This window comes from Heteronotia binoei, chromosome 3, assembly GCF_032191835.1.
Source record: "Heteronotia binoei isolate CCM8104 ecotype False Entrance Well chromosome 3, APGP_CSIRO_Hbin_v1, whole genome shotgun sequence".
NCBI lineage: Eukaryota > Metazoa > Chordata > Lepidosauria > Squamata > Gekkonidae > Heteronotia > Heteronotia binoei.
In genome coordinates, this window is record NC_083225.1 from 192,051,495 (window position 1) to 192,194,040 (window position 142,546).

The 142,546-nt window shown below is 49.9% G+C and overlaps 3 protein-coding genes and 2 non-coding genes across 5 annotated transcripts in view; 1 reads left to right on the plus strand and 4 right to left on the minus strand.

Moving 5' to 3' along the window:
• Positions 1-12,626: 12,626 nt before the first annotated feature.
• P4HA3 (prolyl 4-hydroxylase subunit alpha 3) lies at positions 12,627-82,292 on the minus strand. The gene is given in 15 exon segments (XM_060235352.1): positions 12,627-12,735; positions 16,310-16,406; positions 21,274-21,342; positions 24,316-24,378; positions 27,920-28,079; positions 38,600-38,664; positions 44,255-44,431; positions 47,769-47,932; positions 51,787-51,838; positions 53,408-53,557; positions 56,797-57,020; positions 61,429-61,571; positions 77,197-77,394; positions 77,396-77,523; positions 82,269-82,292. Coding segments are annotated over 15 exon segments (1,785 nt in total). The 3' UTR covers positions 12,627-12,664.
• TRNAP-GGG (transfer RNA proline (anticodon GGG)) lies at positions 70,894-70,965 on the plus strand. The gene has a single exon. It is a non-coding gene; the product is annotated as a tRNA-Pro (tRNA).
• Positions 82,293-105,362: 23,070 nt separating the features above from the next.
• LOC132569165 (sialidase-3-like) lies at positions 105,363-113,471 on the minus strand. Its single transcript, XM_060235353.1, has 2 exons — positions 113,216-113,471; positions 105,363-106,397 (listed from the first exon to the last, which is right to left on the minus strand). Exons 1-2 carry the CDS (start codon positions 113,420-113,422, stop codon positions 105,363-105,365), a joined length of 1,242 nt encoding a protein of 413 aa, XP_060091336.1. The 5' UTR covers positions 113,423-113,471.
• Positions 113,472-129,459: 15,988 nt separating this feature from the next.
• The window catches only part of LOC132569027 (sialidase-3-like), a 27,629-nt gene continuing 14,542 nt past the window's right edge, over positions 129,460-142,546 (minus strand). Inside the window, exons 2-4 of the mRNA XM_060235211.1 lie at positions 140,144-140,402; positions 130,495-131,612; positions 129,460-130,354 (exon numbers count right to left, since the gene is read on the minus strand). Coding sequence (XP_060091194.1) covers positions 130,593-131,612; positions 140,144-140,377 — 1,254 coding nt within the window. The 5' untranslated portion in view covers positions 140,378-140,402 and the 3' untranslated portion in view covers positions 129,460-130,354; positions 130,495-130,592. The remainder of the gene's footprint in view (positions 130,355-130,494; positions 131,613-140,143; positions 140,403-142,546) is intronic.
• On the minus strand, positions 137,976-138,047 carry TRNAT-GGU (transfer RNA threonine (anticodon GGU)). Its single transcript has one exon. It is a non-coding gene; the product is annotated as a tRNA-Thr (tRNA).

Consider the following 142,546-nt stretch of genomic DNA (forward strand, 5'->3'; position numbering starts at 1 on the left):
CTTAGCCTTTCAGCATTGGCCACCATGTCTGTCCACCCTGTGAACCAGACTTGACATCATTCCAGCCTGCCTGGGGCTTAAAAGGAACTGGATTTTTCTCCCTTATGCGCAAGGAAGACCATTCCAATTCAAACGGGCATTGCTGCGTCATATTAATATTCTAGGGTTACATTGCAATATCACATTCCAGTGGTGCATGGCTTGGGAATCGGTACAGGGGTGTCTTTCTGGATATCACTACCTCAAAAAACCCAGCCCCTCCAGAGCCCCAGATAGCTGCAGATCAATTCTGCATTATACCCTACGGGAATCGGTCTCCATAGGGAATAATGGAGTGCCCAGCAAATGTTTCCCTCCCCCCCCGGCTTTCTGATGACACTGAAGAGGGGGAAGGGCCTCCAAACCAGGGGATCCCCTGTCCCCACCTGGGGATTGGCAACCCTCGTCTCGCCCCAGCACCAGCTGTTCCTGAACATCCCGTTTTCTGCCTCCCCCCTCCTATCTACCTGCAGCTGCCAGGAAATGCTGCTGCTTCCCTCTGTGTACACACATGCTGCCCTTGGGAAGACTCCCTCGCACTCGGGCCCATGAAGAATGTTGGCTTCCTTCTCTGGATGGGCAAGTAGCCAACACAAATCCTGTGAGAAGACCGGCATGTGCCAGAGGCGGGCCAGGGTCCATGGCTGCTCTGAAGGCAGCTGTGACTGCTTTCTGCACACCCTCAGAATACACATACAGCTTCTCTGCTCCCCGGTTTTGTGTTTGGAGACAGGAGCCTCTTTGTAGCTAGCTTGTGAAAAGCGGTTTTGTTGCCGAGGCGATCAATTGGGCTATCTGTCAGTTCCGTTGCTGGAGAATCCCCCTCCTTCATGAATCCCGAATTCTAAAAAGACATTTTTTGGTCAGTCTCCACGGAATCCGCTTCTGCATCTCTGTGGCTCATTTCTCAAAATGACCTGGAAGCTCTTCTCTCAAACCTGCTATTTCAGTTTTTTTGAAACAGAGCAAAAGGGTGCCTGATCTTTGGAAAGAAAATGCATAAACTTTCTTGGAACCTGGGGTTCTGGTAACTGGGGCATCACAATTCCAATTCCAACGTGAGATGAATCAAGGAACCCGATCAAGGAACCCACAGCCTTCAGTTTGCAAGGAAAGGAAAGGTCCCCTGTGCAAGCACCAGTCGTTTCCGACTCTGGGTTGATGTTGCTTTCACAACGTTTTCACGGCAGACTTTTTACGAGGTGGTTTGCCATTGCCTTCCCCAGTCATCTACACTTCCCCCCAGCAAGCTGGGTACTCATTTGACCGACCTCGGGAGGATGGAAGGCTGAGTCAACCTTGGGCTGGCTACCTGAATCCAGCTTCCGCCGGGATCGAACTCAGGTCGTGAGCAGAGAGTTCAGACCACAATACTGCAGTACTGCTGCTTTACCACTCTGCGCCACAGGGCCGCTTCAATTTGCAAGACCTGAACACTTTGGAGGTCTTTCATTTATAACCGGGGTGGCTGAACCTGCTAAACGTAAGAGCCACACAGAATAAACATCAGATGTTTGAGAGCCGCAAGGCAGGCAAGCAGGCAAATAGATAGGTGGAGGGGGAGAGAGAGGTGGAAAGAAAGCAACTTTAAATGCATTATCTAAGCCAGGGGTGTCAAACACCCGGCCCGCCCAAGGCTTTGATCAGGCCCACGGGGCTCTTTTCTCCCCCCTCCTGTCCTTACCCTTTGAAGCTCCCAGGCTCTTACAGCTCCCAGGCTCTTTGAAGCTTCCAGGCTGAGACTCTTTCAGTTTCAGCCTGGGAGCTTCAAAGGCTCTTTGAAGCACCCTTTGAAGCTTGCAGGCTGAGTCTCAGGTTCTTCCTGCCTTTCTTTGCTGCCTTTCTTTCCTGATCTAAGCTGTTGGCTGGCTTGGTTTGGAGAAGTGATTTCAAGAGAGCGATGCCTTCTCCAAGCCGGCCGATGGGACAGTGTGAACAAGATGTGTGAAAGAGCCACGAGTGGGTCGTGTTCTACATAATCTGTATATATTGGATATATAGTGGATATATCCTGTGTATATTGTTGTGGGAGGGTGGGGGGGGTATCTACGGCTCCGAATCGTGGGTTCTATACCATCATCACCTGCGACTCCTTGAGCGCTTTCATCAGCGCTGCCTTCGCACCATCCTCAACATCCACTGGAATGACTTTGTGACCAACACTGAAGTCCTCAAGAGGGCGGAGGTTACAAGCATCGAGGCACTGCTGTTGAAGACGCAGCTGCGCTGGGCAGGGCATATTTCCAGGATGGAAAACCACCGCCTTCCCAAGATTGCTCTGTATGGCGAACTTTCCACCGGCCATCGAAATAGAGGGGCACCAAAGAAGAGGTACAAGGACTCCTTGAAGAAATCCCTTGGCACCTGTCGCATCAACCATCACCAGTGGTCTGACCTAGCCTCAGATCGCAAAGCATGGAGGCACACCATCCACCAGGCTGTCTCTTCCTTTGAGAACGCACGCATAGCTGGTCTTGAGGACAAAAGGAGATTGAGGAAGAATCGCACTGCCACAGCCCCAACCCCAAATCAGGCTTTTCCCTGCAGCCACTGTGGCCGGACCTGCCTGTCCCGCATTGGTCTTGTCAGCCACCAGCGAGCCTGCAGCAGACGTGGACTACTGCACCCTTCTTAAATCTTCGTTTGCGAAGCCAAGCCGACAGAGAGAGAGATTGTTGTGTGTGAAAGAATCTTCACAAAATAAACTGCCTGAGGTGTTTTGGTGCTTTTTGAGTTTGTTTCAGATTGTTCTTCTGCGTCCCAGTCTCCTGGCAGTGGGATATATGTTGTTCTAAACCAGGGGTGGCCAAACTTGCTTAATGTAAGAGCCACATCGAACAAACGCCAGAGGTTTCAGAGCCACAAGACATGAATGCCAGATGTTTGAGAGCCACAAGAAGGAAGGAAGGAAGACAGGTAGGAAGGAAGGAAGGAAGGCAGAAAAGAGAAAAGAAAGCAAATAGATGGAGGAGGGAAGGAGAGGTAGAAAAAAAGCAACTTTAAATGCATTCGCCAAACCACTGGCTGGCTTGGCTTAGAGAAGTGATTTCAAGAGAGCAGTGCCTTCTCCAAGCTGGCCAACGGGGCAGTAGGGGCTTCGAGAGCCACGCAATATGTGTGAAAAAGCCAGTTTGGCCACTCCTGATTTATAAGGTCAACAACATAAGTCAGAACCAACTTGACAGTCTCTCTCTCGCTCATGCAGACACCCCCACCCCAAAATGTCATTTGTCTGGTTATGGCTCACCCCGCAGTGAAAGATCTTCCGGGAACCCCTCTACTTTGAGATCCAAGAATGATTTGCATAGCTCTAGCAGCAGAAAAAAGTAGGTCGCTACATGGAACCACCATGCGCTAAGGCAGAAATATCTGACGGGCCTCTGTTGAAAGCAAGATACACACAATTCCGCCTGGCTTATCCTGAAGGCTGGTATTGCCTCCTCAGACTGGCAGCTGCTCTCCAGGGTCTCAGGTAAAGTTCTTTCGGATCCCCTCCTGCCTGGTCCTTTCATCTGGAGATGCCGGGGATTGAACTTGGGACCTTTTGCATGCAAAGCTGAGGCTCTTCCCTTGAGCCACATGAGTATATTGGAAAGGGTATGTTGAACATAAGAACATAAGAGAAGCCATGTTAGATCAGGCCAATGGCCCATCCAGTCCAACATTCTGTGTCACACAGCGGCCAAATATATATATATATATATATATATATATATATATATATATATATATATATATATATATACACACACACACACACACACACACTGTGGCTAATAGCCACTGATGGACCGATTCGGAGCCACGATTCGGAGACTTACACTGATGAAGTGTGCTCCTTTTTATTAATGTGCCATGCTTGTCACAAACATATAAAGCTCCTTCTACTGAATCAGACCCTTGGTTGGTCTATGCGGGTCAGTAGCAGTTACTAAGACCAATGGCAATTCTCTAGGGCAGGGGTGTCAATGATATGTCTGGGGGAGGAATAGCCTGCTTTACCAGGCTCTCTCAATCCCACAGCAGAGCTACTGTGCCAATCCTCTCTTCCTTCTATTGGCTGAGGCTCCTCCCCCTCCTGGTCCCCTGGGAAAGGAAGGAAAGAGCCAGAGCTTCCTTTGCCCAGTTCCCAGGATCTCGGGAGAGATACAAAGAAAGCACCTTTAAGACCAACGAGTGCTCATGCTTTAAAGCATGTTTTATTTTAAGGTGTTTTTTTTTAAAAATCTTTTGAGTTTGTCTGTGTCCTTTATAAAGCTTATATCTCTGCTATCTAATCTTAAATAGGAACACACATGGTCTGGTCTGATGGCCTGGCCCCACAAGGTCTCATTTATGTCAGATTCGGCCCTCATAACTAATGAGTTCGACACCCCTGTTCTAGGGTCCCAGACAGAGGCCTTTCCCATCACCTTCTGCCTGGTCCTTTGAAATGGGGATGCCGGGGACTGAACCTGGGACCTTCTTCATGCAAAGCAGATGCTCTGCCACTGACCCATGACCCCTCTAAAGGCTCTTCAGGGTCTCATACTGAGGTCTTTCCCATCCCCTCCTACCTGATTCGTTTAACTGGAGATGCTAGGGATTGACCCTGGGACCTTCTGCTTGCCAAGCAGATGTTTTCCAATGAGTGACATCAGATGTTTGACCACTGAGCCACGACTCCTCTCATGGCTCCCCAGGGTCTCAGGCAGAGATCTTTCACATTCCCTGCTGCCTGGTCCTTTTTAGCAGGAGATGCCGGGGATTGAACCTGGGACCTTCTGCATGCCGAGCAGAGGCTCTACCACTGAGCCACTGAGGTTCTTTCCCATCCCCTCCTGCCTGGTCCTTTTAACTGGGGATGCCGGGGATTGAACCTGGGACCTTCTGCAGGCCAAGCAGATGCTCTGCCACTGAGCCACTGAGGTTCTTTCCCATCACCTCCTGCCTGGTCCTTTTAAACTGGGGATGCTGGGGATTGAACCTGGGACCTTCTGCAGGCCAAGCAGATGCTCTGCCACTGAGCCACTGAGGTTCTTTCCCATCACCTCCTGCCTGGTCCCTTTAACTGGAGATGCTGGGGATTGAACCTGGGATCTTCTGCATGCCAAGCAGAGGCTCTACCACTGAGCCACAGCCCCTTCCTAATGTTGAATGCTGGACTAGGTGGACCCACTGGTTTGATCCAGCAAAACATTTATTTATTTATTTATATACGTTATATTTATATCCCGCCCATTCTGTACAGATTCAAGGTGGCCAACAGCATAAAATAGACCAGGGGTGGCCGACGGTAGCTCTCCAGATGTTTTTTGCCTACAACTCCCATCAGCCCCAGCCAGCATGGCCAATGAATGGCTGGGGCTGATGGGAGTTGTAGCCAAAAAACATCTGGAGAGCTACCGTTGGCCACCCCTGAAATAGACAGTAAACAAAAACAATATCAAAACAATAAAACAATCAGATAAATGACAACCGTGCTACTTTCTTTCTCACGCGCACAGATCCTAGGCAGTTAGTAATAAAAGCGCTCTGGATCCAGATGGGGCGGCAGCCCTCTCCCATTAGATGTCATATGCCATCCGAAACAGTTCAGTCTTGCAGGCCCTGCGGAACTGCGATCAGTCCCGCAGGGCCCTGATGACTTCTGGGAGGGTGTTCCAAAGTATTGGGGCCGCCACCTTGAAGGCTCTTGCTCTGGTGGGGTTGAGCCTAGCCTCCTTTAGCCCAGGGACAGCCGGAAGATTTTGAGAGCTTGATTGCAGTGCTCTCTGGGGAACATGTGGGGCAAGGCGGTCCTTTAGATAGGTCGGTCTTAGGACATATAGGGCTTTGACGGTTAATACCAGGACCTTGAAACGGATTCGGTACTCAACAGGCAGCCAGAATAACTAAAAAACAGTCGAACAAACCAGGAGTCAAGGGGCACCTTTAAGACCAACCCATTTTGATTTAGAACGTCAGCTTTCGTGTGCTCTCTAAGCCCATTTCATCAGGCGAGGAATCCGGCACAGGGAGCAAAGCCGTACAGAGCTGAGCAGAGCCCTACAGAGCTGATAGGCGGTGGCCCAGAATGCAACGTGGTACAGATTGAAGAACCAATGACAGCGAAGTGAAATTATCTGGTAGGCAGGGGTTTAGAAGGTAAAATGGTACAAGGACAGAATAGTCAAATTAACAACTTGAAAATTCTGCCCTTGTACCATTTCACATTCTGAACCACTGCCTTCCAGATAATTTCGCTTCACCGTCGTTGGTTCTTCAATCTGTGCCGTGTTGCATTCTGGGCCTCTGCCTACCAGCTCTGTAGGGCTCTGCTCACGGTGCTGGATTCCTCGTCTGAGGAAGTGTGCTTAAGAGCACACGAAAGCTTATTTTCTCAATAAAAATTGGTTGGCCTTAAAGGTGCCACTTGACTCCTTCTTGGTTCGACTGCTTCAGACCAACACGGCTGCCCGCCTGGATCTAAAAAACAGTTCTTCTGCTTGTGCAAAATGCTTTTAGCTGGATGCTAAAGCGTTTGTTCCCCCCACCCTGGTTTTCCTAACACAGGGGTGGCCAAGGAGCTGTAGGCAAAAAAACATCTGGAGAGCTACTGTTGGCCACCCCTGTCCTAACAGATATCTGGGAGGCAGAGTCATAGATGGGTGACACAGAGCAAAGGGTGGGGGTGGGGGTTGCTTGTGCATGAATAGAGGATCACGTTCGGGTCTGTTTCCCAAAAGCTTCTGTCTGAGAAGAGAGGTGGAATTCATCTCTGCCTCCTTCCCCAAAGCTTTGCATTTTCAAATATTGATTTGACTGGCCGCAGGCCACGGGGGAGAAGCGCAGACCGCAGTTGCCTTGGAAAAATGGGGCCCTTGTCTCTCCTGCTGCTTTGGCTGCCCATGCCAGCGACCCCCTTCCTAGGGACAGGAGCTCCGGGTCTCAACAGCTGCATAGCAGGCAGAAATCCACCGGTAAAGCTTTCCCCACAACTAAAGCTTTTATCTCCTTGCCAAGATGACCTGCTAGGGTGGGAAGGACAAAGACCTCGATGAGAGGTCTGTGCTAGGAAATGGAAACCTCCACGTTCAGGACAATCGCTGTTGGGAGTGTTACTCTGTGTTTGAAATTCGTGGCGTTCTTACCCAGTATATAAATATCAATTGTGAGAAGCTTGAAGAAGCTAACAAGGCGAAACAGGAACAATAGTACAATCCTGACTGCATAATATTATACCATCAGTTTTCTTGCATCTGGCATTCATTGGCTTGAGAAGGAATTGGATTCCTGATGAAATATCGTTCCTCGGAGGGATTGAAACTTGAAGACGCTAACAAGGCGAAACAGGAACAATAGTACAATCCAGTATATAAATATCAATTGTGAGAAGCTTGAAGAAGCTAACAACGCGAAACAGGAACAATAGTACAATCCTGTGAATAGAGGATCACGTTTGGGTCTGTTTCCCAAAAGCTTCTGTCTGAGAAGAGAGGTGGAATTCATCTCTGCCTCCTTCCCCACAGCTTTGCATTTTCAGATATTGATTTGACTGGCATTCATTCGCTTGAGAAGAAGGAATTGGATTCCTGATGAGATATCATTCCTTGGAGGGATTGAAAGCCTTCACTGACTGTAAAACAATTCTATTTGGTATTTTTGTATAATTTTGGACTCTTGGTTAAATTTTTTGGAGGTTGAATATCACGGCGGCTTTATGCTTTGTTTTCCCTGTCCATCTTTACTGTGATTCTCTATTTGGGTACACAATCCCCAAGTGGGGGCAGGGGATTCCGTGGTTTGGAGGCCCTCCCCCCGCTTCGGGGTCATCAGAAAGTGAGGGGAGGGGAAGGAAATGTCTGCTGGGAACTCTATTATTCCCTAAGAAGACTTATTCCCATAGGAAATAATGGAGAATTGATCAGTGAGTATCAGGGGCTCTGGGGGAGAGGCTGTTTTTTGGGGGGTAGAGGCACCAAGCTTTCAGTATAGCATCCAGTGCCTTCCCCCAAAATATTCCCCAAATTTCAAAACGATTGGACCAGAGGGGGTCCAATTCTATGAGCCCCCAAAGGAAGGTGCCCCTATCTTTCATTATTTCCTATGGAAGGAAGGCATTGAAAAGGTGTGCGGTCCCTTTAAATGTGAGGGCCAGAATTCCCTTTGGAGTTCAATGATGCTTGTTACTCCTTTGCTCCTGGCTCCACCCCCCAAAGTCTCCCGGCTCCACCCTCAAAGTCCCCAGATATTTCTTGAACTGGACTTGGCAACCCTAGGAGAGCTCGTTACCTTTGTGTTCTACTTCTTTGCACAGAGAGGGACTCAGATCTGGAATTTGCTGCTCGCGGATGCAGGACTGAACAGGGCCCAGAAAGAGTTTCTTGCCAATATTATGTCGGCTAATCTTTACTGTTGATCGTTGATTCTGGATGGATGTATTGCGTAGGGTTGCCAATCCCCAGGTGGGGGCAGGGGATCCCTCTGTTTGGAGGCCCTTCCCCCGCTTCAGGGTCATCAGAAAGGGGTGGGGGAGGGAAATGTCTGCTGGGCACTCCATGATTCCCTATGGAGACCGATTCCTATAGGGAATAAAGGAGAATTTATCAGCGGGTATCTGGGGCTCGGGGGGGGGGGGGCTGTTTTTTGAAGTAGAAGCGCCAGATTTGCAGCACAGCATCCGACGCCTCTCCCTAAACTATTCTCCAAGTTTCAAAAAGATTGGACCAAGAAATCTCCAAAATTTTGGGTTACGACTTCAAGAAAACTGCAGAGACTTTTTTGCTTGGATTACAATTAGAAAAATTTCCAAAGGAAGACGGGACTTTGATTTGGTACTTGCTCTCAGCTGCTAGGACATTTTATGCGCAGCTTTGGAAACAAGGAACAATACCAGAGAAATGGGATTGGATTGTGAAAGTTTTCTCGTGGAGTGAGATGAACAAAGTAACTAAAACTTTAAGAGACTATGACTTAGACTTATTCAAAAAGGAGTGGAAGAAATTCAAAGGATATATGGAGAAAGAGTGGAACGTAAAAAGACATTGGACAATTTTTTAGTATTAATCAAAAGCATTATATTTTGATAGATTAGTGGTACCTTTAGAATTAAACTCAAATTTATAACTTCGGGGAAGTCAATATTGGAGGGAGGGGGGGTGAAATATCATATGGTTTAGTATAAGAAAAAGATAATTAAATATTGTAACCATGTGTTATTAATAAATGGTTAAAATACACAAAAAGATTGGACCACGGGGTCCAATTCCATGCGCCCCCCAAAAAGGTGCCCCTATCCTTCATTATTTCCAATGGAGGGAAGGCATTGAAAAGGTGGGCGGTCCCTTTAAATGTGATGGCCAGGACTCCCTTTGGAGTTCAATGATGCTTGTCACACCCTTGCTCCTGGCTCCACCCCTAACGTCTCCTGGCTCCACCCCCAAAGTCCCCAGATATTTCTTAAATTGGACTTGGCGATGCTAGTATTATGATTTTACCTTTTGTAATGCAGTTTGCTGACCAGTTATGACTTTGCTTTGCTCTGCTCTGCTCATTGGTTAACACACGTAATCTGATAATGAAGCAGAATGCCCCACAGATTCACAAGAGAGCCATGGCTTCCCTTTTCCTTGACCTTGGGAAGCAGGCGCTGATCAGAACTGCTGGAATGAACAGTCTGGAGTTTCATTTCCAAAGAAAAGAGGCTTACAACTGTGGGGGGGAGGGAATTGGGCACATATATTTCAAATGCTTTGCCCCTATTTTTTTGCACCTTGGATTGCTTATGTCAGGGGGTGGCCAAACTTGTTTAAACTTAAGAGCCACATCGAAGAAACAGCAGATGTTTGAAAGCCGCACGACATGAACATCAGATTTTTGAGGGGAAGACAGGCAGGCAAATAGATGAAGGAGGGAGGGAGAGGTGGAAAGAAAGCAGCTTTAAATGCATTCTCCAAGCTGCTGTCTGGCTTGGCTTGGAGGGGTGATTTAAAGAGAGAAATGCCTTCTCCATGCAAGCTGACAGGGTGGTGGGGGCTTCAAGAGCCACGCAATATGTCAGTTCTAACAAGAACCATCCTTGCTATAAGGCCAGTTCTAACAAGAACCATCCTTGCTATAAGGCCAGTTCTAACAAGAACCATCTTTGCTGTGAACATGTATCTCGTCAATGAACTCCTTATTTGATTTAGATCAAAGAGGCTGAGTTGATGAGAGCGGCACAGAACCTGACATACAGGAATAAATAGCTTCAAAAGGGGATTAGACAGATTCACAGAGGAAGGCCTATCCATGGCTGCAAGCCAAGGTTAGAAAATAGAACCTCCATGTTCAGAGACACCTGACCTCTGAATCCCAGAAGGCAACATCAGGGGAAGATTTCCACCTCTGTGTCCTGTTGTTGGAACTGGTTGGCCACTGTGTGAGACAGGACTAGATGGACCACTGGTCTGATCCAGCAGGGCTCTTCTGACGTTCTTACGTACAAGAACTTTTGGGAGACAACAGATTGACTTCTGTGAGATATATGATACCACAGTTTGGATCACAGAATCATAGAGTTGGAAGGGATCTCCAGGGTCATCTAGTCCAACCCCCTGCACAATGCAGGAAGCTCACAAACACCTCCCCCTAAATTCACAGGATCTTCATCGCTGTCAGATGGCCATCTAGCCTCTGCTTCAAAACCTCCAAGGAAGGAGAGCCCACCACCTCCAATGGAGGAAGCCACTTCCACTGAGGAATCGCTCTAACGGTCAGGAAGTTCTTCCTAATGTTGAGCTGGAAACTCTTCTGATTTATCAAAGATTTCAGGTTTTCACGGCTGGTAACATCATTAGGGTTTGTAGAATCTTTCGGGATCAAGTGCCGTGTTCTACTGGAGAAAGTTTTCCTACCAGACGCTTCGTTCTCAGCTGCGGAGAACATCCTCAGTGGCGTTGCAGCCGGAGCAGGCGCTCAGACCTTCTTGGCTGCTGTGCATCTTCTGATTTAATTTCAACCCATTGCCTTCTGGGACCACAGAAAACATTTCCACCCCATCCTCTACAGGACAGCCCTTCAAGGACTTGAAGATGGTGATCATATCACCTCTCAGCCGTCTCCTAGAATAATAGAATCATAAGAGTTGGAAGGGACCTCCAGGGTCATCTAGTCCAACCCCCTGCACAATGCAGGAAACTCACAAACGCCTCCCCCTAAATTTACAGGATCTTCATCGCTGTCAGATGGCCATCCAGCCTCTGTTTAAAAACCTCCAAGAAAGGAGAGCCCACCACCTCCCATGGAGGAAGCCTGTTCCACTGAGGAACCGCTCTGATGGTCAGGAAGTTCTTCCTAATGTTGAGCCGGAAACTCTTCTGATTTAATTTCAACCCATTGGTTCTGGTCCTACCTTCTGGGGCCACAGAAAACAATTCCACACCATCCTCTACAGGACAGCCGTTCAAGGACTTGAAGATGGTGATCCTATCACCTCTCAGCCGCCTCCTCTCCAGGCTAAACGTGCCCAGCTCCTGTGTATATTTCTGCTAACGGCTGTGCCTTCCCCACCGCAAGATTCAGAGCCTTCTGCCATCGTCTCTCAAGCTGGATTCTGTTTGGCCGTTTATTCTGATGGCACCACCCTCCCCCTCCCCCCACCCGCTATGAAGCATACAGCCCGGGGCCCAAAGGCAATGATTCCCCCCACCCTGCCCCAGCCAAACAGTCACTGCCTTTCCACATTCCTATCACCAGTTTGACAGTTTGTGACCATTCTGCGGCATTGCATCAGCTCAGTTTAATGTAGTGGTTAAGTGTGCGGACTCTTATCTGGGAGAACCGGGTTTGATTCCCCCCTCCTCCACTTGCACGTACTGGAATGGCCTTGGGTCAGCCAGAGCTCTCTTATCTGGGAGAACCGGGTTTGATTCCCGACTCCTCCACTTGCAGCTGCTGGGATGGCCTTGGGTTAGCCATAGCTCTGGCAGAGGTTGTCCTTGAAAGGGCAGCTGCTGTGAGAGTCCTCTCAGCCCCACTCACCTCACAGGGTGTCTGTTGTGGGGGGAGAAGATACAGTAGATTGTAGGCGGCTCTGAGACTTTGTCCTTGAAAGGGCAGCTGCTGTGAGAGCCCTCTCCAGCCCCACCCACCTCACAGGGTGTCTGTTGTGGGGGGAGAAGATACAGGAGATTGTAGGCGGCTCTGAGACTCTGTCCTTGAAAGGGCAGCTGCTGTGAGAGCCCTCTCCAGCCCCACCCACCTCACAGGGTGTCTGTTGTGGGGGAGGAAGGGAAAGGAGATTGTGAGCCGCTCTGAGACTCTTCGGAGTGGAGAGCGGGATATAAATTCAATATCTTCTTCTTCTTCAGCCTATGGACAACCTTTCACATATACATAAACTACTGTCCTTGAAGCTGTGTGAAGGCCGAGATATCGGAGACTCTGTTGCTCTCGTTTTCTTCTGCAGATTGTCGTGTTCTCCTTCACCGCACTTCAAAACCTTCAGACTAAATAAAGGATGGAAGGGAATGTGGTCAAGACACATTTTGGCTATGGCTCAACAGCTCCGGCTGCGCCAAGATGGAAGGGAGCTGGTTTCGGATTCACTTTCCTCTCCTGCTATGACTTGCCCTCTCCTTTTGCTCTGGGGTGTCTCCCCAACAAAGCAGGACACTTGGGTTGGCTAGTCTTCTGGGCTGGTGCCGCACGACCTCCGGAACTCTTGTCCGTATTCGTGGATCCACTTGTTGGCCACTGTTCAAGAGAAAGGAGGAGGGGATTGGATGCTCTTCGGTAACCGGTCAGACCCTTCTGCCAATAAACAAAAGCCTGAAATAATGTACTCAGGGGTGGAATTCCAGCAGGAGCTCCTTTGCATATTAGGCCATGCCCCCGTGATGTAGCCAATCCGCCAAGAGCTTGGAATTCCAGCAGGAGCTCCTTTGCATATTAGGCCACGCCCCCGTGATGTAGCCAATCCGCCAAGAGCTTGGAATTCCAGCAGGAGCTCCTTTGCATATTAGGCCACGCCCCCGTGATGTAGCCAATCCGCCAAGAGCTTGGAATTCTAGCAGGAGCTCCTTTGCATATTAGGCCATGCCCCCGTGATGTAGCCAATCCGTCAAGAGCTTGGAATTCCAGCAGGAGCTCCTTTGCATATTAGGCCACGCCCCCGTGATGTAGCCAATCCACCAAGAGCTTGGAATTCCAGCAGGAGCTCCTTTGCATATTAGGCCACGCCCCCGTGATGTAGCCAATCCGCCAAGAGCTTGGAATTCTAGCAGGAGCTCCTTTGCATATTAGGCCACGCCCCGTGATGTAGCCAATCCGCCAAGAGCTTGGAATTCTAGCAGGAGCTCCTTTGCATATTAGGCCACGCCCCCGTGATGTAGCCAATCCGCCAAGAGCTTGGAATTCTAGCAGGAGCTCCTTTGCATATTAGGCCACGCCCCCGTGATGTAGCCAATCCGCCAAGAGCTTGGAATTCCAGCAGGAGCTCCTTTGCATATTAGACCACGCCCCCGTGATGTAGCCAATCCGCCAAGAGCTTACAAAAAAGAGCCTTGTAAGCTCTTGGAGGATTGGCTAGGTCAGGGGTGCGTGGCCTAGTATGCAAAGGAGCTCCTGCTAGAATTCCGCCCCTGAATGTACTTATGTCAGTAGCTCACAAAATGGTGCTGCAAAATGGACAGATTAATCTATACCAGGGGTGGCCACAGTAGCTCTCCAGATGTTTTTTTGCCTACAACTCCCATCACCCCCAGCCATCAGCCATGCTGGCTGGGGCTGATGGGAGTTGTAGGCCAAAAATAAATCTGGAGAGCTACCGTTGGCCACCCCTGCTCTACTACTATTTTAACAACATAAGAACATAAGAGAAGCTATGTTGGATCTGGCACACCGCTTAAAGGCAGCGCATCGGGGACCCCCGGCCTCAGAGGGTCGGGAGGCACCGGTGCAAAGGGGAATCGTGTGATTAAGCCTTTGCTGAAATTGCTTCACCGAAAGGGTGATGAACTCATGGAATTCACTGCCACAGGAGGTGGCAGCGGCAACCAGCATAGACAGCTTCAAGAGGGGAATGGATAAGCACATGGAGCAGAGATCCATCAGTGGCTATTAGCCACAGCGTATTGTTGGAACTCTCTGTCTGGGGCAGTGATGCTCTGTATTCTTGGTGCTTGGGGGGGCACAGTGGGAGTGCTTCTAGTGTCCTGGCCCCACTGGTGGACCTCCTGATGGCACCTGGTTTTTTGGCCACTATGTGACACAGAGTGTTGGACTGGATGGGCCATTGGCCTGATCCAACATGGGTTCTCTTATGTTCTTATGTCTGGGGCAGTGATGCTCTGTATTCTGGGTGCTTGGGGGGGGCACAGTGGGAGGGCTTTTAGTGTCCTGGCCCCACTGGTGGACCTCCTGATGGCACCTGGTTTTTTGGCAACTATGTGACACAGAGTGTTGGACTGGATGGGCCATTGGCCTGATCCAACAGGGCTTCTTTTATGTTCTTATGTGACACAGAGTGTTGGACTGAATGGGCCATTGGCCTGATCCAACATGGCTTCTCTTATGTTCTTATGTGACAGAGAGTGTTGGACTGGATGTGCCATAGGCCTGACCCAACATGGCTTCTCTTATGTTCAGGGCAAGTGATGCTCTGTATTCTTGGTGCTTGTGGGGGGGCACAGTGGGAGGGCTTCTAGTGTCCTGGACCCCCTGATGGACCTCCTGATGGTGCCTGGGCCTCCTGATGGTGCCTGGACCTCCTGATGGTGCTTCTTTGGCCCCTGCGTGACACAGAGTGTTGGACTGGATGGGCCACTGGCCTGATCCAACAGGGCTTCTCTTATGTTCTTATGTGACACAGAGTGTTGGACTGGAGGGGCCACTGGCCTGACCCAACATGGCTTCTCTTATGTTCTTATGTGACACAGAGTGTTGGACTGGAGGGGCCACTGGCCTGATCCAACAGGGCTTCTCTTATGTTCTTATGTGACACAGAGTGTTGGACTGGAGGGGCCACTGGCCTGACCCAGCATGGCTTCTCTTATGTTCTTATGTGACACAGAGTGTTGGACTGGAGGGGCCACTGGCCTGATCCAACAGGGCTTCTCTTATGTTCTTATGTGACACAGAGTGTTGGACTGGATGGGCCACTGGCCTGATCCAACAGGGCTTCTCTTATGTTCTTATGTGACACAGAGTGTTGGACTGGAGGGGCCACTGGCCTGACCCAACATGGCTTCTCTTATGTTCTTATGTGACACAGAGTGCTGGACTGGATGGGCCACTGGCCTGATCCAACAGGGCTTCTCTTATGTTCTTATGTGACACAGAGTGTTGGACTGGAGGGGCCACTGGCCTGATCCAACAGGGCTTCTCTTATGTTCTTATGTGACACAGAGTGTTGGACTGGAGGGGCCATTGGCCTGATCCAACATGGCTTCTCTTATGTTCTTATGTGACTCAGAGTGTTGGACTGGAGGGGCCATTGGCCTGATCCAACATGGCTTCTCTTATGTTCTTATGTGACACAGAGTGTTGGACTGGAGGGGCCATTGGCCTGATCCAACATGGCTTCTCTTATGTTCTTATGCTTCTTTCAAGTTAAAGCTTAGAAGGGATTGTTGGAATGAATGTGGTAATGTCTCCTTCCCGCCCTTAAAAAAGGTAATCCCCTGTGAAAGCACCAGTTGTTTCTAGGGTTGCCAATCCCCAGGTGGGGGCAGGGGATCCCCCAGTTTGGAGGGCCTCCCCCCGCTTCGGGGTCGTCAGAAAGCGGGGGGAGGGGAGGGAAAGGTCTGCTGGGAACTCTTATTATTCCCTATGGAGATTTATTCCCATAGAAAATCATGGAGAATTGATCCGCGGGTATCTGGGGCTCTGCGGGGGGCTGTCTTTTGGGGTAGAGGCACCAAATTTTCAGTATAGCATCTAGTGCCTCTTCCCAAAATACCCCCCAAGTTTCAAAACGATTGGACCAGGGGGTCTAATTCTATGAGCCCCCAAAGAAGGTGCCTCATCCTTCATTACTTCCTATGGAAGGAAGGAATTGAAAAGGTGTGCCATCCCTTTAAATGTGATGGCCAGAACTCCTTTTGGAATTCAATTATGCTTGTCACAGCCTTGATCTTGGCTCCACCCCTAATGTCTTCTGGCTCCACCCCCAAAGTCTCCTGGCTGCACCACCAAAGACTCCAGATATTTCTTAAATTGGACTTGGCAACCCTAGTCGTTTCCGACTCTTGGGTGACGTCGCATCATGACGTTTTCACAGCAAATTTAGCCACTGGATTATTGTGCAGACAGCGCCGAATTTTCTCACCCCATTTATCTCCTGCGAGCACCGGGCAGCCAGCGTGGAGGGTGTCTTCGTCTCCCTCTCCGTTCCTATGCAGGTTCCACCAAAACAGAGCTGCATTCTGGGGGAAAAGCAGAGATAATTTTGTTAAATTTTAATGTATCGTTTTGACTCTCAACTGTAGGTTTTTATTGTTGTACTGTATGTTGTGAGATAGCTGGACAGCCTTACTGACGTCACTAACACGAATTTGAGCAGACTTCGGAGGATGGCGGAAGACAGGAGGGCCTGGCGTGGCTTGGTCCGTGGGGTCGCAAAGAGTCGGACTCGACTGTGCGATTGAACAACATAAGAACATAAGAGAAGCCCTGTTGGATCAGGCAGTGGCCCATCCAGTCCAACACTCTGTGTCACATAAGAACATAAGAGAAGCCATGTTGGATCAGGCCAATAACCCATCCAGTCCAACACTCTGTGTCACACAGTGGCCCCCCAAAAAATTATATGTGGAGAGCCAGTTTGGTGTAGTGGTTAAGTGTGCGGACTCTTATCTGGGAAAACCGGGTTTGATTCCCCACTCCTCCACTTGCACCTGCTAGCATGGCCTTGGGTCAGCCATAGCCCTGGCAGAGGTTGTCCTTGAAAGGGCAGCTGCTGTGAGAGCCCTCTCCAGCCCCACCCACCTCACAGGGTGTCTGTTGTGGGGGAGGAAGGTAAAGGAGATTGGGAGCTGCTCTGAGACTCTTCGGAGTGGAGGGCGGGATATAAATCCAATATCTTCTTCTTCTTCTTCTCTCTCTCTCTCTCTATATATATATACATACACACACACACACATATACACACTGTGGCTAATAGCCACTGATGGACCTCTGCTCCATATTTTTATCTAACCCCCTCTTGAAGGTGGCTATGGTTGTGGCCGCCGCCACCTCCTGTGGCAGTGAATTCCACATGTTAATCACCCTTTGGGTGAAGAAGTACTTCCTTTTATCCGTTTTAACCTGACTGCTCAGCAATTTCATCGAATGCCCACGAGTTCTTGTATTGTGAGAAAGGGAGAAAAGTACTTCTTTCTCTACTTTCTCCATCCCATGCATAATCTTGTAAACCTCTATCATGTCACTCCGCAGTCGACGTTTCGCGACTCCAACAACAGTGTTGTGATCCGCCCTGAGCCTGTTTACGGGAAAGGGCGGAATACAAGCCTACTAAATAAATAAATTAAATAAATAAAGGATTTGACAGTTTATCCCCAAGAGAAATGACCCAGGGTCTGCACAACAATGCATACCTGGACGTGCAAAAAAAGGTGTCTCTGGAAAGAACAGGTAGAATTTCCTCTCCGGTTATAGCAGTAGTTTCTGCAGCAACCATCCTGGTCCTTCAGTTGTTTCCATTAATGTTGTGGAGTCATTCCACTGCGACTCAATTGCCCAGGTGAAATAAATCTGCTTCCACCATATTTGGGCCTTTCCAGATTTTGGTTTGACCCTTTCTAATCAAAGAGGTTCAATTCATGATCAAGTTACTCCATTTCTGTCCCGAGAATAAAGAGCAACTAGATGAGGAATAACCAGATTTCCAGGAGAGAGTTTGAGACCGACGGGTCTAGTATGTTCACCTTCTGGGGACAAAGCTGCAATGAAATTAATTTCTTACCTCCTAGCAATTGCATGCATTCACATTGCCCAAAAATGGCGTGACCCCTCTTCTCCAACAGTAATCGACTGGCAATACAAACTTTGGGAATTTTACTTAGCAAGATATCTAGTAGTTTTCTTATTGCTAACTTAGAACTATATCAGAAATCGTTTCAAGAGATGTGGCAACCCATGGTGCACTACTTAATGAGAAAATAGAGAAAGAAGTCCTTTTCTCCCTTTCTCACAATACAAGAACTCGTGGGCATTCAATGAAATTACTGAGCAGTCGGGTTAGAACGGATAAAAGGAAGTCCTTCTTCACCCAAAGGGTGATTAACATGTGGAATTCACTGCCACAGGAGGTGGTGGCGGCTACAAGCATCAAGAGGGGATCAGATAAAAATATGGAGCAGAGGTCCATCAGTGGCTATTAGCCGCAGCGTATTGTTGGAACTCTCTGTGTGGGGCAGATACTCTGTATTCTTGGTGCTTGAGGGGCGGGCAAAGTGGGAAGGCTTCTAGCCCCACTTGTGAACCTTCGGATGGCACTTGGGTTTTTTGGGGGGGGGGCCACTGTGTGACACAGAGTGTTGGACTGGATGGGCCATTGGCCTGATCCAACATGGCTTCTCTTATGTTCTTATATGACACAGAGTGTTGGACTGGAGGGGCCACTGGCCTGATCCAGCATGGCTTCTCTTATGTTCTTATGTGACACAGAGTGCTGGACTGGATTGTCCACTGGCCTGATCCAACATGTCTTGTCTTATGTTCTTATGTGTGATACAGAGTGTTGGACTGGAGGGGCCACTGGCCTGATCCAACATGGCTTCTCTTATGTTCTTATGTGACACAGAGTGCTGGACTGGATTGTCCACTGGCCTGATCCAACATGTCTTGTCTTATGTTCTTATGTGTGATACAGAGTGTTGGACTGGAGGGGCCACTGGCGTGATACAACATGGCTTCTCTTATGTTCTTATATGACACAGAATGTTGGACTGGAGGGGCCACTGGCCTGATCCAACAGGGCTTCTCTTATGTTCTTATGTGACACAGAATGTTGGAATGGATGGGCCATTGGCCTGATCCAACAGGGCTTCTCTTATGTTCTTATGTGACACAGAGTGTTGGACTGGAGGGGCCACTGGCCTGATCCTACAGGGCTTCTCTTATGTTCTTATGTGACACAGAGTGTTGGACTGGAGGGGCCACTGGCCTTATCCAACAGGGCTTCTCTTATGTTCTTATGTGACACAGAGTGTTGGACTGGAGGGGCCATTGGCCTGATCCAACATGGCTTCTCTTATGTTCTTATGTGACACAGAGTGTTGGACTGGTTTATTGAACTCCAAAGGGAGTTCTGGCCATCACATTTAAAGGGACCACACGCCTTTTTAAATGCCTTCCCTCCACTGGAAATAATGAAGGATAGGGGCACCTACTCTGGGGGCTCATAGAGTAGGTGCCCCTGGCCAATATTTTTGAAACTTAGAGAGTATTCTGGGGCGAGGGACTGGATGTTCTGCTGAATATCTGGTGCCTCTAGCTCAAAAAACAAGTCCCGCCCCCCCATCGCTCCAGATACCAGCGGATCAATTATCCATGATACTCTATGGGAATCGGACTCCATAGGGATTAATGGAGTGCCCAACAGGCATCCCCCTCCCCTCTGCTTTCTGGTGACCCTGAAACGGGGGGAGGGCCTCCAAACCGGGGGATCCCTTGCTCCCACCTGGGGATTGGCAACCCTAATGCAGAACCTGGTCAGTGAAATGTGATAATAGATTTCATATAGTTTTCTCTTCCTTCCCTCTACCTTCCTTTCCCCCTCCTTTATCTTTTTTTTTTGCTTTGGTTAATTTCTACATACGCATTTATATACCTACATAAATATACATTTAGGTACTCAGTGTATCCCTGCTTGTATATACGTCGTTCTTTTACAGTCATCGTTACTGGTATTTGGATTTGTGTATGTTTTAGCATTCCAGTTTAAATAAACTTCTTCCATTTAAAAAAAATAAAAGTTCAGTTCTGGATATAAGCTTTTGGGTGCTTGCAACGCTTCATCAGATGCCCATGCACGTGATTCTATGCCTAGATATAAACTTAACTGGTCTTAAAGTGGACTCACACTTTATTCTGTAGCTTTGGACCTGGAACGTTTGTTGATCTTAAGGACTAACCAGGGCATTTTTTGTAGCAGGAACTCCTTTGCATATTAGGCCACACACGCCTGATGTAGCCAATCCTCCTGGAGCTTACAGTAGGCCCTGTTCTAAGAGCCCTGTAAGCGCTTGGAGGATTGGCTACATCAGGGATGTGTGGCCCAGGGGTGGAATTCTAGCAGAAGCTACTTTGCATATTAAGCCACACCCCCTGATGCAGCCAATCCTCCTGGAGCTTACAGTAGGCCCTGTAAAAAGAGCCCTCTAAGCTCCAGGAGGATTGGCTACATCAGGGAGGTGTGGCCCAGGGGTGGAATTCTAGCAGAAGCTACTTTGCATATTAAGCCACACCCCCTGATGCAGCCAATCCTCCTGGAGCTTACAGTAGGCCCTGTAAAAAGAGCCCTCTAAGCTCCAGGAGGATTGGCTACATCAGGGAGGTGTGGCCCAGGGGTGGAATTCTAGCAGAAGTGCCTTTGCATATTAGGCCACACACGCCTGATGTAGGCAATCCTCCTGGAGCTTACAGCAGGCCCTGTATGAAGAGCCCTGTAAGCTCCAAGAGGATTGGCTACATCAGGGGTGTATGGCCCAGGGGTGGAATTCTAGCAGAAGCTCCTTTGCATATTAGGCCACACCCTCCTTTGCATATTAGGCCACATCCTCCTGAAGCTTACAGCAGGCCCTGTACTAAGAGCCCTGTAAGCTCTTGGAGGATTGGTTACATCAGTTGGGTGTGGCCTAATATGCAAAGGAGGTCCTGCTACAAAAAAGCCCTGGTATTAGGCCACACACCCCTGATGTAGCCAATCCTCCTGGAGCTTACAGTAGGCCCTGTAAGAAGAGCCCTGTAAGCTGTTGGAGGATTGGCTACATCGGGGGTGTGTGGCCTAAAATGCAAAAGAGTTCCTGCTACCACAAAAAGCCCTGTAGAACCCACTTATTTGTCTTTTTGGACATCCATGGAATTCATATAATCAGGACAAAAGAGGTGGTCTCTATGGACCCTTTCCAACTCTATCCTTCTATGATAGGAAGAGGGCAGAATGCTTACTGCAATGTTGTTTTTCAGAAGGGTTAGCTCATACGAAAAGACTCTGAAAATGCCCCCCAATTTTTAAGTATTAAAAAGGGAGTTGCTGATAGTTTTTTGGAGAACGCAAACCTTCACCTTCATCACCGGAATGCTGAAGTTTGCATAGATGAAGGCCGTGGATCCTCCGGCTTCTACAGAACTCAGCTGAGGGGAGGGGGGGGGGGGGAAAAACACCAAGAATCATATATTGGAGATCGTTGTTAGAGGCTAGCAAGCTCCCCGAAATATTTAAAATAAAAATTCTGCATCCCATAATAAAGCTAACCTCTGAAAACAAATAACATTTCACACTATGCAAATAGCTGGTCATGTTTTTTTTATATATATATATATAATCTACTTCTGCTAGCCATGTAAGTAATGGGAGTCTGTGCCTTCTTAGCTGTCAAATCCACACTCAGACCAGGTGTGCAACACTTTGGGGTGACAAATACACAGGAACACACACACACACGAAGCTGCCTTCCATCAACATTGTTGTTGCGTGTGATTGTGAGAGCCCATCTGGAAATGTCAAGACAGTGTGCGATTGCAACAAAAAAGGCCAACGCCATGCTGGGAATTATTAGGAAGGGAATTGAAAACAAATCAGCCAGTATCATAATGCCTCTGTATAAATCGATGGTGTGGCCTCATTTGGAGTACTGTGTGCAATTCTGGTCACCGCACCTCAAAAAGGATATTATAGCATTGGAAAAAGTCCAGAAAAGGGCAACTAAAATGATTAAAGGGTTGGAACACTTTCCCTATGAAGAAAGGTTAAAACGCTTGGGGCTCTTTAGCTTGGAGAAACGTCGACTGCGGGGTGACATGATAGAGGTTTACAAGATTATGCATGGGATGGAGAAAGTAGAGAAAGAAGTCCTTTCTCACAAAACAAGAACTCGTGGGCATTCAATGAAATTGCTGAGCAGTCAGATTAAAACGGATAAAAGGAAGTACTTCTTCACCCATGTGGAATTCACTGCCACAGGCTGTGGTGGCGGCTACAAGCATAGCCAGCTTCAAGAGGGGATTGGATAAAAATATGGTGCAGAGGTCCATCAGTGGCTAGTAGCCACTCTGTGTGTGTGTGTATTTTGGCCACTGTGTGATACAGAGTGTTGGACTGGATGGGTCATTGGCCTGATCCAACAAGGCTTCTCTTATGTTCTTATGTGACACAGAGTGTTGGACTGGATGGGCCATTGGCCTGATCCAACATGGCTTCTCTTCTGTTCTTATGTGACACAGAGTGTTGGACTGGATGGGCCATTGGCCTGGTACAACATGGCTTCTCTTATGTTCTTATGTGACACAGAGTGTTGGACTGGATGGGCCATTGGCCTGATCCAACATGGCTTCTCTTATGTTCTTATGTGACACAGAGTTTTGGACTGGATGGGCCATTGGCCTGGTCCAACATGGCTTCTCTTATGTTCTTATGTGACACAGAGTGTTGGACTGGATGGGCCATTGGCCTGATCCAACATGGCTTCTCTTATGTTCTTATGTGACACAGAGTGTTGGACTGGATGGGCCATTGGCCTGGTCCAACATGGCTTCTCTTATGTGACACAGAGTGTTGGACTGGATGGGCCATTGGCCTGATCCAACATGGCTTCTCTTATGTTCTTATGTGACACAGAGTGTTGGACTGGATGGGCCATTGGCCTGGTCCAACATGGCTTCTCTTATGTTCTTATGTGACACAGAGTGTTGGACTGGATGGGCCATTGGCCTGATCCAACATGGCTTCTCTTATGTTCTTATGTGACACAGAGTGTTGGACTGGATGGGCCATTGGCCTGGTCCAACATGGCTTCTCTTATGTTCTTATGTGACACAGAGTGTTGGACTGGATGGGCCATTGGCCTGATCCAACATGGCTTCTCTTATGTTCTTATGTGACACAGAGTGTTGGACTGGATGGACCATTGGCCTGATCCAACATGGCTTCTCTTATGTTCTTATGTGACACAGAGTGTTGGACTGGATGGACCATTGGCCTGATCCAACATGGTTTCTCTTATGTTCTTATGTGACACAGAGTGTTGGACTGGATGGGCCATTGGCCTGGTCCAATATGGCTTCTCTTATGTTCTTATGTGACACAGAGTGTTGGACTGGATGGGCCATTGGCCTGGTCCAACATGGCTTCTCTTATGTGACACAGAGTGTTGGACTGGATGGGCCATTGGCCTGGTCCAACATGGCTTCTCTTATGTGACACAGAGTGTTGGACTGGATGGGCCATTGGCCTGGTCCAACATGGCTTCTCTTATGTGACACAGAGTGTTGGACTGGATGGGCCATTGGCCTGGTCCAACATGGCTTCTCTTATGTTCTTATCTGGGTTGCAGCTGGTGAGAAAATTGTCAGATTGACCTAGAAGAGAGATATCTATCAGAAATAAGTCAGAAGTTTCTCAGGGCAAGAACCTATATAAGCTTCAGAAATTTCCCACCATCCTGCTGCTCGCATCGGAGAGCCAAACGGCATCTCTGGGTTGGTTAAGCCAAAGCTGGGTTAAAGATCTTTTAACTAAAGTTCAGGCTGCTAGAACGTAGAGAAGAGAAAAATTGGGAACTTGGTGCTTTAGAAAACTTAGAATTTAGCAGATATAAGACTGTACGAGAGCCGGCGTGGCGTAGTGGGGAAAAGCGGCGGTTTCAGATCTGGCGTGATCAACCGGGTTCGAATCCCCGTCTCCTACTCCACGAAACCTGCTGGGTGACCACGGGCCAGTGACGTTCTCTCAGCCCCACCTACCTCACAGGGTGCTTGTTGTGGGGAGAGGAGGGGGAGGTGGTTGTGAATTTTTTTTAGCCGCCCTGAGCCACTTGTGGGAAGGGCGGGATATAAATCCCAAATAAATAAATAAATAAATAAATTTTTCTAACTAAAGAAATAGAGTGTATAAGTCTAACTACTGAAAGTGGAAATTATTCTAACTATATTTGAATGCATAAAGAGTTCTAATTCTCAGCATGTAATGTAAGAGTGTAATCTAACTGTGTGGGAGAGCTATATTAACCTTGATGGACCATTCAGTTCTCTTCACCCTTCCTCCACCTGCCCCACTCCCCCACCCCAAGCCCAAACCCAAATAAATCCCATACAAGAGGAAATACTCACATAAACCATCAATGTGGCTATTCGGTTTCCAGATTCCAGCCGGTAAAGGGGGCTTTTTCTTGACTGCATCGGAGAGAACAGAACCGCTTATTGTCAGAGCGTCGGATGGTTGAATTATTCATAGCTGTGGCTGCTCTTAGTATGTGTGTCTGGAATTCTCAACTAGCTGATGTGAAGTATAGCAGGAAATCTGATGAAACCAGATGCTTACAGGCAATGTCCCCTCTAAACTGCAGTCTTGTGGGCAAAAATTCTACTTTGTGAGCTACTGGCATTAAAGTTGTGAGCTGCTGCAATAAATGAGTGTGCTCTGGCGTCATCCTTCCTGAGCTAAGACAAAAATGTGTCAGCTGGAGGCTAAAAACCTGTGAGCTAGCTCACGCTAACTCAGCTTAGAGGGAACACTGCTTACAAGAAAACCCCTTATGCCCCTTAGTTCTATTTATGGAGTTTACAGTATTCAAGGCGTTGAAGATAATAATGCTAGAAAAGTTGAAGGGAAAAAGGAAAGGTCCCCTGTGCAAGCACCAGTCGTTTCCGACTCTGGGGTGACGTTGCTTTCACAACGTTTTCACGGCAGACTTTTGACGGGGTGGTTTGCCCTTGCCTTCCCCAGTCATCTACACTTCCCACCCCCACCCCCCCAGCAACCTGGGTCCTCATTTGACCGACCTCGGAAGGATGGAAGGCTGAGTCAACCTGAGCCGGCTACCTGAAACCAGCTTCCGCCAGGATCAAACTCAGGTTGTGAGCAGAGAGTTCAGACCGCAGTACTGCAGCTTTACCACTCTGTGCCACGGGGCATTTGTATTCAGAGAATAGGAAAGGTCCCCCCTGTGCAAGCACCAGTCGTTTACGACTCTGGGCTGACGTTGCTTTCACAACATTTTCAGGGCAGACTTTTTACAGGGTGGTTTGCCATTGCCTTCCCCAGTCATCTACGCTTCCCCCCCAGCAAGCTGGGGACTCATTTGACCGACCTCGGAAGGAGGGAAGGTTGAGTCAACCTGGAGCCGGCTACCTGCAAACCCAGCTTCCGCTGGGGATCGAACTCAGGTCGTGAGCAGAGCTTAGGACTGCAGGACTGCAGCTTTAACACTCTGTGCCACGGGGCTCTTAGAAAAGTTGAAGGCAGCCGGAAAATGACGTGAGACGGAAAACGTGAGCCGGAAAACGTGAGACGGATTGACCCTGTCAAGGAAATCACAGCTTGCAAGACCTTAGCAAGACTTAACAACAGTACATTTTGGAGAATGTTGATCCGGAGGGTTACCAGGCCTCATTTTGGGCAGGAGGTCCTAAGAGCAGAGCTCCAGAACCTCCTAATTTTATTGTGCCCCTTCTTTCTTCACACATCCCCCCTCCCCAAATAATTGCTTCTGGGCTCTGTGGTTCAACCCCTCTGTGAGAATTTTGCTAAACTTTGCTAAACTTTCTAATATTTTCCTCCACAAAAAACAGGGAAAATAACCAAAACATAGAAAGCAGACGGATGGAAATCGTCGTTATGCCACTGTGGCCGCATAGGAGAAAGCCATTTAAAAAGTACGAGGGAAGTAATTGCAATTCAAGAAGCGTTTTAAGGTAGATGCTGAGCTGATATAATTTAGTACACATGCTGGTGATGTCAGGGGTGTGGGGCATACGCAAATGAGCTATGCAAAGGAATCGTGCTAAAAAGTTGTACTAATGAGCTCCAGCACCTCTTTTTCGACAAAAATGTCCCCTGAGGGTGACCATAAATTGGAAGCAATTAACACACACACATTCTGGCCTAGGCCAACCTCACCTTACCTGAGGTCATATTTAACTGAAGTAATTATCTTTTTTTAAAAAACGATAAAATTTTCTGTGGTTTTAACAGTTGGGTGACAGGAGAAAAATACTGGTATAACATAAGAACATAAGAGAAGCCCTGTTGGATCAGGCCAATGGCCCCTCCAGTTCAACACTCTGTGTCACATAAGAACATAAGAGAAGCCATGTTGGATCAGGCCAGTGGCCCATCCAGTCCAACACTCTGTGTCACATAAGAACATAAGAGAAGCCATGTTGGATCAGGCCAGTGGCCCATCCAGTTCAACACTCTGTGTCACATAAGAGAAGCCATGTTGGATCAGGCCAGTGGCCCCTCCAGTTCAACACTCTGTGTCACATAAGAACATAAGAGAAGCCATGTTGGATCAGGCCAGTGGCCCCTCCAGTTCAACACTCTGTGTCACATAAGAACATAAGAGAAGCCATGTTGGATCAGGCCAATGGCCCATCCAGTCCAACACTCCGTGTCACATAAGAACATAAGAGAAGCCATGTTGGATCAGGCCAATGGCCCCTCCAGTTCAACACTCTGTGTCACATAAGAACATAAGAGAAGCCATGTTGGATCAGGCCAGTGGCCCCTCCAGTTCAACACTCTGTGTCACATAAGAACATAAGAGAAGCCATGTTGGATCAGGCCACTGGCCCATCCAGTCCAACACTCTGTGTCACATAAGAACATAAGAGAAGCCATGTTGGATCAGGCCAGTGGCCCCTCCAGTCCAACACTCTGTGTCACATAAGAACATAAGAGAAGCCATGTTGGATCAGGCCAATGGCCCATCCAGTCCAACACTCTGTGTCACATAAGAACATAAGAGAAGCCATGTTGGATCAGGCCAGTGGCCCCTCCAGTTCAACACTCTGTGTCACATAAGAACATAAGAGAAGCCATGTTGGATCAGGCCAATGGCCCATCCAGTCCAACACTCTGTCACATAAGAACATAAGAGAAGCCATGTTGGATCAGGCCAATGGCCCATTCAGTTCAACACTCTGTGTCACACAGTGGCCAAAAAAATTATATGCTTGTAGCTGCCACCACCATTTTCATAACGGTAACACCTGCAGCAACGGTGTTTTTATGCTTTTACTGCTGTTTTGTCTTGTTCAGTCATGCTCACTTGATCGCCTAGCCCTTAATCTGTGATCCTGCCTGGAGCCTGTCTTCGGCAGGGCGGGCGGGATATAAATTAAATAAGTAAATAACAATACGCAGGGGTCGTTTTGTAGAAAAATAGGTGGTGGAACTCGTCAAAGGATTGTGGTGCAGCTGCATCTACTATTCAATGGACGAGGAGGTGGAGCTCTCAGAAGGAGGAGGAGGAACTCTCAGAAGGAAGAGATGGGACTCTCAGAAGGAGGAGGTGGGACTCTCAGAAGGAGGCGGTGGGACTCTCAGAAGGAGGAGGTGGGACTCTCAGAAGGAGGAGGTGGGACTCTCAGAAAGGTTCAGGAGCTGCATTCCTGGAGCTCCCACTGAATCCAAGGCCTGATAATATGACTTATGGGACTCTTGTTATCCGCATTTTGTGCAGACCAGTTCTTTTCTTGTATTAACTTTACTAAGTACAGTTTCAGTTTCCCTTGTTATTTTGCCAGAACTCACGGTTTTTGAATCAAACCTATATAATTGGTGAATCACTAACACAGACTTAGTAAAAGAGACGTCAGAAGGGAGCCTCGGCTGTAAGTGTGTAATTTACATTGTAACGGCTGCACTATAAACGCCTGTTGCTAAACCACACTCGCGCCACCTCTCCGGCGTTGCATCCGGTCTACTCACAGTCGCGTGGTCGAAATGCGGTTCGTAATGCCCCCCCAGGCCATAATTCACCACCTGCAGGTATTCCGCATACGGGTGCTGGATGTCGAGGCCAGTCAGAGCTGCGATTCGCCGATCGAGTGTCCCAATTAGCGGATCTACGGCGTCTTTCAACCAAGCGCTGAAACGCACACAAAACCAGAACATCGGCGAAGGATATCAGGGCAGGGTTGTTGGGTTTTTTTGTTCATTTGTTAAATTCTGGAACTTTCTTGCCAGAAAGACTTGCCTGTCCACCCCCGATGTCTTCTGGCTCCACCCCTAAAGTCTCTAGATATTTCTTGAGTTGGATCAGGCAGCCCGACAACCGTATCATGCATAAAACATGCCAATAAAGAATTAGGGTTTGTAGAATCTTTCGGGCTCAAGTGCCGTGTTCTACTGGAGAAAAGTTTTCCTTCCAGACATTTTGTTCTCAGCTGCGGAGAACGTCCTCAGTGGCGTTGCAGCCGGAGCAGGCGCTCTGACCTTCTTGGCTGCTGTGCATTGAGTGAGGCCAGGGCTGCTGGAGAGCTGCTATTTATAAGCTGGAGCCAAGAAGGTCAGAGCGCCTGCTCCGGCTGCAACGCCACTGAGGATGTTCTCCGCAGCTGAGAACGAAACGTCTGGAAGGAAAACTTTCTCCTGTAGAACACGGCACTTGATTCCGAAAGATTCTACAAACCCTAATGATGTTACCAGCCGTGAAAACCTGAAATCTTCAATAAGGAATTGATTTGTCAAGTTCAAGGGCATATACTCAGTTATCTTGCAATTCCTTAACCAGTTACTCTGCGTTAATGTGACATCCGGCGTTTCAAGCCAGTGGTCTTTGTATCCCACCCCACCCCACCCGCCCTCTAAAAGCAAGAAAGCTGAACTCAGTGTTTTTTCCGAAAGCTGGAAATGGAATTCCGGGGCTTAATGGCTGTCTCTCCAACAGAGACAGCAAAACTGAGCGATGAGATCATCCGGAAAAGCCTTTGCCAGCTCTGCTCTTCAATCCAGACCACAGAAGAGGTGTCATCTTTTGTGGGTGGATTGCACAATCCTTGGCCAAAGGCCTTGTGAGGTCATTTTTTCCCAAAATCAAGAGCCGTTCACAGGGGAGTAATGAATGTAGCCTCCGGCTATAAATTCTCCTGGACTAGTAGGACAAAGAAAAATAAGCTTGCCGGTGTTGTATCAGGAGAAGGCTGGGGCTGGAAACAAAGCTTTCGTCTTGAGGATGCAGATATAAATTCAACGCAGGGCAGAAAGGCTACGATAAGCAAGTGGTCCCCTCATCAGGAGTAGATTGGGCAAGGAGCCAGACAAAGAAGAAGAACAACAACAACAACAAGAAGATATGGGATTAATATCCCCCCCTCTACTCCAAATTTCAGAGTGGCTCACAATCTCCTTTATCTTCCTCCCCCACAACAGACACTCTGTGAGGTGGGTGGGGCTGAGAGAGCTCTCCCAGAAGCTGCCCTTTCAAGGACAACCTCTGCCAGAGCTCTGGCTGACCCAAGGCCATTCCAGCAGGTGCAAGTGGAGAAGAAGAAGAAGAAGAAGAAGAAGAAGAAGAAGAAGATGATGATGACGATATTGGATTTATATCCCACCCTATACTCTGAATCTCAGAGACTCAGAGTGGCTTACAATCTCCTTTATCTTCTCCCCCCACAACAGACACTCTGTGAGATGGGTGGGGCTGAGAAAGTTCTCCCAGAAGCTGCCCTTTCAAGGACAACTCCTGCGAAGGCTATGGCTGACCCAAGGCCAGTCCAGAAGCTGCAAGTGGAGGAGTGGGGAATCAAACCCGGTTCTCCCAGATAAGAGTCCACACACCTAACCACTACACCAAACTGGCTCTCCAGAAATAACAGGAGACTTTGGGGGTGGAGCCAGGAGCAAGATTGTGACAAGCATAACTGAATTCCACGTGGAATCCACTGCCACAGCAAGCATATCCAGCTTCAAGAGGGGATTGGATCAACATCTGGAGCAGAGGTCCATCAGTGGCTATTCGCCACAGTGTATTGTTGGAATTCTCTGTCTAGGGCAGTGACGCTCTGTATTCTTGGTGCTTGGGAGGGGGGCAACAGTGGGAGGGCTTCTAGTGTCCTGGCCCCATTGATAGACCTCCTGATGGCACCTGGTTTTTTGGGCCACTGCGTGACACAGAGTGTTGGACTGGACGGGCCATTGGCCTGATTCAATATGGCTTCTCTTATGTTCTTATGTCTGAGGCAGTGATGCTCTGTATTCGTGGTGCTTGTGTTAGGAAATTAATAATGATAATGTTCATTTATTCAATTGTGTTTCTCTATATAAAGCATACATTCAATGAAACCCCCCATTGCAAGCATTTTCTATGAAAGCTTTGTTCCAGTTACTAGGAGCCAAGGAGCCCCCACCTTTTGTTCCTGACATTTGAAGATTAACTATGAAACAAAAACCACCAGTATAACACCTGGCCTATAAAACCAACCACAAACACAGGAGCATCTGGCTTATGCTAGCTTCCTGTGACTTGTGGTTAAGCGTTTCCTCTTAAAAGTTTATTAATAGCTTGCTAAACATATGTTGCCTATTGCTTCTTTATAGATTTTAGCTCTATATAATTTTAGATAAATATAAATGCTTTTTATTCATTTTAAGGCTTGCTAAGAAACAAGGCAGAATCAATATTTAGCATGGTAAATGAATAACTAGCAGAGACGGCAAAGGATCGCTCCTCTGACTTATTAAAACTGTGTACCTATCTCTCTGCTGGCAATTTCCGGTGTTTGTCAGTATGGCTTGCAGCAAGGCGTTTCCTCTTGGTCTCATAGCAACGTAGAAAGGAGAGTTAAAGATTTGTTTTAATTGCTTTCTATTCTTTATGGGTTCAGTTTAAAATGTATTAAGCAAAAGGCATTTTTAGAATCTTAGTAAGCCAAATCAGTATGATTTTAACAAATAGGCCATTAGGGCAGGTATTAGTTGTAGAGTTATATCAGGTTTAGAACTTTGAATTTAATAAAATAAAACAAAGGGAAAATGATGCTGTAGGATGTTTACCTTATATGGTTGTAGGATGTTTGTATTTGATATGGTCATAACCTGAGCCAGCGGACGTGGGAGCCAGACTGTGAACTCTGATTGGCTGTTTGCCACAGAGGGAGGCAGGGATTTATGACGTCGGGGATCTATATATGCTCAGGTTTGACCATGAGTTAGCCAGAGGGAGATAGCCATCCAACTGACCTCCCTCTCCACTTTTGCAAAAGTGAAAATTAAAACTGTTTCTCTGAACAACGTCTCGGCCTAGTCATTGGAATCTGGAAGAAGGAGGTTTTCCTCCAAAAACCGGTTGACAATTTTCTGGTGTCAGAAGTGGGATAAATATAGGCCCCTTTTGGGGTTGGGCCTCTGGTCCATTGGAGAGCAGGGCGAACACTCCTCTCCTGTGATTTTGGAGGGATCCCCGGCCGAGTTTGGCTGCCAACTCACTGTTTGAGGCGTGGCACTCTGCTCCCCAAGAACCCACAACGAGACGTTCAGCTGAAAACAGCCCACCGGAGGAGTCTGCTGTGTGGAACCGGTGAGTAGAAAATAAAATTGGGTAGAGAAAATTAAAATTAGTTTTGGGTATTGAGGCTTGTTTGTTGGTGTGAATGGTGTGCGTGTGAATGGGATGGAAACTAAGACGTCAAAGGTGAAAAAGGAAAAGGTACCAAGGTTGGTGGGAAATTCCGTTGGGGACGCCCAGATCACTGGAAAGGAATGGCCAGGGTCAGGAGATTTCCGGAGACTGCCGATGGAAAGGCTGATCTCCCACTAGGATGGGGTCTCTACAGGGTATGAGACAAAGGAGCAGGAGCCCAGTGGGGGTTCCTGAGAAACTCCGCCAGATGTATGATAGAGATATTGCCTGCATCAGGAGCAGGAGCCCAGCCCTACAATGGGCAAGGGGGCACTTTACATTTGTTATGGGTGTACTTCATAGGGAAGAGAACTGATATCCCCCCCATTTAAAGGCAATTAGACAAGAAGAAACCTATGAAAGTTACACCCGTAAAGGACAGAATGTCTATCCACCCTTGATCCTCTGCTCTATGTCATCCCCACTGCTCCCCCTCCTTATCAGCACGGCCAGGTACGATGAGATCTGAAAAAGGGTCAGACAGGCCTGGTGGGAACTCGGTGCCCCTGGTGAGAGGAGGGAATGGAAAAAGCAGCGACGGGGGGGACATAGAGGAGGATTCACAGAAGGTACTCCTCCAGTAAGTTGGAGAGAGAGATGAATAAATTAAATACAACACTTAAAATTGTACCCCCAAAACAAGAAAAAGAGGATTTAAAATTTAGACAAAGAAACAGAGGATTCATTGAGGCAGGTCCCAATAAATGAGGGAAGGTAAAGAATTACTTTCTGCCTGTGGTTTTTTTTAAACAGTGCTTGGACGACGGAGAAGGGAAGGAATTGGTCCCTTCTGCCGGCGGATCTTAGTCGGTTCCGCATGCAGCCAGTACATTAGGGTACTTGGGGCATTCGAAAAAGGTTTAGGGAAATTGTGTGTTTAATTTGTTTTGTTTGTCAGGTTAACCATACTAGAATTATAGTCTGAGGGGACGCCCTTGACGACATAATTAATTGTACTGCTGCTATTATTATATTGCTGCTGTAATTGTATTGCTGCTATATATATATATAATTGGTAAAAGAATTTTAGACCTCTGGTATTGAAAATTTAGGGATTTGCATCAGGACGTTTTTGTTAATATAACCTGTCTGGTGTGCCTTATGTATATATGACATTCTATATCGAGCAATAATAGATTTGTCAGTACTGCGTTTCCCGTCTGCTTTAACATGGTGGGCTGGGACCGCAGAGGAGTGAGTGAATAGGATCCTGTATATGTGAACCCTACCTTATTTTTAAGTTTTAGTTGTCTTGTGTGTTAACTTGATTATAATAGGAGAGTTCGGGTACATGACCACTCTCCAGGGATTTCTCTTTATAATAGGAGAGTTCGGGTACATGACCACTCTCCAGGGATTTCTTTTTATAATAGGAGAGTTCGGGTACATGACCACTCTCCAGGGATTTCTTTTTATAATAGGAGAGTTCGGGTACATGACCACTCTCCAGGGAGATTGCCTAGGCTCCCGCGCATGTTCTCCTCTTTCTCCTTTATTTTTTTGTTTTTTTGTTTGTTTCTTGTTTTAGTCGCTTTGTCGGTTTGCCATAAAGACAATATAGCCGTATGCATTCCCCACCGGACTTCCAGAGGGAGGACCAGCCTCATTGGAGCCCTCGCCGGAGATTCAAAATGTTGGTTGCCCCCTGGGTCCACACTCCAGGTTTGCTGACCCTTTGTTGGCGCACCCCTGGACACCATGCCTACATTGTTTCCCTGTGGAAAGGGGAGCAAGGAGAGGCGACCGCTTGGTTGGTAAAAGGTCAAAATAGGAGATTGAATGAAAACTTGGGGAGATTGGATGAAAACTTGGGACCCCGCCGCCCCCGGTGGTGTTTCCTGAGGAAAATTGGGGACGACCCCCCCCTGGTTTGGAGAATAAAGAATCGAACTGCTATTCCAGGAGGATTCCCGGTGGAACCGCTTCCCTGGGTAGGGCCACCACTAAGAATCTGAAGGGGCCGGTTGCCATTGTTACCAGGTTCCCCCCCCCCCCCTTATACGATCCCCTCTGAGAGGCTTCCAATTGACAGGACCATAAAATCTGTTTTACATAATGTAAGATATTTCTTTTGTGTAATGTTCCCATTTATGTTTTAAAGTGCTTCCTGAGGAAGAATGGGGAATATCAAGCAGCGTCCACCAGCTGTAAGATCCCGAAGTGTAGGATCCCGAAGTGTATTATGGAAGAAGAAATTTGTAGTTGTCTCCTTTGTGTTTGTAATTATAATTGTTATCATTGTAATGGCTGCCAAAGAAACGCGGCCATGCTCGCCACACCCTTTTCTTGGTAAAACTGCCTGTCCACAATACTGGATTGGGTATCATGGGAAATGTTATTACATGTCTAACACTGAAAAGGATTGGAATAGTAGTGAAGCTGAATGTTCCACATTTGATGCCACGTTGGCCCTGATTGATTCGCTGGAAGATATGCATTTTCTAGTGAATCTGACTCGCCCCGTGCATCATTGGATTGGCCTCTCCAAACAGACAGGCCTAATGTGGAAATGGCAAAATGGCACAGAGTTTGATGATCAGTTTCTTGTGCGAGGAGATAATGCGTGTGCCTATTTAGATGACACTGGAGTGAGTAGTACCAGATGTTCTCTGGAAAAGAACTTCCTTTGTAGCCAGCCAGATGCCTGTGCTGGAAGCAAAAGGAGAAATTAAGATCAGAGCAGTCAAATGATTCACTTTGCTAAAAGCAACAAGGTCATGTAAAGACTGTTCTAGATAATGTGAAATATGTCTGTGAAATTGAGTAAATTTGCCTTCACTCAGAGAAGGGGAAGTGCGGGCGGGTTTGTCTTTTGTGTTTGAAATAAAATTGTCCTGTTTAGGTCATGATGGTCCGGCGACCGTGCAGTACTTGAACTTGCACATGGGCGTGTAGTTTAAGTGGGTATATAATTGCCGGATGTATCATCACTGAATAAGTATTTCTTGGACAAGGCACCTTTGGTTGAGGTGCCTCTGGGAATTAGATATTGAGATATGAATTGCGGAGTTGCTTTGGTCCCTGCTACCTAACGGTATGGAAAATGTATGGGGAAATCAAAGTTGCTCTGAGGGTTGTTCCCTTTCATTTTTGCAATAAACTTCTACGGAAGCGTAGATCAATTTAGTGTAGAATTAGAGCGAGTATTAAAGGGAAAGGTTTGGAGGCCATTGGTACTTAGAACAGTTCCTGAAGGGTTCCGGCTACCGCTGTGTTCACCTGGGAAATATAGTGGATCCTATAGTGGGCTTGGTGACCAAGGAGAGTGGACTGACTCCTGCCAATTTGGGGAAAAGGGACCGATCAAGACTGTGTAAATGTTTGGATTGACCCCTTTGGAGTTTGGCAGGAGGCGGCTCAACCCTGAGGTCCCGGCATTTGTCCCCATTGAAAGTCAAAACATCTTCTTGGCCAGTTCCCCTCCTTTATCTTATGACCAGTCTCTTGGTCTAGCCTTCACTGCCACTATTTTTGCAGCCATCAGATTTGGCTCAACTAACTTGCCTAAATAAGTTTCTTCTTGTGCAGTTTATTGAAAGTGGTACTAGACAAGACAATCGGGAAATATAAGAGAGAATGGCATCATCCCCTTCACTATCAGAGACCCAGAGTGACGAATGCCTTGACTGGAGTAAGGACCCAAAAGGAGGCTGGTCCCCTGAAGTTGGTTGTAGGGGGCGAGCCGAAGAAGCAGTGGTTCCAGCCGAATACGACCCCGGAGAGAAGAACACTTTCGAAGGTACCTACAATCTCGAGATCAAGGGAAAGAAACGGTTCGAGACGTTTAGAAAGTTAAATGAAGCCCTAGAGTTTCAAGAAGCCTGGAAAAGCCTTCAAAGAAGGAAGAGGACCTCGAGGGGTCGAGGTAGGGCTAGGCGGCCACCATTACCACGTGATGAGTGCAGCTTTTGCCACGGAAGGGGCCATTGGATCCGTGCCTGCCCACACGCCCCTCCCCAAGTCCGAGGGAGAGGAAGAGGCCAAAGAGGAAGGGCGAGTGACAACTACTGGTGTGAGAGTCGAGAACCTAGAGTCATGAAAGTGGCTACGGAAGGGGATCTCGACCCCTACATGTGGAACCACACGGCTGGAATCGAGGTCTCACTTAGTGTAATTGAGGAGACCCCAGAGGAAAACAACCATGGAGAAGAACCCACCCCGAACCACATGTGAGTCCATAAAAGCCTCTCCGGGAAGAAGTAACGCCTTCTGCTCTGCTAAACCTCGAAAGTCCCAATTACAAATACTCCAATGTGATGCCACAAAGAGGGGACCCTCTTTGAAGCAACTTTACTTTGCTTTGTTTGCTGTTTGGTATTTAAAATAATGTGTTTCTCTCCTAGTAGAAGGTGGAAAGATCCCTGGGAGAGTTGAGTGACAAAAATTGTATCAGAAAGCTAGTTTTAGCCTGACGAGATTGTCCAGAGTTTTGTTCAAAAGGCCGTGCCTCCTGAAAGAAGAAAAACCCAGTTTCTAAAATGAAAGATTATATGCTATCTTGACTTGTTTTGAACTTGTGCTGTTTTATTTGTGTAGTTTTAATCAAAGTTTCCTAGATAAATTTTGCAGGTGCAGTTTTTCTCGGATCTGGACTGAGCACCAACCTCTGGACCTCACTCACCGGCAGTAGTGAGGTTCCACAGGCAACTCCCTCTGGAGTCCGTGCTTACCGGAAATAGCAGGATTCCACAGGCAATCAAGACGCCCCACAGGAGCTGATTGTTTTACGCTCGGGAGAAGAAATCCCTTGAATAATAACCAGCGAGTTGAGCTAAGGAATCCACGATCGGATCAGTTCCAGGCTCAAGGACTGGAGTAATGAAATGGTGCAGCTCTTGGGCCAGGGGCAGACCTGTTCAATGGTTGCCAGAATTATTCCCAGAGATGTTTTCTTAAGTACTGGTTAATGACAATGTGTGATTTTTTTTTGCAGAAAAGGCTACTAGACCCCTAGCAAAATGGAAGTATTTCTGTCCAGGTACCGGCCACTCCCATGTGCATGAGAGACTCGATCCACTTGGGTGCAGAAGGAAGAAAATGTGAATAAATGAAGAGTTTATAAAATAAAAGGGGGGATTGTTAGGAAATTAATAATGATAATGTTCATTTATTCAATTGTGTTTCTCTATATAAAGCATACATTCAATGAAACCCCCCATTGCAAGCATTTTCTATGAAAGCTTTGTTCCAGTTACTAGGAGCCAAGGAGCCCCCACCTTTTGTTCCTGACATTTGAAGATTAACTATGAAACAAAAACCACCAGTATAACACCTGGCCTATAAAACCAACCACAAACACAGGAGCATCTGGCTTATGCTAGCTTCCTGTGACTTGTGGTTAAGCGTTTCCTCTTAAAAGTTTATTAATAGCTTGCTAAACATATGTTGCCTATTGCTTCTTTATAGATTTTAGCTCTATATAATTTTAGATAAATATAAATGCTTTTTATTCATTTTAAGGCTTGCTAAGAAACAAGGCAGAATCAATATTTAGCATGGTAAATGAATAACTAGCAGAGACGGCAAAGGATCGCTCCTCTGACTTATTAAAACTGTGTACCTATCTCTCTGCTGGCAATTTCCGGTGTTTGTCAGTATGGCTTGCAGCAAGGCGTTTCCTCTTGGTCTCATAGCAACGTAGAAAGGAGAGTTAAAGATTTGTTTTAATTGCTTTCTATTCTTTATGGGTTCAGTTTAAAATGTATTAAGCAAAAGGCATTTTTAGAATCTTAGTAAGCCAAATCAGTATGATTTTAACAAATAGGCCATTAGGGCAGGTATTAGTTGTAGAGTTATATCAGGTTTAGAACTTTGAATTTAATAAAATAAAACAAAGGGAAAATGATGCTGTAGGATGTTTACCTTATATGGTTGTAGGATGTTTGTATTTGATATGGTCATAACCTGAGCCAGCGGACGTGGGAGCCAGACTGTGAACTCTGATTGGCTGTTTGCCACAGAGGGAGGCAGGGATTTATGACGTCGGGGATCTATATATGCTCAGGTTTGACCATGAGTTAGCCAGAGGGAGATAGCCATCCAACTGACCTCCCTCTCCACTTTTGCAAAAGTGAAAATTAAAACTGTTTCTCTGAACAACGTCTCGGCCTAGTCATTGGAATCTGGAAGAAGGAGGTTTTCCTCCAAAAACCGGTTGACACTTGGGAGTGGGGGCAACAGTGGGTGGACTTCTAGTGTCCTTGCCCCACTTATGGAGCTCCTGATGGCACCTTGTGTTTTGGGCCACTGTGTGACACAGAGTGTTGGACTGGAGGGGCCATTGGCCTGATCCAACAAGGCTTCCCTTATGTTCTTATGTGACACAGAGTGCTGGACTGGATGGCCATTGGCCTGATCCAACCGGGCTTCTCTTATGTTCTTCTGTGACACAGAGTGTTGGACTGGAGGGGCCACTGGCCTGATCCAACAGGGCTTCTCTTATGTTCTTATGTGACACAGAGTGTTGGACTGGAGGGGCCATTGGCCTGATCCAACATGGCTTCCCTTATGTTCTTATGTGACACAGAGTGCTGGACTGGATGGGCCACTGGCCTGATCCAACATGGCTTCTCTAATGTTCTTATGGCCCTGGAGAGCGGCTGCCAGTCTGAATAGGCAATATTGACTTTGATGGCCCAAGGGTCTGATTTAGTAGAAGGCAACTCCCTGTATTGGGGAGGGGCCATGTCTTAGGGATAGAGCATCTGCTTGGCATGCAGAAGGTCGCTGATGTTCCAAAGGAGTCTAGGATATGCACCCAGCTGGCACAACCTGTTGGATTTCTGCCTGTTGTCCGCCTTTTCGTTAAAGGCACCGGCACCCTACCAGGGAAGGCTCGGTAGCATTTTCAAGGCAACTGCTTGCCAGATGTTTATCCAGCCGCATATTCAGGCTTTGGCGGCTCTGGGAAATGAAAACAGCTGTATGTTGGCCAGCCGCTTCCCCCCTACAAAGACATTCTTCCGTCTTCGGCACTGGGTAGCGATTACCTTTTGCTTATCCGGTAGTCTGCTTTCTGTTGTCTCTCCCCGGAGGCGACGATTGACCTCTGCAACTAGAAGTGAAGAGAGAAACTATGAGGATGTGGCAGGATAGGTAGCTCCCCCCAACCCCAGAGTTAAGCTTTAGTACGCAGGCTTGACAGATTCTAGCTGTTCTGCTGGAGACCAACACATCTAGCCCAGCTACCCTGCGAGACGATGAATTCATGGGACTCTGGGAGTTCTCCGGAGGAAACAGATATTTCTTTGCACTCTCTTTAAAGCTGCAAATTTGTCCCCCAGCACGAGATACTGCCAGAACATTAAAAGAGCCCTGCTGGATCATGAACCCCAGAGAGCGCTGAGGTCAGCTGGAAAGAACCAGCTGAATATCCCTGGGCCAAAGGAGGCCAGATTGAAGTCCACCCGGGATCGGGCCTTCTCTATAGCGGCCCCCCTACTGTGGAACCAACTCCCGGAGGAGGTACGGGCCCTGCGATGCTTAGATCAATTCCGCAGGGCCTGTAAGACCCACCTCTTTAAAACAGCCTTCACATAAACCGAGCCAAGAAAGCCCTGTTGGATATGTTCTATGTTTTATGTTTTAATCACCGGATTTTATGAAAGATCTTAATTATAGCACCATTATCTTAAGTTTAATGTAATTTTAATGATTTTAAGGACGATTTTATATTGAAATTGTATATGAATTTATAATTGATTGCACATGGTTTTATTGTATACTGTATTCACATGTTGTGAGCCGCCCTGAGCCTGCTTGCGGGGAGGGCGGGATACAAATAAAAAATTATTATTATTATTATTATTATTAGACCAGTGGTTCATTTAGTCCAGCAGCCTGTCTCACACGGTGGCCAATCGGTTCTTCTGAAGGGTCAGCAACAGGGTGTGATGGAACCGGCCCGATTCTGCCTTCAGACCCGGTCCTGTTCACTCCCTTTTGAGTTGCCAACTCCTGAAGGGAGCTTCTCCTCTTCCCGCCACTAGGGCACGCTGCCACCACCTGCTCAATTTAGGGGTTCTTGACCGAGAGGAACAGGACTCCCAATCCCCCTTGCCAGTTCTGAGGCCCAGCCTCCAGGTCCCCTGCCAACCCAGCACCTGGTTAACACAGAGACCACAGTCCTTCTTTGGGAGACCCCTGGAGGATTGGCACCCTTGCCAACTGTATGCCTTCCCCCTTCCCTGGACTCCCCTCCTGCAGTAGTGTGGTCTAAGGCGGTTGGGGAAATTAGGTGGTACAGAGGGACTACCTTTTAAACAGACAAAACATTTATTTACAACACACAACTATATTGCAGGGTGGCCAACGGTAGCTCTCCAGATGTTTTTTTGCCTACAACTTCCATCAGCCCCAGCCAGCATGGCCAATGGCTGGGGCTGACGGGAGTTGTAGGCAGAAAACATCTGGAGAGCTACCGTCGGCCACCCCCGAACAGGCATTTTTAAAAAAGGTGAACAGAAGACAAAAATTAAAGTAGGGAAAAACGCTCCTTCTCTCCCTAATATACAACTTGCCCTGACCGTACCTTCCAAGACTATATACCAACTCAAACTAAACGGACAGTCAGCTTCCCCTGACAACTTTTAACTAGGGTTGCCAATCCCCAGGTGGGGGCAGGGGATCCCCCAGTTTGGAGGACCTCCCCCCCCCCCGCTTCATGGTCGTCAGAAAGTGGGGGGAGGGGAGGGAAATGTCTGCTGGGAACTCTTTTATTCCCTATAGAGATTTATTCCGGTAGAAAATCAGGGAGAATTGATCCGCGGGTATCTGGGGCTCTGGGGGGCCCCCCTGTTTTTTGTGGTAGAGGCACCAAATTTTCAGTACAGCATCTAGTGCCTCTCCCCAAAATATCCCCCAAGTTTCAAAACGATTGGACCAGGGGTTCCAATTCTATGAGCCCCAAAAGAAGGTGCCCCTATCCTTCATTATTTCCTATGGAAGGAAGGCATGGAAAAGGTGTGCTGTCCCTTTAAATGTGATGGCCAGAACTCCCTTTGGAGTTCAATGAGGCTTGTCACAGCCTTGATCTTGGCTCCACCCTGAGGTCTCCTGGCTCCTCCCCCAAAGTCTCCTGGCCACACCCCCAAAGTCCCCAGATATTTCTTAAATTGGACTTGGCAACCCTACTTTTAACTGAGGCCTTTTCCACCTGAAATCCTCAATATAATATCCAGTTCCCACCCAGGAACTGGTTTACCTTTCTCCAGCATTCTGGGAGACCAGCCTGACAGACTTCCTAGGAGGCCTCCTCAAAATTGCTGTTCCTAGACAGCAGGGGAGTGGGGGCGGGGGAGGAAGAGACTAGGCCCAAAGCCTGTCTCCAGTTTGACAACCTCCTTCTAGCCAACTCCCAGACAAATATCAGCCAAAATGGCATTTCTTCACACAGGGCATAGAGGCTGAGGCCTTCCCCTGATAAGAATGTAAGAATGTCAGGATCAGACCAGTGGTTCATCTAGTCCATCCTCCTGTCTCACACAGTGGCCAACCAGTTCCTCTGGAGGGCCCACAGCAGGGCAGAGAGGCCAAGGCCTTCCCCTGAGAAGAACCTCAGAAGAGCCCTGCTGGGTCAGACCAGCGAGGGTCCATCTAGTCCAGCCTCCTGTCTCACACAGAGGCCAGCCAGTTCCTCTGAAGGGTCAACAATGGGCAGAGAGCCTGAAGCCTGCCCCTGAGAAGAACATCAGAAGAGCCCTGCTGGATCAGACCAGTGAGGGTCCATCTAGTGCAGCCTCCTGTTCACACAGTGGCCAATCAGTTCCTCTGAAGGGTCAACAATGGGCAGAGAGCCTGAAGCCTGCCCCTGAGAAGATCCTCAGAAGTGCCCTGCTGGATCAGACCAGGGAGGGTCCATGTAGTCCAGCCTCCTGTCTCACACAGTAGCCAACCATTTCTTCTGAAGGGCCAACAACAGGGCAGAGAGGCTGAGGCCTTCCCCCGAGAAGAACATCAGAATAGTCCAGCTGGATCAGACCAGGAAGGGTCCATCTAGTCCAGCCTCCTGTCTCACACAGAGGCCAACCAGTTCCTCTGGAGGGCCAACAATGGGGCAGAGAGGCCAAGGTCTTCCCCTGAGAAGAACATCACAAGAGCCCTGCTGGATCAGACCAGTGAGGGTCCATCTAGTCCAGCCTCCTGTCTCACACAGTGGCCAATCAGTTCCTCTGAAGGGTCAACAATGGGCAGAGAGCCTGAAGCCTGCCCCTGAGAAGAACCTCAGAAGTGCCCTGCTGGATCAGACCAGGGAGGGTCCATCTAGTCCAGCCTCCTGTCTCACACAGTGGCCAACCAGTTCCTCTGGAGGGCCAACAACAGGGCACAGAGGCCGAGGCCTTCCCCTGAGAAGAACATCAGAAGAGCCCTGTTGGATCAGACCAGTGAGGGTCCGTCTAGTCCAGCCTCCTGTCTCACACAGAGGCCAACCAGTTCCTCTGGAGGGCCAACAACAGGGCAGAGAGGCCGAGGCCTTCCCCTGGAGCTGCCTCCTGGCTCTGGGATTCAGAAGTTTAGTGCCTCTGAATGTGGATGTTCCCCTCAGCTGCTATGACTAGTAGCCAAGGATAGGCCTGTCCTCCATGAATCTTTTAAAGTTGTTTTATTCCTGCGGCCATCACTACATCCTCTGGCAGCGAATTCCACTTTGTAGAAATTCGCTGGGCCAGACGAGTTCCCAGAGCGTCCACAATGGTGAGGCAGTTGACAGGAACGCCACACGATCGGAGAGCCAAACCACTTGTGGTGAGTGCCGCCAGCCCAAGAGCAGGCTACATCTGGGAAAAGCGGTGTCCTGTCTGCGCTGTGAAGTTGGTTAATGACCTCCACATGGGCCAGGCTGGGCTGCCAGTTAGTATTGCCAGCTTCAGGTTTTGACATTGCTGGAGATTTGAGGGTGGAACTTGGGACGAGTGGCATCTAGAGAAAGACCATGACCTCAGTGAGGTAAAATCCCATCAAGTCCACCCTGCAAAATCAGCCATTTTCTTTAGGAGAATTGATCTCTGTCAAGTGGAGGACTATTGCGGTTTTGGGATTTCTTTCGGTCCCAGCTGGATTTTGGTCACCTTAGTTTCTACTGGGCTGGGACAGATCCCCTACGAAGCACACATATCCTGCCAGAGACGGCTATCCTGCACCATCCCCGTAGCTTGGTTTGGGTTTTGTTAAATTCATTTTATTGGTCATCACGAGCAGGGCTTTTTTTGTAGCAGGAACTCCTTCACGTATTAGGCCAAATGCCCCTGATGTAGCCAATCCTTCAAGAGCTTGCAGGGCTCTTTGTACAGGGCCTACAGGAAGCTCCAGGAGGATTGGCTGCATCGGGGGCGGGTGGCCTAATATGCAAAGGAGCTCCTGCGACAAAAAAAGCATCTTATCTATCTATCTATCTATCTATCTATCTATCTATCTATCTATCTATCTATCTATCTATCTATCTATCTATCTATCTATCTATCTATCATCCCTCCCTCCCTCCGTCCGTCCATCTGTCTGTCTATTGCTTTTTTTGTAGCAGGAGCTCCTTTGCATATTAGGCCAAACAACCCTGATGTAGACAATCCCCCAAGAGCTTGCAGGGCTCTTCTTGCAGGGCTGACTGTAAGCTCCAGGAGGATTGGCTACATCAAGGGGATGTGGCCTAATGTACAAAGGCATTCCTGCTACAAAAAAGCTATCTATCTATCTATCTATCTATCTATCTATCTATCTATCTATCTATCTATCTATCTATCTATCTATCTATCTATCTATCTATCTATCTATCTATCTTGGGTCAGCCATAGCTCTGGCAGAGGTTGTCCTTGAAAGGGCAGCTGTTGGATCAGGCCAACAGGCGAATGGATCAGGCCAATGGCCCATCCAGTCTAATACTCTGTGTCACGCAGTGGCCAAAAAACCCAGGTGACATCAGGAGGTCCATCAGTGGGGCCAGGACACTAGAAGCCCTCCCACTGTGGCCTCCCCCAAGCACCAAGAATACAGAGCCTCACTGCCCAGACAGAAGAACATAAGAGAAACCATGTTGGATCATGCCAATGGCCCATCCAGTCCAACACTGTATCACACAGTGGCCAAAAAAACCAGGTGCCTTCAGTAGGTCCACCAGTGGGGCCAGGACACTAGAAGCCCTCCTACTGTTGCCTCCCAAGCACCAAGGCTACAGAGCATCACTGCCCAAGACATAAGAGAGTAGCCCTGTTGGATCAGGCCAATGGCCCATTCAGCCCAACACTCTGTGTCACACAGTGGCCAAAAAACCCAGGTGCCATCAGGAGGTCCATCAGTGGGACCAGGACACTAGAAGCCCTTCCACTGTGGCCTCCCCCAAGAACCAAGAGTACAGAGCATCACTGCTCCAGACAGGGTCCCAACGATAAGCTGTGGCTAACAGCCACTGATGGACCTCTGCTCCATATGTTGATCCAATCCCCTCTTGAAGCTGGCTAAGCTTGTAGCCGGCCACACACCCCTATGGCACTGAACTCCATGCGTTAATCACCCTTTGGGTAAAGATGTGGGAGGAGTCAGTGGGAATTTTTGCGGGGGAGGGGGAGGTTGTCACGACAGCTTCCAGTCAAGTTAAGGGCACACTCCCCCCCTTCCCCACAAAGAGAGAAGCCCCACACATCTGACATGCTCACCCGCGGAGCAGCCAACTCCTTGATCTTCTCAGCTTCAGAGTCGCTGACGAAGTCGTGGTAGAGGGCTACATAAGGTCGCCAGTGGACAATTTCCCTCCTCAGCGGCTGGAGGATCAGTTGAGGGTCCCCGTTGGCTTCGTAGGAGCAGTAGAGTTGAGCCTCCCGGTACCGAGTGGGCTGAAAGAGGAAGGATAGAAGGGTGACATGAGACCTTGGGACCAATGTTCCCTGTAAGCTGCAGAGTCTTGTGTGCAAAAATTCTACTTTGTGAGCTACTGGTATTAAAGTTGTGAGCGACTGGCATTGAAGTTGTGACCTTCCTGAGCGAAGACAAAAATGTGTGAGCCGGAAGCTAAACGTCTGTGAGCTAGCTCACACTAACTCAGCTTAGAGGGAACAACGGTTGCCACCAATGCTTCCTCCAAGCTGCAGAGTCTTGTGAGCAAAAATTCTACTTTGTGAGCTACTGGCTCTGGGAGGCCTGTTGTTTGAGGTAGAGGCACCAAATTTGAAGCATAGCATCCAGTGCCTCTCCCCGAAATACCCTCCAAGTTTCAAAAGGATTGGACCAGGGAGTCCAATTCTATGAGCCCTCAAAGAAGGTGCCCCTATCCTTCATTATTTCCAATAGAGGGAAGGCATTTTAAAAGTGTGCGGTCCCTTTAAATGTGATGAGCAGAACTCCCTTTGGAGCTCAATTATTCTTCTCATAACTTTGCTCCTGGCTCTACCCCCTAAGGCCCCAGGATATTTCTTGAAATGGACCTGGCAACTCTAGGAAGGACTGTGACTCAGGGTAAGATCTTCTTCTTTGGATGCAGAAGGTCCCAGGTTCAATCCCTGGAATCTCCAGTGTAGGGCTGCAATAGGGTTGCCAATCCCCAGGTGGGGGCAGGGGACCCCCCGGTTTTGAGGCCCTCCCCCCGCTTCAGGGGCATCAGAAAGCGGGGGTGGGGGGAGGGAAATGCCTACTTGGCACTCCCTATGGAGACTTATTCCTATAGGAAATCATGGAGAATTGATCCGCGGGTATCTGGGACTCTGGGGGAGGTTGTTTTTTGAGGTAGAGGCACCAAATTTGCAGCATACCATCCAGTGCCTCTCCCCAAAATACCCTCCAAGCTTCAAAAAGATTGGACCAGGGGGTCCAATTCTATGAGCCCCAAAAGAAGATGCCCCTATCTTTCATTATTTTCCAATGGAGGGAAGGCATTTCAAAGGTGTGCGGTCCCTTTAAATGGGATGGCCAGAGCTCCCTTTGGAGCTCAATTATGCTTGTCCCATCCTTGTTCCTGGCTCCACCCCCAATGTCTCCTGGCTCCGCCCCCCATGTCTCCTGGCTCCATCCCCAAAGTCCCCAGATATTTCTTGAATTGGACTTGGCAACCCTAGCTACTGGCATTAAAGTTGTGAGCTGCTACATAAAGTATTGTGCTCTGGGGCCATTTTTCCTGAGCTAAGACAAAAATGTGTGAGCTGGAGGCTAAAAATCTGTGAGCTAGCTCACACTAACTCAGCTTAGAGGAAACACTGCTTCGGACATACAGACAGAAGTGCCATCATAACTGCAAGATGGTTTTAATTTTAATAAATGGCTTTAATTTTGGAACAGGTTTCTCTCTCACACACACACACACAGTTTGGTGTAGTGATCTGATGTAGTGGTTAAGTGGGTGGACTCTTATTTGGGAGAACCGGGTTTGATTCCCCACTCCTCCACTTGCAGCTGCTGGAACAGCCTTGGGTCAGCCATAGCTCTTGTAGAGCTGTCCTTGAAAGGGCAGCTTTTGTCAGAGCCATCTCAGTCCCACCCACCTCACAGGGTGTCTGTTGCGAGGGGAGGCAAAGGAGATTGTGAGCCGCTCTTAGACTCTGAGATTCAGAGTGAGGATATAAAACTAATATCCTCATCATCATCTTCTCTCTCTCTTTCTTTCTCTCTCTCTCTCTCTCAATTTATAGAGTTCTTGTAAGTCATTCCCCACACTGTTACCGAACCCAGTGGGAATGGGAGTCCTAGAAAAGGTTTCTATACTCCAAAAATTCCCTAACAAAGCACTCTAATTGGAACGGCACAAACTCTTCCCACGGAGCCTCTAACAAGACATGATTCTTCTCTTTGAAGTGTAAACATGGATTAGGACTTCTGCACCATTTCAATACTGCAAAGGACTACTAGGGGTTCATAGCGATCAGTGACTTATGTATTGAATATTGTATATTGCAGCATATTCTAGGAATTCTTGTGAATGATTAGTTTCATTCGTTCATTCATTCATTCGTTCATTCTGTTAGATTCATTCATCCTGCCCATTCTACGAAGACTCACAACATAAAATACACAATAAACGATACGTAATATTAAAAACTGTAAAACAATCGAAATGGCAATGGGGCCTACTTCACCTACATGCTTCCATGCTTTTGTAGCAGAGTTGCCAACCCCCAGGTGAGGGCAGGGGATCTCCTGTTTTGGAGGCCCTCCCCCCGCTTCAGGACCATCAGAAAGCGGAGGGGGGGGGGGCGGGAAAATGTCTGCCGGGAACCCTCTGGATATATCCCCATAGGAAATAATGGATGATCTGCAGGTATCTGGGGCTCTGGGGGGGGGCTGTTTCTTGAGGTCGAGGTACCACATCCTCAGCATATCCATCGCCTCTTCTCAAAACACCCAAAGAAGGCGCCCCTGTGATTCATTCTTTCCAATGGAGGCGAGGCATTTAAAAGGCGCACGGTTGGAACTCCCTTTGGAGTTCAATTGTGCTTGTCGCAGCTTTGTTCCTGGCTCCACCCCCCAAGTCCCCAGCTATTTCTTGAATTGGACCTGGAAAACCTATGAGTGACATGTATTGAATATTGTAGATTGTTGTATATTCTAGACAATTTTGTGAATTAGTAGTTATGTGCTTTTGTACTTATTTTCCACAGTTCAGTTTTGGGGTTTCCGCCGGACGTTTTGTCAGGCAACGCTTCGTTGAAGTTATTGATGCTTTATGATCATGTTTATGCTATGCTTACTAACACCATTGCTAAATAAAATACTATGCTACTAATACCTGGGCCCTGCAAGAGAAGGAGGAGGGGTGGGAATGGAAGTTGCCAAAACTCCAAAGGCCAGCAAAGCCTTTGAAGCGCAGAGCGCCAAGCTCGCCTCTCTGGCGCCTCCCGAGCGAAGCAAGGACATCACCAGGGGGGGAGAATGTAACCATCACCGGTAACAGATAAGCAGGCGTGTGAAAGGGTTACTTGCAGGGCCAACTGTAGTTTTATTATGAGAAGTAGTTTAAAGCCCAAGCCTTTGAAGCGTATTGATAAATGCCAATGGTTCCAGCTATCTGTTATCAGTTTCAATGAATCCATGTAGAGAGTAACATTGTTGTAATCAATAAATGAAGCTTAGTTTTTGAACAAAGACAAGTCTGATCATTTTGAAACTTCAATGAACCCTTTGCTGACACGTTTGGCAACTCAACCAAAAGGGGGTGACCCCTGCCGGGGGCTCCGTCACACCCACCTGAGATCCCAAGTTCTGGCAAAGGTGTTCGTAAAGGTCTCTGGTCTCCAGGTGTGTCACGTTGGGCCTCCGCAGAGCCGGTGTTTCCTCGCTGCTCTCGGACGATTCGAGCAAAAGTTTCTCATACTTCAGGACATTTCTGGCAACCCGCTTGTTGCTGGGATCTGGCAAAGATCAGGCTTCAGTACACGGTTCCTCCAAACGTGATCGGAACTAGTTTGGATCCCTTTGTGGGTTCGGAGAGCCTCTCTTTATTCGGGGGGAAAGATAGGCCTGACAGAACTCGGGCCCTGGTTTGTGACCAGAGTTCCCAACCTCCAGGTGGGGCCTGGAGATCTCTTGGAATTACAAACTTGATCTTCAGGCTACAGAGTTCAGTTCCTCTGGAGAAAATGGCTTCCCTGGAGGGTAGATTCTATGGTATTATACAGGGCTTTTTTTTGTAGCAGGAACTCCTTTGCATATTAGGCCACACCCCACTGATGTAGCCAATCCTCCAAGAGCTTATGGGGCTCTTCTTACAGGGCCTACTGCAAGCTCCAGGAGGATTGGTTACCTCAGGGGTGTGTGGCATAATATGCCAAGGAGTTCCTGCTACAAAAAGCCCTGGTTACCTTAAGATCCCTCCCTATCCCCATTGTGAGCCGCTCTGTGAGCCAATTGTGAGCCGCTCTAAGACTCTTCGGAGTGGAGGGCGGGATATAAATCCAATATCTTCATCTACCTCACAGGGTGTCTGTTGTGGGGGAGGAAGGTAAAGGAGAGCGTGAGCCGCTCTGAGACTCTTCAGAGTGGAGGGCGGGATATAAATCCAATATCCTCATCTACCTCACAGGGTGTCTGTTGTGGGGGAGGAAGGTAAAGGAGAGTGTGAGCCACTCTGAGACTCTTCGGAGTGGAGGGCGGGATATAAATCCAATATCCTCATCTACCTCACAGGGTGTCTGTTGTGGGGGAGGAAGGTAAAGGAGAGCGTGAGCCGCTCTGAGACTCTTCGGAGTGGAGGGCGGGATATAAATCCAATATCTTCATCTACCTCACAGGGTGTCTGTTGTGGGGGAGGAAGGTAAAGGAGAGCGTGAGCCGCTCTGAGACTCTTCGGAGTGGAGGGCGGGATATAAATCCAATATCTTCTTCTTCTATCTTCAACCCTGCCCTCCCCCAAATCTCCAAGGATTTCCCCACCCAGAGTTGACAACCCAATTTGTGACATGTTCATCAGGGACGTGGAAATATGCTGTCTTCTTTGTAGCCCATCTAGTTCAGTATTGTCTGTCCTGACCAGCAGGAGCTCTCTGACAGAAAAAAAAATAATTCCCATAAGAACATCAGAAGAGCCCAGTTGGATCAGACCAGGGAGGGTCCCTCTAGTCCAGCCTCCTGTCTCACACAGAAGCCAACCAGTTCCTCTGGAGGGCCAACAACAGGGCACAGTGGTTGAGGCCTTCCCTTAGATGAACATCAGAAGAATCCTGCTGGATCAGACCAGTGAGGGTCCATCTAGTTCAGCCTCTTTTCTTACACAGGGACCAACCAATTCCTCTGGAGGTCCAACGAAGGGGCACAGAGGTTCAACAAAGGGGCACAGAGGCCTTCCCCTGAGAAGAACCTCAGAAGAGCCCTGCTGGATCAGACCAGTGAGGGTCCCTCTAGTCCAGCCTCCTGTCTCACACAGTGGCCACCCAGTTCCTCTGGAGAGTCAACAACAGGGCACAGAGCCCATGGCCTTCCCCTGAGAGAAGAACCTGAGAAGAGCCCTGCTGGATCAGACCAGTGAGGGTCCATCTAGTCCAGCCTCCTGTCTCACACAGTGGCCACCCAGTTCCTCTGCAGGGTCAACAACAACAGGGCAGAGAGGCTGAGGCCTTTCCCTGAGCAGAACCTCAGAAGAGCCCTGCTGGATCAGACTAGTGAGGGTCCATCTAGTTCAGCCTCTTGTCTCACACAGGGACCAACCAATTCCTCTGGAGGTCCAACGAAGGGGCACAGAGGTTCAACAAAGGGGCACAGAGGCCTTCCCCTGAGAAGAACACCAGAAGAGCCTTGCTGCAGACCAGTGCAGGTCCACCTAGTCCAGCCTCCTGTCTCACACAGTGGCCATTCAGTTCCTCTGGAGGGCCAACAACAGGGCAGAGAGGCTGTGGCCTCCCCCTGAGAAGAACATCAGAAGAGCCCTGTTGGATCAGACCAGTGAAGATCCATCTAGCCCAGCATCCTCTCTCACACAGGGGCCAGCCAGTTCCTCTGGAGGGCAACAACAGGGCAGAGAGGCCGAGGTTCAACAAAGGGGCACAGAGGCCTTCCCCTGAGAAGAACGTCAGAAGAGCCCTGCTGGATCAGACCAGGGAGGATCCATCTAGTCCAGCCTCCTGTCTCTCACAGCCTTCCCCTGAGAACATCAGAAGAGCCCTGCTGGATCAGACCAGTGAGGGTCTATCTAGTCCAGCATCTAGTCTCACACAGTGGCCAGCCAGTTCCTCTGGAGGGCCAACAACAGGGCAGAGAGGCCTTCCCCTGAGAACATCAGAAGAGCCCTGCTGGATCAGACCAGTGAGGGTCCATCTAGTCCAGCCTCCTGTCTCACACAGTGGCCAGCCAGTTCCTCTGGAGGGCCAACAACAGGGCAGAGAGGCTTTCCCCTGAGAACATCGGAAGAGCCCTGCTGGATCAGACCAGTGAGGGTCTATCTAGTCCAGCATCCAGTCTCACACAGTGGCCAGCCAGTTCCTCCGGAGGGCCAACAACAAGGCAGAGAGGCCTTCCCCTGAGAACATCAGAAGAGCCCTGCTGGATCAGACCAGGGAGGGTCCATCTAGTCCAGCATCCTGGCTCACACAGTGTCCAGCCAGTTCCTCTGGAGGGCCAACAACAGGGCAGAGAGGCTGAGGCCTTCCCCTGAGAAGAACATCAGAAGAGACCTGCTGGATCAGACCAGTGAGGGTCCATCTAGTTCAGCTTCTTGTCTCACACAGGGACCAACAATTCCTCTGGAGGTCCAATGAAGGGGTACAGAGGTTCAACAAAGGGGCACAGAGGCCTTCCCCTGAGAAGAACCTCAGAAGAGCCCTGCTGGGTCAGACCAGTGCAGGTCCACCTAGTCCAGCCTCCTGTCTCACACAGTGGCCATTCAGTTCCTCTGGAGGGCCAACAACAGGGCAGAGAGGCTGAGGCCTTCCCCTGAGAAGAACATCAGAAGAGACCTGCTGGGTCAGACCAGGGAGGGTTCATCTAGTCCAGCCTCCTGCCTCACACAGTGGCTAGCCAGTTCCTCTGGAGGGCCAACAACAGGGCAGAGAAGCTGAGGCCTTCCCCTGAGAAGAACATCAAAAGAGCCCTGCTGGGTCAGACCAGGGAGGGTTCATCTAGTCCAGCCTCCTGCCTCACTCAGTGGCCAGCCAGTTTCTCTGGAGGGCCAACAACAGGTCAGAGAGGCCGAGGCCTTCCCCTGAGAAGAACCTCAGAAGAGCCCTGCTGGGTGAGACCAGTGAGGGTCCATCTAGTCCAGCCTCCTGTCTCACACAGCGGCCAGCCAGTTCCTCTGGAGGGCCAACAACAGGGCCGAGAGGCCGAGGCCTTCCCCTGAGAAGAACTTCAGAAGAGCCCTGCTGGATCAGACCAGTGTTCCAGCATGTGAATAACTTGCATCATTTAATGCGTATAAAAGCGGTGGAGATGCACACTATGGGGGCAAATACTTAATTGATTTGGAAAACTCAAGAATTTTGAACCTCCGCTTGTGAGATGAGTGAGATCACCACGAAGAAAGCATCGATTTCAAGTTCGCTGATTCCATTTTGAAAAACCAACGTAATGTTCGTATTCAAACAATGTCTGCCCCCCCCCGCCCCCCAATTCTACAGTCGAAAATATTTTGGCTAGTTGAAGTAATAGCGATTTCCCGATTACTTGTGGCCCAGTGAGCGGAATTTATTAGGAATCTCACTAATCCCTAAAAAACGCTCCTTGTTTAAGAACGATAAACAGATCTGGACATTTTCTTTCCTGGAGAAACACGTACCATAGTGAAGAACTTCTTGGGACAGGCTTAAGGCATGAGAGATGTTTCCTGCCTTTAAAGAAAAAGATTAAGAGAGAGAGAGTGGGAAAGGAAAACATGGTTAAAATTCTGGAGGAAGAAGAAAAGGCATGGAGTCCAAATTCTGCCGAGAAGAAACATTGGGTGCTTTCACACACGCTAAACAAACCATATGAATGCAATTTGCTTTTAGATTTTACTGTGTGAGATGGAAAAATCCACTTGTAAATAGTCACTGCGTGAAAGCACCCGTTCTCTTGCTTGGATGGCCAGTGCACCTCAGTATGTGTGAATACAGGTGCTGCTATTAATATTATTATATCCTGAGTCAGACCTGGAAACTCTAGTACCTCCTAGGGAGCCAGTTTGGTGCAGCGGTTAAGTGCACAGACTCTTATCTGGGAGAACCGAGTTTGACTCCCCACTCCTCCACTTGCAGCTGCTGGAATGGCCTTGGGTCAGCCAGAGCTCTCTTATCTGGGAGAACCGGGTTTGATTCCCCACTCCTCCACTTGCAGCTGCTGGAATGGCCTTGGGTCAGCCATAGCTCTCTTATCTGGGAGAACCGGGTTTGATTCCCAACTCCACCACTTGCACCTGCTGGAATGGCCTTGGGTCAGCCAGAGCTCTTTTATCTGAGAGAACCGGGTTTGATTCCCCATTCCTCCACTTGCACCTGCTGGAATGGCCTTGGGTCAGCCAGAGCTCTCTTATTTGGGAGAACCAGGTTTGATTCCCCACTCCTCCACTTGCAGCTGCTGGGATGACCTTGGGTCAGCCAGAGCTCTCTTATCTGGGAAACCGGGTTTGATTCCCCACTCCTCCATTTGCAGCTGCTGGAATGGCCTTGAGTCAGCCAGAGCTCTCTTATCTGGGAGAACCAGGGTTTAATTCCCCACTCCTTCACTGGCAGCTGCTGGAATGGTCTTGGGTCAGCCATAGCTCTTGCAAGAGTTGTCCTTGCAAGGGTAGCTGCTGCATAGAGTTTTCTCAGCCCCACCTACCTCACAGGGTGTTTGTTGTGGTGGTGGGGGGGACGTAAAGGAGATTATGACTGCTCTGAGACTCTGAGATTCAGAGTATAGGAAAAGGAAAGGTCCCCTGTGCAAGCACCAGTTGTTTCCGACTCTGGGGTGACGTTGCTTGCACAACGTTTTTGCGGCAGACTTTTGACGTGGTGGTTTGCCATTGCCTTCCCCAGTTATCTACACTTCCCACCCCCCAGCAAGCTGGGTCCTCATTTGACCGACCTCGGAAGGATGGAAGGCTGAGTCAACCTTGGGCCGGCTACCTGAACCAGCTTTCGCTGGGATCGAACTCAGATTGTGAGCAGAGAGTTATGATCACAGTACTGCAGTACTGCTGCTTTACCACTCCGCGCCGCGGGGCATATAAATCCAATATCTTCTTTCCGGTTGAACTTCTCCGTGCTGAACCCAGTATTTAACAACATCACTTCTGGTTGACCGGGAGGAAGTGACAACACAGTGTTGCTGGTGCTGTGACATCACTTCCTCCCGCTCAACCAGAACTGTTCGTGACGCTTGCCCTGGGCTCCGCCACCCCTCCCCCACCACATTGGACCCTCTACTCCCTGGATCACCTTGAAGTAAGAAAAGGCAAGATGGTCCAGCGCGTCTTCAAGGCTTCCCTCGTCCTCCGTGTTCCAGCGCCCGTAGGAGACCCGGAAGAGGCTGACGGCTTCCTCCAGCCAGGCAATGGAATGGTAATGGTCTTCCATGTCATAGGCTACCTGGAAGGAACAGCAAGTGCAAGCGTGATGGCAGAGGGGAAGAGAAGGATGGCTAGAAATGCGTGTGCACGCTTGAGTTGCCAAACTCCAGGTTGGCACAGAGGATACTCGGCGAGAATATTGCAAAAAAATACAAGTAATCCGAGTAGCACACACAATATTTTGTTATTAACAAGGAAAGGAAAGGTCCCGTGTGCAAGCACCAGTCGTTTCCGACTCTGGGGTGACGTTGCTTTCACAACGTTTTCACGGCAGACTTTTGACGGGGTGGTTTGCCATTGCCTTCCCCAGTCCTCTACACTTTCCCCCCAGCAAGCTGGGTACTCATTTGACTGACCTCGGAAGGATGGATGGCTGAGTCAACCTCAAGCTGGCTACCTGAGCCCAGCTTCCACCAGGATCGAACTCAGGTCGTGAGCAGAGGGCTCCGACTGCAGTACTGCAGCTTTACCACTCTGTGCCACGGGGCTCTTAAAAGGTGGAGGTAGTCCCCTGTGCAAGCACCAGTCGTTTTCGACTCTGGGGTGACGTTGCTTTCACAACGTTTTCACGGCAGACTTTTGACGGGGGGGGGGGGGGTTTGCCATTGCCTTCCGCAGTCATCTACACTTTCCCCCCAGCAAGCTGGGGACTCGTTTGACCAGCCTCGGAAGGATGAAAGGCTGAGTCAACCTTGGGCTGGCTACCTGAACCCAGCTTCTGCCAGGATCGCCATTGCCTTTTCCAGTCCTCTACGCTTTCCCCAAACAAGCTGGGGGCTCATTTGACTGACCTCGGAAGGATGGAAGGCTGAGTCAACCTGAGCCGGCTAGCTGAACCCAGCTTCTGCCAGGATCGCCATTGCTTTTCCCAGTCTTTTACACTTCCCCCCCCAGCAAGCTGAGTACTCATTTGACCGACCTCGGAAGGATGGAAGGCTGAGTCAACCTTGGGCCGGCTACCTGAATCTAGCTTCTGCCGGGATCAAATTCAGGTCATGAGCAGAGAGTTCAGACCACAGTACTGCTGCTTTACCACTCTGACAAAGACATAAATATTAAAGACATAGTGCAAAAAAGTCCCCATGCCCAGTCTTCTCTTATATAGTCCTTTGAGTCATAAACAAGGCGCAGTCTTCAATAATGTCGAGAGGAATCGGAGAAGAATGCAGCCGATTGGTGGCTTGAAATGGAGGACGGTTTCGGCAACGCCTTCCTCGGTCATAAACCTTTACGCAGATCCATGCGCGCAGCTTCTCCCATAGTGCAAAGGATCATTTCGCTAGTTGGGACCTCAGTCTTACTCTATTCTCAGGCTCAGCTTTCCACTGAATTCTGGGATGTAACCAGCGGTGGAACTGGCCTGGAGAAAAATTGTGATCAGGATTTCCCTGGGCTCATAAGAAAGGGCCAGGAGAACGAAGCACTGAGGCAACCTTTCCTCCCCTATTTCTCATGATCGGCCTAATTCACAGAATCGGAATTGCTGCCAGTTGTCTAGCCCAGGGGTCAGCAACCACCGGCCCGTAGACCGGTCCCAATCCGTGGCCTGTTAGCAACCAGGCCGTGAATTGTATATATAGAATCATAGAGTTGGAAGGGACCTCCAGGGTCCTCTACTCCAACCCCCGGCACAATGCAGGAAACTCACAAACACCTCCCCCTAAATTCACAGGATCTTCATGGCTGTCAGATGGCCACCTAGCCTCTGTTGAGAAACCTCCAAGGAAGGAGAGCCCACCACCTCCTGAGGAATCATAGAGTCATAGAGTTGGAAGGGACCTCCAGGGTCATCTATCCCAACCCCCTGCACAATGCAGGAAACTCACAAACACCTACCCCTAAATTCACAGGATCTTCATTGCTGTCAGATGGCCATCTAGCCTCTGTTGAAAAACCTCCAAGGAAGGAGAGCCCACCTCCTCCTGAGCAATCATAGAGTCATAGCATTGGAAAGGACCTCCAGGGTCATCTAGTCCAACCCCCGGCACAATGCAGGAAACTCACAAACATCTCCCCCTAAATTCACAGGATCTTCATTGCTGTCAGATGGCCATCTAGCCTCTGTTGAAAAACCTCCAAGGAAGGAGAGCCCACCACCTCCTGAGGAATCATAGAATCATACCATTGGAAAGGACCTCCAGAGTCATCTAGTCCAACCCCCGGCACAATGCAGGAAACTCACAAACACTTCCCCCTAAATTCATAGGATCTTCATTGCTGTCAGATGGCCATCTAGCCTCTGTTGAAAAACCTCCTTCCTTGAAGTAATATAGTAATAATAATACAATGCAGTAATAACAATGTAGTAATAATAATAAGATGATGACATTGGATTTATATCCTGCCCTCCGCTCTGAGTCTCAGAACCGCTCACAATCTCCTTTACCTTCCTCCCTCACAACAGGTACCATGTGAGGTGGGTGAGGCTGAGAGAGCTCTCCCAGAAGCTGCCCTTTCAAGGACAGCTCTGCGAGAGCTATGGCTGACCGAAGGCCATTCCAGCAGGTGCAGGTGGAGTGGGGAACCAACCCTGGTTCTCCCAGGTAAGAGTCAGTGCACTTAACCACCACGCCAAACTAACAGAAATAAAGTGCACAATTGTATCATCCCGAAACCACCCACCTCTCCTGGTCCGTGGAAAAATTATCTTCTACAAAACCGGTCCCTGGTGCCTAAAAGATTGGGGACCGCTGGTCTAGCCTACAAAGGAGTTTTTTAAACAGAGACTTAGACGGACATCTGACAGCAATGATCTTGATGTGCCTCCTATTTATGCTGTGATAATAGCTACTAACGAGGAATATTCATATAACCTTCCAATGCAAAAAGAACACATTTTAATCCTTTAATAAAAAGCCCCAAAAAAGGAAGGAAAGGAAAGGTCCCCTGTGCAAGCACCAGTCGTTTCCGGCTCTGGGGTGACGTTGCTCTCACGTTTTCACAGCAGACTTCTTACGGGGTGGTTTGCCCTTGCCTTCCCCAGTCTTTTACACTTTCCCCCCAGCAAGCTGGGGACTCATTTTACTGACTTCAGAAGGATGGAAGGCCGAGTCGACCTTGGGCCGGCTACCTGAATCCAGCTTCCACCGGGATCGAACTCAGGTCGTGAGGAGAAAGTTCAGACCACAGTACTGCAGTACTGCTGCTTTACCACTCTGTGCCACGGGGCCACTTAAAGAAGACGGGCACACAAAAGAAGAGGGCACGTCCCCTAAAAAGAGGACATCTGGGGCTCCTGGTTACAGACTCCTGACTCACCTTGCCTATCTGGAAGCAGTCGTCGGCGGAAAGGGAGAAATCCTGCCGGGGGCTGTAGAGGTCTGAGAGGGGAGCCCCGCTGGCTCTCTGGAACTTCCCTTGGGCCAGCCCCTTCACGCTGAGGGAGTAGACATCCTGCAGCCGCATCACAGCCCGGGCAGCCCCTTCCAAGTCCTCAAAGGCGGGCAGGCTCTTCTCCAGCCTCTGGTAACCGCTCTTGAGGGCTGAGAAATCAATTGGGGAGGGGCGGGGGAGGGAGAAAGTTAGTAATCTGGCCTAGGGTTGCCAGCCTCCGGGTGGTCGAAGGCCTTCTTCACCCAAAAAGTAATGGACATGTGGAATTCACTACCGGAGGACGTGGCGGCGGCTACAAGTCCAGACAGCTTCAAGAGGGGACTGGAATAGAATGGCTGTCAGCCACAAGGTCTAGATTGGGGGTGACCAAACTTTGGCTCGGGAGCCACATGTGGCTGTTTTACACATATTGTGCGGCTCTTGAAGCCCCCACCGCACCACCCTCTCTCCTCCCTCCCTCTTTCCCTCCCTCTGTAGCTCCTAGGCGATTGAGCAAGCCTTGCAAAGCAAGAGAGAGGGAGAAGGAAGCAGATGACAGCCAGCTGCTCGGGGGCCTGATTCGGCCCCCAGTCTGCATGTTTGACATCCCTGGTATAGGCCTTCCAAAGATTGCCAGCTCTTAGGCTTGCTAATCCCCAGGTCCCAGCAGGGGCTCTTCCGCTTTCCCAGGCTCCTTCCCGCCCCCAGTCAGCTGGCCAGAGGACCATGTGCCTTTCCACCTCCGGAGGCTTCACTCTCCGATTGAAAGGCTTCCTCTTGGGATGGGGTGTCTTTGTTACTTGGAAGGAATTGGCAGCAACTCGTGAGTAGAGAGGCTAATCCCTCGCTTCAGAGTATCCAGAAAACAGGGGGGGGGGGGAAGGGGGGAACGTCTGCTGAGCACTTCATTATTCCCTATGTGGAGATTGATTCTCATAGGGTATAATGGGGAATTGATCTGGAGGTTTCGGGGACTCTGGGGGAGCTGTCTTTTGAGGTAGAAGCACCAAATTTTCAGTATAGTATCTAGTGCTTCTCCCCAAAGTACTCCCTAAGTTTCAAAACGATTGGACCAGGGGGTCCAATTCTATGAGCCCCAAAAAGAAGGTGCCCCTATCCTTCATTATTTCCTATGGAAGGAAGACATTTAAAAAAGTGTGATGGCCAGAACTCCCTTGGAGTTCAGTTATGCCTTGTTCCTGGCTCACCCCCAAAGTCTCCTGGCTCCACTCCCAAAGTATCCTGACTCCACTCCCAAAGTCTCCTGGCTCCACCCCCAAAGTCTCCTGGCTCCACCCCCAAAGTCCCCAGATATTTCTTGAATTGGACTTGGCAACCCTACTAGCTCTAGACAACTTATTTTATCCACTGTTGGTGGTCATGCCCTTTAATAGAAATCTTTTGGTCTAACATAGTAGGAAATATAAAAGAAATATTGTCAGTGAAAATTCCTTTTACACCATCAGTGATTTTATTAGACCACTGCAAAGTGCCATGCTTTGCAGAACCGAGAAAAGAAATAACCGTAACACTTATTTCTATAGCTGAAACATTAATAGCACTGAAAGTCTCCAGTTTACACCTTTGGATAAACAAAATCTGGGACACCTTTATTATAAGTAAATTAGCCTTTCTGACATCAAATAACTTTCCTGTACAATACAAAAAGGAAGTCATGAAAGTACCCAGAAATTTATCATTTGTTACAGAATGATTATATACCAAATAACCCTTGGTATGAAAAGCTGATTTACTTTTAATTCTAAGTATGGTCCAGCGATTTGATGTTAGCGACAACACCGTTTAACAAATGATTTAATTTTATGTTTGTTTGTATAATTACAGTAAAATGAATAAAGCTTAAATGGGGGAGGGAAGGTTGCCGGCTCTGGGAAACTCCTGGAGATAAAGAAGAAGAAATTAGATTTATATCCACTCTCAGGGCAGTCGCAATCTCTTTTGCTTTCCTCCCCCACAATAAACACCCTGTGAAGTACGTGGGGCTGGGAGAGCTCTGAAGGAAGCTGCCGTTTGAAGGGCATTTCTGTGAGAGCTCCGGCAGATCCAAGGCCATTCCAGCAGGTGCAAGTGGAAGAGTGGGGAATGAAACCCGGTTTTTCCAGATAAGAGAGCTCTGGCTGGCCCAAGACCATTCCAGCAGCTGCAAGTAGAGGAGTGGGAAATCAAACCAGGTTCTCCCAGATAAGAGAGCTCTGGCTGACCCAAGGCCATTCCAGCAGCTGCAAGTGGAGGAGGGGGGAATCAAACCCGGTTCTCCCAGATAAGAGAGCTCTGGCTGACCCAAGGCCATTCCAGCAGGTGCAAGTGGAGGAGGGGGGAATCAAACCCGGTTCTCCTAGATAAGAGAGCTCTGGCTGACCCAAGGCCATTCCAGCAGCTGCAAGTGGAGGAGTGGGAAATCAAACCCCTGTTCTCCTAGATCAGAGAGCTCTGGCTGACCCAAGGCCTTACAGGCTGTTGCGACATGGCTCAGGCTGAGTGGGCTGAAGCTGAACCCAGCGAAGACAGAGGTCCTTTGCGTGGGTCGCAGCGCTCTGGGAAGGGAAATAGCTCTCCCGGTCTTCGATGGCGCGCCATTGAAAGCAGCGCGCCAGGTAAAGAGCCTGGGTGTTTTACTGGAGCCTTCACTATCGATGGAGGCCCAGATAGCAGCCACTGCCAAGTCAGCATTCTTCCATCTGAAGCGGGCAAGGCAGTTGGCCCCTTTCCTTGAGCGCCGGGACCTCGCAACAGTGATCCATGCAACGGTCACCTCACGATTGGACTACTGTAATGCCCTCTACTTGGGGCTACCTCTGTGCCGGACTCGAAGACTGCAGTTAGTGCAGAACGCGGCGGCCAGGCTGTTGTTGGGACTCCCAAAACGGGAACATATACAGCCGAGGCTACGTGGACTGCACTGGCTGCCGATCATATACCGGGTCCAGTACAAAGTGTTGGTCATTACCTTTAAAGCCTTATATGGCCGAGGACCTACCTACCTGAGGGACCGTCTCTCCCCGTATGAACCCCAGAGGGCACTGAGATCAGTTGGGAAAAATCTAATGACCATCCCTGGGCCGAGGGAGACTAAATATCAGAATACTAGGGTACGGGCATTTTCAGTCGCGGCCCCTACCCTATGGAACCGACTCCCCGAGGAGGTGCGGGCCCTGCGGAACCTTGACCAGTTCCGCAGGGCCTGCAAGACCGCCCTTTTTAAACTTGCATACCTGGACTGTTAAGAAGATCGGCAATTAAGCACCCGCCAATGCGGTTAAGACCACACCGCTGAATAACTGCACTTACTGGATTGTTTTAATGTTATTAAGTTAATGTTACTGTTTTATATTGTTAAATGTAAAGTTTTAACCATTATATGTTTTTATGAAATGTTGTTAACCGCCCTGAGCCTGCCGAGGTGGGGAGGGCGGGATAGAAATAAAATTTATTATTATTATTATTATTATTCCAGCAGGTGCAAGTGGAGGAGTGGGGAATCAAACCCGGTTCTCCCAGATAAGAGAGCTCTGGCTGACCCAAGGCCATTCCAGCAGGTGCAAGTGGAGGAGTGGGGAATCAAACCCGGTTCTCCCAGATAAGAGAGCTCTGGCTGACCCAAGGCCATTCCAGCAGGTGCAAGTGGAGGAGTGGGGAATCAAACCCGGTTCTCTCAGATAAGAGAGCTCTGGCTGACCCAAGGCCATTCCAGCAGCTGCAAGTGGAGGAGTGGGGAATCAAACCCGGTTGTCTCAGATAAGAGAGCTATGGCTGACCCAAGGCCATTCCAGCAACTACAAGTGGAGGAGTGGGGGAATCAAACCCTGTTCTCCCAGATAAGAGAGCTCTGGCTGACCCAAGGCCATTCCAGCAGCTGCAAGTGGAGGAGTGGGGAATCAAACCCGGTTCTCTCAGATAAGAGAGCTCTGGCTGACCCAAGGCCATTCCAGCAGGTGCAAGTGGAGGAGTGGGGAATCAAACCCGGTTCTCCCAGATAAGAGAGCTCTGGCTGACCCAAGGCCATTCCAGCAGGTGCAAGTGGAGGAGTGGGGAATCAAACCCGGTTCTCCCAGATAAGAGAGCTCTGGCTGACCCAAGGCCATTCCGGCAGCTGCAAGTGGAGGAGTGGGGAATCAAACCCGGTTCTCTCAGATAAGAGAGCTCTGGCTGACCCAAAGCCATTCCAGCAGCTGCAAGTGAAGGAGTGGGGGAATCAAACCCGGTTCTCTCAGATAAGAGAGCTCTGGCTGACCCAAGGCCATTCTAGCAGCTGCCAGTGGAGGAGTGGGGAATCAAACCCGGTTCTCTCAGATAAGAGAGCTCTGGCTCACCCAAGGCCATTCCAGCAGCTGCAAGTGGAGGAGTGGGGAATCAAACCCGGTTCTCCCAGATAAGAGTCCGCACACTTAACCACTACACCAAACCGGCTCTCTTTTAATAGATATCGCTATATCTAACAATAGATAATTATATATCTACTTTTAATAGATATTTAGACGCAGAGGCGCGCCATGGTTGTCATGGTTTTAAACATTTCTTTTCCATCTGAGGTTTGTCGTTATCAAAACCCTGGAGTACCTCGACTGCTGTCTCCGGCCTCCCTGCTGTAGACCACGTTCAGCCAGTCCGACTGGAGTCTCTTGATCAGGGTGAAGGCTGAGAGGGGGTTAACCACAGTGCCCTCCACTCCTTGATGTAAGGCCAGGATCTTCTTGTAGAACCTGGGAGGGGCAAATGAGAAAAGAGGAGAACAAAATCGTATTAATAACCCCTGAGAGGATGGCCAGGTCCACCACACACTCCCCCCACCCCCAGCCCAGTTGGCAGCAGGGGATTTAGGGTGGGAGAGCCAGATCCTGGATGGGCGATTCCTGGAGATTTGGGGATGGAGCTGGGAGAAGACAGTGGGACGCACGGCAGTGCTGGGCTTTTTGCCGCCCCAAGCGATCACCCCACCCATGTCCCCTGTTCCTGACCCCCCTATGGGGGTTCTTTAAATGGGGGGGGGGGATGTGGGACAGCTTCTGCTGCCTCCCTGCTAGGTGGAGAAGCAGCAGCAGCAGCAGCAACAGAAGAAGAATTGCAGATTTATATCCCGCCCTTTTCCCTGAATCAGAGAATCAGAGCGGCTCACGATCGCCTTTATCTTCTCCCCCCACAGCAGACACCCTGTGAGGTGGGTGGGGCTGGAGAGGGCTCTCACAGCAGCTGCCCTTTCAAGGACAACCTCTGCCAGAACTGCGGCTGACCCAAGGCCATTCCAGCAGCTGCAAGTGGAGGAGTGGGGAATCAAACCTGGTTCTCCCAGATAAGAGTCTACATACCTAACCACTATGAAGAAGAGAAAGAAGAAGTAGTCTCCTTTATCTCCTTCTCCCACAGCAGACACCCTGTGAGGTGGGTGGGGCAGAAGAGGGCTCTCACAGCAGCTGCCCTTTCAAGGACAACCTCTGCCAGAGCTATGGCTGACCCAAGGCCATTCCAACAGCTGCAAGTGGAGGAACGGGGAATCAAACCCGGTTCACCCAGAGAAGAGAGCTCTGGCTGACCCAGGGCCCTTCCAGCAGCTGCAAGTGGAGGAGTCGGGGAATCAAACCCGGTTCTCCCAGAGAAGAGAGCTATGGCTGACCCAAGGCCATTCCAGCAGCTGCAAGTGGAGAAGAAGAAGATGATGCTATTGGATTTAAATCCCACCCTGTACTCTGAATCTCAGAGTCTCAGAGCGGCTCACAGTCTCCTTGACCTTCCTGCCCCATAACAGACACCCTGTGAAGTGGGTGGGGATGAGAGAGCTCTGACAGAAACTGCCCTTTCAAGGACAACTCCTGCTAGAGCTCTGGCTGACCCAAGGCCATTCCAGCAGCTTTAAGTGGAGGAGTGGGGGATCAAACCCGGTTCTCCCAGATAAGAGCTCACACACTTAACCACCACACCAAACTGGCTCTCTGGCACCGACAGTGTGTGGGGAGGGGGTGCCTAGCGGTGCCCCGTAGGCCATGCAGCGCCCTAGGCAGCTGCTTACATGGTCTACTCCCACGTGCTGGCCATGGGGACACAATGCCCTAGAGTCTACCCTCCATCCATTTTCTCCAGGGGAACGGATCTGTGTAGTCTGGAAATGAGCTGGAATTCCAGGGGATCCCCAAGTCCTACCTACCTGGGCGGCTAACAGTCATGATAAAACAATGTAAATACAATGATAAAAGAACAAAACGCATATCAACAATGTAAAAACTACTTATTGAGCGCTATAAAAAGATTTCATAACAGAGGCGGCTTCTCCATATCTCAGCTCTCTGTTCCTTATATCACCCTGTTAGTGGTCTTGCAGGTGACTTTGTTCAACGACGTAACAGCGGCAGCCTTCTCCCGCGTTAGTTGTTGTAGGCCTGTCGAAAAAGTTCAGTTTTGCAGGCCCTGCGGAATCAGGAGAGGTCCCGCAGGGCTCTCGTGGCCTCTGGGAGAGCGTTCCGTAACATTGGTGCGGCCACTGAGAAGGCCCTGGCTCATGTAGAGTTTAGTCTGGGCTCCCTCGGTCCAGGGATGGATAACAGATTTTGCCCTCCTGAACGCAGTGCTCTCTGGGGTATGTATGGGGAAAGGCAGTCTCATAGATAGGCAGGTCCTCGGCCATATAGGGCAGGGGTGGCCGACGGTAGCTCTCCAGATGTTTTTTTGCCTACAACTCCCATCAGCCCCAGCCAGCATGGCCAATGGCTGGGGCTGATGGGAGCTGTAGGCAAAAAACATCCTGCCTGGTCCTTTTAGCTAGAGATGCCGGGGATTGATCACCTGGGACCTTCTGCAGGCCAAGCAGATGCTCTGCCACTGAGCCACTGAGGTTCTTTCCCATCCCCTCCTGCCTGGTCCTTTTAACTGGAGATGCCGGGGATTGAACCTGGGACCTTCTGCAGGCCAAGCAGAGGCTCTGCCACTGAGCCACTGAGGTTCTTTCCCATCCCCTCCTGCCTGGTTCTTTTAACTGGAGATGCCGGGGATTGAACCTGGGACCTTCTGCAGGCCAAGCAGATGCTCTGCCCCTGAGCCACTGAGGTTCTTTCCCATCCCCTCCTGCCTGGTCCTTTTAACTGGGGATGCTGGGGATTGAACCTGGGACCTTCTGCAGGCCAAGCAGATGCTCTGCCCCTGAGCCACTGAGGTTCTTTCCCATCACCTCCTGCCTGGTCCTTTTAACTGGAGATGCCGGGGATTGAACCTGGGACCTTCTGCAGGCCAAGCAGAGGCTCTGCCACTGAGCCACTGAGGTTCTTTCCCATCCCCTCCTGCCTGGTCCTTTTAACTGGAGATGCTGGGGATTGAACCTGGGACTTTCTGCAGGCCAAGCAGAGGCTCTGCCACTGAACCACTGAGGTTCTTTCCCATCCCCTCCTGCCTGGTTCTTTTAACTGGAGATGCTGGGGATTGAACCTGGGACCTTCTGCAGGCCAAGCAGATGCTCTGCCCCTGAGCCACTGAGGTTCTTTCCCATCACCTCCTGCCTGGTTCTTTTAACTGGAGATGCTGGGGATTGAACCTGGGACCTTCTGCATGCCAAGCAGAGGCTCTGCCCCTCAGCCACTGAGGTTCTTTCCCATCACCTCCTGCCTGGTCCTTTTAACTGGAGATGCTGGGGATTGAACCTGGGACCTTCTGCAGGCCAAGCAGATGCTCTGCCCCTGAGCCACTGAGGTTCTTTCCCATCACCTCCTGCCTGGTCCTTTTAACTGGAGATGCTGGGGATTGAACCTGGGACCTTCTGCAGGCCAAGCAGATGCTCTGCCCCTGAGCCACTGAGGTTCTTTCCCATCCCCTCCTGCCTGGTTCTTTTAACTGGAGATGCTGGGGACTGAACCTGGGACCTTCTGCAGGCCAAGCAGAGGCTCTGCCCCTGAGCCACTGAGGTTCTTTCCCATCACCTCCTGCCTGGTCCTTTTAACTGGAGATGCCGGGGATTGAACCTGGAACCTTTTGCATGCCAAGCAGAGGCTCTGCCACTGAGCCACTGAGGTTCTTTCCCGTCACCTCCTGCCTGGTCCTTTTAACTGGAGATGCCGGGGATTGAACCTGGGACCTTCTGCATGCCAAGCAGATGCATTGAGCCACAGCCCCTCCATAAATCCCAGGACAATTTAACCATTTTTTTGCACTGTAAAATCTGTAGTTTGCTTGTGCTGATATTTTGAATATTTGGCTTCACGTTGCTAATTTAAATTTACATTTTTCTCCTCCTTTTTCTATCCCGGTTATCGTTCAACAGAACTTATTCAGCAATGGCGGAAAAGAAAAGCCCTTCAAACGATTTCTGACATCCGAAAGCACATTTCCTGCCAGTCACTCGCAGCGTTCAAGTATTTTGGCACTGCTTTTCCTTTAAATCTGGATTGGGATTCAAACTGTATGTTTTGAAGTCAACGCGTCCATCCATAAAAGGAAAGCGGGACGCCGGCCAAAGTATCCTTTCCAGTTGCCTCTCTCCCTTGTCAATTTCTTCGTCCAGGAATTCTTCCAGGATGGATTGATTCGCTCCACCGCCCCGAACTTAAAGAAGAGTAGTGAAAACCTTACAATATGAGCTTGGGTTTGCAAAGGGGCATGAATAGGATGGCCACAGGTCCAATTCAAGAGATATCTGGGGACTTTGGGGGTGGAGTCAGGAGCAAGGGTGTGACAAGCATCATTGAACTCCAAAGGGAGTTCTGGCCATCACGTTTAAAGGAACCACACTCCTTTAAATGCCTTCCCTCCATTGGCAATAATGAAGGATAGCGGCACCTTCTTTGGGGGCTCATGGACCCCCCAGTCCAATCTTTTTGAAACTTGGAGGGGGTTTAGAAAAGAACAGGAAGATGAAGAAGAAGAAGATATTGGATTTCTTTCCCGCCCTCCGCTCCGAAGAGTCTCAGAGCGGCTCACAATCTCCTTTACCTTCCTTTCCCACAACAGACACTCTGTTAGGTGGGTGGGGCAAAGAGAGCTCTCCCAGAAGCTGCCTCTCAAGGACAGAGTCTCAGAGCAGCCTACAACCTTCTTTCCCTTCCTCCCCCACAACAGACACCCTGTGAGGTGGGTGGGGCTGAGAGAGCTCTCCCAGAAGCCTCCCTTTCAAGGGCAGAGTCTCAGAGCAGCCTACAATCTTCTTTCCCTTCCTCCCCCACAACAGACACCCTGTGAGGTGGGTGGGGCTGGAGAGGGGTCTCCCAGAAGCCGCCCTTTCAAGGACAGAGTCTCAGAGCAGCTTACAATCTTCTTTCCCTTCCTCCCCCACAACAGACACCCTGTGAGGTGGGTGGGGCTGGAGAGGGGTCTCCCAGAAGCCGCCCTTTCAAGGACAGAGTCTCAGAGCAGCCTACAATCTTCTTTCCCTCCCTCCCCCACAACAGACAACCTGTGAGGTGGGTGGGGCTGAGAGAGCTCTCCCAGAAGCCGCCCTCTCAAGGAAAGAGTCTCAGAGCAGCCTACAATCTTCTTTCCCTTCCTCCCCCACAACAGACACCCTGTGAGGTGGGTGGGGCTGAGAGAGCTCTCCCAGAAGCCGCCCTCTCAAGGACAGAGTCTCAGAGCAGCCTACAATCTTCTTTCCCTTCCTCCCCCACAACAGACACCCTGTGAGGTGGGTGGGGCTGGAGAGGGCTCTCCCAGCAGCTGCCCTTTCAAGGACAACCTCTGCCAGAGCTATGGCTGACACAAGGCCATTCCAGCAGCTGCCAGTGGAGGAGTGGGGAATCAAACCCGGTTCTCCCAGATAAGAGTCCGCACACTTAACCACGACATCATACTGGCTCTAGGTACCAGATGCTATGCTGCATATTTGGTGCCTCTCTCTCAACAAACAGCCCCCACAGAGCCCCAGATACCCGTGGATCCATTCTCCATTATCCCCTGCAAATATTAGGTACCAACTCCTGGTGCCTTTACATCCCACTTGCTGGCAGACGCAGAGTGTACCGAAAGGCTTGAATAAATCCTGAGGTAGCAGTCGTCTATTCAGCAGGAGTTGGTACCTAATATTTGCAGCATCCAGTATTGCAGGGGTGGCCAACGGTAGCTCTCCAGATGTTTTTTGGCCTACAACTCCCATCAGCCCCAGCCATCGGCCATGCTGGCTGGGGCTGATGGGAGCTGTAGGCAAAAAACATCTGGAGAGCTACCGTCGGCCACCCCTGCAGCATTGGATCTCATCTGAAGTATCGTTTCGTTTTGTGGACGTTTAGAGCCACTGTGAGAATTCTAATAAGCAATGCACAAGAAAAGCAAGGAGAGCATTTTATGTAATAATAATAATAATAATAAATTTTATTTGTACCCCGCCCTCCCCCGCCGAAGCAGGCTCAGGGCGGCTAACAACACAGTGACCAATGGTACATTAATAAATAAAACATTAATAAACAACATAGTAACCAATGGTGCATTAATTAAAACCACTACATTAAGAACATTAAATTAAGCATTAACTTAACCTTAAAAACCAGTAGAACATTCATTAAAACAAACTATAACATTATCATTGACGCTATTCTAGTTAGTGCTAATGGCGGATTTTCTTCGTTGTGAAATTGTACTTCAGCTGTTCATAAAAGCTAATTTAAAAAGAGTGGTCTTGCAGGCCCTGCGGAACTGATCAAGGTTCCGCAGGGCCCGCACCTCCTCTGGAAGTTGGTTCCAGAGATATGGGGCCGCAGCCGAGAAGGCCCGTGAGCGGGTGTTCTGTAGTTTAACTTCTCTTGGCCCAGGGGTAGTCAGTCTGTTTTTTCCTACTGACCTCGGTGCTCTCTGGGGCTCGTACGGGGAGAGGCGGTCCTTCAGGTAGGCCAGTCCTCGGCCATATAGGGCTTTAAAGGTAATAACCAGCACTTTGTACTGGACCCGGAATACAATCGGCAACCAGTGCAGCTCGCGTAGCCCCGGCCGTACATGTTCCCATCTTGGGAGACCAAGCAGCAGCCTGGCCGCCGCGTTCTGCACTAGTTGTAATTTCCGGGTCCGGCACAGAGGCAGCCCCATGTAGAGGGCGTTACAGTAGTCCAGTCGTGAGGTGACCGTCGCATGGATCACCGTCGCTAAAGCTTGTGAGTTTCACAGTGTTCGTTACATTTAACCCACCCGGAGACTGGCTGGTGTAAGACTTGGCTGGAACTTTCAGTTGGCTTACGAGGAAGCTGCAGGAGCAGCGGAACGCAATCAAAGCCGGAGTTTGCGTGAAGGGGAGAATTTCTCCTTCAGAAGTCAACAAGCAACGGAGGGACTCCTTTGGAACTTTATTGTTGAGTCTTAGTACTCTGTTTGGAAAATTAAGAGACTGGGTGGGGTCCTCCCTGTAATACTGTATTTGAGACTCTTGTTTTCCTTTATTTCTACTGGAGGAATATGAATGTATGCCTACTTTTCTGGGTTGGTTATTATATGATAATATGTTTTGTATATACTAGTCAAGAGTGTGTGTTCTTGCACAATATTTTTGATATTTTTATTCCTCAAAATCTCTGAGCAGCGAGGAGATCTCACCGGGAAGCCGTAACAGATAAGGTTGCCAAGCTGCAGGTGGGGCCTGGAGATCTCCCAGAATTACAGTCCATCTCCAGAGGGTAGAGATGAGTTCCCCTGGAGAAAATGGCTGCTGCAGAAGAAGGAGTCTATGGCTATGTACCCGGGTCTTTTTTTTGGAGCAGGAATGCAGTTCTGGCTGGCTTGGTGTCAGGGGGTGTGGCCTGATATGCAAATGAGTTCCTGCTAGCCTTTTTCTACAAACAAAGCCCTGTGTGAAGCAATGACTTCTAAATGCATGAGCGCGCATGCGCGCGCACACGGGCGCATAAAAATATAAAAATATCCCCCCCCAAAGTTACCAGATCTATTGCTAGTCAGCCTTTTGGTGTAGTGGTTAAGTTTGGTGTAGTGGTTAAGTGTGCGGACTCTTATCTGGGAAAACCAGGCTTGATTCCCCACTCCTCCACTTGCAGCTGCTGGAATGGCCTTGGGTCAGCCAGAGCTCTCTTGTCTGGGAGAACCGGGTCTGATTCCCCACTCCTCCACTTGCAGCTGCTGGAATGGCCTTGGGTCAGCCAGAGCTCTCTTGTCTGGGAGAACCGGGTTTGATTCCCCACTCCTCCACTTGCAGCTGCCGGAATGGCCTTGGGTCAGCCTAAGCTCTCTTATCTGGGAGAACCGGGTTTGATTCCCCCCTCCTCCACTTGCAGCTGCTAGAATGGCCTTGGGTCAGCCACAGCTCTCTTTTCTGGGAGAACCGGGTTTGATTCCCCCCTCCTCCACTTGCAGCTGCTAGAATGGCCTTGGGTCAGCCACAGCTCTCTTTTCTGGGAGAACCGGGTTTGATTCCCCCCTCCTCCACTTGCAGCTGCTGGAATGTCCTTGGGTCAGCCAGAGCTCTCTTTTCTGGGAGAACCGGGTTTGATTCCCCCCTCCTCCACTTGCAGCTGCTAGAATGGCCTTGGGTCAGCCAGAGCTCTCTTTTCTGGGAGAACCGGGTTTGATTCCCCGCTCCTCCACTTGCAGCTGCTAGAATGGCCTTGGGTCAGCCACAGCTCTCTTTTCTGGGAGAACCAGGTTTGATTCCCCCACTCCTCCACTTGCAGCTGCCGGAATGGCCTTGGGTCAGCCTAAGCTCTCTTATCTGGGAGAATTGGGTTTGTTTCCCCACTCCTCCACTTGCACCTGCTGGAATGGCCTTGGGTCAGGCAGAGCCCTCTTATCTGGGAGAACCGGGTTTGATTCCCCACTCCTCCACTTGCACCTGCTGGAATGGCCTTGGGTCAGCCAGAGCTCTCTTATCTGGGAGAACCAGGTTTGATTCCCCCACTCCTCCACTTGCACCTGCCGGAATGGCCTTGGGTCAGCCAGAGCTCTCTTATCTGGGAGGACCGGGTTTGATTCCCCCACTTCTCCACTTACAGCTGCTGGGATGGTCTTGGCTCAGCCGTAGCTCTGGCAGAGGTTGTCGTTGAAAGGGCAGCTGCTCTGAGAGTCCTCTCAGCCCCACCCACCTCACAGGGTGTCTGTTGTAGGGGGAGGAAGATAAAGGAGATTGTGAGGCGCTCTGAGACTCTGATTCAGAGAGAAGGGTGGGGTATAAATCTGTAATCTTCTTCTTCTTTAGTTTCCTCCTTTGTTTCTGGCCAGATCTACTTTTGCTCCGAGCTCCCCCATGTAGCCCTTTGGGCTGAAAAACGCAAGCTTTTCGGTCTCCGCTGCTGCTTTGCGTATGCCACAACGCTAGCACGCAGAGGAATGCATGTGGAAAATATTATGCAGGAATTTGAAAGCTCTGCGAGAGAAAAGGCAAGAGCAGGCAGAAACCCCGTTCACGAGCTTTCCCTGAAAAGCCAGCAAGAACTGGACTCGTTCTGAGTCACTGGCAGCCTTCCAAAGTCTGGAAAAAACTCCCTCTCGGATCAGCTCTGGGCAATTCTTGGAGGCAAAGGGCTCCAGCGGAGGGAACGTCTGCATACCAAACAGATGCTCCATCAGACTCAGCTACTGTCTTCGGTTGGGTTATCGGCAGTCAGCTAACGCTGTCAGGCTCAACGGCCCAGGAAATGTATGGAAGTGGAAGAGCCTCTGCTTGGCAGGCATTGCGGAAAGTCCCAGGTTCAATCCCCGGCATCTCCAAGTCACGTGAAGCAGGCAGTAGGCGATGTGAATGTCAACATATGAAAATGCTCAATAAGGCATTAGGCTAGTGACTCCTGAGATCATTTTTATTTATTTATTTTAGAATTTATATCCCGCCCTTCCCACAAGTGGCTCAGGGCGGAGGGATGGTGGCTCAGTGGTAGAGCATCTGCTTGGTAAGCAGAAGGCCCCAGGTTCAATCCCCGGCATCTCCAACTAAAAAGGGTCCAGGCAAGTAGGCGTGAATAACCTCAGCTTGAGGTCCTGGAGAGCCATGAATGGGGCTGTGGCTCAGTGGTAGAGCATCTGCTTGGGAAGCAGAAGGCCCCAGGTTCAATCCCCGGCATCTCCAACTAAAAAGGGTCCAGGCAAGAAGGCATGAAGAACCTCAGCTGGAGACCCTGGAGAGCCATGAACGGGGATGTGGCTCAGTGGTAGAGCATCTGCTTGGGAAGCAGAAGGCCCCAGGTTCAATCCCCGGCATCTCCAACTAAAAAGGGTCCAGGCAAGAAGGCATGAAGAACCTCAGCTGGAGACCCTGGAGAGCCATGAACGGGGCTGTGGCTCTGGTAGAGCATCTGCTTGGGAAGCAGAAGTCCCCAGGTTCAATCCCCGGCATCTCCAACTAAAAAGGGTCCAGGCAAGTAGGCGTGAATAACCTCAGCTTGAGGTCCTGGAGAGCCATGAATGGGGCTGTGGCTCAGTGGTAGAGCATCTGCTTGGGAAGCAGAAGGTCCCAGGTTCAATCCCCGGCATCTCCAACTAAAAAGGGTCCAGGCAAGTAGGCGTGAATAACCTCAGCTTGAGGTCCTGGAGAGCCATGAATGGGGCTGTGGCTCAGTGGTAGAGCATCTGCTTGGGAAGCAGAAGGCCCCAGGTTCAATCCCCGGCATTTCCAACTAAAAAGGGTCCAGGCAAGTAGGCGCGAATAACCTCAGCTTGAGGTCCTGGAGAGCCATGAATGGGGCTGTGGCTCAGTGGTAGAGCATCTGCTTGGGAAGCAGAAGGCCCCAGGTTCAATCCCCGGCATCTCCAATTAAAAAGGGTCCAGGCAAGAAGGCATGAAGAACCTCAGCTGGAGACCCTGGAGAGCCATGAACGGGGCTGTGGCTCAGTGGTAGAGCATCCGCTTGGGAAGCAGAAGGTCCCAGGTTCAATCCCCGGCATCTCCAACTAAAAAGGGTTCAGGCAAGTAGGCGTGAAGAACCTCAGCTTGAGACCCTGGAGAGCCATGGATGGGGCTGTGGCTCAGTGGTAGAGCATCCGCTTGGTAAGCAGAAGGTCCCAGGTTCAATCCCCGGCATCTCCAACTAAAAAGGGTTCAGGCAAGTAGGCGTGAAGAACCTCAGCTTGAGACCCTGGAGAGCCATGGATGGGGCTGTGGCTCAGTGGTAGAGCATCCGCTTGGTAAGCAGAAGGCCCCAGGTTCAATCCCCGGCATCTCCAACTAAAAAGGGTTCAGGCAAGTAGGCGTGAAGAACCTCAGCTTGAGACCCTGGAGAGCCATGGATGGGGCTGTGGCTCAGTGGTAGAGCATATGCTTGGTAAGCAGAAGGCCCCAGGTTCAATCCCCCAGGTTCAATCCCCGGCATCTCCAACTAAAAAGGGTCCAGGCAAGAAGGCATGAAGAACCTCAGCTTGAGACCCTGGAGAGCCATGAACGGGGCTGTGGCTCAGTGGTAGAGCATCTGCTTGGGAAGCAGAAGGTCCCAGGTTCAATCCCCGGCATCTCCAACTAAAAAGGGTCCAGGCAAGTAGGCGTGAAGAACCTCAGCTTGAGCTCCTGGAGAGCCGCTGCAAGTCTGAGTCAACAAGACTGACTTTGATGGACCAAAGTGGTCTGATTCAGAATAGGGCAGCTTCATACGTCGATCTGAGAGTCAGTGTCAAAATGACTTCAGTGCTTACCAGTTCTCAACAAGGTAAAACCATTTCTGACCGGCATTTGGTAACGAGTGCAAATATTGAATGTCCAGTGCACGATTCATACACGATGTAATATATGTCTATAAGCAGTGCTGTGCTGTGCAATGTATCCTTCTGCTCTAGACGGTTTGCTTGGCGAAGCTCTTTGCTGGTGGATGTAAATAATGTAAATAAATTGTATACCGTTAAGCACAGAGTGTCGTTGGACTGTTGCTTGCTACATTGACTCGCTTACCGGGGCTAATAATAACGATAAAACTACAGCGAAAGGCCTTCAGCTGAGACCCTGGAGAGCGGCTGCCACGCTGAGCAGACAATACTGGCCCTAATGGACCAGCGGTGGGAGTAAGGGGTCATTTTGTAGAGAAAGAGGTGCTGGGAACGAAGAAGAAGAAGAAGACTGCAGATTTATACCCCGCTGTTCTCTCTGAATCAGAGACTCAGAGCGGTTTACAGTTGCCTATATCTTCTCCCCCTCCCACAACAGACACCCTGTGAGGTGGGTGGAGCTGAGAGAGCTCTGACAGAAGCTGCCCTTTCGAGGACAACGCCTGCGATAGCTATGGTTAACCCTAGGCCTTTCCAACAGCTGTAAGTGGAGGAGCGGGGAATCAAACCCGGTTCTCCCAGAGAAGAGAGCTCTGGCTGACCCAAGGCCATTCCAGCAGCTGCAAGTGGAGGGGTGGGGAATCAAACCCGGTTCTCCCAGAGAAGACACACTTTACCGCTGCACCCAGTTGGCTCTCTAGCACGACTCATTTGCATACGCCACTCACCCCACACATCCCTGGAAGGTGTACTGAATTATATCAGCTCAGCATCTACCTTAAAATGCTTCCTGCATTAGAATAGTCATAATAAAACCTTCCCCCTCATCCTACTTTTAAAATGACTTTCTCCTATGTGGCCACAGTGGCCCGATGAAGACTTCTAGCTGCCTGCTTTATATGTTTTGTTATTTTCCCATCTGTTGTGTGCGGGGGGGGGGGGGGGATATTAGAAGAAGACGACGACATTGGATTTATATTCCACCCTCCACTCAAGAGACTCAGAGCGGCCTACAATCTCCTTTCCCTTCCTTCCCCACAACAGACACCCTGTGAGGCGGGTGGGGCTGAGAGAGCTCTCCCAGAAGCTTCCCTTTCAAGGACAGAGTCTCAGAGCGGCCTACAATCTCCTTTCCCTTCCTCCCCCACAACAGACACCCTGTGAGGTGGGTGGGGCTGAGAGGGCTCTCACAGCAGCTGCCCTTTCAAGGACAGAGGCTCAGAGTGGCCTACAATCTCCTTTCCCTTCCTCCCCCACAATAGACACCCTGTGAGGTGGGTGGGGCTGAGAGGGCTCTCCCAGCAGCTGCCCTTTCAAGGACAGAGTCTCAGAGCGGCCTACAATCTCCTTTCCCTTCCTCCCCCACAACAGACACCCTGTGAAGTAGGTGGGGCTGAGAGGGCTCTCACAGCAGCTGCCCTTTCAAGGACAGAGACTCAGAGCGGCCTACAATCTCCTATATCTTCTCCCCCCACAACAGACACCCTGTGAGGTGGGTGGGGCTGAGAGGGCTCTTACAGCAGCTGCCCTTTCAAGGACAACCTCTGCCAGAGCTATGGCTGACCCAAGGCCATGCCAGCAGAAAGTCTGTCAGATTTTAAGAGTTCAGCAAAATTCTCACAGGGAGTTTGAACAATGGAGCCCGGAAGTAAGTATTGGGAGAGAGAGAGAAAGAAAGACCCCCAATAAAATTTAGAGATTCCGCAGCTCTGCTCCTCTGAGCTCCTGTCTGGTAGGAGGGGCTGTGAATAAAATGATGGACTCTCTGTTTTGCTTGCAGAAAGTCCCAGGTTCAAACCCTGGCACCTCCTGGTGAAAGGAGGAAGGAAGGAAGGAACTGATGGAAAAAGACTAAGGTTGCCAATCCCCAGGTGGGGACAGGAGTTCCCCCGGCATCAGAAAGCAGGGAGGGGAAAGGAAATGTCTGCTGAGCACTCATTATTCCCTATGGAGGCTGATTCCCATAGGGTATAATGGAAAATTGGTCCATGGGTATCAAGGGCTCTGCGGGGGGGGGGGCTGTTTTTTGAGATAGAGGCACCAAATTTGCAGCATAGCATCTGGTATCTCTCCTCTAAACACCCTCCGATTTTCAAAAATATTGGACCGGCGGGGGGCGGGGTCCAGCTCTATGAGCCCCCAAAGAAGGTGCCCCTGTCCTTCATTATTTCCTATGGAAGGAAGGCATTCAAAAGGCGTGCGATTCCTTCAAACGTGACAGCCAGAACTCCCTTTGGAGTTCAATCGTACTTGTCACACCCTTGCTCCTGGCTCCACCCCCAGTGTCTCCTGGCTTCACCCCCAAAGTCTCCTGGCTCCACCCCCAAAGTCCCCAGATATTTCTGGAATTGGATCTGGCAACCCTAGAAAAGGCCTCTGTCTGAGACCCCGGAGAGCTGCAGCCACGCGCAGCCAATACGGATGGGCCGAGGGTCTGATTCAGTATAAGGCAGATTCACAGACAAGGGTTTTTTGAGCAGAAACTAACTGGAACACAGTCCCGGCTGGCTCGGCATCAGGAGGTGTGGCCTAATATGCAAATGAGTCCCTCTTGGGCTTTTTCTGCCCCCCCCCAAAAAAGCCGTTGTGAAATATTGGCGATGTCAGGGGGTGGTTGGCAAACCTACCGGCATGGAGCTATGCCAACGGTGTGATTTAGGAGGAGTCTCAGAGCGGCTTACAATCTCCTTCCCTTCTTCAACCCACAACCAAGGGAGCAGAAGTCCCAGTTTTTGGAGCAGGAGCTCCTTTGCATATTAGGCCACATCCCCCTGGTACAACCAATCAACGCAGAGCCTATTTGCCAGCTAGGTTCAATGTGCTACCATCTGCGATACTTCTTGGAAGATTCCATAAAACTCCCTATGCTAACAGACTGCGCACTAGTGCGTGTCCAGAGGCAGAAACTTTAGCACATGTGTTCTTAAACTGTGTTCTTAAAACTTAAAAAAGCCCTGTGGCGCAGAGTGTTAAAGCTGCAGTCCTAAGCTCTGCTCACGATCTGAGTTCGATCCCCGGTGGAAGCTGGGTTTTCAGGTCGCTGTCTCGAGGTTGGCTCAGCCTTCCATCCTTCTGAAGTCGGTCAAATGAGTCCCCAGCTTGCTGAGGGGAAAGCGTAAAAGACTGGGGAAGGCCCTGTACAAAACATCTGCCTTGAAAATGTGAAAGCAACGTCACCCCAGAGTCGGAAACGACTGGTGCTTGCACAGAGGACCTTTCCTTTCCTATCTACACTGAAGGAGCCCCGTGGCGCAGAGTGGTAAAGCTGCAGTACTACAGTCGGAGCCCTCTGCTCACGACCTGAGTTTGATCCTGGCGGAAGCTGGGTTTTCAGGTAGCCGGCTCAAGGTTGACTCAGCTTTCCACCCTTCCGATGTCGGTCAAAGGAGTACCCACCTTACTGCGGGGAAAGTGTAGAGGGCTGGGGATGGCAATGGCAAACCATCCCGTAAAAAGTCTGCCGTGAAAACGTTGTGAAAGCAAAGTCACCGCAGAGTCGGAAACGACTGGTGCTTGCACAGGGGACCTTTCCTTTTTTCTTACACTGTACTTTTTACTCTGACCCGTGCTCCATACTCATTGACCCCTGTCTGAGTGAGCAAACAGCGAATCCTGACAAATATAAAATTGCCTTCCTGTGGTCAGCTCGAAACCAACTGGTAACTGAAACTGTTGCAAATTTTTTATATCTAGCATCTAGGAGGCGCTTCATGTATTTGCAAATTGCCGTCGGATGGATGGATTGGCTCCCTGTTATGTTATTGGTTCCCTGTTACGTTCGATATCATGCCAATAAATGGAATTATTGAACGGAATGGAATTAAATCGATGTAGCCAATCCTCCTGCAGCTTCCAGGAGGCCCTGGACGAAGAGCCCTGTAAGCTCTTGGAGGATTGGCTACATCTGAGGGGTGCGGCCTGATATACGAAGAAGTTCCTGCTACAAAAAAAAGAAGAAGATCTACCCACAACTGACACCCTGCGAGGTAGGTGGGGCTGAGCGAAAGATCTGGGACGGACAGAAGGTCACCCGGCTGGCTGCATGTGGAGGAGGAGTGGGGAATCGAACCTGGCTCTCCTGCTCTTAATCGCTACACTAAACTGATTTTGCTTTTCGACCCTATTTCGGTTGGGTCCAGCTGAGCCAATGGGCCAGCTGCCAGATCACACCAAAGACCCAGAGGGCATAGAGTCTGTGGCTCTCCATCACCTCGCGCATGCAATTCTTCAATACCCTCAGTTTGTTCTAGGGTTGCCAATCACCAGGTGGGGGCAGGAGATCCCCCGGTTCGGAGGCCCTCCCCCTGCTTCAGGGTCATCAGAAATGTCTGCTGGGCACTCCGTTATTCCCTCTGGAGGCTGATTCCCAGAGGGTATAATGGAGGATTGATCCATGGGTATCTGAGGCTTGAGTCAGGGGGCAGGGCTGCCTTTTGAGGTAGAGGCGCCCAATTTTCAGCATAGCATCTGGCGCCTCTCGTCAAAAAGCCCTCCAGGTTTCAAAAAGATTGGACCGCGGGGTCCAGTTCTGTGAGCCCCCAAAGAAGGAGCCCCTCTCCTTCATTCCTTCCAACGGAGAGAAGGCCTTTAAAAAGTGTGGGCCCCTTTCAATGGGATGGCCAGAGCTCCCTTCGGAGTTCCATCGTGCTTGTCACACCCTGGCTCCACCCCCAAAGCCTCCTGGCTCCACCTCCAAAGTCCCCAGCTATTTCTTGAATTGGACCTGGAACCCTAGTTCGTTCCTACCTTCGAAGGTCCTCGATCCTGCTCGTCTCTTCTTCGAGGTACGTCCGCAAGCAGTGGAGGAGTTCCCTCTCGGTCGCCAGGGCTTGCTGGATGCTGAACATGGACGTGAAGGTTTCTGCCCACAGGCCTGGCAGGAGTCCAAAGAGAGCCGCTCCCAGGAACCAAAGCCCCATCCTCACCCAAAAAAGAGCGGCCTCCCCCGAGTCTTTCCCCTCGAGTAAGTGCCAGGTCCTTCTGTTTGTCCTCAAGTCGAAGCCGCCCAGCTGTGTCCAGAGAGATGCCGATCCCAGGCTCACCTCTGCTCCTTCCCAGAGAACTCGCCGGCAGCTGGAAAAGCCATCGGGGGAGAACTTTATCTGGGAGTGAGAGGAGGGGAATAGAAACCAGATGTGGCGGAGGGGCAGCGGAGAAACCTGCTGGGCTGGATCTGGGCTCATAGCCCTGGAGATACGATCGATGCACAGGCGTGTAAGCGGGAGGGGAAGGCAGCTTCGCAAACTATTCGTACAGCCGGGAAAAGCTGAACTTTCTAGGCTTCTCGAGGGCTGGAAGCAGACGGCAAAACCGGAGCCTGGTTGGAAAGGCCTGGCGGTGACTCAGAGCGTCTTGGCCTGGTCGCTCCCGTCTGTTCTTGGAAGGGCAGGGGCTCGCTTAGAGGTCAACCCCTGGTGTAGAATCATAGAGTTGGAAGGGACCTCCAGGGTCATCTAGTCCAAGCCCCTGCACACAGGGAGGTACGGTGGCTCAGTGGTAGAGCATCTGCTTGGGAAGCAGAAGGTCCCAGGTTCAATCCCTGGCATCTCCAAAAAAGGGTCCAGGCAAATAGGTGTGAAAAACCTCAGCTTGAGACCCTGGAGAGCCGCTGCAGTCTGAGAAGACAATACTGACTTTGATGGACCAAGGGTCTGATTCAGTAGAAGGCAGCTTCATATGTTCATCTATATGTTCAATGCAGGAAACTCACAAACGCCTCCCCCTAAATTCACAGGATCTTCATTGATGTCAGATGGCCATCTAGCCTCCGTTGAAAAAACCTCCACAGAAGGAGAGCCCACCACCTCCTGAGGAGGAAGCCTGTTCCACTGAGGAATCGCTCTAACGGTCAGGAAGTTCTTCCTAATATTGAGCCGGAAACTCTTTTATTTAATTTCAACCCGCTGGTTCTGGTCCTACTTCTGGGGCCACAGAAAACAATTCCACACCCTCCTCTATATGACAGCCCTTCAAGTACTTGAAGATGGTGATCCTATTCCTATCACCTCTCAGCCGCCTCCTCTCCAGGCTAAAGATCCCCAGCTCCTTCAACCTTTCCTCATAGGACTTGGTCTCCAGACACCTCATCCTCTAGATGACAGCCCAAGTACTTGAGATGGTGATCCTATCACCTCTCAGCTGCCTCCTCTCCAGGCTAAACATGCCCAGCTCCTTCAACCTTTCCTCATAGGACTTGGTCTCCAGACCCCTCACCATCTTTGTCGCCCTCCTCTGGACCCATTCCAGCTTGTCTATATCCTTCTTAAAATGTGGTGCCCAAAACTGAACACAAGACTCCAGGTGAGGTCTTACCAGAGCAGAGTAAAGAGATACCATCACATCACGTGACCTGGACACTAGACTTCTATTGATACAGCCCAAAATTGCATTTGCCTTTTTAGCCACCGCATCACACTGTTGACTCATGTTCAGCGTATGATCCACTAAGACCGCTAGATCTTTTTCGCACATACTACTGCTAAGACAAGTCTCCCCCATCCTATAGCCATGCATTGGATTTTTCCTACCTAAATGCAGAACTTTACATTTATCCCTGTTAAAATTCATTTTATTGGTTTTAGCCCAGTTTTCCAGCCTGTCAAGGTATCCTGGATGACTTTGACAGGCTGGAAAACTGTAGTGCAGGGGGTGGCCAACGGTAGCTCTCCAGATGTTTTTTGCCTACAACTCCCATCAGCCTCAGCCAGCATGGCCACAGCTTATCATTGGAACTGTCTGTCTGAGGCAGGGATGCTCTGTATTCTTGGTGCTTGTGGGGGCACAGTGGGAGGGCTTCTAGTGTCCTGGCCCCACTGATGGACCTCCTGACGGCACCTGGGTTTATTTTGGCCACTGTGTGACCCAGAGTGTTGGACTGGATGGGCCATTGGCCTGATCCAACAGGGCTTCTCTTATGTCCTTATGTGACACAGAGTGTTGGACTGGATGGACCACTGGCCTGATCCAACATGGCTTCTCTTATGTTCTTATGTGACACAGAGTGTGGGACTGGATGGACCATTGGCCTGATCAAAATGGCTTCTCTTATGTTCTTATGTGACACAGAGTGTGGGACTGGATGGACCACTGGCCTGATCCAACATGGCTTCTCTTATGTTCTTATGTGACACAGAGTGTTGGACTGGATGGACCATTGGCCTGATCCAAAATGGCTTCTCTTATGTTTCTTATGTGACACAGAGTGTGGGACTGGATGGACCACTGGCCTGATCCAACATGGCTTCTCTTATGTTCTTATATGACACAGAGTGTTGGACTGGATGGACACTGGCCTGATCCAACATGGCTTCTCTTATGTTCTTATGTGACACAGAGTGTGGGACTGGATGGACCACTGGCCTGATCCAAAATGGCTTCTCTTATGTTCTTATGTGACACAGAGTGTGGGACTGGATGGACCACTGGCCTGATCCAAAATGGCTTCTCTTATGTTCTTATATGACACAGAGTGTTGGACTGGATGGACCACTGGCCTGATCCAACATGGCTTCTCTTATGTTCTTATGTGACACAGAGTGTGGGACTGGATGGACCACTGGCCTGATCCAAAATGGCTTCTCTTATGTTCTTATGTGACACAGAGTGTGGGACTGGATGGACCACTGGCCTGATCCAACATGGCTTCTCTTATGTTCTTATGTGACACAGAGTGTTGGACTGGATGGACCACTGGCCTGATCCAACATGGCTTCTCTTGTATTCTTACCCCTACCCCTCAATTCTTTATGCTCAACAGGAGCAACCCAACTGTGCTAGGCTTTTTTTGCATTATTGTTTTGCTCGCTGGAGAGTTCCTGTTTCTTCATTGCTTTTTTCTCTGAAGAGGGCAGCCGTGTTGGTCTGAAGCAGCTGAACAAAGCAGGAGTCAAGTGGCACCTTTAAGACCAACCAAGTTTTATTGAGAACGTCAGCTTTCGTGTGCTCTCTAAGCACACTTCATCAGGCGAGGGGATCAGGTATTGCGGGCTGAAATACACGCAGTTTGTGGTTTAAGAGTGCAAACTGGCTGCGGTCACACGATAAAACAGTATTTATTTATTTATTAGTATGACTTGGCCAAGCCCACAATACCTGATTCCCTCGTCTGATGAAGGGTGCTTAGAGGGCACACAAAAGAAGAAGAAGAAGAATTGCAGATTTATACCCCGCCCTCCTCTTTGAATCAGAGTCTCAGAGGCGCTTACAATCTCCTATATCTTCTCCCCCCACAACAGACACCCTGTGAGGTGGGTGGGGCTGGAGAGGGCTCTCACAGCAGCCTTTCAAGGACAACCTCTGCCAGAGCTCTGGCTGACCCAAGGCCATTCCAGCAGCTGCAAGTGGAGGAGTGGGGAATCAAACCCGGTTCTCCCAGAGAAGAGAGCTCTGGCTGACCCAAGGCCATTCCAGCAGGTGCAAGTGCAGGAGTGGGGAATCGAACCCGGTTCTCCCAGATAAGAGAGCTCTGGCTGACCCAAGGCCATTCCAGCAGGTGCAAGTGCAGGAGTGGGGAATCGAACCCGGTTCTCCCAGATAAGAGAGCTCTGGCTGACCCAAGGCCATTCCAGCAGGTGCAAGTGAAGGAGTGGGGAATCCAACCCGGTTCTCCCAGATAAGAGAGCTCTGGCTGACCCAAGGCCATTCCAGCAGGTGCAAGTGGAGGAGGGGGGAATCAAACCTGGTTCTCCCAGATAAGAGAGCTCTGGCTGACCCAAGGCCATTCCGGCAGGTGCAAGTGGAGGAGTGGGGAATCAAACCCGGTTCTCCCAGATATGAGAGCTCTGGCTGACCCAAGGCCATTCCAGAAGGTGCAAGTGAAGGAGTGGGGGAATCAAACCCGGTTCTCACAGATAAGAGAGCTATGGCTGACACAAGGCTATTGCAGCAGCTGCAAGTGGAGGAGTGGGGGAATCAAACCCGGTTCTCGCAGAGATGAGAGCTATGGCTAACCCAAGGCCATTCCAGCAGCTGCAAGTGGAGGAGAGGAGAATCAAACCTGGTTCTCCCAGATAAGAGAGCTCTGGCTGACCCAAGGCCATTCCAGCAGGTGCAAGTGGAGGAGAGGAGAATCAAACCTGGTTCTCCCAGATAAGAGAGCTCTGGCTGACCCAAGGCCATTCCAGCAGCTGCAAGTGGAGGAGAGGAGAATCAAACCTGGTTCTCCCAGATAAGAGAGCTCTGGCTGACCCAAGGCCATTCCAGCAGGTGCAAGTGGAGGAGTGGGGAATCCAACCCGGTTCTCCCAGATAAGAGAGCTCTGGCTGACCCAAGGCCATTCCAGCAGGTGCAAGTGGAGGAGTGGGGAATCAAACCCGGTTCTCCCAGATAAGAGAGCTCTGGCTGACCCAAAGCCATTCCGGCAGGTGCAAGTGGAAGAGTGGGAGAATCAAACCCGGTTCTCCCAGATAAGAGAGCTCTGGCTGACCCAAGGCCATTTCAGCAGGTGCAAGTGGAGGAGTGGGGAATCAAACCCGGGTTCTCCCAGATAAGAGAGCTCTGGCTGACCCAAGGCCATTCCAGCTGCTGCGAGTGGAGGAGTGGGGAATCAAACCCGGTTCTCCCAGATAAGAGAGCTCTGGCTGACCCAAGGCCATTCCAGCAGCTGCGAGTGGAGGAGGGGGGAATCAAACCCGGTTCTCCCAGATAAGAGAGCTCTGGCTGATCCAAGGCCATTCCAGCAGCTGCGAGTGGAGGAGTGGGGAATCAAACCCGGTTCTCCCAGGTAAGAGTCCACACACTTAACCCCTATACCAAACTGGCTCTCCTTTATTGTATTTATACCCCGCCCTCCCCACTGAGGCAGGCTGAGGGCGGCTTACAACAATCATCATAAAACAGTGCATCGTCGTAATAAAATCAATTCAGTTTAAAACAATTTAAAAACAGTTGGCGCTAATTCTGATATTCTTGGGAGGAGAGAAGGGAGGAAGAGGTGGAAAGAAAGCAATTTTAAATGCATTCTCCAAGCCGCTTCCTGGTTTGACTCGGAGACGCGATTGAACGAGACCAATGCCTTCTCTAGCCAGCTGATGGGGCCATGGGTGCTTCCAGAGCCACACAATATGTGTGAAAGAGCCACGCGTGGCTCCTGAGCCGCGGTTTGGCCACCCTGGGTTTAGAAATTCGGTGTAAACGTTTGTTACCCCCCACATCTGCACGTTGCACAAATGCCTCTATGCCGTGAATATCTGTTAAAAAAAATTAAAGCGATAGACAAAAAGAAAAAAACCAAGAAGAAACAAGAAGAAACAGTAACGCTTTCTATGGATCCTTGCAATGTTTTCTGGGTTTCTTTAATCCATTGGTTTCTAAGTGCAAGCTATCGAGGAGGCAGACGAAAGAAACGCCCCGCCGTTTCCTTTTAAAAAGGAAGCAGCCCCTCGTTCCTCCAGGTCAGGTACTGGTTTAAGACCTCCACGATCTTCTTGATTTTCTCGTCCCCCAGAAAGACCAGAATGGTGTCCGAAACGAAGTGCTGATTGACGAAATAGGTGTACAGGAAAGCCAAGCCCAGGAGAAGACCACATCCAAACAGCAGAATGGTGAGGAACTGGCCCAGCCTCACGAGCCAGTAGATGATTTTCTTCTTCCTTGACCTGTTCAAGGCCACGTCGAACAGCCGGGCCTCCACGATTTCGTGCATGAGAGAACCCACCTGCACGCTGTTCTCCTGGTCCACCCTCAAGACCACGGCCTGCTGCACGGACATCTCCACTTGTCCCTGAAGATCTTTGATGTTTTTCCTCTGGTCCTCTCGGCTCTGCAGGAGTTCGCCCACCTTCTCCTTCAGCTGCCCCGAGTGGCTCTTCTCCATGTGGTACTGCTGCTCGGATTCTTCTAGCTTGTCTTCGAGGCTCCTCAGACACTTCTTGAGTTCCGTGGAGAGGTTCTGCAGCTCTTGGAGGTCCTTCTCCTGGTGAGCTTTGTGCTCGTTGAAGATGGCCACCTGGTACGAGACCTCGTGCAACTCCTTCGTCAGCTCCTCGTTGGCCTTCACCAGGGATTTGTTCTGGAGCTCAAGCTGGCTGATTTTCCGGTGGGCTTCGTGGATCATTTCCCGGATGTCCTCCACTTTCTGCTGCATTTCCTCCATGACTTGCCGGAAATCGTCTGCGGACTGTTGCAGGGTCTTGTTCTTGTCTTTCAGGGACTTGTTCTCGTTCAGTAGGTCCTGGATTTCCACATCCAGGCAGGCCACCGTCTCCCTCAGGTCCGTGATTTCCACCCGGAGGGCTTCATTGGTAGTCGACAGCTCCTCGATGTTCGTTTCCATCGTTAATAAAGCTCAACCAGAGCTGGAGACCTCTGCAGAACACAACCAGAATTCAACATTTTAAAATATATATATATATATGGGGGGTTAGGTATAATCAGTCCATGGAAGGTGGAGTCTTGTTCTCCTCCAGTCCTTAAATTTTAAGGTCTCCAAGGGCTGAGTTATATATGATATTATTTGTAGCACAACTCAGCTCTAATTTGATTTGAAATATATAACGTAAAGCTAATATAAAGAGCTAAGATTAACTCGTGCGTTTTAGAAATTTTGTTATTTCATCTCTGAGAGAAGAAGGAAGGAAGACGATGAAGATGAAGAAAACATGAAGATACAATGTTTGAAGTGATATTAAGGGTGTACAGTGTAAAAAGATTTCGTTGGAGCTGTGAATTCTTTTTCATTCTTCCTTTAATAAAGAAAGAAAATGCAAAAAAAAGAGAGAGAGAGTCTCAAACAAAGCTGGCAGGTGAAAGATGGGAAAGCACTCTCCAAAATGACAGACTGTTTGAAAGATTTTTTGCCATTGGTGGTTTGCACTTGTGTAGTATGAATTTATTGTTTAGTGGTATCTTTCTATGATTTTCATATATGCATTCATATATTACTAGTCTTCCTGTATTTTCACATGCTATACACCATTTTGTGTGTGTGTGTGTGTGTGTGTGTGTATGTAGGGAAGATTAATATCCATATAGTGAGCTAGTATGGAGTATGGAGCAGAGGTCCATCAGTGGCTGTTAGGTGGAATATTTTGTCTGGGGCAGTGTGATACTCTGTATTTTTGAAGCTTAGGGGGCAACAGTAGGAGGGCTTCTGGAGTTCTGACCCTGCTGGTGGACCTCCTGATGGTCCCTGGGTTTTAGCCAGTGTGTGACACAAAGAATTGGACTGGAGGGGCCATAGGCCTGAACCAACATGGCTTCTCTTATGTTCTTATGTGACACAGAGTGTTGGACTGGAGGGCCCACTGGCCTGATCCAACATGGCTTCTCTTATGTTCTTATGTGACACAGAGTGTTGGACTGGAGGGCCCACTGGCCTGATCCAACATGGCTTCTCTTATGTTCTTATGTGACACAGAGTGTTGGACTGGAGCGGCCACTGGCCTGATCCAACAGGGCTTCTCTAATATTCTTGTTTGGAATATTGATGCTCTGTATTCTTGGTGCTTGGAGGGGCACAGTGGGAGGCATCTCTTATGTTCTATGTGACACAGAGTGTTGGACTGGATGGGCCATTGGCCTGATCCTACATGGCTTCTCTTATGTTCTTATGTGACACAGAGTGTTGGACTGGAGCGGCCACTGGCCTGATCCAACATGGCTTCTCTAATATTCTTGTTTGGAATATTGATGCTCTGTATTCTTGGTGCTTGGAGGGGCAAAGTGGGAGGCATCTCTTATGTTCTTATGTGACACAGAATGTTGGACTGGATGGGCCATTGGCCTGATGCAACATGGCTTCTCTTATGTTCTTATGGGCCATCAAGGTCACAATTGTCTGCTCAGACTGGCAGCAGCTCTCCAGGGTCTCAACAGAGGCCTTTCCCATCACCTCCTGCCTGGCCTTTTTAGCTAGAGATGCCAGGGACTGAACTTGTGACCTTCTGCAGGCCAAGCAGATGCTCTGCCATTGAGCCACTGAGGTTCTTTCCCATCACCACCTGCCTGGTCCCTTTAACTGGAGGTGCCGGGGATTGAACCTGGGACCTTTTGCATGCCAAGCAGATGCTCTGCTACTGAGCCACTGAGGTTCTTTCCCATCACCTCCTGCCTCGTCCTGTTAATTGGAGATGCCGGGGACTGAACCTGGGAATTCTGCATGCCAAGAAGAGGCTCTGCCCCTGAGCCACTGAGGTTCTTTTCCATCACCTCCTGCCTGGTCCTGTTAACTGGAGATGCCGGGGATTGAAACTGGGACCTTCTGCATGCCAAGCAGAGGCTCTGCCCCTGAGCCACTGAGGTTCTTTTCCATCACCTCCTGCCTGGTCCTGTTAACTGGAGATGCCGGGGATTGAAACTGGGACCTTCTGCAGGCCAAGCAGATGCTCTGCCCCTGAGCCACTGAGGTTCTTTCCCATCACCTCCTGCCTGGTCCTGTTAACTGCAGATGCCGGGGATTGAAACTGGGACCTTCTGCAGGCCAAGCAGAGGCTCTGCCCCTGAGCCACCGAGGTTCTTTCCCATCCCCTCATGCCTGGTCCTTTTAGCTGGAGATGCTGGGGATTGAACCTGGGACCTTCTGCGTGCCAAGCAGATGCTCTGCCACTGAGCCACTGAGGTTCTTTCCCATCACCTCCTGCCTCGTCCTTTTAACTAGAGATGCCGGGGACTGAACCTGGGACCTTCTGCGTGCCAAGCAGAGGCTCTGCCCCTGAGCCACCGAGGTTCTTTCCCATCACCTCCTGCCTGGTCCTTTTAACTGGAGATGCTGGTGATTGAACCTGGGACCTTCTGCAGGCCAAGCAGATGCTCTGCCCCTGAGCCACTGAGGTTCTTTCCCATCACCTCCTGCCTGGTCCTTTTAACTGGAGATGCTGGTGATTGAACCTGGGACCTTCTGCAGGCCAAGCAGATGCTCTGCCCCTGAGCCACTGAGGTTCTTTCCCATCACCTCCTGCCTGGTCCTTTTAACTGGAGATGCTGGTGATTGAACCTGGGACCTTCTGCAGGCCAAGCAGATGCTCTGCCCCTGAGCCACTGAGGTTCTTTCCCATCACCTCCCGCCTGGTTCTTTTTACTGGAGATGCCGGGGATTGAACCTGGGACCTTCTGCGTGTCAAGCAGATTCTCTGCCCAATCCATGTATTTCTTGAGGTGAAAAACCATTCCAATATGTTCAGTGACACATTTCAGATATAGATTAGATCCCAGTTATACCTTAGAGATGAACAAAATCTTGGAGGGCGGGGTATGAGTTATTGAGAATCAAATCTCCCTCCATCAAGTTGGAATGGAGACCCCTGAGCCCCTGCCTTATCTCTGACTGAGGGAGAAGGAGAAGAAGAGGAAGAAGAGGTGGAGGAAGAGGAAGAAAAAGCAGAGGTGGAGAAGGAAGAAGAGGAGGAAGAAGACTGCAGATTTACACCCCACCCTTCTCTCTGAATCAGAGTCTCAGGGCAGTTTACATTCTCCTTTATCTTTTTTCCCCATAACAGATACCCTGTGAAGTGAGTGGGGCTGAGAGAGCTCTCCCAGAAGCTGCCCTTTCAAGGACATCTCTGCAAAAGCTATGAGTGACCCAAGGTCATCTCAGCAGCTGCAGGTAGAGGAGTGGGGAATCAAACCCCATTCTCGCAGATAAGAGTCTGCGCACTTAACCATTACACTAAATTGGTGATGGTGGAGGAGGAGGAGAAGGAAGAGGAAGAAGAAGAGGAGGAGAAGGAGGAGGAGAAGAAGAAGAGCTGGATTTATATCCTGCCCTTCACCCAGATTTTCAGAGCACCTTACAATCGCCTTTTCCCTTCCTTCCCCCCACAACAGACACCCTGTGAGGCAGGTGGGGCTGAGACAGTTCTGAGACAACCTGTGACTGACCCAAGGTCACTCAGCTGGCTTCCATGAGGAGGAGGAGAGGGGAATCGAACCTGGTTCTCCCAGATTAGAGTTTGCCCCTTCAACCACTGCACCGCACTTGACTCTCTGGGGTCCCTCCTCTCCCCAAACGTCACCCTCCCCAACCCCCTTCCCCCCAAATCTCTGGGTATTTTGGCAACTCTAAATTTTAGTCAACTCTCCCCACCCAAGGCTGCTTCCTTTCGTAACCTGCGATCTCCAGCCCCCATGCAACGTTCCCCCCTCCCCATATTTAGTCCCCCCTCCAAACAAACCCTGAATCTTGAGTTTCCTTTTGTTTTCACTCGCTGGTTTTGCAGCTCTCTTTCCCCCTGAGCCGATCGGTCAGGTGTGGGGAAGAAATGGTCTTTAACCTCCTTATATTGTCACCTGCCATGGATACATGCCCCACCTCCGCGTTTATGATCAAACGCCCCAGGCATTGTGATCAAACTGAATCTGGGCTTTTTTATATATAGCAAGAACTCCTTTGCATATTAGGCCACACACCCCTGAGGGAGCCAATCCTCCAAGAGCTTACAGGGCTCTTAGTCCAAGGCCTGCTGTAAGCTCTTGCAGGATTGGCTCCCTCAGGGGTGTGTGGCCTAATATGCAAAGGAGCTCCTGCTACAAGAAAAGCCCTGAACCGTGTGATGTGACAGATCGTGAAGGGGCTGTTTTTTTTTGAGGTAAAGGAACCAGATTTTCAGCATAGCAGCTAGTAAAAAAGGTAAAGGTCGTCCCCTGTGCAAGCACCAGTCGTTTCTGACTCTGGGGTGACGTTGCTTTCACAACGTTTTCACAGCAGACGTTTTACGGGGTGGTTTGCCATTGCCTTCCCCAGTACCTCTCCTTAAAAAAAGAAAAATAGCGGGTCTCCAACCTTTTTACCACCAGGAATCAGTTTTGTGGGAGACAATTTTTCCACGGGCCGGGAGGGGGTGGGCGATGGTTTCGGGATGACAGAATTGTGCACTTTATTTCTAAAGTGTTTGTTGTGGTGAAGTGTGAAGACTCTTATCTGGGAGAACCAGGCTTGATTCCCCACTCCTCCACTCGCAGCTGCTGGAATGGCCTTGGGTCAGCCAGAGCTCTCTTATCTGGGAGAACCAGGCTTGATTCCCCACTCCTCCGCTTGCAGCTGCTGGAATGGCCTTGGGTCAGCCAGAGCTCTCTTTTCTGGGAGAACCGGGTTTGATTCCCCATTCCTCCACTTGCACTTGCTGGAATGGCCTTGGGTCAGCCAGAGCTCTCTTTTCTGGGAGAACCGGGTTTGATTCCCCACTCCTCCACTCGCAGCTGATGGAATGGCCTCGGGTCAGCCAGAGCTCTCTTTTCTGGGAGAACCGGGTTTGATTCCCCACTCCTCCACTTGCAGCTGCTGGAATGGTCTTGGGTCAGCCAGAGCTCTCTTATCTGGGAGAACCGGGTTTGATTCCCCACTCCTCCACTTGCAGCGGCTGGAATGGCCTTGGGTCAGCCAGAGCTCTCATCTGGGAGAACCAGGCTTGATTCCCCACTCCTCCACTCGCAGCTGCTGGAATGGCCTCGGGTCAGCCAGAGCTCTCGCAGAGGGCAGCTTCTAGGAGAGCTCTCTCAGCCCCACTCACCTCACAGGTTGTCTGTTGTGGGGGGGAGAAGATATAGGAGATTGTAAGCCGCTCTGAGTCTCTGATCCAGAGAGAAGGGCGGGGTATAATTCTGCGGTCATCGTCGTCATGGCCAACTAGGCAATATGAGAACCAGTTTGGTGTGGTGGTTAAGTGTGTGGACACTTCACTCCTCCACTTGCAGCTGCTAGAATGGCCTTGGGTCAGCCATAGCTCTCACAGAGTTGTCCTTGAAAGGGCAGCTTCTGGGAGAGCTCTCTCAGTCCCACCTACCTCACAGGGTGTCTGTTGTAGTGGAGGAAGATAAAGGAGATTGTGAGCCACTCCGAGACTCTGAAATTTGGAGTGGAGGGCAGGATATAAATCCAAAGTCGTCTTCTTCTTATTATTATTATTACTAATATAATAATAATAATAATAAATTTTATTTCTACCCCGCCCTCCCCGCTAAGCGGCTCAGGGCGGCTAACAGTGAATAGTATATTAACATAAATAGTAAAACATTAGATTAACATTTAAAATTAAAAATATAAAAACCCGTTAATTCAGTTAAAACACTTAATTTACATTACATTATATATATATATATCTGGCAGTAATGGCTGTTCTGGCGCTGATGCTGCCAGTTTAAATGGTGTTAAAGATGGCGGTTCTTCATTCATTGCAACTCAGCAGTCCGTATCACTATAGGCGCATCTAAAAAGGGCAGTCTTGCAGGCCCTGCGGAACTGGTCGAGGTTCCGCAGGGCCCGCACCTCCTCCGGGAGCTGGTTCCACAGTGCAGGTGCCGCAACTGAAAAGGCTCGCACCCTGGTGCTTTGGAGCCTGGCCTCTCTCGGCCCAGGGATGGTCATTTTGTTTTTACTTGCTGACCTCAGTGCCCTCTGGGGTTCATACGGGGAGAGACGGTCCCTTAGGTAGGCAGGTCCTCGGCCATATAGGGCTTTAAAGGTAATAACCAACACTTTGTACTGGACTCGGTAGATAACCGGCAGCCAGTGCAGTCCGCGCAGCCCCGGCTGTATGTGCTCCCATTTCGGGAGCCCCAGTAGCAGCCTGGCCGCCGCATTCTGCACTAGCTGCAGCTTCCGAGTCCGGCACAGAGGTAGCCCCAAGTAGAGGGCATTACAGTAGTCCAATCTTGAGGTGACCGTTGCATGGATCACTGTTGCGAGGTCGCGGCGTTCCAGGAAGGGGGCCAACTGCCTTGCCCGCTTCAGATGAAAGAATGCTGACTTGGCAGTGGCTGCTATCTGGGCCTCCATTGATAATGAAGGCTCCAGTAAAACACCCAAACTCTTTACCTGGCGCACTGGTTCCAATGGTGCGCTGTCGAAGGTTGGGAGAGCTACATTGTAATATATAATGAAATAATTATACAACTCATGGACCAGTTGCTAACAGGCCACGGACCAGGACCAGTCCATGGGCCAGGGGTTGGGGACCCCTGTCAAAAAGATTGGACCAGGGGGTCCAATTCTATCAGCCTCAAAAGAAGGTGCCTTATCCTCCATTATTTCCAAATGGAGGGAAGGCATTTAAAAGGTGGGTGGTCTCTTTAAATGTGCTGGCCAGACCCCCTTTCAGAGTTTAGTCGTGCTTGTCACAACCTTGCTCCTAGCTCCACCCCCCCAAAGCCTCCTGGCTCCACCCCCAAAGCCTCCTGGCTCCACCCCCAAAGTCTCCTGGCTCCACCCCCAAATTCCCCAGATATTTCCTAGTGGGAACTGCGACCTTCTCTCCTCTGCCTTCCCACAATGCAACACAGAAAGAGGGACATCTTACCGAGACGTTATTCCCGTTTTTAATTCTCCCCCACCCCAATATCCAGCTAGTGGTATTGGACTTCACTCCAGCAGATTTAACCCTCCTTGAAAAATGTATATACGACATGTGGTATGTCAAATATGACATGTTTTATGCATCCATTCACACAGGCGTGGAGAAAATGCACCTTTCCCCCTCTCCCGCCTTGGCAGAGTGTTTCAAGCTGGGATGCCAGCTGGAATGACCAGGAATACAAAAATATAAGATAAAGTCGGCTGAGAAGAAGGCATAGATCTACCGGTGTGTGTGCCGTTCCTTTAAGGCTGGATCTCTAAGGCCAAAGCGCCCCCTCCTGAGCAACAGGGGGCACTGCAGAAGGCTTTCTCAACTTTCACCATGGCAGTGTGATAAAGCTGTAGTACTGCAGCTGAAGCTCTCTCTGCTCATGACCTGAGTTCGATCCCGGCGGAAGCTGGGCTCAGGTAGCCGGCTTGAGGTTGACTCAGCCATCCATCCTTCCGAGGTCGGTAAAATGAGTCCCCAGCTTGTTGGGGGGAAAGTGTAGATGACTGGGGAAGGCAATGGCAAACCACCCCGTAAAAAGTCTGCCGTGAAAACGTTGTGAAAGCAACGTCACCCCAGAGTCGGAAACGACTGGTGCTTGCACAGGGGACCTTTCCTTTCCTATCCACACTGAAGGAGCCTCGTGGCGCAGAGTGGTAAAGCTGCAGTACTGCAATCGGAGCCCTCTGCTCACGACCTGAGTTCAATCCCAGCAGAAGCTGGTTCGGGTAGCTAGCCTAAGGTTGACTCAGCCTTCCATCCTTCCGAGGTCGGTCAAAGGAGTCCCCAGCTCGATGGAGGGAAAGCGTAGATGACTGGGGAAGGCAATGGGCAAACCACCCCGTAAAAAGTCTGCCGTGAAAACGTTGTGAAAGCAACCTCACCCCAGAGTAGGGTTGCCAATCCCCAGGTGGGGGCAGGGCATCCCCCGGTTTGGAGACCCTCCCCCCGCTTCAGGGTCATTAGAAAGCGGAGGGAGGGGAGGGAAATGTCTGCTGGGAACTCTATTATTCCCTATGGAGATTTATCATGGAAAATTGATCCACGGGTATCTGGGGCCCTGGGAGGGCTGTTTTTTGGGTTAGGGGCACCAAATTTTCAGTATAGCATCTAGTGCCTCTCCCCAAAATACCCCCCAAGTTTCAAAAAGTTTGGACCAGGGGGTCCAATTCTATGAGCCCCAAAAGAAGGTGCCCCTATCCTTCATTAGTTCCTATGGAAGGAAGGAAGGAATTGAAAAGGTGTGCCGTCCCTTTAAATGTGATGGCCAGAACTCCCTTTGGAGTTCAATGATGCTTGTCACAGCCTTGATCTTGGCTCCACCCCTAATGTCTCCTGGCTCCACCTCCAAAGTCTCCTGGCTCCACCCCCAAAGCCCCCAGATATTTCTTGAATTGGATTTGGCAACCCTACCCCAGAGTCGGAAACGACCGGTGCTTGCGCAGGGGACCTTTCCTTTCCTTTCAAATGACAAAAGAACCCTGCCCTTCCGTAAATCTCCATGTATTTCCCACCCCCCTAAATCTCCAGGTATTTCCCAAATGTGTCCAGAGGTGACCTTGCAGAATGTTCTGGTGTCTTCCCTCCCCCTGAAGCTCTGAGGGGTTGCCACGGAGGGGCCAGCGACCTTCACTGGAGGGTGTTGCCCTCGGTGGGATTTGCTGCTGAACAAAAAGCCGTGGCCAGCTAGGCCCATGCTCTCCTTAATCTGGCCCCCTTCTCTTGTGATGCTGCCCGGCTGTGACAAAACCCTCCCCGGGGTGATGAAAAGGGCAGAGCTGCATCCCAGGCTCTTGTATCACCCCGGGCTGGATCATGAGGGTTTTCCTGGCACCTGGAATTCTGCTCCTTCTGGCCTTCCTGGGATTAATCCGTAAGTAGCAGAGGGTCCCCCCTGGGCTGTTGTGGGAGGTTGGTTTTCATGGTTTGGAATGGGGGGGGGGGGCACACTGGCTTCATGGAAGAGCCACACAGAATAAATACCAGAGGTTTCAGAGCCACAAGACATGAATATCAGATGTTTGAGAGAAGGGAGGAAGGAAGGAAGGAAGGAAGGAAGGAAGGAAGGAAGGAAGGAAGGAAGGAAGGAAGGAAGGAAGGAAGGAAGGAAGGAAGGAAGGAAGGAAGGAAGGAAGGAAGGAAATAACGTCAGATATTTGAGAGCTGCAAGACATAAATATCAGATGTTTGAAAGCAGGCAGGCAGGCAGGCAGGCAGGCAGGAAGGAAGGAAGGAAGGAAGGAAGGAAGGAAGGAAGGAAGGAACATAAGAGAAGCCATGTTGGATCAGGCCAGTGGCCCATCCAGTCCAACACTCTGTGTCACACAGTGGCAAAAATTTTTATATATACACACACACTGTGGCTAATAGCCACTGATGGACCTCTGCTCCATCTCTTATCTGGGAGAACCGGGTTAGATTCCCCACTCCTCCACTTGCAGGTACTGGAATGACCTTGGGTCAGCCATAGCTCTCGCAGAGTTGTCCTTGAAAGCGCAGCTTCTGGGAGAGGTCTCTCAGCCCCACCTACCTCACAGGGTGTCTGTTGTAGGGGAGGAAGATATAGGAAATTGTGAGCCACTCTTAAAGCTGGCTATGCTTGGAGCCGCCACCACCTCCTGTGGCATCTCTACTTTCTCTATCCCATGCATAATCTTGTAAACCTCTATCATGTCACCCCGCAGTCGACATTTCTCCAAGCTGAAGAGCCCCAAGCGTTTTAACCTTTCTTCATAGGGAAAGTGTTCCAACCCTTTAATCATTCTAGTTGCCCTTTTCTGCACTTTTTCCAATGCTATAATATCCTTTTTGAGGTGCGGTGACCAGAATTGTACACAGTATTCCAAATGAGACCGCACCGTCGATTTATACAGGGGCATTATGATACTGGCTGATTTGTTTTCAGTTCCCTTCCTAATAATTCCCAGCATGGCGTTGGCCTTTTTTATTGCATTCGCACACTGTCTTGACACTTTCAGTGAGTTATCTCACTGAAATCTCCTTCCGGGAAGACGTTTCCATGGACTGTAGGGATTTCTTGAGCAGCCCAAACAAATGACATTTGGGTTCAACTGTGTAGCACGCTGCTGCTGTAAGCCATTTTAAGAAAGGCTGAGCAGGGCCGAAGTGCTCTGGGAATTTCAGCTAAAAGCACACTCCCGACCCTCTAGCTCAGAGCTCCCAAATTGACACCCAGTTGATGATACAACAAGAAATCTCCAAAATTTTGGGTTATGACTTTAAGAAAACTGCAGAGACTTTTTTTGCTTGGATTACAATTAGATAAATTTCCAAAGGAAGAGAGGACTTTAATTTGGTACTTGCTCTCAGCTGCTAGGACATTGTATGCGCAGCTGTGGAAACAGGGAAAAATACCAGAGAAATGGGACTGGATTGTGAAAGTTTTATCGTGGAGTGAGATGGACAAATTAACTAAAACTTTAAGAGACTAGGATTTAGATGTATTCAAAAAGGAGTGGAAGAAATTTAAAGGATATATGGAGAAAGAATGGAATATAAAAAGTCATTGGACAATTTTTTAGTATTAATAAGAACAAAAGAACATAAGAGAAGCCATGTTGGATCAGGCCAACGGCCCATCCAGTCCAACACTCTGTGTCACACAGTGGCAAAAAAATTTATATATACACACACACTGTGGCTAATAGCCACTGATGGACCTCTGCTCCATATTTTTATCTAAACCCCTCTTGAAGGTGGCTATGCTTGTGGCCGCCGCCACCTCCTGTGGCAGTGAATTCCACATGTTAATCACCCTCTGGGTGAAGAAGTACTTCCTTTTATCCGTTTTAACCCGTCTGCTCAGCAATAATGAGAGAAGGAAAATATTGAACTTTGATTGGTTAGCGGTACCTTTATAATTTAAATTTATAACTTCAGGGAAGTCAACTATTGGAGGGAGGGGGGGTTGAAACATCATATGGGTTAGCATAGGAAAGAGACAATTGATTATTGTAACCATATGTTATTAATAAATTCTTAAAACACGCCAAATTGACACCCAGCTGAAAACGAGAACATTACCCACTGAAGAGTGACTGCCGAGGGAAGGGCAGCTGCGATGTCGGTCATGTCCCGGCATTGTGAATTAATCCCTGGGATTTCGTTAGGGCGGCGATAGGTCGACTCAGGCATGTGGGATCTCCAGTTAACCCTGTTCAACATCCGATTACACCAACAAGGCCAAAGGCTGGTTCATTGGCTTGCAGACCTGGTCCACCCATTCATCAAGAGAGACATCTGCCCAGATGTTATCTGGGAGCATTCGGGCGCAGCTGCTGATTGGCCAGCTGTTCTGCTATTCCCTGTTTTGGTTGTTATGCTGCGGCATCCCATCTCACACAGCGGCCAACCAGTTCCTCTGGAGGGCCAACAACAGGGCAGGGAAACCAAGGCCTTCACCTGAGAAGAACCTCAGAGGAGCCCTGCTGGATCAGACCAGGGAGGGTCCATCTAGTCCAGCCTCCTGTCTCACACAGGGGCCAATCAGATTCTCTGGAAGGACAACAACAGGGCAGAGAGGCTGAGGTCTTCCCCTGATGTTGTCTCCTGGCTCTGGGATTCATTAGGCTGACCGCAACTGTTTTCGGAGTGACTGTAACATATTAATCTTCTGGCTTGCATGCTACTGTGCCCCAAGCTGGACAGAAGGTGGGCCTACCACTGGCCTCTCGTGCTTGTGCCAACCAGATGGGCATCTGCCGCAGGTTCTGCATGACCCAGGAGACCAACGTTGGGATGTACGGCTGCCCACATCGCTTCAGGTAAAGACTGGCTCTCAACCAAATGCCCCTTAACGTTCATGTGAACGAAACATGATTTCTCTTTCTACCTCCTGAGCAAGAGAAGGCCGAGACGGCTGGGCAGGGTGACTGTGGGGAGACGGCCAACCATTAAGCGGCCTCAGAAAGGGGGAACAGAAAATGTCGTGGATGGGTCTTATCAACGGCTCGCTAACCATCATGGCCAAATGGAACCTCCATGTTCAGAGTTTACCTCTGAATAGCTGGATTCCAGTCCAGGAAGTCCCTGAGAGACCAACAAGGTTTTCCAGACCATGTGAGATTAAAATTCCCTTTGTCAGAGAGCTTTGATTCTCAAAAGGTTATAGGAGTGGCCAAACTTGCTTAAGTCACACATAGAATAAATGTCAGATGTTTGAGATGGATGGAGGGAGGAAGGAAGGAGGGAGGGAAGAGGAAGAAAGCAATTTTAACTTTAAATGCATTCTCCAAGCCCCCCATGTTGGCTGGCTGGGCTTGGAGAAGTGAATTGGAGGGACAGTGGAGGGATGGTGGCTCAGTGGTAGAGCATCTGCTTGGGAAGCAGAAGGCCCCAGGTTCAATCCCCGGCATCTCCAAAAAAGGGTCCAGACAAATAGGTGTGAAAAACCTCAGCTTGAGACCCTGGAGAGCCATGAATGGGGCTGTGGCTCAGTGGTAGAGCATCTGCTTGGGAAGCAGAAGGTCCCAGGTTCAATCCCTGGCATCTCCAAAAAAGGGTCCAGGCAAATAGGTGTGAAAAACCTCAGCTTGAGACCCTGGAGAGCCGCTGCCAGTCTGAGAAGACAGTACTGACTTTGATGGACCAAGGGTCTGATTCAGTAGAAGGCAGCTTCATATGTTCAATTAAAGAGACAAATGCCTTCTCCAAGCTGGCCGATGGGGTTGTGGGTGTTTCAAGAGCCACAGGTAGTTCCTGAGCCAGTTTGGCCACCCGTCTTACAGCCTGAAAACCTTGTTCGTCTCGGAGGTACAACTGGATTCAAATCTTGCTCTCCTCCTGCTGCCCACGAGGGCTACCCATTCGAAACATCCCCTGAACAGTGACCAGATTGGGGATAGAGAGCATCTATGGGAAGCAGGATGCTGGACTAGATGGACAAGCTGGAACGGGGTCCAGAGGAGGGCGACGAAGATGGTGAGGGGTCTGGAGACCAAGTCCTATGAGGAAAGGTTGAAGGAGCTGGGGATGTTTAGCCTGGAGAGGAGGCGGCTGAGGTGATAGGATCACCATCTTCAAGTCCTTGAAGGCTGTCCTGTAAAGGAGGCTGTGGAATTGTTTTCTGTGGCCCCAGAAGTTAGGATCGGAACCAGTGGGTTGAAATTAAATCAAAAAAGTTTCTGGCTCAACATCAGGAAGAACTTCCTGACCGTTAGAGCGGTTCCTCAGTGGAACAGGCTTCCTCCTCGGGAGGTGGTGGGCTCTCCTTCCTTGGAGGTTTTTGAACAGAGGCTAGATGGCCATCTGACAGCAGTGAAGATCCTGTGAATTTAGGGGGAGGTGTTTGTGAGTTTCCTGCATTGTGCAGGGGATTGGACTAGATGAACCTTGAAAGTCCCTTCCAGCTCTAGGATTCTGATTCCTCGGGAGGTGGTGGGCTCTCCTTCCTTGGAGGTTTTTCAACAGAGGCTAGATGGCCATCTGACTGCCATGAAGGTCCTGTGAATTTAGGGGGAGGGGTTTGTGAGTTTCCTGCATTGTACAGGGGGTCAGACTAGATGACTCTGGAGGTCCCTTCCAGCTCTAGGATTCTGATTCCTCAGGAGGTGGTGGGCTCTCCTTCCTTGGAGGTTTTTCAACAGAGGCTAGATGTCCATCTGACAGCAACGAAGGTCCTGTGAATTTAGGGGGAGGGGTTTGTGAGTTTCCTGCATTGTGCAGGGGGTCGGACTAGATGACCCTGGAGGTCCCTTCCAACTCTAGGATTCTATGACCGTTGATCTGTTTCCAGCTGCACCCTTCTTTCCTAAAGGCAGGTTGGACTGTTGATTCCACAGCTGTTGATTCCAAGGCAGGATGGTAGCTGTTGATTCCACAGCTACCATCCTGAACAAAGGCCTTTTCTTCTTTTCTTCTCAAGATGCTGCATGCTGAGGCTCTAGCGCCCATGACCGGTTGAAGAACTTCCACCCATTCCAGAGGAGAGTTGCCACGGGCACCAACGACACCAGGACTGTCAAACTCATTTGTCATGAGGGCCGGATGTGACATTGATGAGATCTTGTCGGGCCGGGCTGTGTGTGTCATGAAATGTCATGCCAGGTAGCAGAGATATAAACTTTATAGAGGACACAGACAAACACAATTAATTTTTTTTTAAATAAATAAAATAAAACATGCTTAGAAGATTAGCACCCTTGCAATGTTTTATTTTAACAGTTTCCGATGACTGACACCTCTTGCTCGGAACGATTGCATCAAAATCTGCAGACAGTGTCTGTGCTGTAGCAATCTTGAGTATGCTGTTCAGGTGTTGTTCAGGTGCATGGCTGTAAGTTGCAACCCTGCTTTTGATTTATTGACATTACAGAACTCTCACGGTCAATGCTCTGAGCCTAAGGCCCCAGGGGAAACATGAAATGTCTGGGTACTGCGAGCATTTGTACATACGTTGTTTCATTTGCTGGTCAGACACCCACAACAGACCTCCCCCCTGTGTGGTGGGTGGGGCTGAGAGAGCTCTGACAGAAGCAGCCCTTTCAAGGTCAGCTCTGCGAGAGCTATGGCTGACCTAAGGCCATTCCAGCAGCTGCAAGTGGACGAGTGGGGAATCAGACCCCGTTCTCCCAGATAACAGTCCACACACTTCACCACTTCACCAAACTAGCTCTCTAGTTTGCCATTGCCTGCCGTGGTAGATAACTCACTGAAAATGTCAAGGCAGTGTGTGATTGCAATAAAAAAGGCCAATGCCATGCTGGGAATTATTAGGAAGGGAATTGAAAACAAATCAGCCAGTATCATAATGCCCCTGTATAAATCGATGGTGTGGTCTCATTTGGAGTACTGTGTGCAGTTCTGGTCGCCGCACCTCAAAAAGGATATTATAGCATTGGAGAAAGTCCAGAGAAGGGCAACTAGAATGATTAAAGGGCTGGAGCACTTTCCCTATGAAGAAAGGTTGAAACGCTTGGGACTCTTTAGCTTGGAGAAACGTCGACTGCGGGGTGACATGATAGAGGTTTACAAGATAATGCATGGGATGGAGAAAGTAGAGAAAGAAGTCCTTTTCTCCCTTTCTCACAATGCAAGAACTCGTGGGCATTCGATGAAATTGCTGAGCAGACAGGTTAAAACGGATAAAAGGAAGTACTTCTTCACCCAAAGGGTGATTAACATGTGGAATTCACTGCCACAGGAGATGGTGGCGGCCACAAGTATAGCCACCTTCAAGAAGGGTTTAGATAAAAATATGGAGCACAGATCCATCAGTGGCTATTAGCCACAGTGTATATGTGTATATAAAATTTTTTGCCACTGTGTGACACAGAGTGTTGGACTGGATGGGCCACTGGCCTGATCCAACAGGGCTTCTCTTATGTTCTTATGTGACACAGAGTGTTGGACTGGAGGGGCCACTGGCCTGATCCAACAGGGCTTCTCTGATGTTCTTATGTGACAGAGTGTTGGACTGGAGGGGCCACTGGCCTGATCCAACAGGGCTTCTCTGATGTTCTTATGTGACACAGAGTGTTGGACTGGAGGGGCCATTGGCCTGATCCAACAGGGCTTCTCTGATGTTCTTATGTGACACAGAGTGTTGGACTGGAGGGGCCACTGGCCTGATCCAACAGGGCTTCTCTGATATTCTTATGTGACACAGAGTGTTGGACTGGATGGGCCACTGGCCTGATCCAACAGGGCTTCTCTGATGTTCTTATGTGACACAGAGTGTTGGACTGGATGGGCCACTGGCCTGATCCAACATGGCTTCTCTTATGTTCTTATGTGACACAGAGTGTTGGACTGGAGGGGCCACTGGCCTGATCCAACAGGGCTTCTCTGATGTTCTTATGTGACACAGAGTGTTGGACTGGATGGGCCACTGGCCTGATCCAACAGGGCTTCTCTGATGTTCTTATGTGACACAGAGTGTTGGACTGGATGGGCCACTGGCCTGATCCAACAGGGCTTCTCTGATGTTCTTATGTGACACAGAGTGTTGGACTGGAGGGGCCACTGGCCTGATCCAACAGGGCTTCTCTGATGTTCTTATGTGACACAGAGTGTTGGACTGGATGGGCCACTGGCCTGATCCAACATGGCTTCTCTTATGTTCTTATGTGACACAGAGTGTTGGACTGGAGGGGCCACTGGCCTGATCCAACAGGGCTTCTCTGATGTTCTTATGTGACACAGAGTGTTGGACTGGAGGGGCCACTGGCCTGATCCAACAGGGCTTCTCTGATGTTCTTATGTGACAGAGTGTTGGACTGGAGGGGCCACTGGCGTGATCCAACAGGGCTTCTCTGATGTTCTTATGTGACACAGAGTGTTGGACTGGAGGGGCCACTGGCCTGATCCAACAGGGCTTCTCTTATGTTCTTATGTGACACAGAGTGTTGGACTGGAGGGGCCACTGGCGTGATCCAACAGGGCTTCTCTGATGTTCTTATGTGACACAGAGTGTTGGACTGGAGGGGCCACTGGCCTGATCCAACAGGGCTTCTCTGATGTTCTTATGTGACACAGAGTGTTGGACTGGAGGGGCCACTGGCCTGATCCAACAGGGCTTCTCTGATGTTCTTATGTGACACAGAGTGTTGGACTGGATGGGCCAGTGGCCTGATCCAACAGGGCTTCTCTTATGTTCTTATGTGACACAGAGTGTTGGACTGGATGGGCCAGTGGCCTGATCCAACAGGGCTTCTCTGATGTTCTTATGTGACACAGAGTGTTGGACTGGAGGGGCCACTGGCCTGATTCAACAGGGCTTCTCTGATGTTCTTATGTGACACAGTGTGTTGGACTGGAGGGGCCACTGGCCTGATTCAACAGGGCTTCTCTGATGTTCTTACGTGACACAGAGTGTTGGACTGGATGGGCCATTGGCCTGATCCAACATGGCTTCTCTTATGTTCTTATGTGACACAGAGTGTTGGACTGGAGGGGCCACTGGCCTGATCCAACATGGCTTCTCTTATGTTCTTATGTGACACAGAGTGTTGGACTGGAGGGGCCATTGGTCTTATCCAACATGGCTTCTCTTATGTTCTTATGAGCTAAGACCAAAATGTGTGCGCTTGAGGCGAAAAATTTGTGAGCTAGCTTCTGCTAACTCAGCTTAGAAGGAAGACTGGTTGGTACCCTGCCAAGAATTGAGGGGGGGGGGAGACAATTTGGACACCCACCACCCGAGATCACAAGCCGTAGTGGAAAGTGCTTAAGATGACTCCACAGGCTTTTCAAGGCAAGAGATGACTAGCGGTGGTTTGGCACTGCCTTCTCTGCATATCAACCTTGGACGTCCTTTGTGGACTTCCACCTAAGTACTAACTGGGACTGACTCTGCTTAGCTTGCTAGATCTGATAAGATCAGGGTAACCTGAGCTGATATGAAGGGCTGTATGAAGGGCTGTCATATAGAGGATGGTGTGGAATTGTTTTCTGTGGCCCCGGAAGGTAGGACCAGAACCAAGGGGTTGAAATTAAATCAAAAGAGTTTCCGGTTCAACGTTAGGAAGAACTTCCTGACCGTTAGAGCGATTCCTCAGTGGAACAGGCTTCCTCGGGAGGTGGTGGGCTCTCCTTCCTTGGAGGTTTTTCAACAGAGGCTAGATGGCCATCTGACAGCGATGAGGATCCTGTGAATTTAGGGGGAGGTGTTTGTGAGTTTCCTGTATTGTGCAGGGGGTTGGACTAGAAGGCGAACTCTCCACCGGCCATCGAAATAGAGGGGCACCAAAGAAGAGGTACAAGGACTCCTTGAAGAAATCCCTTGGCACCTGTCACATCAACCATCACCAGTGGTCTGACCTAGCCTCAGATCGCAAAGCATGGAGGCACACCATCCACCAGGCTGTCTCTTCCTTTGAGAACGCACGCATAGCTGGTCTTGAGGACAAAAGGAGATTGAGGAAGAATCGCACTGCTACAGCACCAACCCCAAATCAGACTTTTCCCTGCAGCCACTGTGGCCGGATCTGCCTGTCCCGCATTGGTCTTGTCAGCCACCAGCGAGCCTGCAGCAGACGTGGACTACTGCACCCTTCTTAAATCTTCGTTCGCGAAGCCAAGCCGAGAGAGAGAGAGAGAGATAGAGAGAGCAGGGGGTTGGACTAGATGACCCTGGAGGTCCCTTCCAACGCTATGATTCTATATCACACACACTATTATAAGCTCTCAAGTGTTTTAGAAGACCAATTCCACTTACCCTTCTTTTTAGCTTAACTTGCAATTCTACTCAGTAGTCTAGGCCTCCTGGAACACGCTGCATCAGAACCAAAGATCAGTGAGTTAGGCACTGGGGAGCCATTTGTTTTTGTAAGCCGATTGGAAAAGGCATAAGTCAACTATCTCGAAGAAAGAGTCGTCACACCTTTAAGATCAACCAAGCTTTATTCAGAACGTAAGCTTTCGCGAGCTCTCTAAGCACACTTCATCAGACGAGGGGGATCGAGTATTGTGGGCTGGTCCAGATGTGCTGAAATTAAAGATGAAGAAACGCACTCGCCATTACTCAGAGTAATGGGGGAACAGTTTACGTTCTGAATAAAACTTGGTTGGTCTTAAAGGTGCCACTTGACTCCTGCTTTGTTCAACTACTTCGGACCAACGCGGCTGCCCGCTTGGATCTATCTCGAAGAAAAAAATGCATGCTATATAACGTCATAGGAACAGATCGGGACCAGCGGTCCATCTGGGTCCAGCATCTTGTCTCAAACTGCTCAACCAGTTTCTCTGGAGGGCCAACAACAGGGCACAGAAGCTGAGGCCTTCCCCTGATAAAAACTTAAGAAGAGCCCTGCTGATCAGACCAATAGTTCATCTAGACCAGCGCCCTGTCTCACACAAGAGCCAGCCAGTTCCTCTGGAGGGTCAACAACAGGGCAGAGAGGCCGAGGCCTTCCCCTGAGAAGAACATCAGAAGAGCCCTGCTGGATCAGACCAGGGGAGGGTCCCATCTAGTCCAGCCTCCTGTCTCACACAGTGGCCAGCCAGTTCCTCTGGAGGGTCAACAACAGGGCAGAGCAGGCCGAGGCCTTCCCCTGAGAAGAACCTCAGAAGAGCCCTGCTGGATCAGACCAGTGAGGGTCCATCTAGTCCAGCCTCCTGTCTCACACAGTGGCCAGCCAGTTCCTCTGGAGGGTCAACAACAGGGCAGAGAGGCTGAGGCCTTCCCCTGAGAAGAACCTCAGAAGAGCCCTGCTGGATCAGACCAGTGAGGGTCCATCTAGTCCAGCCTCCTGCCTCACACAGTGGCCAGCCAGTTCCTCTGGAGGGTCAACAACAGGGAATGGAGGCCGAGGCCTTCATAAGAACATCAGAAGAGCCCTGCTGGATCAGCCCAGTCATCCATCTAGTCCAACATGAATAAATACATGCTATACAAAGTCATAGGAACAAATCAGACCAGTGGTCTATCTGAATCCCAGTGTTAGGAGGCAACAGGGCATGGAGGCCAAGGCATCTATGCCCTGTTCTGGCCCTCCAGAGGAACTGGTTGGTCCCTGTGTGAGACAGGAGGCTAGACTAGATGGACCCTCCCTGGTCTGACCCAGCAGGGCTCTTCTGATGTTTTTCTCAGGGGAAGAACTCAGCCTCTCTGCCCTTTTGTTGGCCCTCCAGAGGAACTGGGTGGCCACTGTGTGAGACAGAATGCTGGACTAGATGGACCCTCACTGGTCTGATCCAGTAGGGTTCTTCTGATGTTCTTCTCAGGGGAAAGCCTCGGCCAATCTGCCCTTTTGTTGGCCCTCCAGAGGAACTGGCTGGCCACTGTGTGAGGCAGGAGGCTGGACTAGATGGACCCTCCCTGGTCTGATCCAGTAGGGTTCTTCTGATGTTCTTCTCAGGGGAAAGCCTCAGCCTCTCTGCCCTTTTGTTGGCCCTCCAGAGGAACTGGGTGGCCACTGTGTGAGGCAGGAGGCTGGACTAGACGGACCTCCCTGGTCTGACCCAGCAGGGCTCTTCTGATGTTTTTTCTCAGGGGAAGAACTCAGCCTCTCTGCCCTTTTGTTGGCCCTCCAGAGGAACTGGGTGGCCACTGTGTGAGACAGGAGGCTGGACTAGATGGACCCTCCCTGGTCTGATCCAGTAGGGTTCTTCTGATGTTCTTCTCAGGGGAAAGCCTCGGCCTCTCTGCCCTTTTGTTGGCCCTCCAGAGGAACTGGGTGGCCCACTGTGTGAGACAGGAGGCTGGACTAGATGGACCCTCCCTGGTCTGATCCAGTAGGGTTCTTCTGATGTTCTTCTCAGGGGAAAGCCTCGGCCTCTCTGCCCTTTTTGTTGGCCCTCCAGAGGAACTGGGTGGCCACTGTGTGAGGCAGGAGGCTGGACTAGATGGACCCTCCCTGGTCTGATCCAGTAGGGTTCTTCTGATGTTCTTCTTAGGGGAAAGCCTCGGCCTCTCTGCCCTTTTGTTGACCCTCCAGAGGAACTGGGTGGCCACTGTGTGAGACAGGAGGGTGGACTAGATGGACCCTCCCTGGTCTGATCCAGCAGGGCTCTTCTGATGTTCTCCTCAGGGGAAGGCCTTGGCCTCTCTGCCCTTTTGTTGACCCTCCAGAGGAACTGGGTGGCCACTGTGTGAGACAGGAGGCTGGACTAGATGGACCCTCCCTGGTCTGATCCAGTAGGGTTCTTCTGATGTTCTTCTCAGGGGAAAGTCTCGACCTCTCTGCCCTTTTGTTGGCCCTCCAGAGGAACTGGGTGGCCACTGTGTGAGGCAGGAGGCTGGACTAGATGGACCCTCCCTGGTCTGATGCAGTAGGGTTCTTCTGCTGTTCTTCTCAGGGGAAGGCCTCAGCCTCTCTGCCCTTTTGTTTGCCCTCCAGAGGAACTGGTTGGCTACTGTATGAGGCAGAAGCCTGGACTAGATGGACCCTCCCTGGTCTGATCCAGCAGGGCACTTCTGATGTTCTTATGACTTCCACTGTCTAATCCACCTTGAGTTTCAGTGAGAAAGGTGGACTATAAATAATGTGAATTTATAAATACATAAATAAAAGCTTGTCGAGTGGTTCTGGCCAGTCGCAAACTCCTTCTCTGACTATCTACCTCACAGGGTTGTTGTGAGGACTACAGAGGAGGGGAAAACAACATTGTGAGCCACTTCAGGTTCCCAAGGGGGAGAAAGATAGGATATAAATATATAAACAAACAACGGAAACAGTTTTTTTTTCTGCTTAGAGTCTCTGATGGAAAGGTGGGCCTATATTATATATATGTCTGCTTCAGCCCATCTCTACCTACTGAGATCTCACCAAGTTTGCCCAATCAGTTTTCAAGCTTTTCTTTCACAAGCTCAAGAACCATAAAACCCAAGATGGAAAATACCAGAAAACACTGGTGAGGCCTCAAGTAGCTTCAAGTCCCAAGACAAAAGCCAACTCTTTTATGTGATCCATGACAGACTTCGGCTGCAAATCCTGAGGTAAAAAAATCATGATAAAGGGACTCTTCAAATTGCAGTGAACTAGATCTCTCTTTTCCGCTTAAGGATGTGGAAGCGACATCTTCTCTGTGCTCTTTCCAGTGAGGTAGATGGGAGGGCCAGTTGGCTGATTGGCGGCCATTTTCTGAAGTCTTCGCCTTGGAGCTCTTCCAAGCCAATGGCTAAGCAAAAGCGGGCAGGAGAGGCAAAGAAGGCTGTCTGTCCACATCCGTTTCTCTTCTTCAGAGCACTTGCTCTTCTGAAGAAGAAGAAGCATTGCATGGACACCCTTTCCTCACGTTACTCAGGAGCTCAGCATCGGTGAAGAGCTGGAAGGCAATCTCCTCACATTCACTGGACACTCCACATTCAAACAAGCAACCAAAGAGTAGCAAGCGTCCCTCCTCACAGACAGCCAAGTCTGAATAGCCACAAGGCCCTTCGTATAACATCCAGGGAGACTCCCAGCAGCCCTTGTCAAGTGGGGAGGTGTTGACGTAGATGCCCAGGTTGATTCGCTTGCACCTGTTTGTGGGGTGGGAGAAAACCAGGCACGACCTGCTGCTCTCAATGGAGGCTGAGGGAAAATGCAGGCCCACCAGTTCAGAGGGCTCCGGAGTTGGAGAGAAGCTCACCACACTTCCCTGGCAGCCGTTGGGCGGCTCGCAAAGTTCCTTGCATAAGGAAGATTCCTCAAATCGATCTCCGTGGTCTGAGATGAAGGCCTCGACGCGGCTCTTGTCCGGACTGCGAGCGCTGCAGTACAGAACCTCGCTTTTCCCCGGGCAGGTGATTTCTGCAACTTGGCACTCGGTTGTCCTCAAGTTCTTGAGCAGTTGGCCCTGCACCCATTTCTGCCCAAGGTCGTCACTATAGAAAATGAAGCAATGCGGCTTGGTCCAGCACAGCAGAGACCGCCCAAAACAACGTTTGTGAATGTAATAGGTGTAAGCTGGAATCACCAGACGCCCAGAGCTCGTCTGCAACCCGTGGCCAGGTCCCACGGCGAAGGTGGCCCAATTTCTCAAGTCCTCTCCGATCACCTGATTGGTCAAATCAGTCAACCGGCTCCACGCATGGCCACCATCCTGGCTAGAGACGTAGCACAGCCTGGCGGCGTTCCTCCCTGACTTGATCTGCTGCCATTCCGTGACGTGGCTCTGGACGCAGATAAAGAACAGGAAAACTTTACCGCTCTTCCTCTCGTACACGGGGCAAGGGTTCATGGTACGGTGGCCGGGCAAAATGGCGGTCGTCAGGGCCTCTGGAGGGCCCCACTGGGGAAGAGACAAAAAGAAGGGTCAGATTGTCAGCTGGAATTTCTCTCTTTTGATCTAATAAAGGTCTTCTCCACATGCGCTCACACACACTGAATAATGAACATAAGAGAAGTCATGTTGGATCAGGCCAATGGCCCATTCAGTCCAACACTCTGTGTCACATAAGAACATAAAAGAAGCCATGTTGGATCAAGCCAACAGCCCATCCAGTCCAACACTCGGTGTCACATAAGAGAAGCCATGTTGGATCAGGCCAATGGCCCATCCAGTCCAACACTCTGTGTCACATAAGAACATAAGAGAAGCCATGTTGGATCAGGCCAATGGCCCATACAGTCCAACACTCTGTGTCACATAAGAACATAAGAGAAGCCCTGTTGGATCAGGCCAATGGCCCATTCAGTCCAACACTCTGTGTCACATAAGAACATAAGAGAAGCCATGTTGGATCAAGCCAACAGCCCATCCAGTCCAACACTCTGTGTCACATAAGAGAAGTCATGTTGGATCAGGCCAGTGGCCCATCCAGTCCAACACTCTGTGTCACATAAGAACATAAGAGAAGCCCTGTTGGATCAGGCCAATGGCCCATTCAGTCCAACACTCTGTGTCACATAAGAACATAAGAGAAGCCATGTTGGATCAGGCCAATGGCCCATTCAGTCCAACACTCTGTGTCACATAAGAACATAAAAGAAGCCATGTTGGATCAAGCCAACAGCCCATCCAGTCCAACACTCGGTGTCACATAAGAGAAGCCCTGTTGGATCAGGCCAATGGCCCATCCAGTCCAACACTCTGTGTCACATAAGAACATCAGAGAAGCCATATTGGATCAGGCCAATGGCCCATCCAGTCCAACACCCTGTGTCACATAAGAACATCAGAGAAGCCCTGTTGGATCAGGCCAATGGCCCATCCAGTCCAACACTCTGTGTCACATAAGAACACCAGAGAAACCATTTTTGGATCAGGCCAATGGCGCATTCAGTCCAACACTCCGTGTCACACAGCAGGCAAAACCAAGGTGCCCTCAAGATGCCCACCAGTGGGGCCTGACCTCCAGAAGCCCTCCAACTCTTGCCCCCACCCCCAAGCACCAGACATAAGAACATAAGAGAAGCCATATTGGATCAGCCCTATTTCCCATCCAGTCCAACACTCTGTGTCACAAGGTGGCCAAAAAACCCCAGGTGCCATCAGGAGGTCCACCAGTGGGGCTAGAAGCTCTCCCACTGCGCCCCCCCCCCAGCACCAAGAATACAGAGCATCACTTGCCCCAGACAGAGAGTTCCAACAATAGGCTGTGTCTAATAGCCACTGATGGACCTCTGCTCCAGATGCTTATCCTTTCAATCCACTTTCAAGGCACTTTCCAACTGGATTTTGCCCGTCCAGACAGTAAAATGCAGTTGGAAAGCGCAGTGAAAGTTACATAAAGAGTTATTAAACTGGATCAACTGCCACACTGAACAGCCAAGGAACATTAATCACAAGACAGTCAGGGGTGCAATTCTAGCGGGAGTGCCTTTGCATATTCGGTCACACACCCCTGATGTGGCCAATCCTCCAAGAGCTTACAAAAAAGAGCCTTGTAAGCTCTTGGAGGATTGGCTACATCATGGAGGTGTGGCATAATATGCAAAGGAGCTCCTGCTAGAATTCCACTCCTGAAGACAGCAATTACATGGGGAAGCCTGGGCACAGAAATGCGTCATGGGAATTGTAGTGCTGACTCCAATTCTAGAGCTTTTCTCCCCAGCAAACCTCCACCAGAAAGTATTTCTGGCCATGTTCTTCTCCTACTGTGTTTCCACTGACAGATGTGTTGGACTGGATGGGCCACTGGCCTGATCCAACATGGCTTCTCTTAGGTTCTTATGATGTTTCATATCCTATACCCTGAAGGATTATGCTTTGAATCAGAGACTCAGAGCTGCTTACAATCTCCTTTATTTTGTTCCCCCACAACAGACACCCTGTGAGGTGGGTGGGGCTGAGAGGGCTCTCACAGCAGCTGCCCTTTCAAGGACAACCTCTGCCAGAGCTACGGCTGATCCAAGGCCATTCCAGCAGCTGCAAGTGGAGGAGTGGGGAATCAAACCCGGTTCTCCCAGATAAGAGAGCTCTGGCTGACCCAAGGCCATTCCAGCAGCTGCAAGTGGAGGAGTGGGGAATCAAACCCGGTTCTCCCAGATAAGAGAGCTATGGCTGACCCAAGGCCATTCCAGCAGCTGTAAGTAGAGGAGTGGGGAATCAAACCCGGTTCTCCCAGATAAGAGAGCTCTGGCTGACCCAAGGCCATTCCAGCAGCTGCCAGTGGAGGAGTGGGGAATCAAACCTGGTTCTCCCAGAGAAGAGAGCTCTGGCTGACCCAAGGCCATTCCAGCAGCTGCAAGTGGAGGAGTGGGGAATCAAACCCGGTTCTCCCAGATCAGAGAGCTATGGCTGACCCAAGGCCATTCCAGCAGCTGCAAGTGGAGGAGTGGGGAATCAAACCCGGTTCTCCCAGATAAGAGAGCTATGGCTGACCCAAGGCCATTCCAGCAGCTGCAAGTAGAGGAGTGGGGAATCAAACCCGGTTCTCCCAGATAAGAGAGCTCTGGCTGACCCAAGGCCATTCCAGCAGCTGCAAGTGGAGGAGTGGGGAATCAAACCTGGTTCTCCCAGATAAGAGAGCTCTGACTGACCCAAGGCCATTCCAGCAGCTGCAAGTGGAGGAGTGGGGAATCAAACCCGGTTCTCCCAGATAAGAGAGCTCTGACTGACCCAAGGTCATTCCAGCAGCTGCAAGTGGAGGAGTGGGGAATCAAACCCGGTTCTCCCAGTTAAGAGAGCTCTGGCTGACCCAAGGCCATTCCAGCAGCTGCAAGTGGGGGGGAGGGTGAATCAAACCCAGTTCTCCCGGATGAGAGTCCGCACACTTAACCACTACACCAAATATGGGCAACTGAATGTCCTGCCAACAAGTTTCATGAATTACTTCCAGAAAAGAAAGTTCTCAGTGGACAGCCTGCATGTGGGGAAATCACACTTGCATATTCATGAACACGTGTGGTATACGAGTTATACAAAAGCCGCAATCAGCTTCCCTGCACTTGTACACACAAAGCTTTTTTTGTGACATGGACTATTGTCAAATGCATCTGGCGAAACACAGTCGTGACTCCAAATGTACCACTTTTCTCCCCAGCTGAGACAGAATCAGCAGTCAGCTGAGAGATAGGCAGACGGATAAGGAAGGGGGAAACGGGGCAGAGAAAAACCCTGACTTAGGATCCAGCGACAGAAAGGGATCTGGCTACCGTTGGAAGGGAGGGAGGAAGAAAAGGGGGCTTCGGAAGTCTTGGACCAAAGAGACAACTCACTTTCTACATTCGTTTGAACCACATCCCCCAAACCAAATCTTTAGCAGCTTGGTTGCTTCTACGGATGGTTCTGTGTCAACTCACGAAAGGGCATTTGCGTTCTGAACAGTTTGTAGTGTCGTAAGTTGCCTTCAGCCAGTTGCTGGTTTATGCGTAACACGGCTTGTTGCAAGTTCTTCGGAATCCACCCCCCCCCCCTACTCTGTTCTTATTTTTAACATGGAAGACGAGCGAGTTCAAGCAGAACATGAGATCTATTTCCAGCCACCTTTAAATAGTACTTGGGATGCCACCCGTCTCCCACGCTTTGCCCTGAAGACTGGCAACATCATTCAGAAACTCACTTTCTGAACTGTTTTTCTACCTTTAGACGCAAACGCTACTACAATGCTGCTCTTTCCCATGCTGTTAGGGCAACAGGAGACGGAGAGGGGGGCCACGAGCAAAAAGCCCACGCTGCACCTTTATCCTAAGGCAGTGCTACCCTGCCAGGAAATTCTGTCAGCTCATACCAGCTCAATAGGAGGTATGGCTGCCAACAATAGCTTGGGAGATTCCTGGGGTGGTGCTTCTAGGAAGGGTTCTGGCTTGATACGATCGAGAGTTCTGGCTTGATGTACCTATCCAATCCCCTCTTGAAGCGAGCTTGGATAAGCATCTGGAGCTTGGATAAGCATCTGGAGCAGAGGTCCATCAGTGGCCATTAGCCACAGGGTATTGATGGAACTCTCTGTCTGGGGCAGAGATGCTCTGTATTCTTGGTGCTTGGGGGGTGGCACAGAGGGAGGGCTTCAAGCCCCATTGGTGGACCTCCTGATGGCACTTGGTTTTTTATGGCCCCTGTGTGACACAGAATGTTGGACTGGATGCGCCATTGGCCTGATCCAACATGGCTTCTCTTACGTTCTTCTGTCTGGGGCTGTAATGCTCTGTCTTCCTGGTGCTCTTGGGGAGGGCAATAGTAATGCATGGGATGGAGAAAGTAGAGAAAGAAGTCCTTTTCTCCCTTTCTCACAATACAAGAACTCGTGGGCATTCGATGAAATTGCTGAGCAGCCAGGTTAAAACGGATAAAAGGAAGTACTCCTTCACCCAAAGGGAGATTAACTTGTGGAATTCACTGCCACAGGAGGTGGCGGCGGCCACAAGCATAGCCACCTTCAAGAGGAGTTTAGATAAAAATATGGAGCAGACGTCCATCAGTGGCTATTAACCACAGTGTGTGTGTATATATAATTTTTTTTGCCACTGTGTGACACAGAGTGTTGGACTGGAGGGGCCACTAGCCTGATCCAACATGGCTTCTCTTAGGTTCTTATGTGACACAGAGTGTTGGACTGGAGGGGCCACTGGCCTGATCCAACATGGCTTCTCTTATGTTCTTATGTGACACAGAGTGTTGGACTGGAGGGGCCACTGGCCTGATCCAACAGGGCTTCTCTTATGTTCTTATGTGACACAGAGTGTTGGACTGGATGGGCCATTGGCCTGATCCAACATGGCTTCTCTTATGTTCTTATGCGACACAGAGTGTTGGACTGGAGGGGCCACTGGCCTGATCCAACATGGCTTCTCTTAGGTTCTTAACCCTGGGCTTCCTTAGTTGTCTCCCATCCAAGTAGAAACCAAGGCCAACCCCACTTTGGTTCTGAGATCTCACGAGATCATGCTAGCCTGGGACATTCAGGCAAAGCCCTGTGTTAGTAACATGGATTTTTGGAGGAATTTCGGTGTAATATACATTTCAGTGTAATATACATTTGAAGAAGAAGGCTGCAGATTTATACCCCGCTCTTCTCTCTGAATCAGAGAGTGGCTTACAATCTCCTATATCTTCTCCCCCCACAACAGACACCCTGTGAGGTGGCGGGGCTGAGAGGGCTCTCCCAGAAGCTGCCCTTTCAAGGACAACTCCTGAGATAGTTATGGCTGACCCAAGGCCAGCTGCAAGTGGAGGAGTGGGGAATCAAACCCGGTTCTCCCACATAAGAGAGCTATGGCTGACCCAAGGCCATGGCAGCAGCTGCAAGTGGAGGAGAATCAAACCCAGTTCTCCCAGATAAGAGAGCTATGGCTAACCTAAGCCCATTCTAGCAGCTGCCAGTGGAGGAGTGGGGAATCAAACCCGGTTCTCCCAGATAAGAGAGTTCTGGCTGACCAAAGGCCATTCCAACAGGTGCAAGTGGAGGAGTGGGGAATGAAACCCGATTCTCCCAGATAAGGGAGTTCTGGCTGACCCAAGGCCATTCCAGCAGGTGCAAGAGGAGGAGTGGGGAATCAAACCCAGTTCTCCCAGATAAGAGAGCTTTGGCTGACCCAAGGCCATTCCAGCAGCTGCAAGTGGAGGAGTGGGGAATCAAACCTGGTTCTCCCAGACAAGAAAGCTCTGGCTAACCCAAGGCCATTCCAGCAGCTGCAAGTGGAGGAGTGGGGAATCAAACCCAGTTCTCCCAGATATGAAAGCTATGGCTGACCCAAGGCCATTCCAGCAGCTGCAAGTGGAGGAGTGGGGAATCAAACCTCGTTCTCCCAGATAAGAGAGCTCTGGCTGACCCAAGGCCATTCCAGCAGCTGCAAGTGGAGGAGTGGGGAATCAAACCCGGTTCTCCCAGATAAGGAAGCTCTGGCTGACCCGAAGCCATTCCAGCAGCTGCAAGTGGAGGAGTGGGGAATCAAACCCGGTTCTCCCAGATAAGAGAGCTCTGGCTGACCCGAGGCCATTCCAGCAGCTGCAAGTGGAGGAGTGGGGAATCAAACCCGGTTCTCCCAGATAAGAGAGCTCTGGCTGACCCGAGGCCATTCCAGCAGGTGCAAGTGGAGGAGTGGGGAATCAAACCCGGTTCTCCCAGATAAGAGAACTCTGGCTGACCCAAGGCCATTCCAGCAGGTGCAAGTGGAGGAGTGGGGAATCAAACCCGGTTCTCCCAGATAAGAGAGCTCTGGCTGACCCAAGGCCATTCCAGCAGGTGCAAGTGGAGGAGTGGGGAATCAAACCCGGTTCTCCCAGATAAGAGAGCTCTGGCTGACCCAAGGCCATTTCAGCAGCTGTAAGTGGAGAAGTGGGGAATCAAACCCGGTTCTCCCAGATAGTTATCAATAGTTTAGTTCAGGGGTGGCTGTTAGGTCTCCAGATGGTTTTTTTGCCTACAACTCCCATCAGCCCCAGCCATTGGCTACGCTGGCTGGGGCTGATGGGAGTTGTAGGCAAAAAAACATCTGGAGAGCTACCGTTGGCCACCCCTGGTTTAGTTTATTCACAGCCTAAGCCAGCATTCGCCCAGATAAGAGTCCGCACGTTTAACCACTACACCAAACTGCCTCTTCCTTCGGTGGCTGGGTTGGGTCTCAGCTACTGCAGAAGAGATCAAGAAGGGTTACCCGTTCTCAAAAACGGAAACCCGAGACCAGCCAAATAGTTTTCAGCCACTCATCGCAGGAAAGCGCTACCTGGACAGACGTTCCCTCCTTACGCCCTCGTCTCATCACCAGGAATTCAGCGTCTTCGTCCTTGAACGACGAGCGCTTCTCCGCGAAGGCCAGAAACATGGATCCGTGGGGCAGGTACAGTAAGGCCGGGATGCGGTAGGTGACTCCTCCAGGGGCTTCCTGGCAGAAGAGGGTCACCTTCCCGGAGCCGACCCGAGCTTCCACCATGTTTTCTGGCGTGCGGAAACGGTCTAGGAAAGGAAGAGAGAAGAGGAAACGTCAACAGAGAAGGGATTCCCTACAAACCAGCCAAGTTAGGATTGAGTTAAAGCAGAGGCGAAAATACCATTTTACCGGAAGCACAAAAGCATTATGCCAGGGGTGTCAAACATGCAGCCCAGGGGCCGAGTCAGGCCGTCAGAGGGCTCCTACCAGCCCCCCGAGCAACTGGCTGTCATCTGCTTCCTTCTCCCTCTCTCTTGCTTCCTTCTGTATCGCAGCTTGCTTTGCCAGGCTTGCTCAATCGCACAGGAGCTACAGAGCAAAGCCTCTATTTTCTCCATTGGCTGAGGCTCCTCCCTTGCGGAGGGGAGGGGGGGAGGCAGAGCTTGTTTCTCCAGGCTCTCTCAATCGCACAGCGGAGTTACTGATCCAAGCCTTCCTTCCTTCTATTGGCTGAGGCTCCCCCCACCTGGTCCCCTGGGGAAGGAAGGAAAGGGCCAGAGCTTCCTTTGTCCAGTTCCCTGGATCCCGTGAAGAGATACAAAGTAATCCTCTTGAAAGCCAATGAGTGGTAATGCTTTAATTGTGTTTTAAGTTTTTAAAAAATCTTTAATTGCGTTTGTCTGTGTTACGTGGCATTACATTTTACGACACACATGACCTGACAAGGTCTCATTTAGTTCATATTTGGCCCTCCTAACAAATGAGTTCGACGCCCCTGCTTTATGCAGTACCCCTGATCCTTCGTGTTTCCCAATTAAGGGGGAAACGCCGTTCAAACAAATTACAAAGACGATCTGACTCCAACGGTAACCAGCGAAAGAAATATAACTTCTGCACGCAGAAGGTCCAGGGTCAAATCCCCAGCAGGTAACTATTACACGCAGGTAGGGTTGCCAATCCCCAGGTGGGGGCGGGAGATCCCTTGGTTTGGAGGTCCTCCGCCCGCTTCAGGGTCATCACAAAGTGAGGGGGGGGAAATGTCTGCTGGGCGTTCCATTATTCCATTAGGGCATAATGGAGAATTGATCTGTGGGTATCTGGGAGGCCCGTTTTTCGAGGTAGAGGCACCAAATTTGCGGCATAGCACCTGGTGCCTCTCCTTAAAACGACTGCCAAGTTTCAAAAAGATTGGACCAGGGGGTCCAATTCTATGAGCCCCAAAAGAAAGTGCCCCTATCCTTCATTATTTCCAATGGAGGGAAGGGATTTAAAAGGTGTGCGGTCTCCTTCAATGGGATGGCCCGAACTCCCTTTGGAGTTCAATTATGTTTGTCACAACCTTGCTCCTGGCTCCACCCCCAATGTCTCCTGGCTCCACCCCCAAAGTCCTGTGGTGTATGCCCCTTTAAGAGGGTTATATATATAGGAAGTAGGGAACGAACCTTGCAGCTGTAGGATGTGGTTTTGTGTTGTGTGTGTTGACTGACTTGGAGATAATAAAACAAACTTGAAGACTGACGTGGAGGCTTTATTTAAGAGACAACAATTCCTCAGATATTTCTTCAATTGGACTTGGCAACCTCAGATATTTCTTCAATTGGACTTGACACCAGGTAGCTCTTTTCGATTTTTCTAGCTCCATGAGAGCACCATCAGTTTCTGCCACCGTATATCACTTATGCCAGCAGAACAGAGGGCAAGTTTTGCTGATCTCCCCCCTCTTAGCCCCCCATGTGGGGAGAAGACCCCGAAAGACAGCAAGGGGGTCTCCATCAGTGGGCCCTCTAAGGTGAGGGAGTGGGAACTTGCTCACAGTTTTTTAGTCTCCAGCTCTCTCATTTTTGTCTCGGCTCACAGGAAGCATGACCCCAGAGCAAACTAATTTACGCAGCACCCAAATTGCTCACTCACGTTAACGCCAGGAGCTCACAAAGTAGAGTTTTTACTCTCAAGACTCCGTGGCTTAGAGCAGGGGTGGCCAACGGTAGCTCTCCAGATGTTTTTTTGCCTACAACTCCCATCAGCCCCAGCCATAGGCCATGCTGGCTGGGGCTGATGGGAGTTGTAGGCAAAAAAAACATCTGGAGAGCTACCGTTGGCCACCCCTGGCTTAGAGGAGCACTGGTGTGCAGTGAAACGGAAATAAGCACCACTCTTGTGTACTGGAAGTTTGCCTCTAGATATTACCCGAAAGGGCTCAAGATGATTCAACAGAAACTTATAATTATCTGCCACTACATTTCTCTCGGCCTCCAGATAGGTATGAAACTCTTTCCTTATTTGTGACCCAGCCAGAAAGGGTCTCGTGTCTATGCGGAAGACACATGCAGGCAGAGAGAAATGTATGATCTAGAAACTCTTGGGAAGGAACACAGAAATAGAGAGTTAAAAGGGATCTCCAGGGTCATCTAGTCCAACCCTGTGCACAATACAGGAACTTTACAACTACCCCCCTGTGTGAGACAAGATGCTGGACTAGAGGAATCCTCGTTAGTGTGAGCCAGCAGGAGTCTTCCTATGTTCTTACCAGGAGAAGGCCTCAGCCTCTCTGCCCTGTTGTTGGCCTGCCAGAGGAACTGCTTGGCCACTGTATGAGACAAGCTGCTGGACTAGATGGACCCTCACCGGTCTGATCCAGCAGGGCTCTTCTGAGGTTCTTCTCAGGGGAAGGCCTCGGCCTCTCTGCCCTGTTGTTGGCCCTCCAGAGGAACTGGTTGGCCACTGTGTGAGGCAGGAGGCTGGACTAGATGGACCCTCCCTGGTCTGACCCAGCAGGGCTCTTCTGATGTTCTTCTCAGGGGAAGGCCTCAGCCTCTCTGCCCTGTTGCTGGCCCTCCAGAGGAACTGGCTGGCCACTGTGTGAGACAGGAGGCTGGACTAGATGGACCATTCCTGGTCTGACCCAGCAGGGCTCTTCTGATGTTCTCCTCAGCGGAAGGCCTCAGCCTCTCTGCCCTGTTGTTGGCCCTCCAGAGGAACTGGCTGGCCACTTGGTGAGACAGGAGTCTGGACTAGATTGACCCTCACTGGTCTGATCCAGCAGGGCTCTTCTGATGTTTTTATAAGGGGAAGCCCCGTCCTCTCTGCGCTGTTCTTGGCACTCCAGAAGAACTGGTTGGCCCCAATGTGGGACAGACAGCTGGACTAGATGGACTCTCCCTGGTCTGATCCAGCAGGGTTCTTCTGATGTCCTTCTCAGGGGAAGGCCTCAGCCTCTCTGCCCTGTTGCTGGCCCTTCAGAGAAACTGGTTGGCCACTCTGTGTGACAGGAGGCTGGACTAGATGGACCCTCCCTGGTCTGACCCAGCAGGGCTCTTCTGAAGTTCTTCTCAGGGGAAGGCCTCGGCCTCTCTGCCCTGTTGTCGGCCCTCCATAGGAACTGGTTGGCCTCTGTGTGAGACAGGAGGCTGGACTAGATGGACCCTCCCTGGTCTGATCCAGCAGGGCTCTTCTCAGGTTCTTATCAGGGGAAGGCCTCGGCCTCTCTGCCCTGTTGTCAGCCCTCCATAGGAACTGGTTGGCCTCTGTGTGAGACAGGAGGCTGAACTAGATGGACCCTCCCTGGTCTGATCCAGCAGGGCTCTTCTGAGGTTCTTCTCAGGGGAAGGCCTCGGCCTCTCTGTCCTGTTGTTGGCCCTCCAGAGGAACTGGCTGGCTCTTGTGTGAGACAGGTGTCTGGGCTAGATGGACCCTCACTGGACTGATCCAGCAGGGCTCTTCTGAGGTTCTTCTCAGGGGAAGGCCTCGGCCTCTCTGTCCTGTTGTTGGCCCTCCAGAGGAACTGGCTGGCTCTTGTGTGAGACAGGAGTCTGGGCTAGATGGACCCTCACTGGTCTGATCCAGCAGGGCTCTTCTGAGGTTCTACTCAGGGGAAGGCCTCGGCCTCTCTGTCCTGTTGTTGGCCCTCCAGAGGAACTAGCTGGCAGGAGGCTGGACTGGATGGACCCTCACTGGTCTGATCCAACAGGGCCTTGTGCCCCCTCCTTTTCTCTGCCAAGGTCTGTTCCTCTGCCCACCTATGCTTTAGCCCCTAGCTAAGAGCAGACAGCACCTATCTTTAATTTTGTTGAGAACTCTCAAGTTGCTTTGCGCAGTACAAAGAAACAACAGGCAGCATCTTAATTAATTTGGCAAACGCACAAGGGGTGGGGAACCGGTGCCAGGGTGTGGCTTCCCAGTTCTTTGGCACATGGAAAAACAAAACAAAAAACAAACCCAATGCAGCAATCCACACCAAGTCTGTGCAACCCGAGAGGCGCCGGCTGGCAAATGTGCAGGGGGTGGCGACGGGGAGAATGTCACGCTTTCGGCAGGCCGCAATTCCAGGCTGAGACGCTGCAGTCGGTGTGGTGGATATGTAACGTAATGTAAAATTTTATTTGTATCCCGCCCTCCCCCGCCGAAGCAGGCTTAGGGCGGCTAACAACATTTAAGGTGAACAACACAATAATAAAACAATAAATTCATATTAAATTCACATTAAAACCAATCAATGATTAAAACATTCCTAGGTCTGATACTGGCGGTAAACATTATTAATCTGGCGGTAAACATTAATTTAGTCATTGGTGAACGCCTGTTTGAAGAGGACGGTCTTGCAGGCCCTGCGGAACTGGTCTAGGTTCCGCAGGGCCCGCACCTCCTCTGGGAGCTGATTCCAGAGCTGTGGGGCCGCAGCGGAAAAGGCCTGAGTGCGGGTGCTTTGAAGTTTGACTTCTTTTGGCCCAGGGATATTCAGTCTGTTTTTTCCCACTGACCTCAGTGCTCCCTGGGGCTCATATGGGGAGAGACGGTCCCTCAGGTAGGTCGGTCCTTGGCCATATAGGGCTTTAAAGGCTATGACCAGCACTTTGTACTGGATCCGGTATACGATCGGCAGCCAGTGCAGTCCGCGCAGCCCCGGCTGTATATGCTCCCATCTTGGGAGACCAAGTAACAGCCTGGCCGCCGCATTCTGCACTAGCTGCAGCTCCCGGGTCCGGTACAGAGGCAGCCCCATGTAGAGAGCGTTACAGTAGTCCAGTCTTGAGGTGACCGTCGCATGGATCACCATTGCTAGGTCCCGACGCTCTAGGAAAGGGGCCAACTGCCTCGCCCGCCTCAGGTGGAAGAGTGCTGACTTGGCAGTGGCTGTTATCTGGGCCTCCATTGATAGTGAAGGCTCGAGTAAAACACCCAGGCTCTTTACCCGTTGCGCCGTCTTCAGCGGCGCCCCGTCAAAGGCCGGGAGGGATATTTCCTTCCCCAGAGTGCCACGACCCACATGGAGAACCTCTGTCTTCGCTAGATTTAACTTCAGCCCACTCAGTCTAAACCACATTGCAACAGCCCGCAAAGCCTGATCCAGGTTCCCCGGGGCGGAGGCGGGCCGGCCGTCCATTAGTAGATAGAGCTGGGTGTCATCTGCATATTGATGGCAACCCAGCCCAAATCTCCGGGCAATCTGGGCGAGGGGGCGCATATAGATGTTGAATAACATCGGGGAGAGAACTGCTCCCTGGGGCACCCCACAATCTAGTGTGCGCCTCTGGGATCGCTCACCCCCAATCGCCACCCTCTGTCCCCGACCCATGAGGAAGGAGGAAAGCCATTGTAAGGCCAGCCCCTCTACCCCTATGTCGGCGAGGCGGCGGATCAGCAACTGATGGTCGACTGTATCAAATGCAGCCGACAGATCTAATAGCATCAGTATTGCCGCACCGCCTCGATCCAGTTGCCGCTGGAGGTCATCCACCAAGGCGACCAGGACAGTCTCCGTCCCGTGGCCCGGTCGGAAGCCAGACTGGCACGGGTCTAGGACAGAAGCGTCATCTAGAAATCTCTGTAGCTGCAACGCCACTGCCCTCTCAATAATTTTACCTAAAAATGGTAAATTGGACACCGGTCGGTAGTTTGCCAATTCGGCCGGGTCTGCTGTAGATTTTTTCAAGAGGGGGCGGACCAAGGCCTCTTTCAGAGGCGTTGGAAAATGCCCCTCTAGGAGGGATCTATTTATGATGTCCCGTAAAGGACATCTAAGCTCCCTCTGGCAGGATTTAATCAGCCAAGAGGGGCAGAGGTCCAAATCACATGTTGTTGGGCGAGCGAGCCCAACATATCATTTCACATGCACATTCCACATCTGTGCCAGCTACAGACAGGCCGGCCAGACGGGAATGTCGTTAACCCGTTAAATGGCGTCAAGCAAGAATCAGAAGGGCCTGGTACAGGAGGAGATAGGGTCTGATACAATGCCAGTGTGGCGTGGTGGTTAAAGCGTCAGATTAAAATCTGGAAGGCCCAGGTTCAAGGCTCCATCTGCGCCATGGAAGGTCGCTGGGTGACCTTGGGTCAGTCACGAACTGTCAGCCAAACCTGATCTAGCAGGCTCTTCTGATGGTCTTCTCAGGGGAAGGCCTTGGTCTCTCTGCCCTGTTGTTGGCCCTCCAGAGGAACTGGCTGGCTCTTGTGTGAGACAGGAGGCTGGACTAGATGGACCCTCCCTGGTCTGATCCAGCAGGGCTCTTCTGAGGTTCTGCTCAGGGGAAGGCCTCAGCCTCTCTGCCCTGTTGTTGGCCCTCCAGAGGAACTGGCTGGCCACTGTGTGAGGCAGGAGGCTATACTAGATGGTCTGTACCTCCCTGGTCTGATCCAGCAGGGCTCTTTTGAGGTTCTTCTCAGGGGAAGGTTTCGGCCTCTCTGCCCTGTTGCTGGACCTCAAGGGGAACTGGTTGGCCACTGTGTGAGAACAGGAGGCTGGACTAGATGGACCCTCATTGGTCTGATCCAGCAGGGCTCTTCTGAGGTTCTTCTCAGGGGAAGGCCTCAGCCTCTCTGCCCTGTTGTTGGCCCTCCAGAGGAACTGGCTGGCCCCCATGTGAGACAGAATACTGGACTACATAGACCCTTAATCTGATCCAGCAGGACTCTTCTGAGGTTCTTCTCAGGGGAAGGCCTTGGCCTCTCTGCCCTGTTGTTGGCCCTCCAGAGGAACTGGCTGGCCCCTGTGTGAGACAGGAGGCTGGACTAGATGGACCCTCCCTGGTCTGATCCAGCAGGGCTCATCTGATGTTCTTCTCAGGGGAAGGCCTCGGCCTCTCTGCTCTGTTGTGGGCCCTCCAGAGGAACTGGTTGGCCCCTGTGTGAGAAAGGAGGCTGGACTAGATGGACCCTCCCTGGTCTGATCCAGCAGGGCTCATCTGATGTTCTTCTCAGGGGAAGGCCTCGGCCTCTCTGCTCTGTTGTGGGCCCTCCAGAGGAACTGGGTGTCCACTGTGTGAGACAGGAGGCTGGACTAGATGGACCCTCCCTGGTCTGACCCAGCAGGGCTCTTCTGAGGTTCTTCTCAGGGGAAGGCCTCGGCCTCTCTGCCCTGTTGTGGGCCCTCCAGAGGAACTGGCTGGCCCCTGTGTGAGGCAGGAGGCTGGACTGGATGGACCCTCCCTGGTCTGACCCAGCAGGGCTCTTCTGAGGTTCTTCTCAGGGGAAGGCCTCAGCCTCTCTGCCCTGTTCTTGGCCCTCCAGAGGAACTGGCTGGCTCTTGTGTGAGACAGGAGGCTGGGCTAGATGGACCCTCCCTGGTCTGATCCAGCAGGGCTCTTCTGATGTTCTTCTCAGGAGAAGGCCTCGGCCTCTCTGCCCTGTTCTTGGCCCTCCAGAGGAACTGGCTGGCTCTTGTGTGAGAAAGGAGGCTGGACTAGATGGACCCTCCCTGGTCTGATCCAGCAGGGCTACCTACCAAAAAGAGGTGCCAGAGCTCATTAGCACAACTTGTTTGAATACACCATACACTCCTGACATCCCCAGAAGGTGTACTAAATTATATCAGCTCAGCAACTACCTTAAAATGCTTCTTGAATTAGAATTGTCATCATAAAAGTTGACTCCCATCCTACTTTTTAAATTACTTTCTCCTAGGTGGCCACAGTGGCCCAATGAAGATTTCCATCTGCTACTTTATAGCTTTTGGTTCTTTTCCCATTTTTGTGGGGGAAAAGATTAGAAAGTTTGTCAAATCTTAAGAGTTCAGCAAAATTCTTACAGGGGGGTTGAACAAGGCAGCCCAGAGGCAAGTATTTTGTTGGGGAGGGGGCTAAGAAAGAAAGCACATAATAACAGGCCTAGAATTCAGCAGGAGCTCACAGGAGCACAGCTCCTGAACCTTTCTGAACCCCTCTTCCTCCCCACCTAGTACAGGGGTGGCCAATGGTAGCTCTCCAGATGTTTTTTGCCTACAACTCCCATCAGCCCCAGCCAACTCTATGATTCCTCAGGAGGTGGTGGGCTCCCCTTCCTTGGAGGTTTTTCAACGGAGGCTAGATGGCCATCTGACAGCAATGATGATCCTGTGAATTTAGGGGGAGGTGTTTGTGAGTTTCCTGCATTGTGCAGGGGGTTGGACTAGATGACCCCAGAGGTACCTTCCAACTCTATGACTCTAGGATTCTGGGCTTTTCAACAGAGGCGAGATGGCCATCTGACAGCAATGAAGATCCTGTGAATTTAGGGGGAGGTGTTTGTGAGTTTCCTACATTGTGCAGGGGGTTGGACTCAATGACCCTAGAGGTCCCTTCCAACTCTTATGATTCTATGATTCAACCCGATGCAAAGCAGAAAAGCCGGCGGGGAGGGAGGGGGGGAAGCGTCCAGCTTTTGCAAAGCAGCTGAGATGCGGGGGGGTTGGGGGGGGAAGGACCCCAGGCCGCGTGGACGGCGGGGGTTGGGGGCACATAATCTGCCTCTAGGAACAAGAAAGCAACCTCCAAAATGCAAAAAACAAAACAAAACAAAAACAAATGCATTGCCAAAAAAGGGTTTTTGCAATATAATTTTTTTACATTTTGGAGGTTGCTTTCTTGTCCCTCAAAAGCTTTTTGCAATATAATCTTTTTTTACATTTTGGAGATTGCTTTCCTGTCCCTCAAAGGCTTTTTGCAATATAATTTTTTTCCATTTTGGAGGTTGTTTTCTTGCTCCTCAAAGGCTTTTTGCAATATAATTTTTTTACATTTTGGAGGTTGCTTCCCTGTCCCTCAAAAGCTTTTTGCAATATAATCTTTTTTACATTTTGGAGATTGCTTTCTTGCCCCTCAAAGGCTTTTTGCAATATAATTTTTTTACATTTTGGAGGTTGCTTTCTTGCTCCTCAAAGGCTTTATGCAATATAATTTTTTTACATTTTGGTGGTTGCTTTCTTGCTCCTCAAAGGCTTTTTGCAATATAATTTTTTTACATTTTGGAGGTTGCTTTCTTGCTCCTCAAAGGCTTTTTGCAATATAATTTTTTTACATTTTGGAGGTTGCTTTCTTGCTCCTCAAAGGCTTTTTGCACTGCAATACGGGACCTGAGCTTGCATCCCCCGCCCCCGCCGCATCACTCACCGTGCAGCAAACTCCTAGGAGGGCGAAGGGACCAGAAGGGAAGGGGAGGCCTCCGCAGCCCCTAAGCGGCCGGGGGGCACTGCCAAAGGGGCACTGTTGGCATTCCCCCCGCTCCCCCCCCCCCCTGATTTCGCTTTGCAGCCGCCGCCGCCACGTCAGAAGCCCAGGCAAAGCGGACAGGGGGGCGGTCTCTTGCAAGAGTCCTGGAGAGTCCCGCCCCCTCCCTTAGCCCCGCCCCCGCCGCCCGGCTCTCTTCTTTAAAGGCGCAGATCTGAAAAAGCGATCGGGGGCTGGGGGGGGGGGTTGGCCCCGGAAGAGCCTGGTTGCAAACCTCCCGGCGGCGACGGGAGAAAACTCTAGCGCTCCCTTATAGGATTCCCAAGTCCAATTCAAGAAATATCTGGGGACTTTGGGGGGTGGAGCCAGGAGACACATCACCTGATCTGGACACTAGACTTCTGTTGATACAGCCCAAAATTGCATTGGCCTTTTTAGCCACTGCATCACACCGTTGACTCATGTTCAGGGTATGATCCACTAAGACCCCTAGATCCTTTTCGCACATAGGGTTGCCAAGTCCAGTTCAAGAAATCTCTGGAGACTTTGGGGGTGGAGCCAGGAGACAATGGAGGTGGAGCCAGCAACAAAGGTTGTGACAAGCATCATGGAACTCCAAAGGGAGTTCTGGCCATCACATTTAAAGGGACCGCACGGCTTTAAAAATGCCTTCCATTGGAAATAATGAAGGATAGGGGCACCTTCTTTGGGGGCTCATAGACTCGGACCCCGCAGTCCAATCCTTTTGAAACATGGAGGGTGTTTTGAGGAGAGGCACTGGATGCTATGCAGAAAATTTGATGCCCCTAACTCAAAAAACAGCCCCCCCCAGAGCACTAAGGATCAATTCTCCATTATTCTCTATGGGAATCGGTCTGCATGGGGAATAATGGGAGCGCCCAGCAGACATTCATAGAATCATAGAGTTGGAAGGGACCTCCAGGGTCATCAAGTCCAACCCCCTGCACAATGCAGGAAACTCAAAAACACCTCCCCCTAAATTCACAGGATCCTCATTGCTGTCAGATGGCCATCTACCCTCTGTTTAAAAACCTCCGAGGAAGGAGAGCCCACCACCTCCCGAGGAAGCCTGTTCCACTGAGGAACCGCTCTAACGGTCAGGAAGTTCTTCCTAATGTTGATCCAGAAACTCTTGATTTAATTTCAACCCATTGGTTCTGGTCCTACCTTCTGGGGCTACAGAAAACAATTCCACACCATCCTCTAGATGACAACCCTTCAAGTACTTGAAGATAGTGATCCTTTCACCTCTCAGCCACCTCCTCTCCAGGCTAAACATCCCCAGCTCCTTCAACCTTTCCTCATAGGACTTGGTCCCCAGACCCCTCACCATCTTCGTCGCCCTCCTCTGGACCCGTTCCAGCTTGTCTATATCCTTCTTAAAATGTGGTGTCCAAAACGGAACACAATACTCCAAGTGAGGTCTTACCAGAACAGAGCAAATTGATACCATCACATCACGTGATCTGGACAATACTTCTGTTGATACAGCCCAAAATTGCATTGGCCTTTTTAGCCACCGCATCACACTGTTGACTCATGTTCAGTATATGATCCACTAAGACCCCTAGATCCTTTTTGCACATAGGGTTGCCAAGTCCAATTCAAGAAATATCTGGGGACTTTGGGTGTGGAGCCAGGAGACAATGGAGGTGGAGTCAGGAGCAAGGACATGACAAGCATAATGGAACTCCAAAGGAAGTTCTGGCCATCACATCTAAAGGGACCACACACCTTTAAAATGCCTTCCCTCCATTGGAAATAATGAAGGATAGGGGCACCTTCTTTGGGGGCTCATAGAATTAGACCTCCTGGTCCTATCTTTTTGAATCTTGGAGGGTATTTTGAGGAGAGGCACCGGATACTATGCTGCAAAGTTGAATTCTCTATCTCAAAAAACAGTCCACCCCCCAGCCCACATACCTGCAGATCAATTCCCCATTATACCCTATGGGAATCGGTCTCCATAGGGAATAATGGAGCGCCCAGCAGACATTTCCCTCTCCTCCCCCGACTTTCTGATGACCCAGATGATAAAACAGTTGTGAGAACTAATTTTATGTCCAGTGGCACCTTAAAGATCAACAAAGTTTGATTTCTGGGTATGTGAGATAAGAAGCTGATATCTCTGTTAAGTCCTGGGGGTTCCATTGTTTTAACTGTTGTAAGAACTTGTAGTTTAGCAATCACCCACTCCTGTCTATTTCGGAAGTTCCTCTGCAATTAAACGGCTACTTTGAAGTCTCCCATTGAATGTCCTGGAAGGGTGAAGTGCTCTCCTACAGGTTTCTTAGTCTTGTGATTTTTGACGACAGATTTGTGGCGGTTTATCCTTTGGCGTAGGGTTTGACCTGTTTGTCTTATGCAGAGAACTGAAAGGCATTGTTGGCATTTAACGCCATACACAAAGTTGGAAGATGAGCAAGTGAATGAGCCTGAGAGGGTGTCGTTAATGCTGTTAGGTCCAATGATGGTGTTGTCTGGGTGTATGTGGCAGCAAAGAAGAAGAAGATTTATACCCTGCCCTTCTCTCTGAATCAGAGACACAGTGGCTTACGACCTCCTAGATCTTCTTCCCCCACAACAGACACCCTGTGAGTTGGGTGGGGCTGAAAGGGCTCTCACAGCAGCTGCCCTTTCAAAGACAACTCCTGCGAGAGCTCTGGCTGACCCAAGGCCATTCCAGCAGCTGCAAGTGGAGGAGTGGGGGATCAAACCCGGTTCTCCCAGATAAGAGAGCTCTGGCTGACCCAAGGCCATTCCAGCAGCTGCAAGTGGAGGAGTGGGGAATCAAACCCTGTTCTCCCAGGTAAGAGAGCTCTGGCTGACCCAAGGCCATTCCAGCAGCTGCAAGTGGAGGAGCGGGGAATCAAACCCGGTTCTTCCAGATAAGAGAGCTCTGGCTGTCCCAAGGCCATTCCAGCAGCTGCAAGTGGAGGAGTGGGGAATCACATCCGGTTCTATCAGATAAGAGAGCTCTGGCTGACCCAAGGCCATTCCAGCAGCTGCCAGTGGAGGAGTGGGGAATCAAACCTTGTTCTCCCAGATAAGCATCTGCACACTTTACCACTACACCAAACTGGCAAGTTTGGAAATCTGGAAAACAAGTTAGAAATCTGATTGCAAGAGAGCCAGTTTGGTATAGTGGTTAAGTGTGCAGACTCTTATCCGGGAGAACCGGGTTGGAGTCCCCACTCCTCCATTTGCAGCTGCTGGAATGTGCTTGAGTCAGCCATAGTTCTCACAGAGTTTTCCTTGAAAGGGCAGCTTCTGGAAGAGCTCTCTCACCTACCTCACAAGGTGTCTGTTGTGGGGGAGGAAGGTAAAGCAGATTGTGAGCCACTCTGAGACTCGGAGTAGAGGGCAAGATATAAATCCAAGGTCGTCTTATTCTTCAAGTTGCAGAAGGGTCAGTTACATCCAAGAGGCAATGCTTGAGTCCAAGATGCTACACCAGTTTGGCATAGCAGTTAATAGCGCAGACTCTTACCTGGGAGATCCGGGTTTGAATCCTCACCCCTCCACATGCACCTGCTGGAGTGACCTTGGGTCAGTCACAAGCTTCTCTTGGAGCTGTTCTGGCAAGAGCGGTTCTTGGAGAGCTCCTTCTCACCTTACCTCACAGGGCATCTGCTGTGGGGAGGGGAAGGAAAAGTGAAGGGCGGGGTAAAAATCCAGTCTCCTCTTCTTCTCTACTTGGGGCTAACTTTGAAGAAGATGATGATGATATTGGATTTATATCCCACCCTCCACTCCACCCAGTTCTCCCAGATAGGAGCTATGGCTGACCCAAGGCCATTCCAGCAACTGCGAGTGGAGGAGTGGGGAATCAAACTTGGTTCTCCCAGATAAGAGAGCTATGGCTGACCCCAGGCCATTCCAGCTACTGTGAGTGGAGGAGTGGGGAATCAAACCCGGTTCTCCCAGAGAAGAGAGCTATGGCTGACCCAAGGCCATTCCAGCAGGTGCAATTGGAGGAGTGGGGAATCAAGCCCGGTTCTCCCAGATAAGAGAGCTCTGGCTGACCCAAGGCCATGCTAGCAGGTGCAAGTGGAGGAGTGGGGAATCAAACCCGGTTCTCCCAGATAAGAGTCTGCACACTTAACCGCTACACCAGACTGTTCAGAGGCTGCAGCTAGTGCAGAATGTTGTGGCTAGACCGATGTCTGGGGCTAGCTGCTGGGGGCATATGACCCCAATAGTACAGCAATTACAGTGGCTATTGAGTTTCTGGATCAACATTAGGAAGAACTTCCTGACCGTTAGAGCGGTTCCTCAGTGGAACAGGCTTCCTCGGGAGGTGGTGGGCTCTCCTTCCTCGGAGGTTTTTAAACAGAGGCTAGATGGCCATCTGACAGCAATGAGGATCCTGTGAATTTAGGGGGAGGTGTTTTTGAGTTTCCTGCATTGTGCAGGGGGTTGGACTTGATGACCCTGGAGGTCCCTTCCAACTCTATGATTCTATGAATGTCTGCTGGGCGCTCCCATTATTCCCCATGCAGACCGATTCCCATAGAGAATAATGGAGAATTGATCTGAAAAAGCGATCGGGGGCTGGCGGGGGTTGGCCCCGGAAGAGCCTGGTTGCAAACCTCCCGGCGGCAACGGGAGAAAACTCTAGCGCTCCCTTATAGGATTGCCAAGTCCAATTCAAGAAATATCTGGGGACTTTGGGGGGTGGAGCCAGGAGACACATCACCTGATCTGGACACTAGACTTCTGTTGATACAGCCCAAAATTGCATTGGCCTTTTTAGCCACCGCATCACACCGTTGACTCATGTTCAGGGTATGATCCACTAAGACCCCTAGATCCTTTTCGCACATAGGGTTGCCAAGTCCAGTTCAAGAAATCTCTGGAGACTTTGGGGGTGGAGCCAGGAGATAATGGAGGTAGAGCCAGCAACAAAGGTTGTGACAAGCATCATGGAACTCCAAAGGGAGTTCTGGCCATCACATTTAAAGGGACTGCACGGCTTTAAAAATGCCTTCCTTCCATTGGAAATAATGAAGGATAGGGGCACCTTCTTTGGGGGCTCATAGACTCGGACCCCTGCAGTCCAATCCTTTTGAAACATGGAGGGTGTTTTGAGGAGAGGCACTGGATGCTATGCAGAAAATTTGATGCCCCTAACTCAAAAAACAGCCCCCCCCCCCAGAGCACTAAGGATCAATTCTCCCATGCGTTGACAAGGCAAGATAGATTTAGGCATGCAGCCATTTTGGTCTTAAGCAGTAGAACAAACTTGGGAGTCCAGTGACATCTTTAAGACCAACAAAGTTTAATTCTGGGTAGAAGCTTTCATGCGTAATGCATCTGAAGGAGTGTGCTCTTACACAGAATTAAACTTCGTTGGTCTTAAGGTGGTAGAAGAACAGACTGGCCATGCCTCTTGCTCAGTCCCCAAGACTACAAACACAGCTAGACAGAGAGCTAGATTCATTATCAGTCTCCTTCCTGTATGTTCTGCTGTCACTCACCCTCTCTAACCAGTAGAATGCAACTCAGAGAACTTCCTTCTTCCTGTTCTCTTCCTTCTTCCCTGCATGCATCAGGAGGAACAGCACAGTGTCTCCCCTCCTGCTCTGAACTAAGCAGATGGCCTACTAAAATCCAAAGGCATCCAGTTAGATAGAATAGTTTAGTCATTCGTCTCTCTCCACTACACTTTTATGTTACCTTCCCTTTGAATAAATCCACCAGTATTGATTTCTTAACTAAAACTGAAACTACTGGAATGTATCATTAGCACCAAATTGTTTTTTAAAATGTTTTTAATTGTTATATTGCTTAAGGTTTTAATTAATGTTTAAGATTTGTACATGTTTTTACTGAGCCTGCTTCTGTGGGGAGGGCGGGATATAAATCCAATAAAATAACTAAATAAATAAAATAAAAGCACGGGGCTCTCTGTGCAGTTTGTGAGTTAGTGTGGTAACCATTAGGCTAGGCCACGCCGCTGCACTGAAGCTCAGAAACCAGCACTCTGCTAAGTGAAGGTCTTTAAAGTCCTACACAGCTTGGGACCAGGGTGTCTGAAAAGACTGCCTCATCCCATATGAGGGCCCTGCAGTTAAGATCACAGGGAGAGGCCCTCCAGACTGTCCCACCAACCAAAGAAGTTCACAAGACAGGGCCTTTTCAGTGGCAGCCCCTCAGTAATGGAACAACCTTTCTAGGGAAGTGCATGCAGCCCCCTCTCTTTTGCACTTTAGGAGGCAGTTGAAGAGAGTTTTATTTAGGATGGCATTTGGTGAAGTTCAGCAGCCTTGAACTGTGATTTCAAATTTTGGGCTCCATAAGACGCACCCCTTTTTTGCCCGCCGGCGCACAATCTCCGGCTTTTTTTTTTTGGAACGTCAAGCTATAGCGTTATAGCGACGTCTCACAACAGCAGCACCATAGGGATATAACGCTATAACACTATAGCCCGATGTTCCCCCCCCCCCCCAAAAAAGCTGGAGATCGCACGCCGGCAGGCGAAAACGGCTGGCGCTGGTGGAAGCGAGATAACGTGCAATCTTTTTTTCAGTATTTGCTCCATAAAACGCACACACTTCCCCCCCCCACTTTTTTTTGGGGGGGGGAAGTGCGTCTTATGGAGCGAAAAATACGGTATTTGAAGTATAATCTACGTTATAAGCTCTGTAAGAAGATGGCTACTTTATTTCATCCGTTTATAATTTAAAATTTATTTCATCTAATCACAATTTAAAATTTATTGCATCTATTTAAAACATTTAGGAACCAACAACATGCCAGCACTGCAGGAAAAACGTAAGATGCAAGGATAAAGATTAAACTCTGCAGAGTGGGGAATGAAAAAAGGCCTATACCCTGGTCCTGGAAGTCTTCCTTTGCCTTTTCCAAGACGACATCATGCTTTTCATCCTTGAAATTTAGAAAACTGTCTCTTGAAAATACAGAGGAAGGAAGTGCAGAGGCTGAAATGTGTGCCAGAAATACAGTTCAGAGGAAATGCAAAACAACCATTCAGGCTTTAGGCCAAGTCTGTTATGGGATCCTTGAATCGTAGGAAACTATCATCATCAGCTTAAAGACATGGCAGGAAGCAGCAGGGTCAACGCATGGGAGTCGGTGAGGCAGGCAGCGGCCTGGGGTCCCACCTCGCGGCAGGGGGGCAGACAGCCCCTCCCCATCCCAACTCACGCCAACCCTGCAAAGCCAGAGAGGGCCGGGCAAGGGGCGGTCCAAACCATGCATTCTCAAAGAACGAAGAAAGGAGGAGGTGGCCTCTTCCCGGCTGCCTCTGGAGAACGGCAGGCTGAGCGTTCGCACGAAGCGCGCACGGCCCAATGACGTCACTGGCGGGGGCGCGGGTTTGGCCAGAACCTCTAGTGCCGGGCCTGTAAAGCAGTTCTTCTGTGCCCTGTACTGGACGGCCTTTTGGTTGAGTGGCGGCCATTTTGTGAAGACTTCACCTCAGGGCTCCAAGCCAATGACTGAGCAAAAGTTGGAAGGAAAACAAAAAGGATCTCATTTTCAGTTTCTGGAGGGCTAAATATCCTAGACTTAAATTTACGGCAGCCGCACATCTCTGAAGGAACCGTGCCTCAAGATCAGCCTTACCTCATGTTTCTCAGGAGATCCATGTCAGTGCCGCACACCTCTGAGGGAACAGTGCCTCAAGATCAGCCTTCCTTCACGTTTCTCAGGAGATCCATGTCAGTGCCGCACATCTCTGAGGGAACGGTGCCTCAAGATCAGCCTTCCTTCACGTTTCTCAGGAGATCCATGTCAGTGCCGCACACCTCTGAGGGAACGGTGCCTCAAGATCAGCCTTCCTTCACGTTTCTCAGGAGATCCATGTCAGTGAAGAGTTGGAAGGCGATCTCCTCATATTCATTGGACACTCCGCATTCAAACAAGCAGCCAAAGAGCACTGCCTGGCCCTCCTCACACACCGCCAGGTCCGAGTAGCCGCTGGGCCCCTCATACAGCACCCAGGGGGCCTTCCAGCTGTACTTTGCCAGCGGAGAGGTGCTGAGGTAGATTCCCAGGTTGACTCGCTTTTGTCTGCTTGTGGGGTGGGAGAAAAGCATCCAGGACCTAGTGGCGTTGGGAGCATTTGAGTGATGGCTGCCCAGAAAGGGAGTCATTACAGCTATATTATCTTTTGGGCCTAGCTCCACAGACTTCCGCACTGGGGTGAAGCTCACCACGCTGCCCTGGCAACCATTTCCTGTCTCCGGCATCTCCTGGAAGGGTTCTTCAAAATGGCTTCCACAGTCTTTACTGAAGGCTACAATTCTATACCCATCTGGACTGCGGGCATTGCAGTATAACACACAACGGTTGTCTTGGCGGATCACCTCGGCAACCTGGCATTCTCCGGTCCGCAAGCTCTTCAGGAGCTCGCCCCGTGCCCAGTTTTGCCCATAGTCATCACTGAAGAAAATAAAGGAGTGTGGCCTTGAGCAGGTGGCTGCTAGGGGGTTTAGGCAATTCCTGCGGATGTAGTAGGCATAGGCAGGAATCACCAAACGCCCAGAGCTCGTCTGCAACCCGTGGCCAGGCCCGACAGCGAAGGTGGCCCAGTTTTTCAAGTCGTCTCCGATCACCTCATGGGTCAAATCAGTCAACGGGCTCCATTTGTGGCCGCCATCGTGGCTCGAGACGTAGCACAGCTTGGCAGCGTTCCTCCCCGACTTGAGCTGCTGCGATTCTGTGACATCTCCCTGGACGCAGATAAAGAACAGGAAAATTCTTCCATTTTTCTTCTCATACACCGGGCAAGGATTCATGGTGCGATGGTCAGGCAAAATGATGGTCATCAAGTACTCTTGAGGACCCCACTGAAAACAAGAGGGAGACATGAATCAACACTGAAAGGAAACTGAAAGGAAAGGTACATACAGTCAAAACCCTTGGGGAAGCTTGGACGCTATTTAAAACTATAGCCCTAGAAGCTCAGATAAAATACATACCACAAGTTAGGAAAGGCACAAACAGGCATAAGAAAAGGCCTGCGTGGTTAACAAACAAAGTAATGGAAGCTGTAAAAGGTAAGAAGGACTCCTTTAAGCGGTGGAAAACCAGTCCAAGTGAGATTAGTAAAAGGGAACACAGGCTGTGGCAAATCAAATGCAAGACTGTGATCAGGCAGGCAAAAAGGGACTATGAGGAGCATATTGCAAAAAACATAAAGACCAACAATAAAACTTTCTTCAAATATATTAGAAGTAGGAAACCAGCCAGGGAGGCAGTGGGGCCCTTGGATGACCATGGGGTAAAAGGATTACTGAAGGAGGATAGGGAAATGGCTGAGAAGCTAAATGAATTTTTTGCCTCCGTCTTCACTGTAGAAGACGAGAACTTTTTGCCCGCCCCAGAACCACTAATTTTGGAAGGGGTGTTGAAAGACCTGAGTCAGATTGAGGTGACAAATGAGGAGGTCCTACAACTGATAGACAAATTAAAAACTAATAAGTCACCGGGTCCGGATGGCATACATCCGAGAGTTCTGAAGGAACTCAAAGTTGAACTTGTGGATCTTCTAACAAAAATCTGTAATCTTTCATTGAAATCTGCCTCCATTCCTGAGGACTGGAAGGTAGCAAATGTCACCCCCATCTTTAAAAAAGGTTCCAGAGGAGATCCGGGAAATTACAGGCCAGTCAGTCTGACTTCAATACCGGGAAAGTTGGTAGAAACCATTATCAAGGACAGAATGAGTAGGCACATTGATGAACACGGGTTATTGAGGAAGACTCAGCATGGGTTCTGCAAGGGAAGATCTTGCCTCACTAACCTGTTGCATTTCTTTGAGGGGGTGAACAAACATGTGGACAAAGGAGACCCGATAGATGTTGTTTACCTTGACTTCCAGAAAGCTTTTGATAAAGTTCCTCATCAAAGGCTCCTTAGAAAGCTTGAGAATCATGGAGTAAAAGGACAGGTCCTCTTGTGGATCAAAAACTGGCTGAGTAATAGGAAGCAGAGAGTGAGTATAAATGGGCAGTCTTCGCAGTGGAGGACGGTAAGCAGTGGGGTGCCACAGGGCTCGGTACTGGGTCCCATGCTCTTTAACTTGTTCATAAATGATTTAGAGTTGGGAGTGAGCAGTGAAGTGGCCAAGTTTGCGGATGACACTAAATTGTTCAGGGTAGTGAGAACCAGAGAGGATTTTGAGGAACTCCAAAGGGATCTGTTGAGGCTGGGTGAGTGGGCGTCAACGTGGCAGATGCGGTTCAATGTGGCCAAGTGCAAAGTAATGCACATTGGGGCTAAGAATCCCAGCTACAAATACAAGTTGATGGGGTGTGAACTGGCAGAGACTGATCAAGAGAGAGATCTTGGGGTCATGATAGATAACTCACTGAAAGTGTCAAGACAGTGTGCGTTTGCAATAAAAAAGGCCAATGCCATGCTGGGAATTATTAGGAAGGGAATTGAAAACAAATCAGCCAGTATCATAATGCCCCTGTATAAATCGATGGTGCAGTCTCATTTGGAGTACTGTGTGCAGTTCTGGTCGCCGCACCTCAAAAAGGATATTATAGCTTTAGAGAAGGTGCAGAGAAGGGCAACTAGAATGATTAAAGGGCTGGAGCACTTTCCCTATGAAGAAAGGTTGAAACGCTTGGGACTCTTTAGCTTGGAGAAACGTCGACTGCGGGGTGACATGATAGAGGTTTACAAGATAATGCATGGAATGGAGAAAGTAGAGAAAGAAGTCCTTTTCTCCCTTTCTCACAATACAAGAACTCGTGGGCATTCGATGAAATTGCTGAGCAGACAGGTTAAAACGGATAAAAGGAAGTACTTCTTCACCCAAAGGGTGATTAACATGTGGAATTCACTGCCACAGGAGGTGGTGGCGGCCACAAGTATAGCCACCTTCAAGAGGGGTTTAGATAAAAATATGGAGCAGAGGTCCATCAGTGGCTATTAGCCACAGTGTATGTGTGTATATAACATTTTTTGCCACTGTGTGACACAGAGTGTTGGACTTGATGGGCCGTTGGTCTGATCCAACATGGCTTCTCTTATGTTCTTATGTTAACAGGTTATTCTCAGGAGCTCGGCAGACCATGCATATGACTTCTATCCTGCAGTCACTCCATTGGCTGCCAGAACGCAGTTCCAGCTGGCTTGGGGTCAGGGGTGTGGCTTAATATGCAAATGAGTTCCTGTGGGGCTTTTTTCCTCCAAAAAAGCCCTGCTGTCATTTATTGTAGGGTTGTCATGTAGTCCCTGGTGTTGTGAGAGAAAAAAATTAGGTTTGGGCCAGAAAATCTGAAGTTCTGCTACATCTTACATTATAGCATTGGAAGAAGTGCAGAAAAGGGCAACGAGAATGATTAAAGGGTTGGAACACTTTCCCTATGAAGAAAGGTTGAAATGTTTGGGGCTCTTCAGCTTGGAGAAACGTCGACTGCGGGGTGACATGAGAGAGGTTTACAAGATTATGCATGGGATGGAGAAGGTAGAGAAAGAAGGACTTTTCTCCCTTTCTCACAATACAAGAACTTGTGGGCATTCGATGAAATTGATGAGCAGTCGGGTTAGAACGGATAAAAGGAAGGACTTCTTCACCCAAAGGGTGATTAACATGTGGAATTCACTGCCACAGGAGGTGGTGGCGGCCACAAGCATAGCCAGCTTCAGGAGGGGGTTAGATAAAAATATGGAGCAGAGGTCCATCAGTGGCTATTAGTCACAGTGTGTATATATATGTGTATGTATATATATATATATAATTTTTTGGGCCACTGTGTGACACAGAGTGTTGGACTGGAGGGGCCACTGGCCTGATCCAACATGGCTTCTCTTATGTTCTTATGTGACACAGAGTGTTGGACTGGAGGGGCCACTGGCCTGATCCAACAGGGCTTCTCTTATGTTCTTATGTGACTGTTGGACTGGAGGGGACATTGGCCTGATCCAACAGGGCTTCTCTTATGTTCTTATGTGACACAGAGTGTTGGACTGGATGTGCCATTGGCCTGATCCAACAGGGCTTCTCTTATGTTCTTATGTGACACAGAGTGTTGGACTGGATGGGCCACTGGCCTGATCCAACATGGCTTCTCTTATGTTCTTATGTGACACAGAGTGTTGGACTGGATGGGCCATTGGCCTGATCCAACAGGGCTTCTCTTATGTTCTTATGTGACACAGAGTGTTGGACTGGATGGGCCACTGGCTTGATCCAACAGGGCTTCTCTTATGTTCTTATCTTCCTGGCTTGCTTTGGAGCACAAATAGCTTGACCAAACACCCATAATACAACCCAATTAATTTCTCTCTTTTCCTCTGTCAAGCACGCACATCCACCCCTCCCTTGGGAAGGCGCCAGCAGGGAGACAGAAACCTCAGTGTAATTTGCACATCACTAGGGTTGCCAATCCCCAGGTGGGGGTACTAGATCCCCCGGTTTGGAGGCCCTCCCCCCACTTCAGGGTCATCAGAAAGCAGGGGGCGGGGGAATGTTTGCTGGGCACTCCATTATTCCCTATGGAGACTTATTCCCATAGGAAATAATGGAGAATTGATCTGTGAGTATCTGGGGCTCTGGGAGGGATGCTTTTTGAGGTAAAGGCACCAAATTTTCTGTATAGCACCCAGTGCCTCTCCCCAAAATTCTCCCCATATTTCAAAAAGGTTGGACCAGGGGGTCCAATTCTATGAGCCCCCAAAGAAGGTGCCCCTATCCTTCATTATTTCCTATGGAAGAAAGGCATTTTAAAAGGTGTGTGGTTCCTTTGAATGTGAGGGCCAGAACTCCCTTTAGAGTTCAATTATGATTGTCACACCCTTGCTCCAGGCTCCACCCCCAAAGTCTCCTGGCTCCACCCCCAAAGTCCCCAGATATTTCTTGAATTGGACTTGGCAACCCTACACATCACACACAGCGGCCTCTCTCACTCAAGTAACTAAATTACTCAAGGATCACCCAGGAAGGACAAGTATTTCACACTCCTAGTATACCATAAAGATACAGTGAGCAGAGCTACATATAGCTGGTAGGCAGCGGTTTAGAATACAAATGGTACAAATTTAAGATCCAATGACAGAATAGTCAAATTAACAAACTGAGCAAACTTTTGATCAGGGTAACATGAGCGTGAGAAAGCAATAAAACAGTAACGTGTCAAAATGTGAGGATGTCTGTTAATCACTCTATTGTTATAAGCCCGGGCCAAAATGAGGGCATTTCTTTCTCAGAAGTTTTTCCAATTCAACTTCCAAAATGTCAAGATAGTGTGCAATTGCAATAAAAAAGGCTAACGCCATGCTGGGAATTATTAGGAAGGGAACTGAAAACTAATCAGCCAGTATCATCATGCCCCTGTATAAATCGATGGTGCGGCCTCGTTTGGAGTACTGTGTGCAATTCTGGTCACTGTACCTCAAATAAGATATTATAGCAGGGGTGGCCAACGGTAGCTCTCCAGATGTTTTTTGCCTACAACTCCCATCAGCCCCAGCCATTGGCCATGCTGGCTGGGGCTGATGGGGGTTGTAGGCAAAAAAACATCTGGAGAGCTACCGTTGGCCACCTTTGTATTATAGCATTGGGAAAAGTGCAGAAAAGGGCAACAAGAATGATTAAAGGGTTGGAACACTTTCCCTATGAAGAAAGGTTAAAGCGCCTGGGGATCTTTAGCTTGGAGCAATGTCAACTGCAGGGTGACATGATAGAGGTTTACAAGATTATGCATGGGATAGAGAAGGTAGAGAAAAAAGTCCTTTTCTCCCTTTCTCACAATACAAGAACTCGTGGGCATTCAATGAAATTGCTGAGCAGTCATTTCAGAACTAATAAAAGGAAGTCCTTCTTCACCCAAAAGGTGATTAACATGTGGAATTCACTGCCACAGGAGGTGGCGGCGGCTACAAGCATAGCCAGCTTCAGGAGGGGATTGGATAAGCATATGGAGCAGAGGTCCATCAGTGGCTATTAGCCACAGCTTATTGTTGGAACTCTCTGTCTGGGGTAGTGATGCTCTGTATTCTTGTGGCTGGGGTGGCACAATGGGAGGGCTTCTAGTGTCCTGGCCTCACTGATGGACCTCCTGATGGCACTTGGGTTTTTTTGGCCCCTGTGTGACACAGAGTGTTGGACTGGATGGGCCAGTGGCCTGATCCAACATCTTATGTTCTTAACACTTTTGAAACTATTGTTCTTTAGGGTATAAATTGAGTAGTCTAGTCTGGCCATTGTTCGGGGCTGCTCAGGCCGAATCTCAGAGAGCGTTATTCTACTCCTGAGGTGAAAACCTGACTGCCCAAGAATTCTTGTATGTGTGGGTGGGAAACTTTATTCACTGTTGGAACTATCATTAGGGGATTTTTAATGAATCCGGGCGAGAGCCGCTTTGGCATTTCACCCGGGAGCAGTGAAGGTTAACGTATCTGTTGCTAATAAAATATTAGTTGTTTTTCTTTACTCAAGGCCTTGAGCGCTTTACTTTGTCCTAGGGGGTGAATGAATTCACTGTCGCATCCTGCACAGTGGGAAACCCACACAATCATATGAAGCTGCCTTCTACTGAATCAGACCCTCGGTCCATCCAAGTCAGTATTGTCTACTCAGACTGGCAGCGGCTCTCCAGGGTCTCCAGCTGAGGTTTTTCACACCTACTTGCCTGGACCCTTTTTAGTCGGAGATGCCGGGGATTGAACCTGGGACCTTCTGCTTACCAAGCAGATGCTCTACCACTGTGCCACAGCCCCATTCATGGCTCTCCAGGGTCTCAAGCTGAGGTTCTTCATGCCTACTTGCCTGGACCCTTTTTAGTTGGAGATGCCAGGGATTGAACCTGGGACCTTCTGCTTCCCAAGCAGATGCTCTACCACTGAGCCACAGCCCCATTCATGGCTCTCCAGGGTCTCCAGCTGAGGTTCTTCATGCCTACTTGCCTGGACCCTTTTTAGTTGGAGATGCCGGGGACTGAACCTGGGACCTTCTGCTTACCAAGCAGATGCTCTACTACTGAGCCACAGCCCCATTCATGGCTCTCCAGGATCTCAAGCTGAGGTTCTTCATGCCTACTTGCCTGGACCCTTTTTAGTTGGAGATGCCGGGGACTGAACCTGGGACCTTCTGCTTACCAAGCAGATGGTCTACTACTGAGCCACAGCCCCATTCATGGCTCTCCAGGATCTCAAGCTGAAGTTCTTCATGCCTACTTGCCTGGACCCTTTTTAGTTGGAGATGCCAGGGATTGAACCTGGGACCTTCTGCTTACCAAGCAGATGCTCTACCACTGAGCCACAGCCCCATTCATGGCTCTCCAGGGTCTCCAGCTGAGGTTCTTCATGCCTACTTGCCTGGACCCTTTTTAGTTGGAGATGCCGGGGACTGAACCTGGGACCTTCTGCTTACCAAGCAGATGCTCTACCACTGAGCCACAGCCCCATTCATGGCTCTCCAGCTGAGGTTCTTCATGCCTACTTGCCTGGACCCTTTTTAGTTGGAGATGCCGGGGACTGAACCTGGGACCTTCTGTTTACCAAGCAGATGCTCTGTCACTGAGCCACAGCCCCATTCATGGCTCTCCAGCTGAGGTTCTTCATGCCTACTTGCCTGGACCCTTTTGAGTTGGAGATGCCGGGGATTGAACCTGGGACCTTCTGCTTACCAAGCAGATGCTCTACTACTGAGCCACAGCCCCATTCATGGCTCTCCAGGGTCTCAAGCTGAGGTTCTTCACGCCTACTTGCCTGGATCCTTTTTAGTCGGAGATGCCAGGGATTGAACCTGGGACCTTCTGCTTACCAAGCAGATGCTCTACCACTGAGCCACCGTCCCCCCCCCCGACTGTGCTGCGGAGGGGTCGCAAGGAACGGTTGCCAACCTCCTGGTGAGCCCAAATCAAAAATACACCGCTCCAGGCACAACAACGCAACAATAGGAGTAATTTAGCGGCAGTCAGTCATCCACAACAAAACACACTAATCCCAAATGTACATTCTGAATGTATGGATGTACAAATGCCAGAAATGAATTCCAAATATAGTCAGTCAGTCACATTTTATTTGTATCCCGCCCTCCCCGACCAAGCGGCTCAGGGGAGAACAACGGTGGGTCAATCCAAAGTGAAAAACATCCACAATTTTCCAGCAGATAAAGAACCCAATTGATTCATTCTGTAAGCCAGGGGTGGCCAACAGTAGCTCTCCAGAGGGTTTTTTGGCCTACAATTCCCATCAGCCCCAGCCAGCATGGCCAATGGCTGGGGCTGATGGGAGTTGTAGGCACACGACATCTGGAGAGCTACCGTTGGCCGCCCCTGCTGTAAGCTATGAACTTTGTGTTGGTGTATGAAGAAACTGAAATTGGGTTCAATTTAACAGCCTGAAAATCGAGGAAGATATTAACTGAAACGTCTTTTAGTATCCGGAATCTTGTGAAGGCTAGACGGACTCTTTGTCCTTTATCCCCTGATTGGAAAGTTGTAGACATTTTATCCATTTGTATTGTGAATGAAAGTATTGGGGGGGGGGATGGAAATATGTTGAAATATTTGTACAACTGGCATATTGTCACTAAACCTGATGAATATTGTTAATGAAGAAGAGGTATACCGCAGATCTGTACTCCGCTCTTCTCTCTGAATCAGAGTCTCAGAGCGGCTTGTTTGGTGTAGTGGTTAAGTGTGCGGACTCTTATCTGGGAGAACCGGGTTTGATTCCCCACTCCTCCACTCGCACCTGCTGTTATGGCCTTGGGTAAGCCATAGCTCTGGCAGAGGTTGTCCTTGAAAGGGCAGCTGCTGTGAGAGCCCTCTCCAGCCCCACCCACCTCACAGGGTGTCTGATGTGGGGGAGGAAGGTAAAGGAGATTGTGAGCCGCTCTGAGACTCTTCAGAGTGGAGGGCGGGATATAAATCCAATATCATCTTCAATATATCTTCTTCATCTTCCTCCCCACAACAGACACCCTGTGAGGTAAGTGGGACTGAGAGAGCTCTCCCAGAAGCTGCCCTTTCAAGGACAACTCTGCGAGAGCTATGGCTAAGCCGAGGCCATTCCAGCAGCTGCAAGTGGAGGAGTAGGGAATCAAACCCAGTTCTCCCAGATAAGAGTCCATGTACTTAAGCACTACACCAAACTGACTTCTATATATATTTTTGTATTTTGTCATGGAATATAGTTGTGTATGACTGTACGAATGTGAAACGTACCGGTTTTTCAATTGCCTACAGCCATTTTGTGGCAGCCATTTTGTTGGCTGTGCCCACTGCCCTGTGTCAGAATTCCAAAGGTAACCCACAGGCTCCAAAGTTTCGAAGACTTCCAAGGATATGCATTTATAAAAACACAAACAGAAGTGCCAGATTCTCCTCTCACTCATGACACAAAAGGTAAATGTTACCTGGACAGACATCCCTTCCTTCCGCCCTCGTCTCATCACCAGGTGCTTGGCATGTTCATCTCTGGGTGAGAAGCGTCTTTCTGCGAAGGCCAGGAAAATGGATTCCTCAGGTAAGAATAGCAGGGCCGGAATTCGGTAAGTGACTTGGTGCTTCCTGGCGGAATTTGGTAATTGGCTGGGAGCTTCCTGGTGGAACAGGGTCACCTTCCCAGAGCCTGCGTGAGCTTCTGCCATCTTTTCTGGGGGGTGCAGAAATGTCCTGAGAAGAAGGGGGAAAGAGGAAACGTCAGAAGAACCCGGCACAGTCATTATTGGGGCCAAGAATCCCAGCTACAAATACAAGTTGATGGGGTGTGAACTGGCAGAGACTGACCAAGAGAGAGATCTTGGGGTCGTGGTAGATAACTCACTGAAAATGTCAAAGCAGTGTGCGTTTGCAATAAAAAAAGCCAACGCTATGCTGGGAATTATTAGGAAGGGAATTGAAAACAAATCAGCCAATATCATAATGCCCCTGTATAACTCGATGGTGCGGTCTCATTTGGAGTACTGTGTGCAGTTCTGGTCGCCACACCTCAAAAAGGATATTATAGCATTGGAGAAAGTCCAGAGAAGGGTAACTAGAATGATTAAAGGGCTGGAGCACTTTCCCTATGAAGAAAGGTTGAAACGCTTGGGACTCTTTAGCTTGGAGAAACGTCGACTGCGGGGTGACATGATAGAGGTTTACAAGATAATGCATGGGATGGAGAAAGTAGAGAAAATAGTACTTTTCTCCCTTTCTCACAATACAAGAACTCGTGGGCATTCAATGAAATTGCTGAGCAGACAGATTAAAACGGATAAAAGGAGGTACTTCGTCACCCAAAGGGTGATTATCATGTGGAATTCACTGCCACAGGAGGTGGTGGCAGCCACAAATATAGCCACCTTCAAGAGGGGTTTAGATAAAAATATGGAGCACAGGTCCATCAGTGGCTATTAGCGACAGTGTGTGTGTATATATAAATTTTTTTGCCACTGTGTGACACAGAGTGTTGGACTGGATGGGCCATTGGCCTGATCCAACAGGGCTTCTCTTATGTTCTTATGTGACACGGAGTGTTGGACTGGATGGGCCATTGGCCTGATCCAACATGGCTTCTCTTATGTTTTTATGTGACACAGAGTGTTGGACTGGAGGGGCCATTGGCCTGATCCAACATGGCTTCTCTGATGTTCTTATGTGACACAGAGTGTTGGACTGGATGGGCCATTGGCCTGATCCAACATGGCTTCTCTGATGTTCTTATGTGGCACAGAGTGTTGGACCAGATGGGCCATTGGCCTGATCCAACATGGCTTCTCTTATGTTCTTATGTGACACAGAGTGTTGGACTGGAGGGGCCACTGGCCTGATCCAACAGGGCTTCTCTTATGTTCTTCTGTGACACAGAGTGTTGGACTGGATGGGCCGTTGGCCTGATCCAACATGGCTTCTCTTATGTTATTATCTAGAACAGGCGTGACCAAGCTGTGGGTCAATATTTCACACGTTGTGTGGCTCTCAAAGCCCCCGCCGCCCCATGGGCCAGACGAGAGACGCAGATAGGGCAACATTCTTTATTAGGAGCACGTTGCAAGAGAGAGAACACGCGGGCCGGGTCCCGCTTATGTACAATCCCCGGTACAGCCTACTGGACAGGACAGGCCAATCCTGGCCTGTTAAACTTCCCACCACAGCTGGTGATTGGCGGGGGTTTCCGCGCCCTACGCTGGAGCGCCTGGGACAGCCCAGTCGCCTCTGCGCATGGGCGCGGGTAGCTGACGATACACTACAGAGAAGGCATTTGCCTCTTTAAATCACTTCTTCAAGCCAAGCCCCATGGCGCAGAGTGTTAAAGCTGCAGTACTGCAGCCCTAAGCTCTGCTCACGACCCGAGTTCGATCCCCGGCGGAAGCTGGGTTTTCAGGTAGCCGGCTCGAGGTTGACTCAGCCTTCCATCCTTCCGAGGTCAGTCAAATGAGGACCCAGCTTGCTGTGTGTGGGGCGGGGAGAGTGTAGATGACTGGGGAAGGCAATGGCAAACCACCCCGTCAAAAGTCTGCCGTGAAAACGTTGTGAAAGCAATGTCACCCCAGAGTCGGAAACGACTGGTGCTTGCACAGGGGACCTTTCCTTTCCCCAAGCGAAGCCAGCTGGCAGCTTGGATAATACATTTAAAGTTGTTAAGGTTTGTAGAATCTTTCGGGATCAAGTGCCGTGTTTTACTGGAGAAAGTTTTCCTTCCAGAAGTTTTCGTTCCAAAACTTTCTCCAGTAGAACACGGCACTTGATCCCGAAAGATTCTACAAACCTTAATGATGTTTTTTTTTTAATTTTAAGTATTTTATTGTGAATCAAATAATAATAACAAACAAAGA

What these genes read in the sequence shown, in the direction of transcription:
- LOC132569165 (XM_060235353.1), bottom strand. Translation starts at nt 113,422, where the DNA reads ATGGTGGAAGCTCGGGTCGGCTCCGGGAAGGTGACCCTCTTCTGCCAG. An exon ending in AGGAGGGAACGTCTGTCCAG is followed by an intron (nt 106,398 to 113,215) that starts GTAGCGCTTTCC and finishes TCTCTTCCCCAG; the next exon opens with TGGGGCCCTCCAGAGGCCCT.